At 39.1% G+C, this 136,672-nt stretch overlaps 8 protein-coding genes and 1 long non-coding RNA gene across 10 annotated transcripts in view; 4 read left to right on the top strand and 5 right to left on the bottom strand.

Annotated features, from left to right (window-relative positions):
* The window catches only part of LOC307269148 (high affinity immunoglobulin gamma Fc receptor I-like), a 7,266-nt gene extending 6,161 nt beyond the window's left edge, over positions 1-1,105 (top strand). Inside the window, exons 9-10 of the mRNA XM_080051992.1 lie at positions 141-272; positions 967-1,105. Coding sequence (XP_079908118.1) covers positions 141-272; positions 967-1,082 — 248 coding nt within the window. The 3' untranslated portion in view covers positions 1,083-1,105. The remainder of the gene's footprint in view (positions 1-140; positions 273-966) is intronic.
* Positions 1,106-1,828: 723 nt separating this feature from the next.
* On the bottom strand, positions 1,829-6,263 carry LOC307269149 (Fc receptor-like protein 5). Its single transcript, XM_080051993.1, has 8 exons — positions 6,231-6,263; positions 5,084-5,347; positions 4,448-4,693; positions 4,318-4,371; positions 3,516-3,779; positions 2,923-3,168; positions 2,670-2,846; positions 1,829-2,333 (listed from the first exon to the last, which is right to left on the bottom strand). The coding sequence occupies exons 2-8, from the start codon at positions 5,313-5,315 to the stop codon at positions 2,221-2,223; spliced, it is 1,332 nt and encodes a 443-aa protein (XP_079908119.1). The 5' UTR covers positions 5,316-5,347; positions 6,231-6,263; the 3' UTR covers positions 1,829-2,220.
* Positions 6,264-7,543: 1,280 nt separating this feature from the next.
* Positions 7,544-9,749, top strand: LOC307269040 (low affinity immunoglobulin gamma Fc region receptor III-like; the record flags this gene model as incomplete). The annotated part of the gene is made up of 7 exons (XM_080051863.1): positions 7,544-7,575; positions 8,037-8,072; positions 8,195-8,455; positions 8,704-8,943; positions 9,050-9,094; positions 9,196-9,318; positions 9,637-9,749. The coding sequence occupies exons 1-7, from the start codon at positions 7,545-7,547 to the stop codon at positions 9,747-9,749; spliced, it is 849 nt and encodes a 282-aa protein (XP_079907989.1). The 5' UTR covers position 7,544.
* Positions 9,750-18,017: 8,268 nt separating this feature from the next.
* LOC307269152 (Fc receptor-like B) lies at positions 18,018-20,889 on the bottom strand. The gene is made up of 6 exons (XM_080051998.1): positions 20,799-20,889; positions 20,336-20,371; positions 19,172-19,435; positions 18,568-18,813; positions 18,320-18,496; positions 18,018-18,139 (listed from the first exon to the last, which is right to left on the bottom strand). The coding sequence occupies exons 1-6, from the start codon at positions 20,827-20,829 to the stop codon at positions 18,027-18,029; spliced, it is 867 nt and encodes a 288-aa protein (XP_079908124.1). The 5' UTR covers positions 20,830-20,889; the 3' UTR covers positions 18,018-18,026.
* An 18,066-nt stretch (positions 20,890-38,955) lies between these two features.
* Positions 38,956-44,483, bottom strand: LOC307269151 (high affinity immunoglobulin epsilon receptor subunit alpha-like). 2 transcript variants are annotated; one of them, XM_080051996.1, is made up of 8 exons: positions 44,292-44,483; positions 43,735-43,770; positions 42,392-42,649; positions 41,812-42,057; positions 41,516-41,650; positions 41,149-41,238; positions 40,444-40,542; positions 38,956-39,199 (listed from the first exon to the last, which is right to left on the bottom strand). In XM_080051996.1, exons 1-8 carry the CDS (start codon positions 44,320-44,322, stop codon positions 39,156-39,158), a joined length of 939 nt encoding a protein of 312 aa, XP_079908122.1. In that variant the 5' UTR covers positions 44,323-44,483; the 3' UTR covers positions 38,956-39,155. The 2 variants fall into 2 exon arrangements, with proteins under 2 accessions (XP_079908122.1, XP_079908123.1); XM_080051997.1 differs by having other exon boundaries at positions 40,444-40,539.
* Positions 44,484-63,358: 18,875 nt separating this feature from the next.
* LOC307269158 lies at positions 63,359-64,493 on the bottom strand. The gene is made up of 3 exons (XR_013845487.1): positions 64,428-64,493; positions 64,031-64,120; positions 63,359-63,490 (listed from the first exon to the last, which is right to left on the bottom strand). It is a non-coding gene; the product is annotated as an uncharacterized lncRNA (long non-coding RNA).
* Positions 64,494-64,784: 291 nt separating this feature from the next.
* On the bottom strand, positions 64,785-67,263 carry LOC307269038 (uncharacterized protein; the record flags this gene model as incomplete). Its single annotated transcript, XM_080051861.1, has 5 exons — positions 64,785-64,789; positions 65,037-65,198; positions 65,427-65,672; positions 66,022-66,282; positions 67,122-67,263. The coding sequence occupies 5 exons, from the start codon at positions 67,261-67,263 to the stop codon at positions 64,785-64,787; spliced, it is 816 nt and encodes a 271-aa protein (XP_079907987.1).
* Positions 67,264-68,023: 760 nt separating this feature from the next.
* On the top strand, positions 68,024-73,406 carry LOC307269156 (myelin protein zero-like protein 3). The gene is made up of 4 exons (XM_080052002.1): positions 68,024-68,248; positions 68,735-68,928; positions 70,151-70,501; positions 70,614-73,406. Exons 2-4 carry the CDS (start codon positions 68,853-68,855, stop codon positions 70,820-70,822), a joined length of 636 nt encoding a protein of 211 aa, XP_079908128.1. The 5' UTR covers positions 68,024-68,248; positions 68,735-68,852; the 3' UTR covers positions 70,823-73,406.
* Positions 73,407-87,366: 13,960 nt separating this feature from the next.
* LOC307269155 (myelin protein zero-like protein 3) lies at positions 87,367-90,731 on the top strand. Its single transcript, XM_080052001.1, has 3 exons — positions 87,367-87,452; positions 88,470-88,820; positions 88,929-90,731. The coding sequence occupies exons 1-3, from the start codon at positions 87,368-87,370 to the stop codon at positions 89,138-89,140; spliced, it is 648 nt and encodes a 215-aa protein (XP_079908127.1). The 5' UTR covers position 87,367; the 3' UTR covers positions 89,141-90,731.
* Positions 90,732-136,672: the final 45,941 nt, after the last annotated feature.

Here is a 136,672-nt window from a genome sequence, read left to right as displayed (position 1 = left end):
TAATGGTTAAAAAAAAAAATTAAAAATAAAAAAAATAAGGCCATATAAATAATAGGTAGAATGCAGAATAACATAGAATTGAATTTAGATAAAATAGAATACTGTACATGAAAATGATTATTATTATTTTTTTCTTCCAGATCCTAATGGCACAGTTTCAGCCCACGGTCAGACCGTCTCTGTGTGGACGTTGATGCGTCACCTGCTGGTGTTCTGTCCGTACTTCATCTCCACCGGCATCCTGCTGTCTTTCTACCGACACAAGCCCTCAGGTAACACCGTCTGTCTGTCTGTTTGTCTATCTGTCCGTCTGTCTATTTGTCTGTCTGTCTGTCTGTCTGTCCGTCTGTCTATTTGTCTATCTATCTATCTATCTATCTATCTATCTATCTATCTATCTATCTATCTATCTATCTATCTATCTATCTATCTATCTATCTATCTATCTATCTATCTATCTATCTATCTATCTATCTATCTATCTATCTATCTATCTATCTATCTGTCTGTCTGTCTGTCTGTCTGTCTGTCTGTCTGTCTGTCTGTCCGTCCGTCCGTCCGTCCGTCCGTCCGTCCGTCCGTCCGTCCGTCCGTCCGTCCGTCCGTCCGTCCGTCCGTCCGTCCGTCCGTCTGTCTGTCTGTCTGTCCGTCGTCCATCTGGTAACACTCACCGTCTCATGAGAATCTACCCACAGGTTAGCAGTTCTTATTACTAGGGCTGTCAAACGATTACAATTTTTAATCAGATTCATCACATATTAGCTTTGGATTGATCACGATTAATCCAATTAATTGTCTCGTTTATTGCTGTAGGAACGAAAAAGATCAATGACAGAAGGACAAAATATACAATTCAGATTTGTTTTCTTATTAATTGAAAATCCAAATGATGGTGTTAATACTGAAAATAAATTAAAATAAATATAAATTATACATGATTAATAATATTATTGCTTGACTCTGCAGAGAGGAAAGTGGACACTGTTTACATGACGCATTCTGCAGCTACCGAGGATGACGAGGATTTGGACCAACCGTATGATGACGTAATCGCTGATGTCACCACCGAGCATCATTTCTAAACTGAACTGTCTCTTATGTATCGTTTTCAATGTTTTTGTCAATAAAGTTTAACTGTTTTTCACATGTTGTCTTTTTAATTGTTTCATGCTGCTGGTGCTCAGAGGAACTTTCAGTGTGTGTTAATTCTAGCGCCCCCCTTTGGACAAAAGCGGTAGTGTTTTTACCACGCCAGCTGTTGTTCCTGGGTGAGCGTATACCCATGACAAAGGCATTAAGAAAAACTATATAAAAATTTAATTATTTGACCCGATCGTCTCGTTTGCTTTTACATGTAAATCAGGATAATCAGAGGAAAAATTGGAATGTCATATTTAAAAGTTCCTTGTGGCATCTTTTCATTATTGTTTTTGGTTAAATAATTGTATCTTTCGATTTTATGACATTTAAGGCATATGACTGAACAACTATAGTTTTGTGTAGTGGTGTTAAAGAGATGGCATGTCATGTGTAGTAAATGAACATTAGGCGACACCTAGTGGTAAAGCCAGGAACAACAGCAATGCATTTCAACATTTGCAAAGGATTGCTGGTCTACCTACTTCAGGAACCTTTCAAAATAAAAGAAATCCTCTAAAACACATGTTATTGTTAAAAAAACAAACCATGGATTTGTCTTTTGTCTTGTTATCTATGTCAGTGCAAACAGAGCAGCCACATGATCACACGGGAACAAAATACACAGAATCAAAAATATGCCCTTCATTTTGTTTTTATTTGATCTGGTGAAATGTAAAAAACTGAAACCTCAAAGCTTTTTCTAAATCATCTGAACCAAACTAACATGGCCTGAACAATACATAGGGCCTATTCCACCAAGAGGGGGCGCCACACTCAAATGACCAATCATTTATATAGATTTTACATTAAATGGCACAGCAAACAGACAATTATCCCCTGAAAAGAAACACATATCTCAAAAGTAAAACAAATTTCAGCTACAAAACATGTTCATACAACATTTCAATTGTAGCCAGACGAGACCAGCCTGATCTTGTGTAAGATGGGAGTTTCTAGATGGTATTTCTGAGTCCTTAAAGTCTATTCTAACCATGTGGACAAATGGTTTTATACACTGATGAAGACTCAAACACTTTAGCTTCATTATAGAACTACAACACATGAAACACACAGATCAGATCAGAAGTGATGCTCCGTGGTGACATCATTGTCGACATCATCATAGTCATCGTCCAATCCCTGCTCAGCCTGGGTGGGCGGGGTCGTTCCCACGGAGACGGGAAGGTCATTTCCTACAGTCAGAGAAAAATGTAGATAATTCATAAACTGTGAAATTATGAAGAGGCCAGAGACAGACAGACAGACAGACAGACAGACAGACAGACAGACAGACAGACAGACAGACAGACAGACAGACAGACAGACAGATAGATAGATAGACAGACAGACAGACAGACAGACAGACAGACAGACAGACAGACAGACAGACAGACAGACAGACAGACAGACAGACAGACAGATAGATAGATAGATAGATAGATAGATAGATAGATAGATAGATAGATAGATAGATAGATAGATAGATAGATAGATAGATAGATAGATGAGCATGTGTGTAAGGTTGTTACCTGTGTGCCTCTTTCTATATAAAGACACCATGAGGACGGTGGAGATGCAGTATGGACAGAAGACCACCAGGTGGCAGATCAGTCTGAACACCAGCTGAGTGGAGTCTGAGATGGGGGGCGGGTCTACTGGGGGAAGGGTTGGAGCTGTAGGGGACGTGGCTGTGGCTGTAGGTTTATCTGTGGAGAGAACCCACTCTGGTCAGATGAACATCTGGATGAAATGAGTCCTGAAGACAAAGTAAAACCTCCTCACCTGTGACAGAGATCCAGCTTTCTGGAGACGATCCACTACCGCTGATGTGACACTTGTAGAGGCCTTCATCAGACCTGGAAACATGGCGGAGGGTCATGTGACCTGCAGGCTCAGTCCTGATGAGGGAGCCATCTTTATAGAAAGCAGCTGGGAGGCTGGAGGGAGGGGTCTTTGTTTTACAGAGCAGAGTGACATCCCCTCCCTCCATCACAGGGAGGACAGGACTCTGCAGGATCACTGGTCCATCTGAAGGTGTGTCAATTTATCTTATAGAGATATCTTCAACATATATTCTGTTTACATTGTTTGTTCATAAATAGTTTTAGGTATGTAAACAAAATGCATGTAAATAAAGGGGCCCACCATAGCTAGTATATACCCGTTTGCAGAGCATAGGCTGTGAAATAGCACTTGATTTTTTTTTCTTTTTTTTTTATGGTTGGTGAGATGTTCACTGATTTTGAAATCAAGCTTTCTCCAGAATCGCTAAATCCACTTTTGAGGGGATCAAAATTGCCTCTTCATACAAAACTCCAGCATTTCATCCATTTCCTCTCAGCTTCATCAACACTAACTCCACAGTCTGATCTTACCAGTGACAGTGATGTTGATGGGGTGACTGGTCACTCCCTCTCTGGACTCACACCAGTAAACTCCACTGTACCATATGGTCATGTAGCTGATGCTACAGGAAGAACCAGCTGATCTTCCCCAGTCAGATCTACACTCAGTCCTGGTCCCTGTGCTCGTGTTCCTCCTCAGCGTCCATCCAGCAGAGCTGTCTTCGTCCTCACAGCTCAGAGAGAGAGAGTCACCTCTGAACATCTGAGAGCTGCTGGGACTCACAGTCAGAGAGGCTGGAGGAATAAGGAAGATGATTTTAAATTAGAACAAGTAATTTATCTGTGTTATACGTTCTGGGGAAAGGCACAACAATGTTTTTAACCTTAATGTTCCTCATTTTCAGTCAGACGAGCTGCAGGAAATGAGATCCATTTTCAGACAAATGACCAGATGGGTTTCATAGTAAAACCTCTGCATCAACGTTTAACACACCTTCTGTGTGCCTGCACAAAATTATGATTCCACAGATAATTTCCTTTTCAAACAAAAACTACACCGTAGTCAACCACAAACCAACTGCAGTTTGTAAAACATGCAGGAATAAAATTACATTTGGAGACACAACAACTTCCAACTTTGTTAAACATTTGAAGTTTCAAAGCTGGACTTTTCTCTCAGCAGTTTGTATGAAGTTCTAACTTCAGGGTTTTGGACTGTCAGAGCAGAGGTTTACCTTCGGTTGCTAAGCAGCATTGTGGTCGGCCCCAAAGGGAAGTGAGACTCACATTAGTTTGAGGTTTTTATGTTTAGCACGACAAAAAACAAACTCACAGAAAGGCAGCAGGACTGATGAGTCTGGGGGAGTGTCAGTAGTTGTAGATTTATCTGTAGAGACAACCCCCTCTGGTCAGAAGAACATCTGGATGAAATGAGTCCTGAAGACAAAGTAAAACGTCCTCACCTGTGACAGAGATCCAGCTTTCTGGAGACGATCCATTACTGCCGATGTTACACTTGTAGAGGCCTTCATCAGACCTGGAAACATGGTGGAGGGTCATGTGACCTGCAGGCTCAGTCCTGATGAGGGAGCCATCTTTATAGAAAGCAGCTGGGAGGCTGGAGGGAGGGGTCTTTGTTTTACAGAGCAGAGTGACATCCCCTCCCTCCATCACAGGGAGGACAGGACTCTGCAGGATCACTGGGCCATCTGAACACAGAGGCCGGTGTGTACATTTATATTATAGAGATATCTTCAACATATATTCTGTTTACATTGTTTGTTCATAAATAGTTTTAGGTGTGTAGACAAAGAGCCCCCCCCCCGCCCCCCCCCCCCCCCCCCCATAGCTAGAAGATACCCTTTTGCAGAGCCTAGGCTGTGAAATAACACTGGATTTAAAACATGTTTTAGTACGGAAAGGTAGCGGATCACGAGATATTCACTGATTTTGACAAAGAGGGGTTTTGACATCAAGCCTTCTCTTGAAATCCAAAATCCACTTTTGAGGGGATCGAAATAATCTCTTCATACAAAACTCCAGCATTTCATCCATTTCCCCTCAGCTTCATCAACACTAACTCCACAGTCTGATCTTACCAGTGACAGTGATGTTGACGGGGTTACTGGTCGCTCCCTCTCTGGACTCACACCAGTAAACTCCACTGTCCAATGGGACGATGTAGTCAGTGTGACATGAAGAAGAATCAGGTGATTTCCACCAGTCAGATCCGCACTCAGTCATGGTCTCTCTGCTCGTGTTCCTCCTCAGTGTCCATCCAGCAGAGCCGATCTCCTCACAGCTCAGAGAGACAGATTCTCCTTTAAACATCTGAGATCTGCTGGGACTCACAGTCAGAGAGGCTGGAGGAATAAGGAAGAGGATTTTAAATTAGAACAACTAATGTATCTGTGTCATACGTTCTGGGGAAAGGCACAACAATGTTTTTAACCTTAATGTTCCTCATTTTCAGTCAGACGAGCTGCAGGAAATGAGATCCATTTTCAGATAAATGACCAGATGGGTGTCATTGTAAAACCTCCACATAAATTAAAAAAATACAAATGTTTTTACAGTTGTTACGCATCTTGAGAACATTTTTGGATAGTTTTTTTTAAACGTCCGTATGAGGAAGGGGTTTGAATTCAACATATTCTGACATGTTGCTCAGTGGTTTGTATTAAGTTCTAATTTCAGGGTTTCAGAGCAGCGGTTTACCAGCTTTTTGTTGCTAAGCAGCACAGCATTGTGGTCGGCCCTGAGGGGAAGTGAGACATTGGTTTGAGGTTTAATGTTTAGCATGAATAAATAAAAGGCACATATTGTATTATTTAAGGTGTAGCTAAGTTAAGTTAAGTTACTTAATTAGTCAATGGTTACATTGAAATTCATCTTTTCTCATCTCCCCTCTCAAGTTACCACACTTCGGAGGGGGTCAGAGCGCAGGGTCAGCCATAATACAGCACTCCTGGAGCAGTTTGGGTTTAACTGTTTTGCTCAAGGACACAATGGTAGAGATGGTGGGCACCGTAGATGTAATACCAGCCACCACTAGTTTTACAACTAACACACTCCTGTCCGGTGCCGGGGATCCAACCAGAGACCTCATGGGTTCTGGCCTGCCACTTTTCCTCTAGGCCATCGTAACACCCTAGTAGCTATGACCTACTGATCAAAAAACTGCAATCTGGTAGTATTCCAGGTCCCTAAATAACGTTGCATCTGTCGTACAAGATATTTACTCACCCTGGTTTGTGGAGCAGCACAGCAGTGAAGTCAGAACTAAAGAGAAATTACAAAACAAGACATCTGTGTTTTCTACTGAACTGAAGTACTAGTGCACACAACCACATGCTGTTATATTACATAATTATGAAAAAAGGCGAATTATTTTAAGTGCACATTTGATGTTTTTCAAAATGATTGCCAAGGTTTGAAGGTAAAACAACAACAACTACTTGACTCCATTGCTTAAATAAGACATTGTTTCTTAGCAATTTTTGCCTGTTTAAATAAAGGTTGATGATGATGATGATGACTTCAATTTAAACATGTTCCAAGCCAAGATGTTTTTGTCAGTCAAGTTAAGTGCATGAGATATTGTGAGACATCAAATACTATGATGTGTTATTGTGTTTACTATGCTGCCACGATACCAGAGATCACTTAATTCATTATTTCTTATCTAATACGTAACACCAGAAATGTTTTAGACCTAATCTTTGTGGAAATGTGGACACACACACACACACACACACACACACACAATAAAATCGTTTTACTCACGTAGCAGCCACTGTAACAGATATTCCTCCATTTTAGATCGTTGTCATCTGAGACCTGCAAATTAACATTATAAGGTCTCACCAACTAAAGCCCACCTCCTCCCTCTCTGTTGATCAGTGTCAATGTTGTGGTTTTCCTCTCATGCAGGCAGGAAATTGACTGTTCTGCTTATTGTGTTACCACAAAAACTAAAGGACTATTAAACATCACACCTTAAAATGAACAAAATAAGTGACCAGCTTTGAACAACATACATCAGAATCTGAGCAGAAGTGGGGTACACCTGGACTGGTCACTGGTCTATCACAACCTTAGGCCTGATACACACACATACCTTTTGCAAATTAGATGTATTACTACTTTCCTGGCCTCTCAACATCGACAACCTCTGGACGGGATTGTCCTATTTTGCAGACCTAGTCCCCTCTCCCCCCCCCACACACCACCATCAATCTCTATGTATCAGGCCCAAAGCTGTTATAGACCAAATGCTTGTACAGGTTTACCACGCTTCGGTTTAGATTTAGATTTACGTATGGTGTGCACAAACTGGTGCCTTATTTAGTCCATTTTGAGGTGTGATGTTTAACAGGCCATTAGATTTGTTTAACGGTGTAATGTGGTAACACAATGAGCAGAAAGCCTATTTCCTGCTACCTGCATGAGAGAAGACCACAACATTGGCACTAGTACACAGAGAGGAAGGAGGTGGGTTTTAGTTGGTGTTAGACCTTTTAATGTTAATGTGCTGGTCTTACACGACAGAGATCTAAAATGGAGGAATCTTTGTTGCAGTGGCTTCTAGGTGAGTAAAACTACATTAATGTGTGTCCGTATGTTTGTGTCCACATTTCTTCAATGATTCGGATTAAAACATGTCTAGTGTGTTAAAGAGTGAATGTACAATAGGGTCAAGAGGTCAGATATTTATTAGCTAAGAGATAATAAATGAATTGATCTCTGGTGAAGTAATAACAGAGCACAAACTAACACTTTATTATAAGTGTTCATTCGACATTGTTTAAAATATAGCCTATACATTGATTTCTCACAATATCTGATGCCTTTTACCGTTGGTGCCTGCATGTCAGATACATTTCCTCATGTTTCTGCGCTTGTAACATTACCAGTCATTTTGAAAGACAGTGAAAATATGTTTCTATATAATTATTTGATATCAATGTGTGGTGCATTTCTACCAGGATTTTTTCAGTTTGCTTGTTGCTTGTTAAAGCTCAAACCAACCTGAGTGTCATTTCTCTTTAGTTCCGACATTACTGCTGTACTGCTCGGCAAATGAGGGTAAGTAAAGACACATGAGGCCAGATCTGGTTTATGTTGTAATATGAGGAATATGGACAAAATAAGTCTTGTCAAATATGCTTATTGTCTCTTACCACATATTTCTGTCCACATCCCTATAGCTTGTCTGACTGTGAGTCCAAGCAGCTCTCAGATGTTCAGAGGTGACTCTGTCTCTCTGAGCTGTGAGGACGACTGCTCTGCTGGATGGAAGCTGAGGAGGAACACAAGCAGAGAGAGCAGGACTGAGTGTGGATCTGACTGGGGAAGATCAACTGGTTCTTCATGTCACAATGACTACATGGTCCCACAGGACAGTGGAGTTTACTGGTGTGAGTCCAGAGAGGGAGCGACCAGTAACCCCATCAACATCACTGTCACTGGTAAGATCAGACTGTGGAGTTAGTGTTGGAGTAAATAAAAGCTGTACAAATGGATAAAATGCTGGAGTTTTCCTATAAAGAGGCAATTCCCTACACCTCAAAAGTGGATTCAGTGATTCTGGAGAACGCCTGTTGTCAAAATACATTTTTGTCAAAATCAGTGAATATCTCCACACGATCCTCTAGAATATATTGAATGTTGAAGATATGCCTATAAGATAAATTGACACACCGGCCTCTGTGTTCAGATGGACCAGTGATCCTGCAGAGTCCTGTCCTCCCTGTGATGGAGGGAGGGGATGTCACTCTGCTCTGTAAAACAGAGACCCCTCCCTCCAGCCTCCCAGCTGCTTTCTATAAAGATGGCTACCTCATCAGGACTGCAGGTCACATGACCCTCCGCCATGTTTCCAGGTCTGATGAAGGCCTCTACAAGTGTCACATCAGCGGTGGTGGATCGTCTCCAGAAAGCTGGATCTCTGTCACAGGTGAGGAGGTTTTATATTCTATATTGAGTTAAAAGTTTTACACAGCACTAGAAATGTTCTTTTCCTCTCAAGCTAAAGTTTTATTCATTAATATTATTTATTTCAGGGAAACCAACAACAACCGATCCCCCCTCCTCTTCCTCACCCACAGGTAAGGAGGTTTTACTTTGTCTTCAGGACTCATTTCATCCAGATCTGACTAGAGGAGGTTCTCCACAGGTAAACCTTTAACTACTCCCCCCATAATTACAGACACGCCCCCAGACTCAACCCAGCTCCAGCTTGTGTTCAGACTGCTCTGCCATCTGGTGGTCTTCTGTCCATACTGCATCTCCACCGTCCTCATGGTGTCTTTATATAGACAGAGACACACAGGTAACAACCTTACACACACACTCATCTATCTATCTATCTATCTATCTATCTATCTATCTATCTATCTATCTATCTATCTATCTATCTATCTATCTATCTATCTATCTATCTATCTATCTATCTATCTATCTATCTATCTATCTATCTATCTATCTATCTATCTATCTATCTATCTATCTATCTATCTATCTATCTATCTATCTATCTATCTGTCTGTCTGTCTGTCTATCTGTCTATCTGTCTGTCTGTCTGTCCGTCTGTCTGTCCTCTTCATAAATCCACAGTTAATGAATTATCCACATTTTTCTCTGACTGTAGGAAATGACCTTCCCGTCTCCATAGCGATCATCCCGCCCACCCAGGCTGAGCAGGGATTGGACGATGACTATGATGATGTCATGACCGCTGTCACCACGGAGCATCACTTCTGATCTGTGTGTTTGATGTGTTGTAGTTCTATGATGAAGCTAACATGTTTGAGTCATCTGTGTATGTTTGCATGTTTATAATAGACTTTTACGAACTCAGAAATAGCATCTAGAAACTCACATCTTACCAATTTCAGGCTGGTCTCATCAGGCTACAATTGAAAGGTTGTATGAACATGTTTTGTAGCTGTTGGAAGACATTTGTGTTACTTTTAAGATATGTGTTTCTTTTCAGGGGTTAAGTGTCTGTTTGCTGAACTATTCATTTAGTGTACAATCTGTATGAATGAGTTATTTGAGTGTGGCGCCCCCTTTTGGTAGACTATATTGGTAGAAGATATTGGATTCCCATAGTATGTGTGTGGGTTTATTTTGTTTACAATATGCTTAAACTGTATTAGTGTGTACTTGCAATATATATTTCTGTGTGTGTTTTCATTTATCCACTTTTTCTCTACGTTGATGGAAACAGAAGAAATAAAAAAGACTCAGTGACGTTTAGTTAATCTTTCAGAAAGTAATGCAATTCAACTTAGTTAGATAGATTGATTTGAAGGTGCCACCACCTTTGTTAACCAGGTTTGGTCTGGTATCAGAGGCTAGAAAAAATCACAGCACAACTTGAGGAGGGGATTCGATAATATAGACTTTTATTGACACAATGAATTCATTAAAACTATGGCTAGAAACCTCAGAATAAAAAGGCCAAGCAAGTTAAACACAGCAACCCACAGAACACAGCAAGTGAATTAGATTAATGTGAACACACCATTTAAACACTGCAATCAAAGCAAAGCACAATCATAGAACAGAGTGACTGTACATGTATCAATAACCACCTCACACTGTAGGTGGGTCAAAACCACTCCAAACTCAAGGGGGTGGCAGAGAGCTGCCCTAGCCACGGTGTCAGTTTATGATAATGTGGCACAACAAACCTGCGTAGCCCTGGTTAAAATTAATTAAGATATCAAGCTATGTAATAGTTAAATAGTTAGAAATGAATTAAATATGAATACTATACAATAACAGTACATACATATGGTTAAAATATGAAAATGAGTGTATAAAAGATTAAGAAATACAACATTAATATAATTTACTGTTTAAAGCTGTAAGATTGGAGTTCATTTAAATGGATATTTGACTGATCGGCTATGTAGGCCTACAGTACATGAGCCAGCACGAGTATGCCTATGCATTACAACCTAACACTGTTTTCACTACAATATGTCAATCTCTGCTCTTCTCTAGCTTGATTGGATAGTTGTTAATCTGACAGCCAATCCAAGTTCATTCTCACGTAGAGGGTGTGGGCCTTAGCGTCACTGTATTCGGTCTCGCGCGATCGAGAAAGGCATTAGCGCATAATCACCGTCAAGTGAACATTGTTGAAGACCGATATCGTTCATATTAGGTGTCGGACGTACAGTTGTCCTACGGTTTGGACTGTTGTAACGCACCAGAGGTAAATGCGAGTTTTTGTGTGTGATTTTTGATATTTTGACTTAATGTTTTACCGCTGTTGTTGCTAGTAGCCATAAGCATTAGCATACTATTAGCTATTAGAGAGATTAGCTAGAGAGAGATGTTCCTTCTGTTGGCCGTCCATTACCTCCCGCTTCCCCTCAACTACCTGAGTGAGTACTGATTTAATTGCTCGTGCTTATTATTAGCATTCATGCTATTGTTCTAAATGCGGTGCGGCTGTGGGGACAATCTGCACGTGTTATTTTCCCCACATGTCAACTTTTCACACGGGGTCGGGTGCAATTTACGGTGACTCGTGAGATCTTGACTCGTGTTGCCTGGCAACAGAAGCTCCGTATTGTCTAATACTAGACTATAGTATAGGCCTAGCCTGAGTTTGATATGTATCTAGAATTGATTTATTGATTGCTCCATTAATAGTTTTGATGCCTATAGTTTAAATGTATTTTCCGAAATGACATCACCTAAAAAAACAAAAGACACTAATTGGTCCAGCATTCATGGTGCATCTGGATTCTGTTCAAACCAATTTCGGTGTGATTTTTCAGGCAATTATTTGTAGGCCTAGGCTGCTTGTTGTGTTGTTATTTAAACCATTCAACTATCAAAATGTTTAGTTCTTTCAGGGCAGTGTTGAATTTTTTTCAAATCCTCTTAATCTTCCTCGTATTGTATTTGAAATTACACTACTTCGGCATACTTCAAGCAAACATAATCCATTTAAACTTTAAATACAAGGACAAGATCAATGGACCGTGCGAGGTTGAAATCCAGCGCGGTTTATTTAGAACACGGCTGCTTTATCATAAGCTACGGTACAACTGTTGATTCTGCTGCATTTACAGAGCCGTCAGATTCAGCTTGACAAAAACTTCCACTCTGCACTGTAAGTTATGCTTTTTTTCTTGTTTATTTAAATTACTTCCAATTACTTGCTTTCTAATGTTTATTTACCTCCAATGATTCAGCATAATTACTTAAACAATGACAAGCAACTTGTGGTTAATGTTTATTGTTGTAGGGCAGCTAAGTAATCTTGTAAAACTCACTAGCTATTAAGTCACAATAGCTATTGTTAGCTAGTAATCCTATATTATAAAACATACCATTTAAAAAACCATGGTGAGTAAATACTAGTGATTTTTATATTTAAATGTTAACTAAAACTACCAACGCTGACTAATTGATCCTTCAGTTAATTTAGTTAATTATTGGTATGAATGCGGTTCGAATGTTTGTGGATGTTTTTTTTATGCACCTTTAAGGAGAAGCACATTTTTATGTTGTTGTACATTGTATAATGACATTGAAGTATTCTATTCTAGTCTAAACGGATACTAGTAGGAGGATTGTGGACCTGAGGTGCCTTGGCCGACGTCGCGGTGTGTGCCAGTTGCTTTGGACGGACTTTCCCTGCTGTTTGTTGAGGCTGTGAATCCTGCTGGTCATCGCTGTGGTGCTTCTTCAGACTGAGGTAGGAGCTGTTTACATTGAATGGAGGTTCTGTTGTTTTGTTTCTGCATGTGCTCCAACCTTAAAGAGCAACTTGCAGGTTAAAGATTTATCTGAAACCTTTTCTGATAATGACCATTTGAAAAAAAAAGAAAAGAGGATGAGCAAAAACATACATTGAAAAGTAGTTTTGAGTGAAGCTCCTAAAAATTGTCTTTTTTTACTGTCATACTTCAAATGCGTCATAAATGGAGCTGCTATCCTCAACTCTGCCTCAGTGCAATGCACAGCAGTATGTGATAGTATTTTTGCTAAAACTCCAGCCTGCCAGAGTATTGAGTCCACGCAAAATGTGCGGCGCTAGCTTTGAGCATGGTGCGGTTCATGCAGTTCAAGAGACGGGACTATTCTTCTTCCTCTGTCATGAAACATGCCGCCTCTTTCACAAAATAGTCACTTTAGACATTATTTTTCCGTGGATGTGATGGATTTTGAAGCCAGGACCTTGTGACGCTGAAAGCTTTTGCGGTTGCTTCAGTACACAGCTGCTTCATCATCAGATTCTGCTCGACCTAAAGCCTCAACTGTGCACTGTAAGTCTTGCTTTTTAACATTTATATACTTCCAATTACTAGGCCTATTGATTTAAATAATTAGAAGCAATGTGTGGTTAATATTTATTCTGGTACGGCAGCTTAGTTATCTTATAAAATCCACTAGCTAATAAGACACATTGGCTATGAGTAGCTAGAATTAGAATCCAATTTAAAAAAAGTACGTTTTTGATAAAGCTTAATTAGTAACTTTTAGTGATGTTGTTATTGAACTGTAAACCAACTATTTGAATGCAGACTTATTGTTTCTTCAGTTAAGCAGTCAAATTGAATACTAGTAGGAGGATTATATTCATAGGGGGAGACCATGGACCCTAGGAGCCTTGGCCGACGACGCAGAGTGTGCCAGTTGCTTTGGACGGACTTTTCCTGCTGTTGGTTGAGGCTGCTTTAGACTGAGGTAGGAGCTGTTTCCCCCAGTGAATAAAGACACATCCCAATATTACAACACAAATACATTACCCCTCATTATAAAAACCCAATGCATTGTTACCCAAAGAAAATCACATTCAATGTAACGCAAAGAATATTCCAGACACAATGCCAGAAATGTTTGCGACACAATGATGACCACTCTAACCCAGCAACTGTGGCTCTGTAGGCCTATGTATCTCATTCTTCTCACATAGGAAATTAATTTAACATTTTCTACTGATTGCTTGTGAAAAAACCACAACGTTTGCTAGACCATGAAGAGCGTTAATCGCGCGATAAAATAATTGATGCCGTTAAAATGGGTTTGCGTTAACGCCGTTAATAACGCGACAGCACTAATAAAGACACATCCCAATATTACAACACAGATACATTACCCCTCTTTATAGAAAACCCAACAAGTTGTTACCCAGACAAAACTATATTAAATTTTTCACAAAGAATAATTCGGTTAAAATGCCAACGAAAACAAACAAAACCAGAAATGTTTGCGACACAATGATGACCACCCTACTAGGGCCCGGCCGATACCAGGCCATTGCTTAAATAAGACATTGTTTCTTAGCAATTTTTGCCTGTTTAAATAAAGGTTGATGATGATGATGATGATATATCGGCCGGCCGATTTAATCGGCCGATTATAGCACATCTCCGATTTTTTGCCATTTTTTTTATTTTCTTTATTTTTTATTCCAGCAATCATGTTTAGTGAGATGCATTGCTGCCCCGGAGGTAGCCTTATAGCATATTAACAGCAGCAGCACGTGTGTTGTAATACATTGGATTAATTCACACTTGACAGTTCCCCCTGACACCAATAGCAGAGTCATTGGTCATCTCTCGACTGTTAATAGTAGTTGATATTACTATAGTTATTACATAGAATTTATATAGTGCTTTATTGGAGGTCATTCAAAGACACTTACATATAGAAAATCATACTTACCGAAAAAGAAAACAAAATACAGACAAATTAAAGATAAGGTTTGGAGTGGAGTCCGGTGTAATTATGCTTTCTTAAAGAGGTGAGTTTTGAGTTGACTTTTGAATGAGTTTATTTAGTCTGAGATGCTGATGTTTGGAGGAAGGGAGATCCAGAGGGTTGGGTGCAGTTACATAAAATGCTTAATGTCTGAGTTTAAAAATGCGTCATGTCACTTTAGACATATTTGTAACACTTTATTTTTTTTTAGATAATGCATATTTCAATAAATAAAACGTTCCTGTACACCTATTGACAGTAATAAGTATTTATAAATATATTTAAGGGTTCAAAAAAGTAAATGTTTTCAATATATATTTATCGGATTTAAAAAAAAAAATAATCGTCCGATTTAATCGTTATCGTAATTTCTCAGAAAATAATCGGCATCGGCACCCAAAAATCCATATCGGTCGGGCCCTACACCCTACCCCAGCAACTGTCACTCTGTAGGCCAACGTATCTCATTAAGTTCACCAAAATAAGTAATTTAACATTTTCTGCAAATTTCTTTTTGCTCTGGACCAAAACAGATACTAGTAGGAGGAGACCGTGGACCTAAGGAGCCTTAGCCGACGTCGAGGTGTGTGCCAGTTGCTGTGGACTGACTTTTCCTGCTGTTTGTTGAGGCTGTGAATCCTGCTGCTCCTTGCTGTGGTGCTGCTTCAGACTGAGGTAGGAGCTGTTTACATTTCTCATATGTTGTCTTGTTTCTTTATACGTTCCTACTTTTAAAGCGCTTCTTGTGTCGATATAGGATATATATATATCCATGTCTGCACATACAGCTCCGGAAAAAATTAAGAGACCAGTCTGGATTTTTCTTAAATCTTCATCTCTACATAACTTATTGAAGGCGCTCTTAAAGCGGCTACGAGTAACATTTAAATATCTTTTAAACAGCCTCATGTTTCCTCTGATAATCATAAATTACCTTTAACAGCAAACGGGACCATCAGTGCAAAGAAAGACGTTTTTATATAGTTTTTATTACTGCTTTTGGTCTGGTCGCACACCCAGTCCGATTTTCGGTTCGCTCGTGCAGGCTCTATGGTCACATATCCGTATTGGTTGCAGATTTCAGTGTGGCGCTGCAGCGTGATTTGAGAAGCCTATCCCTCTAGGTGAGGGAAGGGGAGCGGGAGCCTTGTTTGAGACAGTTATTTGTCGTCACAATGACTGGTAACGAGGCTGAACCATCAAAGAAAAAAAGAGAATGCAATGAAGAAAAGCGAAAAGAGAGAGTGACTACGGGCGGGACGAGGACGTTGCCAAGCAACGTGTATACAATTTCACGAGAGCGAAACTAGACTGTGTTTACTCCTAAATGAATGAGCGGTTGGTACTAACACAACGTTTGCTTTGCTTCACCATCATCAGATAACCATTATCTGAAATAGTCATTATTTACATCAACAACACAAACACATTACCTCATCGTGATCCATACAAACTGCCGTCTCTCTTTCATTCGCTTTCTGTGAGGACACAGCTCCGTGAGAGAGGGTAGTTAGGTGACGCTGCTGCATCAACTCATTGCAATCAGGTGTGTACTGACTGGCATTAGTTGATGCAGTGTCAAAACCACTCTCACGGAGCCGAAAAGAGTCCTCACACTTTCAACACACGTACATGCACTATATTGCGCCCTTCTCAGTTCACACTCGCGCGCCTGGCACGAGCATTTGCGACAGCGGGCGTCGTAAAAATACTACCGCTTTTGTCCAAAGGGGACGCCAACGTGCCATCTTACTCGTAGTGCCTTTAATTACAAAAGATTTATTGGAATTTGGTAGAAATGTTGTCAGTTGTTGTAGTTTATAAAACCAAAATGTTCATTCTAATCAAACGTATGCCTATAAATAGTAAAACGAGAGACACTGAATATTTGGATTGGTCTCTTCATTTTTTCAAGAGCTGTAAATACTGTGGATGGGGAGATGCAGTATAGACAAAAGACCACCAGGTGACAGAGCTGTGTTGAGAATAAACAGTCAGCACAGGAGAGGGAAGGGCTTGAGCAGAGAGGGAGCCTATAACAAGAGAAAAGTGATCCTAAATGCTCCAAAATGACAAATCTGTTCAAAATCAAGATATTAGATCTGATAGAACTGTTTTAATCCTAATGCTGCACAGTATAAAGTAAAGAAAGTCTAAAATTTTAAAGATGCACAAAAACACGAGCCATGATTTGATTATTAAACAGTATCCAAAATAATAAGGATGTTTCCATGGAAGTATGTGTGCAGCTGTTCTTCCACTTGCCAGGGAAATAATAAAAAGTTGTTGCAGTCTGAGATGTAACTCTATATCTGTTCTCAAGTCAGATGATTTAAATAAATAATCCCACTGAAGGCTTATTGTCACACAGTTAAACTGTAAAATTTATTTTTCACACATGATGGGGACTGTGGATTTGCAAATTAGAATGAGCTCTATTAATGAATGCGAGAAAAACTTTTTTCAATGCTGCAATTTTTTTTAACCTGCCCTTTTAAAAGTAACTGTGTTTCTTAGTGTTAGAAGCAAAAAAGAGTAGGATGATAATCCTGTCGCTCTAGTAAAGCTGTTTTTAGCCTCTTAACGATGCTTGTGCTGTGTGGGGGACCAGTTACAGTTCAGCTGCACATCAGTCGGATGACCAGTCTGAAGGTGTGAGGATGTGATGGTTTACCTCAGTGAAGAGTAGATGAATTCTGGCTCTGGTGGCAACTCTGCGCACAAACAAACGGATCAAACAATTTGAGAACCTGTTGCATAACAAAGGACTTGTTTACTCCCAGGTCTCAGTAATATTCTGGACTCTTTAAATGGCTGGTTGATGGATACCAAACACATCACATCAGCAAATCTCCTCTAACCCTAACCTGTTCGGCAATGGATTGCATGTCATTTGAAATGTATATGACAAAATTACCCACAATAGCTCTAGGTGCTCTTAAATGAATGCACCATATTTATAGCATCTCAATCAAGAAGAAAATGTGCCTTAGTTCATGGATATTTTTTTAAAGGAATGCTCAACAATAAGAGTCTCACAGATGAAGAAAACAAACTAGAATCACTTAAGGAACTTTTCAAAGTAAAAATGTTAATGTTTAACACAAACCTTGGATCCATCTTTTGTCTTGTTATCTATGTCTGTACTTGACCACGTGATCACGTGGGAACAACATACACAGAGACAAAAATATTATTTAGTTTTTATTTGATCTGGTGAAATGTAAAACCTCAAAGCATTTTCTAAATCATCTGGTTTTGGATGCTTCACTAGAGAAAGACAACACATGAAACGCACAGATCAGATCAGAAGTGATGTTCTGTGGTGACAGCAGTGATGACATCATCATAGTCATCGTCCAATCCCTGCTCAGCCTGGGTGGGTGGGGCGGTTCCCATGGAGACAGGAATATAATTTCCTACAGTCAGAAAAAAATGTGGGTAATTCATTAACCCTGAAGAGTTCTGTTAGAGACAATTGTCAGTCGTCTACACCAGAGTGAGATAGACAGACAGACAGACAGAAAGGGGGATGTATGGATTGATAGATAGATAGATAGATAGATAGATAGATAGACATATGTGTGTAAGGTTGTTACCTGTGTGCCTCTTTCTATATAAAGACACCATGAGGACGGTGGAGATGCAGTATGGACAGAAGACCACCAGGTGGCAGAGCAGTCTTAACACCAGCTGAGTGGAGTCTGAGACGGGGGGCGGGTCTACTGGGGAAAGGGTTGGAGCTGTAGGGGGCATGGCTGTGGTTGTAGGTTTATCTGTGGAGAGAACCTGGTCAGGTGAACATCTGGATGAAATGAGTCCTGAAGACAAAGTAAAACCTCCTCACCTCTGACAGAGATCCAGCTTTCTGGAGACGATCCACTACCGTTGATGTGGCACTTGTAGAGGCCTTCATCAGACCTGGAAACATGGCGGAGGGTCATGTGACCTGCAGGCTCAGTCCTGATGAGGGAGCCATCTTTATAGAAAGCAGCTGGGAGGCTGGAGGGAGGGGTCTTTGTTTTACAGAGCAGAGTGACATCACCTCCCTCCATCACAGGGAGGACAGGACTCTGCAGGATCACTGGGCCACCTTAACACAGAGGCCGGTGTGTCAATTTATTTAAGCATATCTTCAACATATATTCTGTTTACATTGTTTGTTCATAAATAGTTTTAGGTATGTAAACAAAATGCATGTAAATAAAGGGGCCCACCATAGCTAGTATATACCCGTTTGCAGAGCATAGGCTGTGAAATAGCACTTGAGTTTTTTATTTTTTTATTTTTTTTATGGTTGGTGAGATATTCACTGATTTTGAAATCAAGCCTTCTCCACAGTCGCTAAATCCACTTTTGAGGGAATCAAAATTGCCTCTTCATACAAAACTCCAGCATTTCATCCATTTCCCCTCAGCTTCATCAACACTAACTCCACAGTCTGATCTTACCAGTGACAGTGATGTTGACGGGGTTACTGGTCGCTCCCTCTCTGGACTCACACCAGTAAACTCCACTGTCCAATGGGACGATGGGGTCAATGTAACATGAAGAACCAGCTGATCTTCCCCAGTCAGATCCACACTCAGTCCTGGTCTCTATGCTCATGTTCCTCCTCAGCATCCATCCACTAGAGCTGTCTTCGTCCTCACAGCTCAGAGAGACAGATTCTCCTTTAAACATCTGAGAGCTGCTGGGACTCACAGTGAAAAGAGCTGCAGGAAATTATATATATTTCAGCAAATTGACCAGTTGGGTTTCATAGTAAAAGATCCACATCAATGTTTTACAAACCTCCTAGGTATGTGAACTTAATCATGATTCCAAAGATAATTTCCTTCTGCTAACATCAATTCACCGTGGTTACTGCATTTTGTACATTTCAGGTTTCAAAGCTCGAATTACACTAGGTGAAAAGGCTTTAGGACCAAATCCAGGACTCAGGACTTGCAAAACAAAAACTTGGTCCTACCTTTCATGGATATGGTCAACTAAACTGTGGATGCTAAAAACACTGCATAAGCTCGTTCACATAGCTCAGAGAAACAAACTTTTCTTCAAAAAGCTGCTGGGACAGTTAAATTGTTTTTACAGTTACGCGTCTTGAGAAAATGTTTGGATCATTTCTTAAAACGTTTGTATGAGGATGGGGTTTGAATTCAACATCCACTCTGTGGTCTGTGTTAGTTCTAACTAAGCAGCACAGCATTGTGGTTAGCCCCAATAGGAAGTGAGACATTGATTTGAGGTATAATGTTTAGCACAAATGAATAAAAGGAACCTATTGTATTGCTTTCAAACGTCAACTAAAAACCTATTTATTTGTACAGGCTTTTGCCTAATTTGTTCTTGGGGCTGCTATGTTTATCACTGTATTGTTTTGGCCTTTTGAATGTATGTACAATTTTAATCTGTTGTTGCTTCCCATTGTGAAGCGCTTTGTGACCCTGGTCTGCGAAGGGCGCTCTATAAATAAAGTTTACTTACTTACTTACTTACTATCATTTAAGGTATGACCTACTGAACAAAAATCTGACATCTAGTAAGATTTCGGAAACGTAATCCACTGTGTGAAGTAAATAACTATGCAGCCGTCATAGAGGATATTTATTTACCTTGGTTTGTGGAGCAGCACAGCAGTGAAGTCAGAACTAAAGAGAAATTACAAGACAAGACATCTGTGTTTTCTACTGAACTGAAGTACTAGTGCACAGAAAAAAGACTGATTATTTTAAGTGCACATTTCTAAATGATTGCCGATGTTTCAAGGTAAAACAAATGGCAACTACTTCGACTGAAACATATTTCTAGCAAAGGTGTTTTTGTCAGTCAAGGTAAAGGCATGAGATATTGTGAAAAATCAAATACAATTAATTGGAATGTTTTATTTTGTTTTCTATGCTGCACCATTACCAAACAGATCAATGAATGTATTCTCTTAACTAAATCTTGTATACTTCTTGACGCTGTTGCATGTTATTCACTTTATCTCAACCAAAACACCAAAAGTGCTTTTGACCTAATCTTTGACGAAATGTGGAGACGAACACACAAACACATTAATAGTGTTTTACTCACCTTGCAGCCATTGTAACACACGTTTCTCCATTTTAGATCTTTGTGATCAGAGACCTGCACATCTCACCAACTAAAACCTACCTCCTTCCTGTTTGTGTGTCAGTGTCAATGTTGTGGTTTTTCTCATGCAGTTTGCAGGAAATAGGCTTTCTGCTTATTGCGTTACCACATTATATAGTGACACACAAATAACATCACACCTTAAAATGAACTAAATAAGGGACAAGTTTATACCTTTGGGCAATTAAGATTTAATACTACTTTGCCTCTCAACATAAGCAACCTCCAGTTAGGATGGTTCCACGTCTCCAAATGGGATCGTATTATGTTGTTGATCTAGTTGTCCTCCTGAGCCTCAGGCACATACAGACTAATACATCTATACTTTTGAGCAATTTAGATTGATAAATACTGTCCCAAACACTCAACACCCTCCCACATCGCTGACCTCGAGATGGGATCCGCTAATGTCATATCAACACTACTTATTTGAAGTCTCTTTTAAAAACTCACTATTTTAGACTTGCTTATTATTTTTATAGGTGACTACTAGCTTAACAGCTACATAGGTATTATCAGCTGTTTTATTGTTATGGTTAAGTATCTTGCCTTAAGGAGGCATGTTTGGTGTAAAGTGCATTGTGTAGCAGCTGCACATGCGCAGTTTTATCCCAGACAGAAACACATGTTGGTTAAAAGATGCAGAACCAGCTGAGCCCAGCAGATGGCAATGTTTATTGTGGAGTGGTTCATATGATCTCACAGCAGGAAGGTGAATATTCCATGTTGACTTATTTGTACTTGAACTATTCATATGAAATTTAAAATCTGGTTGATAATAATTTTTGGGTGTTTTCATGGGAGTGAATTGGACACCATTTTTTACCTTGGCTTTTTTTTTTTTTTTTTTTTTAACCTTTATTTATACAGGTATATCCCATTGAGTCCGAAGACTCTTTTGCAAGGGAGACCTGTTCCCATTTACACGTTACCATTCACACACCGATAGCAGGCTAACTATCGACATTCACACGAGGCAAGGTGGGTGAAGTGTCTTGCCCAAGGACACAACAACCATGACACAGGTGGCAGGGCGGGGATCGAACCTCCAACCCTTTGATCATCGGCCGACCCGCTCTACCAACTGAGCCACAGTAGCTTTGAAAGGTTCCATAATAAATCCACGACTACTATTGATGAGATTAATATAATTGAATATTTACTCATTTAAGATTTACCAGACCTTTATTTGCCATTTTCCTAATTCTGCCCAGGGGTGGAGTCGAACCAGCTACCTAGCAGCTCTACATCCTCCAGGTTTAAATATTCTATATTTTTGCATATGTTGCAAACATTTCAGTTCTTGATGTTTGTTCTTATTTAGAAAACATTTTTTACTTTCGGAATGAAATCACGAGTCTTACTAGTAATCTCAAGTGTTTGGTGTAAGGTGGTCTTCCCATTTACTGGGAAATGTATAGTTTATCATCTTAGTCGTGGCATTTGCACTTACTACTTTGGAAGTCCAATTAATAATTAAATTAATAACTATATCCAAATCCCCATATTTAGAGCTAGTATGTCAAGGAAAGTTCTACCGGGAAGATGACGGCAAGATGCATTCTCATGCAACATTAAAACATCCAACATAGTTGAACACAACTCTTTATTTACACAAATTAATCAAAAACACATTAAGAAATCTACAACATAATCTAGCCATCAAACCAAAAGATATGTTACTGTGGTGTAGGGGTGAGTTTGTTTCTCTGGGTTCTAATGTCCCCATATCGTTGTCTGTGCTCCTGGGATCTCTGTGTCTCTCATGAGGTCAGTTTGGTATCAAAATAGTTAGGTAACAACCCAATTACAAAGCAACAACAATAAAACAGTCCAGGGGCCGTATTCACAAAACATTTTATCTTAGCGCTAAGAGTACTCCTAAGGAGCACTAAAAGTTCTTAGTAAGGAGTCATTTCTTAAAACCTATTCACAAAGCTGATAAGACCAACTTTTACTAAGGAATGGGAGGGACTACTAAGCTAAGATAAGGGGGCGGGGTTGACCCTGTTGCTATGGATGACGTCATGTTCATACCTTCTATGCCCACAGTGATTGGCTGAAAGGGAATGAGAGCTAAGAGTGAATTTATGATAGAAACACTGTGGGAGATATCCATATCGTGTCGCTGTATTAAAGTTAAGAGTTTTTAATACAATTAATGACAAGTGACACTGATTTAACATGAAACCAAGATACTGCAGGGTTTCCCACACATTCGTTCACTATTAACCTATAGGCTACAATAGCGCCACATAGGTCTATTCATTTTACATTTTACAATGATTTGAATCGGGACAAATATCCTCATTGAACAGCTGCACGCCATGCACTCTCACTGTATTTCTCTCAACGGCGACTATGCAGCAATAGTCAGACAGCGACAAACCAGGAAATTCACAATTTGGAAACAACAGCCGGCGAAATCGTAAAGTGCATGCGGAAGGAAAAAGGCGAGACGCGCACCTATACAGACAGCGGACCTGTGGAACGGAGGAGATGCTGCGAAGCGCCACATAGGCTATAGGCCTACTCTAGTACGAAATGAAACCCAAACGTGACACCAACAGTAACTTTCAGCGCATCGTAAACCCAAAGCAACTGCAGGAAAAGGAACTTAATAAATATATATATGAATTATATGAATATAATACATATAAATGTGTCTATAGCCTACTTTCTAAATATAACTTCACTAAGATCATTAAACCCTCACAGTTATTAAAGGTACCTTTTGTTAAGCTCACTATCATTAAATCTCTCCAAAATGCCATCAAATGGTTGTCTGTGAATTACTCTTAGTGACTTAGGAGTCCTCTCGAGGACTCTTAGCTTTTCATAGATTTAGGAGCTAGTTTTAGCGCTAAAATGCTTTGTGAATTAAACTTATCTTAAAAAGTTAGGAGTCCTAAAATTAGGAGTGAAACGCCCCTTATTTTTGAGAGTTACTCCTAAATCAGCACGTTAGGACCTACTCTTAGCCTTAAAATGTTTTGTGAATACGGCCCCAGATCAGTAAAAGTACATTTCAGGTAAAATAATCTTAAACTAAGCTATGTGCTGTGTTAAAGCTAATTAGTTTCTCTGCCCAGTGGGCAATGCTTTCCCAGTTTTCCTTTTGAATATCCGGTAGCAAAAAGAGGGAGAGTTGCTGGGGAAGGTTCTGTTGAAGGTTGTGCAGAGCTTCTCAGGTTGAGTCCTGTGGTTGCTGCACTTAGCATGGCGGTTCTTCTTCCTTTGAGGGTTAACGGTGTTGTTAACTGGTCGGACGTTTTTTGGTTCCTTTTTGGTCGGCTTGCAGGCCTTGTGTCTTTAGTTGTTGGTTCAGTCTTAATGTGTATTCGCAGCCTTTTAAATATATTTTTCCAGACCTTTCTTGTCGTTTGTTATTATTTAGAAAACTAGACTTTTTTTCAGTTTGTCAACTCTTGGATCAAATCATTTTAATTGTGATGTAGTCTTGATTATTTGTATGTTCTTTGAATCTAAATATATATGATAAAATATGTTTGAAATCTTAAGGCTGTTGTGCCTTTGGAAACACTTTGCAGTTAAACAGTGATGGTGGTTCATATAGTCACAGTTCACACAGACACATCTTAAACCCTTCATAACAGACACTGCACATCACGTCATCTTGAAGTTAAGGAGTATTTTATTTGAAGTTACAAATAATTATTACATACATGGCTTATACTTAATTTGTTATATATGAACATTGAACAAACGATGGCTAGGACATTACAGTGTAATCATTGAAAAGTTATAGCAAATATGAAAATAGAAAAGACACAATAAGTACAGGTCCATTCTGACATATGAAAAATACATTATAAAAGTCTTTGTGTTGTCCCAGTATTTCTCTCCTTTCTCCTTTTGGAGCCGCGACGTGAAAGTTATTTTCTCCAAACCGCCGATAGAGTTCAGAATGGTGGGAGGAACAAAGCTTGTGTTCACAGCTTGTGATGAAATAGATATTAAATAAAGCTCTATTCACACAGGAGTTATTTACATGATGATGGTGAAAGTGATCACAGTGGTGATAGTTTCAGACGATTGCATCTGAATTATTCTTCATAGATCTTACACATTTCCAAACAACGAAACCTGTAACGATCAGCCCAACAACAGCTACTGCTGCTGCCACTCCAATATGTTTATGGGTGTGTTCTCCTTCCTTGTCTCCTCCGTCCTTGTCTCCTGCCTCCTTGACGTTCAGGTGGAAGCTGCTGATTAGTTCAGGACGGTTTCTCTCTCCGAGTCCTGTGTTGGTTTCCACTGTTACTCCACACTTGTATGTCCCAGTGTCGTTGGTCGAGACATTTTCCAGAATGACAGAAACGTCTCCGTCTTTCATCTCTGGATCCCTCAGCTTCACTCGACCTTGGTAAGATGGATGCTGGTAGTTTTCCTTCGACAGATTGTCTCTGTAGAAGTAGACGTATTTGTCTGACTTCAGTTCGGGTTTCCTGCACTGTACTAGTATGATCTTAGCGCCACTAGGAGCCCGACACTGAAGAACCACGTCCTGACCGGGCCTCCCTGTTACCTCCTCAGGATCTGAACAGGTCGCAGTGCTGATCAGCACGAGGAGCAAACCCAGGATTTTCACCGTTGACATGTTTGTTTTTAATATACACTTTTTTTGGTGTCAAACTCGAGTCCTGTGTTTTACTGTCACCGGAGATTTGCACGAAGACCGGCAGTCAATGTCGAGGAGAGAAGGATTTTACATGTAGTGGTTCATATTCATTCTTCAGACCACACATTAATATTCTTAATTTTAACAGTCAACTGAGGGTTTTTAAATATCTGAGACTTTTTCAGATTGTCACAGTTTCAGACTGAAGTCTGTCGGAGATTTTCACGCAAACTGGCAGTGTAGTGCTAGGAGAGTAGGGACATCAACGGGTATTTTCATGCTTTTCCCCGAGCTGGATTTGAACCCAATTCTCCGTCTCCAGTCATCGGACACTTTTTTGGTTTCAAACTCAAGTCCTGTGTTTTACTGTCACCGGAGATTTGCACGAGGACCGGCAGTCAATGTCGAGGAGAGAAGGATTTTACATGCAGTAGTGGTTCATATTCACTCTTCAGACCACACATTAATATTTTCAATTTTAACAGTCAACTGATGGTTTTTAAATATCAGGACTTTGTCGGAGATTTTCACGACGACTGGCAGTGGAGTGCAAGCAGTGTAGGGACAGCAACGGACATTTTCATGCTTTTCCCCGGGCTGGATTCAAACCCGGGCTGCGGGGAAAAGGACTGTCTCAGAAACAGGCACTCTACTGGGTGAGCTACCGAGTGGCTCCACATTCCTGAGGCTTTAACAGGACTAAATATTCAACACAGCTCCACAGTCACACCGTGTCTACGTTCACTTTTGATTGGTTCAAAAGAAGCAGGAAGGGGAGGCTAGAGGGAGGAGTGGAGAGTGCCTTTGTAAACACTTTGCAATTAAACAGTGATGGTGGTTCATGTAGTCACATTTCACACAGACGCATCTTAAACCCTTCATAACAGACACTGCACATCACGTCATCTTGAAGTTAAGGAGTATTTTATTTGAAGTCACAAATAATTATTACATACATATCTTATTTCTAATTTTTGTTATACATGAACATTATACAAACGATGGCTAGGACATTACAGTGTAATCATTGAAAAGTTATAGCAAATATGAAAATAGAAAAGACACAATAAGTACAGGTCCATTCTGACATATGAAAAATACATTATAAAAGTCTTTGTGTTGTCCCAGTATTTCTCTCCTTTCTCCTTTTGGAGCCGCGACGTGAAAGTTATTTTCTCCAAACCGCCGATAGAGTTCAGAATGGTGAGAGGAACAAAGCTTGTGTTCACAGCTTGTGATGAAATAGATATTAAATAAAGCTCTATTCACACAGGAGTTATTTACATGATGATGGTGAAAGTGATCACAGTGGTGATAGTTTCAGACGATTGCATCTGAATTATTCTTCATAGATCTTACACATTTCCAAACAACGAAACCTGTAACGATCAGCCCAACAACAGCTACTGCTGCTGCCACTCCAATATGTTTATGGGTGTGTTCTCCTTCCTTGTCTCCTCCGTCCTTGTCTCCTGCCTCCTTGACGTTCAGGTGGAAGCTGCTGATTAGTTCAGGACGGTTTCTCTCTCCGAGTCCTGTGTTGGTTTCCACTGTTACTCCACACTTGTATGTCCCAGTGTCGTTGGTCGAGACATTTTCCAGAATGACAGAAACGTCTCCGTCTTTCATCTCTGGATCCCTCAGCTTCACTCGACCTTGGTAAGATGGATGCTGGTAGTTTTCCTTCGACAGATTGTCTCTGTAGAAGTAGACGTATTTGTCTGACTTCAGTTCGGGTTTCCTGCACTGTACTAGTATGATCTTAGCGCCACTAGGAGCCCGACACTGAAGAACCACGTCCTGACCGGGCCTCCCTGTTACCTCCTCAGGATCTGAACAGGTCGCAGCGCTGATCAGCACGAGGAGCAAACCCAGGATTTTCACCGTTGACATGTTTGTTTTTAATATACACTTTTTTTGGTGTCAAACTCGAGTCCTGTGTTTTACTATCACCGGAGATTTCCACGAGGACCGGCAGTCGATGTCGAGGAGAGATGGATTTTACATGTAGTGGTTCATATTCACTCGTCAGACCACACATTAATATTTTAAATTATAACAGTCAACGGATGGTTTTTAAATATCGGAGACTTTTTCAGATTGTCACAGTTTCAGACTGAAGTCTGTCGGAGATTTTCACGCAAACTGGCAGTGTAGTGCGAGGAGAGTAGGGACATCAACAGGTATTTTCATGCTTTTCCCCGAGCTGGATTTTAACCCAATTTTCCGTCTCCAGTTATCATACACTTTTTTGGTTTCAAACTCGAGTCCTGTGTTTTACTGTCACCGGAGATTTGCACGAGGACCGGCAGTCGATGTCGAGGAGAGAAGGATTTTACATGGAGTAGTGGTTCATATTCACTCTTCAGACCACACATTAATATTTTCAATTTTAACAGTCAACTGATGGTTTTTAAATATCAGGACTTTGTCGGAGATTTTCACGACGACTGGCAGTGGAGTGCGAGCAGTGTAGGGACAGCAACGGACATTTTCATGCTTTTCCCCGGGCTGGATTCGAACCCGGGCCGCGGGGAAAAGGACTGTCTCAGAAACAGGCACTCTACTGGGTGAGCTACCGAGTGGCTCCACATTCCTGAGGCTTTAACAGGACTAAATATTCAACACAGCTCCACAGTCACACCGTGTCTACGTTCACTTTTGATTGGTTCAAAAGAAGCAGGAAGGGGAGGCTAGAGGGAGGAGTGGAGAGTGCCTTTGTAAACACTTTGCAATTAAACAGTGATGGTGGTTCATGTAGTCACATTTCACACAGACGCATCTTAAACCCTTCATAACAGACACTGCACATCACGTCATCTTGAAGTTAAGGAGTATTTTATTTGAAGTCACAAATAATTATTACATACATATCTTATTTCTAATTTTTGTTATACATGAACATTATACAAACGATGGCTAGGACATTACAGTGTAATCATTGAAAAGTTATAGCAAATATGAAAATAGAAAAGACACAATAAGTACAGGTCCATTCTGACATATGAAAAATACATTATAAAAGTCTTTGTGTTGTCCCAGTATTTCTCTCCTTTCTCCTTTTGGAGCCGCGACGTGAAAGTTATTTTCTCCAAACCGCCGATAGAGTTCAGAATGGTGGGAGGAACAAAGCTTGTGTTCACAGCTGAAATAGATATTAAATAAAGCTCTATTCACACAGGAGTTATTTACATGATGATGGTGAAAGTGATCACAGTGGTGATAGTTTCAGACGATTGCATCTGAATTATTCTTCATAGATCTTACACATTTCCAAACAACGAAACCTGTAACGATCAGCCCAACAACAGCTACTGCTGCTGCCACTCCAATATGTTTATGGGTGTGTTCTCCTTCCTTGTCTCCTCCGTCCTTGTCTCCTGCCTCCTTGACGTTCAGGTGGAAGCTGCTGATTAGTTCAGGACGGTTTCTCTCTCCGAGTCCTGTGTTGGTTTCCACTGTTACTCCACACTTGTATGTCCCAGTGTCGTTGGTCGAGACATTTTCCAGAATGACAGAAACGTCTCCGTCTTTCATCTCTGGATCCCTCAGCTTCACTCGACCTTGGTAAGATGGATGCTGGTAGTTTTCCTTCGACAGATTGTCTCTGTAGAAGTAGACGTATTTGTCTGACTTCAGTTCGGGTTTCCTGCACTGTACTAGTATGATCTTAGCGCCACTAGGAGCCCGACACTGAAGAACCACGTCCTGACCGGGCCTCCCTGTTACCTCCTCAGGATCTGAACAGGTCGCAGCGCTGATCAGCACGAGGAGCAAACCCAGGATTTTCACCGTTGACATGTTTGTTTTTAATATACACTTTTTTTGGTGTCAAACTCGAGTCCTGTGTTTTACTGTCACCGGAGATTTGCACGAAGACCGGCAGTCAATGTCGAGGAGAGAAGGATTTTACATGTAGTGGTTCATATTCATTCTTCAGACCACACATTAATATTCTTAATTTTAACAGTCAACTGAGGGTTTTTAAATATCTGAGACTTTTTCAGATTGTCACAGTTTCAGACTGAAGTCTGTCGGAGATTTTCACGCAAACTGGCAGTGTAGTGCTAGGAGAGTAGGGACATCAACGGGTATTTTCATGCTTTTCCCCGAGCTGGATTTGAACCCAATTCTCCGTCTCCAGTCATCGGACACTTTTTTGGTTTCAAACTCAAGTCCTGTGTTTTACTGTCACCGGAGATTTGCACGAGGACCGGCAGTCAATGTCGAGGAGAGAAGGATTTTACATGCAGTAGTGGTTCATATTCACTCTTCAGACCACACATTAATATTTTCAATTTTAACAGTCAACTGATGATTTTTAAATATCAGGACTTTGTCGGAGATTTTCACGACGACTGGCAGTGGAGTGCGAGCAGTGTAGGGACAGCAACGGACATTTTCATGCTTTTCCCCGGGCTGGATTCGAACCCGGGCCGCGGGAAAAAGGACTGTCTCAGAAACAGGCACTCTACTGGGTGAGCTACCGAGTGGCTCCACATTCCTGAGGCTTTAACAGGACTAAATATTCAACACAGCTCCACAGTCACACCGTGTCTACGTTCACTTTTGATTGGTTCAAAAGAAGCAGGAAGGGGAGGCTAGAGGGAGGAGTGGAGAGTGCCTTTGTAAACACTTTGCAATTAAACAGTGATGGTGGTTCATGTAGTCACATTTCACACAGACGCATCTTAAACCCTTCATAACAGACACTGCACATCACGTCATCTTGAAGTTAAGGAGTATTTTATTTGAAGTCACAAATAATTATTACATACATATCTTATTTCTAATTTTTGTTATACATGAACATTATACAAACGATGGCTAGGACATTACAGTGTAATCATTGAAAAGTTATAGCAAATATGAAAATAGAAAAGACACAATAAGTACAGGTCCATTCTGACATATGAAAAATACATTATAAAAGTCTTTGTGTTGTCCCAGTATTTCTCTCCTTTCTCCTTTTGGAGCCGCGACGTGAAAGTTATTTTCTCCAAACCGCCGATAGAGTTCAGAATGGTGGGAGGAACAAAGCTTGTGTTCACAGCTTGTGATGAAATAGATATTAAATAAAGCTCTATTCACACAGGAGTTATTTACATGATGATGGTGAAAGTGATCACAGTGGTGATAGTTTCAGACGATTGCATCTGAATTATTCTTCATAGATCTTACACATTTCCAAACAACGAAACCTGTAACGATCAGCCCAACAACAGCTACTGCTGCTGCCACTCCAATATGTTTATGGGTGTGTTCTCCTTCCTTGTCTCCTCCGTCCTTGTCTCGTGCCTCCTTGACGTTCAGGTGGAAGTTGCTGATTAGTTCAGAACGGTTTCTCTCACCGAGTCCTGTGTTGGTTTCCTCTGTAACTACACACTTGTATGTTCCAGTGTCGTTGGTCGAGACATTTTCCAGAATGACAGAAACGTCTCCGTCTTTCATCTGTGGATCCCTCAGCTTCACTCGACCTTGGAAAGATGGATGCTGGTAGTTTTCATACGAGCGATTTTCCCTGGAGAAGTAGACACATTTGTCTGACATCAGTTCGGTTTTGCTGCACTCTACTTGTATGACATTAGCGCCACTAGGAGCCCGACACTGAAGAACCACGTCCTGTCCGGGCCTCCCTGTTACCTCCTCAGGATCTGAACAGGTCGCTGTGCTGATCAGCACGAGGAGAAAACCCAGGATTTTCACCGTTGACATATTTGAGTTCAGAAGTGAAATGCAACCGAATTCTCCGTCTCCAGTTATCAGACACTTTTTCGGTTTCAAACTCAAGTCCTGTGTTTTACTGTCACCGGAGATTTCCACGAGGACCGGCAGTCGATGTCGTTCATATTCACTATTCAGACCTCACATTAATACTTTCAATTTTTACAGTCAACTGACGGTTTTTAAATATCAGGACTTTGTCGTAGATTTTCACGACGACTGGCAGTGGAGTGCGAGCAGAGTAGGGACAGCAAGGGACATTTTCATGCTTTTCCCCGGGCTGGATTCGAACCCGGGCCACGGGGAAAAGGACTGTCTCAGAAACATGCACTCTACTGGGTGAGCTACCAAGTGGCTCCACATTTGCGAGGCTTTAACAGGAGTAAATATTCAACACAGCTCCACAGTCACACCGTGTCTACGTTCACTTTTGATTGGTTCAAAAGAAGCAGGAAGGGGAGGACAGAGGGCGGGAGGGAGCCGTTGAGAGTTTCAGAATACCTGCACAGGAAGTGTAGTCCGCTGCACTGATCAGCACGAGAAACAAACCCAGGATTTTCACCTTGGACATGTTTGAGCCCTGAAGTGGAGAGGAACTGAATTTTGTCTCCAGTTATCAGAAACTTTTTGGTTTCAAAGTGTTTCAGACTGGAGTCAGTTCAGAGAAATAATCGGACGACAACAGACAAATCTCCATTTGCTCTTATTTTTCTGTCATCGGAGAATTACATGACCTACAGTGTAGTGTCAGGAGAGTAGGGACAACAGGCATTTTCATGTTTTTGCCCCTGGCTGGATTTGAACACGGGCCACTGTTTTAAATATATTTTTCCAGACCTTTCAATTATTGGTGTTTCTTCATATTTCGAAACTGGACATTTTAAATTTTTTTTTTAACTATTGGCTCAAATCATTTCACGTGTGATGAAGTCTTGATTATTTGTATGTTCTTTGAATCTAAATATATAGGATAAAATATGTTTGAAATCTTAAGGCTGTTGTGCCTTTGGAAACACTTTGCAATTAAACAGTGATGTTGGTTCATGTAGTCACAGTTCACACAGACACTTCTTAAACCCTTCATAACAGGCACTGCACATCACATCATCTTGAAGTTAAGGAGTATTTTATTTGAAGTTACAAATAATTATTACATACATGTCTTATACTTAATTTGTTATATATGAACATTGAACAAACAATGGCTAGGACATCACAGTGTAATCATTGAAAAGTTATAGCAAATATGAAAATAGAAAAGACACAATAAGTACAGGTCCATTCTGACATATGAAAAATAAATTATAAAAGTCTTTGTGTTGTCCCAGTATTTCTCTCCTTTCTCCTTTTGAAGCCGCAGCGTGAAAGTTATTTTCTCCAAACCGCCGATAGAGTTCAGAATGGTGGGAGGAACAAAGCTTGTGTTCCCAGCTTGTGATGAAATAGACAATAAATAAAGCTTCATTTACACAGGAGTTATTTACATGATGATGGTGAAAGTGATCACAATGGTGATAGTTTCAGACGATTGCATCCGAATTCTTCTTCATAGATCTTTTACGTTTACAGACAAGGAAACCTATAACAATCAGCCCAACAACAACAACAACTATTGCTGCTGCCACTCCAATATGTTTATGGGTGTGTTCTCCTTCCTTGTCTCCTGCCTCCTTGTCTCCTCCCTCCTTGTCTCCTGCATCCATGTCTCCTCCCTCCTTGTCTCCTGCCTCCTTGTCTCCTGCCTCCTTGTCTCCTGCCTCTTTGTGTCCTGCCTCCTTGTCGCCTGCCTCCTTGACGTTCAGGTGGAAGTTGCTGATTAGTTCAGAACGGTTTCTCTCTCCGAGTCCTGTGTTGGTTTCCACTGTAACTACACACTTGTATGTTCCAGTGTCGTTGGTCGAGACATTTTCCAGAATGACAGAAACGTCTCCGTCTTTCATCTGTGGATCCCTCAGCTTCACTCGACCTTGGTAAGATGGATGCTGGTAGTTTTCATACGAGCGATTTTCCCTGGAGAAGTAGACACATTTGTCTGACATCAGTTCGGTTTTGCTGCACTCTACTTGTATGACATTAGCGCCACTAGGAGCCCGACACTGAAGAACCACGTCCTGTCCGGGCCTCCCTGTTACCTCCTCAGGATCTGAACAGGTCGATGCGCTGATCAGCACGAGGAGCAAACCCAGGATTTTCACCGTTGACATATTTGAGTTCAGAAGTGAAATGCAACCGAATTCTCCGTCTCCAGTTATCAGACACTTTTTCGGTTTCAAACTCAAGTCCTGTGTTTTACTGTCACCGGAGATTTCCACGAGGACCGGCAGTCGATGTCGTTCATATTCACTATTCAGACCTCACATTAATACTTTCAATTTTTACAGTCAACTGACGGTTTTTAAATATCAGGACTTTGTCGTAGATTTTCACGACGACTGGCAGTGGAGTGCGAGCAGAGTAGGGACAGCAAGGGACATTTTCATGCTTTTCCCTGGGCTGGATTCAAACCCGGGCCGCGGTGAAAAGGACTGTCTCAGAAACATGTACTCTACTGCATGAGCTACCAAGTGGCTCCACATTCCTGAGGCTTTAACAGGACTAAATATTCAACACAGCTCCACAGTCACACCGTGTCTATGTTCACTTTTGATTGGTTCAAAAGAAGCAGGAAGGGGAGGAGAGATGGCGGGAGGGAGCTGTTGAGAGTTTCAGAATACCTGCACAGGAAGTGTAGCCCGCTGCACTGATCAGCACGAGGAGCAAACCCAGGATTTTCACTGTTGACATGTTTGAGCCCTGAAGTGGAGAGGAACTGAAGTTTGTCTCCAGTTATCAGAAACGTTTTGGTTTCAAAGTTTTTCAGACTGGAGTCCGTTCAGAGAAATAATCGGACGACAACAGACAAATCTCCATTTGCTCTTATTTTTCTGTCATCGGAGAATTACATGACCTACAGTGTAGTGTCAGGAGAGTAGGGACAACAGGCATTTTCATGTTTTTGCCCCTGGCTGGATTTGAACATTGGCCACTGTTTTAAATATATTTTTCCAGACCTTTCAATTCTTGGTGTTTCTTCATATTTCAAAACTGGACATTCTGTTTTTTTAACTATTGGCTCAAATCATTTCAATTGTGATGTAGTCTTGATTATTTGTATGTTCTTTGAATCTAAATATATAGGATAAAATATGTTTGAAATCTTAAGGCTGTTGTGCCTTTAGAAACACTTTGCAGTTTTTTTAACTTGTATTTATCCTCGAGAGACCAATTGAGGGGTGACCCTCATTTACAATGATGTCGAGTCAGTTAAACAGTGATGGTGGTTCATGTAGTCACAGTTCACACAGACACATCTTAAACTCTTCATAACAGACACTGCACATCACGTCATCTTGAAGTTAAGGAGTATTTTATTTGAAGTTACAAATAATTATTACATACATGGCTTATACATATTTGTTATATATGAACATTGAACAAACGATGGCTAGGACATTACAGTGTAATCATTGAAAAGTTATAGCAAATATGAAAATAGAAAAGACACAATAAGTACAGGTCCATTCTGACATATGAAAAATACATTATAAAAGTCTTTGTGTTGTCCCAGTATTTCTCTCCTTTCTCCTTTTGAAGCCGCAGCGTGAAAGTTATTTTCTCCAAACCGCCGATAGAGTTCAGAATCGTGGGAGGAACAAAGCTTGTGTTCACAGCTTGTGATGAAATAGATATTAAATAAAGCTCTATTTACATAGGAGTTATTTACATGATGATGGTGAAAGTGATCACACTGCCCACCTGAATCCTAGGTATGATGACAGCTGTTAATGGTTGTAATAACAATGCATTTGCTGCTTGCGTCACTGATAGTGTATCAGTTTTCTCATTTTTTAAGACTGTGGATGACTGTACTGCACAAGGTATGGACAGCGTGACAGGTTGTTGATGACTGCTGTGCCTCTACGTCAAGATGCTTTACTGACATGTGCGACAGATAAGTTATTTTTGAAAGTTAAAGACGGTTGCTTTTATCTCCCTTTGTGGTTAAGGTGTGATCAATCATTGAAATATGAAGAGGCATCCTTTTCATTGTTTTTTTTTTTTATTAATTTATTTTATATTAATTTATCTTACTTATTTGTTTATATACCTGAGTCTCCCTTCCTCATTTTATTAATTGTGTATCCTGTTGCTTGTATTTTGATTAGGTTTTGATTGTAAATATGACTTCCTTTTGTGACGGACGCTAAATGGACATAATTCACTGAAATGTATTTATATAGATGAATAGAATGAAATGTTTTGCTTCCTTTTAAGAGGGTGTATGGTAACAGGAGAGACGGGGCACCATGTGTAGTTAAAAGGTGGCTTTATGACGTGTGCTGGAAAATGTTTGTGAGATGTGAATAAACGGCCACAGAGGTGTGCAGCCAAATGAAGTGATCGGCTTGACTCCTTCCTTCAACTCTTGCAATTTTTTCTTATTTCTTGTTCATAAGAAATAGGCCTACAATTCTAATTCCACTCACAATGAGTGATGTCTTATTTGTATGAATTATTAAGTGATATGACAACTGTTTTGTACGTTTTGAGGTATATAATTCACACAAACTCACTTCATTTTCCCTCAATTTTTAATTTTTTTCCTCTTTTTCTCTCTTTTTCCTCTTCCCCCTTCTTCCCCCTCTTTCTCCTCCCCCCCCCCCTTGGAAAAACTATTGTTCCCCAGCTTGAAACATGCACTCTACTGGTTGAGCTACCAAGTGGCTCCACATTCCTTTGGCTTTAACATGTTTATATATTCAACACAGCTCCACAGTCACACGGTGTATAACTTTACTTTGGATTGGTTCAAAAGAAGCAGTTGACATGTTGGAGCCCTGAAGTGGAGAGGAACTAATTTTTGTCTCCATTTATCAGACACTTTTTTGGTTTCAAAGTATTTCAGACTGGAGTCCATTCAGAGAGAAAATCGTACGACAACGGACACATCTCATTGTGCATCCCAATACTGTTCAAATCAATCGCAGTCTTTTTTTTCAGGTAATTATCCATAGGCCTACTTCTTGTGTTTATTTAAACCATTCAACTATCAAAATGTTCAGCTCTTTCAGGGCATTATTGGAATGGTTTCGAATCCTCTTAATCTTCCACCACTTGAAATTACACTACTCCGGCATACTTTAAGATACAAATTTACAAGTACTTTCTGCTGTTCAAAGAAATGTTTGAAAGCTGACGCGGTTTATTCATAACACGGCTGCTCAATCTACAACTTTTGACTCCGCCGCATTCACATCAGATTCAGCACGGCAAAAACGTCAACAGTTCACCGTAAATTATTCTTTTTTCTCGTTTATTTACTTCCAATTAGTCAGCATAATGATGAATTAAATAAAGACAAGCACCTGCGGTTAATATTTATTGTGGTATGGCAGCTTAGCTCACAATAGCTAATGATTGCTAGTATTATAATCTTATATTTGGGCGACTGTGGCTCAGTTGGTAGAGCGGGTCGGCTGATGATCAAAGGGTTGGAGGTTCGATCCCCGCCCTGCCACCTGTGTCATGGTTGTTGTGTACTTGGGCAAGACACGTCACCCACCTTGCCTCGTGTGAATGTCGATAGTTAGCCTGCTATCGGTGTATGAATGTGTGTGTGAGTGGGAAAGGAAAACAGGTCTCCCTTGCAAAAGAGTCTTCGGTCTCAATAGGATTTACCTGTATAAATAAAGGTTAAAAAAAAAATAATAATAATATATTATAAAACATACCATGTAAGTTAATAGTAGTAATCATTTTAATATTTAATGCATGATGACCAAATGACCCTTCAGTTAATTTATGGTAAGAATACAATGTTTGTGGATGTCTGTTTTTTTATGCACCTTTTAAGAAGCTTAAGAGAAGCTCATTTTAATCTTGTCATACATTGTATAATAACAATAAAGTATTCTATTCTATCATTCTATTCTATTATAGTCAAAACAGATACTAGTAGGAGGATTGTGGACCTGAGGAGCCTTGGCCGATGTTGCGGTGTGTGCCAGTTGCTTTGCCTGCTAAAATAACAATCTAAAACAGAGTTCACTGATGTTGTACAAATATGACACTAAAATTACTCGGTTCTTTTTCTCTTATGTTTTATTTGTATAGAAAGATTTTGCTTTTCTGGGCATTTGCATATACAGCAAAAACAAATCGAGAATTGTCATTAATTATTGAAGATATTGAGAGTCATAGTTACCCTGACAACTCCTTTTTCAAGCAGTTGGGTACATGCATTTCTGCATTGTATATTAGTATGTTAAATAATAGCCTAATTAATCATATTCATGATAATTATTGTGCATATGGTTTAAATGGACAATAGAAAAAAATGGTAATAAAAAAAAGGAAATATTTGGCCTGATGCTTTGGAGTTGTTTCTCCGTGGCTGGTGTTGCAGGATAATCAGGTTAGCAGACTGAGGCTAAGGAGAGAGAAATCATAGAAAAGGAAAAATGGCGCCTTGTTTTAATTATTGCATATTGATGATTGTGTGTTAGTTTGATACCTGTGTGCTTGTGTCGATATAGTGACACTATAAGGACAGTGGAGATGCAGTACAGACAGAAGACCACCAGGTGGCAGAGCTGTGTGGAGAATAAACAGTCGGCACAGGAGAGAGAAGGGCTTGAGCAGAGACGGAGCCAATAATAAGAGAAAAGCCCTGCAGGAAAGTGATCCTAAATGCTGTAAAATTACAAATATGTTCACAAGCAAGACATTAGATCTGATAGAACAGTTTCTATCCTGAGGGTAAATGCTGCACAGTATAAAGTAGAGAGAGTTTCTTAAGATTTAAAAGATGCCCAAAAACACGAGCCATGATTTGATTATTAAACAGTATCCAAAATAATAAGGATGTTTCCATGGAAGTATGTGTGCAGCTGTTGCTGCCAGGGAAATGATAAAAGTTGTTGCAGTCGGAGATGTACCACTATTTAAGAGCACACTGTATATCTGCTTTAAAGTCAAATCATTGAAATAAATCATCCCACTGAAGGCTAATTGTCACACAGTTAAACTTTTAAATGCATTTTTCACATACTGTGGATTTACAAATTAGGATGAGATTGTGGTGGATTTGAATAGCCTCTATTTTCCCCAGAACTGCTTAGCCTGCAACCTCTAAAATCTACCACAAGATGTATTAATGAAAGCGAGAAAAACTTTTTTCAATGCTGGGATTTTTTTTCTGAACCTGCCCTGTTAAATGAAGCTGTGTTTCTGAATGTGTTAGAAGAAAAAAGAGAACAATATGATTTTAAGTGTTATGATGTTAAAAAGGCTTTTAAACTAAAATTGTATAAATTTTACAAACTAGACAATCTTAATAGTTAACTGACGAAAGAAAAAAAAGATCATTCAAACCCTGATGCTCTAGTAAAGCTGTTTTTAGCCTGTGAACGATGCTTGTGCTGTGTGTTGGCTGCGGTTGCGGTTACATTTGTTTGTTCTTTGCTTTCTGCAGAGAAGATGTGAATCGGTACACCACAGCAAACACTAGAGCAAATTTTCCATTGACAGCTTTGTGAAACCCACAGAACCACACGTTAAAAAAAACAGATTTTATTGATCATGCAGATAAACCAGTTCAGTGCTGTGGCCAAAAGAGTAAAAAATATAAATAACAGTAAATGTATTAATAAGATTATCCACAAAACAACTGGAAGACATTATATTGCATGACTTTTTTATTGTATAACACTTTGAGATGCATTTCTTCTATAAAAGGTGCTATACTCAAGTTTACTATTATCTATATTATTATTACAACAAAGTTAGTAAGTAAAACACATGCATGAATATGCTAGGGGCTCCAGGGACCAGATACAGTCCAGCTGCAAATCAGTCGGTGGACCAGCCTGAAGGTGTGAGGATGTGAGGGTTTACCTCAGTGAAGAGTAGACAACTTCTGGCTCTGGTAGCAACTCTGCGCACAAACAAACAGATCAAACAATATGAGAATCTGTTGCAGAACAAGGGACTTGTTAACTGGACTGAACTCCCTTCCCCGGGTCTCAGTAACTAGTGACTACTTGCAATCCGGTTTACTTCCATTGCTACAGAAAAGCTAAAAGTTTACGTCTTACCTTTGTTCAATTTCAGTTCACTCACTGGGGTAGTCCTGTACGACATTTAATCCATTTGTCAGTATTATAAAGAGCATTACTATTAATAATGCTGTATACATGATTCAATAAGATTTATTCTATATATTCTGTGAATGTTAAATCACCAAATATAACTGGAGGGTATTTATCTGAAAATGGAAACTTGATGCCCACAAAGCTGCTCACTTCTATTAAAAACTTTGGACACATTTCACAACTGGGCAAACAACCGGACACAAACACAAGCTGATCACACTGGTGTGAAACCTCAAAAGCGTCAGAACACTTCAGTGGAAACAGCAGGAGGAAGCTGCTGCTGTGGTTCAATACTCAGAAAACAAGTTCCTCTTTTTACACATTCCTTTTATTTGTTTGCTTTGTTAACATGGCTGGTGATATTTTATATTTTTCCTTTTGTCAGCTAATCTGTTTGACTAAAACCAAAAGTAAGTGCAGCGGCAGTAGCTAAAAATAGTATTTATTATTAGATTTTATTTTAAAATGATGCATATGTCACTAATTCTAAAATCAAAAAGAAAACCTGTTGAAATTTGACCTATTATGAGTGAATGTTTGGTTAAACATGGCAGTGGAACTTTAATGGAGCCTCACACCAGTATACACATTTCTTATTAGAGTATAAAGTAGTAAAATGATTTATCATTTTGTCCTATTTTGTTTTGCTTAAATTTAGAGCTATGTGGTCAACAGTAGACATCACAGTACAGCAACTGTTATTGCAACAAAATGTTGTAATGCCAACCCATTTTAATAAATATGACTACAAAATCATCTGATCAATCAAATCTTCTAACGCATTTTTCCCCCTAAACCAGTTGGTGATTAAAGAAAATGTTTTAGGAGGAGTTTTACATTTTGTCCAAGCAAGATTAGCTACCGTGGGTCATCTGCTAGCTTATTTAGCCTATTCAAACCGGCTTTGTATTGTTGCATGTGCAAATTTTCCATGATCAGCTTCCCTCCCATGCCGCTTGTTGTAACATGGAGGGAAGTCGTGTCTGGCACAGTTTGGGTCAATGATGGAGACAAATAGCAGCTGTACCTCTTGTCCTGTTCGATCTTGTGTCTTTGAAGAATATTTGTCCATAACTGACGTCCTCTCTTCCTCTCACTGTGGAGTAGAGAACAGCTGGATCGTCTTCTGGGAAATAAAAGACATTCACGTTACTTTACTGAAAATACTACAACTGATTAAGGTACTTTTTGTCTAGCTTTTGTTACTACTGCTGTAGTATTATATGAGTACTTGATACCTGTATGTCAGGGTGTCAAAGAAACTACACAATTATTAACTAAGTAAAACTCCATATTACTGTTAACATCAATTAGACACAGCTTTAAAGCGTTTGAGTAAACACAACAGTAAAACAGTTATTTCCTTTTTAATATATATTTTATGTAAGCAGAATTCAAAGTTTTTTTTCATGATGTTGCAGGGAAACATGTACAAGGCAGTGTTAAGCTGAAGTGTTTTAATCAGAAACAGGAAACTGGACGACCACAGGGCTGTTAGATTCACCACAGGGTTTAAAAAACAGTCTTACTCGCAAAGCACAACACATATTGTCCGGTACTGTTATTGAGTAACAGACACTGACTTAAGAATTTATTTATTTGCAGGTATCTAACAGTTCCTCATTTTAAATGAGAAATGTTAGGTATATTTGTGGTCTATGGTTATCAAAAAGATATATGAACAATAACACACAGGCACAACCTGAGAAACAATGAATAAAATCATCATTACCTCTGCTACTTCTGATTGGCTGCTGTGGGTTACGTGCTGTTTTCACATCAATGTATGTAACATCATCACCTCCATCTTCTTCTTCAGCAGCTGAAATTTAGCAAATTGACCAAGGAAATTTGAATTATTTTAAACTTTTAAGGCAAGACTAGAATACAGTCAATTGAAATGGACCAGTGTAAACCACGGGAACCCTAATAGATATTTGACTCACGGACAGTTTGTAAAATGGACTCTTTCATTAATTGTAAAAATGTGTACACACATGAAATGTACAATTGTTTTAAATCTGAACTGCAGCTCATGGTCGTATATCAAAATGTAAAGCTGAAATTTAGTTTTCTTGTTGACTGATTCTGAGTCTCACCTTTAGATTTTCTTTGCAGGCATTGCTTCAATATTAGAACCAGCAGAACCAATAGAACCAGCGCACAGAGAAGTGGAACAGCATACCGCAACATGAAATAAGCAACAGGAGGTCGATGTGTAGTGGTGGGTTTCTCTGAAATTAACATAAAATGATACTTAAAAGTGCATGAAAAAAATAAATTAATAAACTATTCATTAACTTTAGGTTGAGGTGAAAAGATAACATTTCTAGTGTTGGTTCAAATGTTGAAGTCAATTTAGAAAACAGCATGAGATCACCTCTGTCATCCTCACCTGTGACAGAGATCCAGCTTTCTGGAGACAATCCACTACCGTTGATGTTACACTTGTAGAGGCCTTCATCAGACCTGGTAACATGGTGGAGGGTCATGTGACCTGCAGGCTCAGTCCTGATGAGGGAGCCATCTTTATAGAAAGCAGCTGAGAGGCTGGAGGGAGGGGTCTTTGTTTTACAGAGTAGAGTGACATCACCTCCCTCCATCACAGGGAGGACAGGACTCTGCAGGATCACTGGTCCATCTGAACACAGAGACCGTTGTGTCAATTTATTTAAGCATATCTTCAAAATATATTCTGTTTACATTGTTTGTTCATAAATAGTTTTAGGTATGTAAACAAAATGTATGTAAATAAAGTTGCCCCACTTTAGCTAGTATATACCCGTTTGCAGAGCCTAGGCTGTGAAATATGGTTATGGTTCGTGAGATATTCACTGATTTTTAAATCAAGCCTTCTACACAGTCGCAAAATCCGATTTTTCTAGGGAATCAAAATTGCCTCTTCATACAAAACTCCAGCATTTCATCCATTTCCCCTCAGCTTCATCAACACAAACTCCACAGTCTGATCTTACCAGTGACAGTGATGTTGACGGGGTTACTGGTCGCTCCCTCTCTGGACTCACACCAGTAAACTCCACTGTCCAATGGGATGATGGCGCTGATGTTACAGGAAGAACCAGTTGATTCTCCCCAGTATTGACACTCAGTCCTGTTCCCTGTGCTTGTGTTCCTCCTCGGCATCCATCCAGCAGAGCTGTCATCCTCACAACTCAGAGAGACAGATTCTCCTTTAAACATCTGAGAGCTGCTGGGACTCACAGTCAGAGAGGCTGGAGGAAATTGGACAGAAAGAGACATTAAGAGATAATTAGCATTTTTGACAATACTTTATTTAGTCCACATTCCTCATATTACAACTACTAACCAGACAGGAAAATCTGGTTGCATGTCGCACTTGTTAAATGTATAGTACATCCAGAGCAATTGTTTCTAATTTACAGCGTAACTTTTTTGTACGGTTTGACTAATTTTCCAGGACAGGACCTCCTGATGCACTAGAAAACAAGATGTGAAGTTATAGTTGGAGAACATTCTTGGAACTTAAAAATAATTAATACTTGAGATATTTTTAAATAACAGATACATTTTAAGGTATGAACTACTGAATAAAAATGTGCAGTGTAGTAGGATGTTAGGTACTTAATCGACTGGGATTGTCTTCCACAATGTCCTTTGTTGTGAGATCAAGACTCCTGGTTCAAAGCACCACAACACCTCAATCAAACTCAACAACTTCCACATTCCAGACTGTCCCTTTGTATTATAATTGGTATCTGTGAGTAAAAGGAAATGTTTACAGTTTTTCCAAATAACACATGTTGTTCTTGTTACTATCAGTACATGGTCACTGTATATACATACATTACAACAAATCACTGGGTAACACTTTACAATAAGGTACACAAAAAAAGAGTAGTTACCCTTTTAAAAGGTAAGTTTACCTTTCAAAAAAGGTAAGTTTAACTTTTAAAAGGGTAAACTTACCTTTTTAAAAGGTAAACTTACCTTTTTAAAAGGGTAAACTTACCTTTTTAAAAGGTAAACTTACCTTTTTAAAAGGGTAACTACTCTTTTTTTGTGTACCTCATTGTAAAGTGTTACCAATCACTGTAAATAGGGAAGAATAACACTGAGTTGCAGGCCATATTATAAAGCTTTACCAATTTATTTTTTTCTGCCAGTGACTCAAGCAGTGCAGCCCCTTTTATTTACCTGTAGTTTTAACTTTAGCTGTCCAGTCTGCACACACACACTGCAGCATCAAAACTTAATGAGTTTAAAGAGTTTTGTATTTGTTAACTGAATAACTGTAAGGAAAATCACTTTTCAGCTGTCACAGAAGACATTTACTTACCGTTGTTTGCTGTGCAGCAGAGCAGTGAGGCCAGAACTAAAGAGAAATTACACTTGGGTAGGTTTGAGCTTTAACATGCAACAACACATCAGTTTTTTTCTACCTAACTGACACACTGTGATAGTAGTACCACATGCATTGAACTTTGAAAATAAATAAATATCAGTATCAGCAAAATATTTATTTCTGTCTTTCAAAATTATTGCCAATGTTTCAAGTGCAGAAATTTGAGAAATGTATCGAACATGCAGGCAACAAAGTTAGAACAAACTGCAGCTACTAAGACTGAAACATGTTTCAAGTCAAGGTAAAGGCAGGAGATATTGTGAAAAATCAAATACTATGTATTTTAAACAATGGAATACTAACACTTGTAGTGATGTTATTGTGTTTTCTATGTTGCCACATTACCAAAAGTTAAATTAATTAATAATCTTTGCTTGCATATCTGCGCTGTTTCATGATATTCACTGTATAACTCCCTGCTGCTCAAATGGTTTAGCCCTAATTGTTGACGAAATATGGAAGGAAACGCACACACATGTAGTTTTACTCACCAAGCAGCCACTGTAACAAACGTTTCTCCATTTTAGATCTTTGTCATCTGAGACCATCTGAGACCAGCACATTAACATTAAAAGGTCTCACACTAAGTCAAACCCGCCTCCTTCCTCTCTGCGTATCAGTTTCAATGTTGTGGTTTTCTCTCATGCAGTTAGCAGGAAATAGGCTTTTCTGCTTCTTTTATTATTACCCCCTCTCCCCCCCAACATTTAGTAAAACAAAACGTATGGCCTATAAAACATCACACCTATGGGGCGCCTTTAGCTCAGTTGGTAAGGCGTCCCCCTCCCGGGCCGGGCCCAGCAGCAGACCCGGGTTCGATTCCCACCCGCGGTCGTTCTCTGCATGTCACTCCCCTCTCTGCCCCATTTCACCTCTGTCTCTCTGCACTGTCAATAAAGCATAAAAATGCCAAAAAAATATCTTTAGAAAACATCACACCTAATGAACTAAATAAGGGAACACTTTGTGCACAACATACATCAGTCATGTCGCTGGTTTATATCACAGCCTCAGGCCAGATACATACAGACTTATGGATCTATACCTTTGGGCAATTTAGATTCATACTTTCCCTGCTTCTCCACATCGCTGACCTCTGATTCTGACAAGTTAACGTCTTCCAGACAAGATACTCCTCCCTTGCTATTGACAAATGATGCACACCACTGGAACACACTTGTTACTGAATTTGGTGTGTCATCTAGTTATATTGATCCAGAAAACTGTAGCAGCCTGACGATACATATACTGGATTCATTTCTTTGTTCCCTGTACGTTCCTACTTTCTCATCATTATATATTGTGTTCCTTCCTGCCTGCACCTGCAAGGAACTTTTTTTCTTAAAATGAATAACTGAAATCCTGCTGCCTTGAAATACATGTTATAGGTGGCGACTAGTTTAACACCTGCAGAGTTTCCGGGGGCGCCCTTAGCTCAGTTGGTAGGGCGTCCCCCCCATGGGCCTCGGCCAGCAGCGGACCCAGGTTCGATTCCAGCCCGCGGCCGTTCTCTGCATGTCACTCCCCTCTCTGCCCCATTTCAACTCTGTCTCTACACTATCAATAAGAAAAAATAAAAAAAATAAAAAAATATATATATCTTTAAAAAAAAAACACCTGCAGAGTTATTATCAGCAGTATTAAAGTTGAGGTTAAGCACTTTCTTGCCTTTAGGAGGCAGGTTTGCTGTCAAGTGTATTATGTAGCAGCTGCACATGCTCAGTGTCGACCCAGACAGAAACACGTTGGTGAACAGAAGCAGAATCATCTGAGCCCAGCAGAGGGCCACCTTTACTGTAGAGTGGTTCATATGATCTCACAGCAGGGAGGTACATAGGCAAGGCAAGTTTATTTATAAAGCACATTTCGGACACAAGGCCATTCAAGGTGCATACATACACCACAATGATTTATATATTTATATACACATCAACAGTATGTCAAAACAGTAAGTCAATTCTCCTTCATGAAGGCTATAATGTTGATTCAGCTGTACGATAATTGTGGATGCAGTTTGTGCTGCTGATGAACAGTACACACACAGGTGTTTTTAAAATGTTGCCAAGTCCTTCTATGGAGGGTATACTTAATACCAGCATTGGTCATTCAGAACGTATTGATTATTTCCACTAGACATTTGTAATTATTGTTAAAGTTACAACATGTCAAAGTATCCAAGGTCTGACAAAGTCCATTAAGTTAGCTACTTTTTGACTTAATGTTTTTCATTAGGTTTCCACTTCACAGAACCAAAGCCATGATTAACTTTGTTGTCTTTCTGGTTTGACTCCATGTCCTTATTTGAACCGCCCTGTAAGATCCGCCCCATGCTCAAAAAGCACTGACAAGAAACTCCTTCCACACAGTTGGAAGCACAGACACAGGACTCAATGGCAGACAAAATGACTTACACACATTGTATCCTGTTTGTCCTTCATTATTTACACATATAATGAAGGACAAACAGTGTATATATGTATATGTATGTGTGTGTGTGTATATATACATAGTTTAGTTTCTCACAGGTTTATTATATGTATATGAAATTAAAACTAGATTAGATAATCAATCATCAATTTGAAACCAGTTTTCTAAACCACTGTTTTTAATAGCCATAATAGCCACTGTTACTATCCATACAGACTTGTTGATACAGACTTTTACAGCCAGCTGAGAATTAGGTCAGTTCTCCTTCATGGAGGTTATAATGTTGACCAGCATTAGTCATTCAGAACATATTGATTATTTCGACTAAGCATTTATAATTATTGTTAAAGTTACAACATGTCAAAGTATCCAAGGTCTGACAAAGTCCGTTAAGTTAGCTACTTTTATCTACAATCATATCGTCAGCAGGGAAGGAGCAAGATGGCGCCAGTGTGTTTGTCGGCCTGCCGTCAGCTCTTACCTGTTCGGCTCCCACCTGTTAGATCCCTTTTATATCTGTGTGTGTTTTATCTGCTATTCCTGTGGCATTGTTCCGACGCCATACGGACATATGATCGCCATATGCTCCTGCATATCCGAGAGTCACTGGAGATCCAAAACAGCGGATGCCTTGGCTCCTCCGACAGATGTCACCCGGCGTTTATCTACCCTGGCGCGGAATACGTTCGCCGGTTACCTTGCTGTGTCTCCCGCCGCAAGAAGCGACGCAGGGGTAGAGGCAAACGCGGCGGCATTCGAGTGAGGATTAGGAGTGAGGCTGGTGTTATCCCCGCGCGCCCATGGCACTGTCGGCCTTCCTATTCAGTGCGCACAGACCTCCACCTGGCACGACGATCGTGGGACCTGAGATACTCCTGCCACCTCCTCATCTCTCCCTTCCGGACTCCGACAACCGTCAGCCCGGCTCTTCCAAGACTGCGGGTCCGAGGCGGCGGTGTGAATTTCCACAACATTCGCCCATTAGAATACGCCCGATGTCCAAAAACCCCGGAACACCTCACCGCAAAACTGGCACTGCTTAACGCGAGGTCTGTTTCATCTAAAACGTTAATTCTGAAGGACTTCTTCATTCAACGACACCTGGATATACTATTTTTAACCGAGACATGGATAAGCACTGGAGCCGGTGAGTCATCAATTTTTGGTGAAATTTGTCCAACTAACTGCTCATTCATTAGCACGCCTAGGAGCACTGGAAGGGGTGGCGGCATTGCAATGATTTTTAAGAACAATTTTAAATTACTGACGCTACCTGTTGGGACTTATTCCACTTTCGAAATCCAGTGCGTAAAAGTGGAATCCATTACAACCCCCTTAGTGTGCGCCTTGGTTTACAGGCCTCCTAAACCAAACAAAGACTTCATTAAAGAGTTCACAGACTTTTTATCTGATTTTATCACATCGTATGATCGTTTGTTGATTTTAGGCGATTTCAATATCCATGTTTGTTGTCCGGATAAACCCCTGGTTAAAGAATTTTGTCATGTCATTGATTCGTTTGGTCTGTTGCAACACATTAATCAGCCTACCCATGTACTTGGTCACACCCTTGATTTAATTCTATCGTATGGGTTTTCTGTTGACAATGTGCTTATTGAGGATGCGTCCATCTCTGACCATAAACCCATTGTGTTTAATGTTAACATACCAAACCCTCTGTCTGTAGCTAAGTCCCCAGGTCGCTTGTCTCGTTACATTAACTCTTTCACTGCTAGTCATCTCTCTGAATGTTTCCTGAGTAATGATGTGGCTAGCTCCATTTCTACTGCAAATGAGCTTCCTTGCAGCATTGATGACTTAGTGTCTCTATTTAACTCATCTTGCTCTAACATTTTAGATTCTATTGCTCCCCTTAAACTCAGACATCCAAAACCTAAGTCTCAACCCTGGCTTGATGACACAACCCGCTCTCTCAGGCAGGCTTGTCGTAGAGCTGAGCGGAAATGGAACAAGGATAGACTTACCATCTCTCTTGACATTTTCAGAAATTCATTAGCAGCCTTCCAGACAGCGGCTAAGAAAGCCAGAGCCAAACATTTCTCAGATATTATTAACAAACACTCTAACAGACCGAAAATCCTTTTTAGTACCATCAACTCAATTATTAACCCCAAAGTCTCCCCAGAGGTCGAGTCATCCACAGGCATTTGTGAAACTTTTTTAAAGTTTTTTTATTGATAAAATAAAAAACATAAAACTGTCTTTTACCCCCTCTGCTTCCAGCACTTCACCGTGTCCCCCAGCTGTTACAGCTATATTTGAAAAATTTTCACCAGTGACCCTTGATGATCTGAGAGATATTATCAAGCACATGAAACCCTCTTCATCCCCCAATGATGCTATCCCCTCTCAGATCATCAAAGACGCCATTGAAACCATCGGTCCGAGCATTCTGATCATTATAAACACTTGCCTTGTCTCTGCTACTGTTCCCTCATGTTTCAAGCACGCGGTTGTCCAGCCGTTGCTTAAAAAACATAACCTGGATGTTAATTGCCCAAATAACTTCCGTCCAATATCGAAACTACCATTCATTTCAAAAATTCTGGAAAAAGCAGTCCTCTCTCAAGTATTGCCATTTCTCAACTCTGCCAATGTCTTGGAGCCCTTTCAGTCTGGCTTTAAGGCACGCCATAGCACTGAAACGGCTTTGCTAAAAGTGTCTAATGACTTACTCCTCACGCTAGACACAGGTGAGAACGCCATCTTAGTCTTATTAGACCTTAGTGCTGCCTTCGATACAGTCGACCACCCCACTCTTCTAGCCCGCCTCCATCAGTGGGTTGGTATAAGGGGCTCAGCTCTGCAGTGGTTCTCCTCCTACCTCTCCCACAGATCATTTTCAGTGTCCATAGGTCAGCACTCCTCCTCCTCTGCTCCTCTGTCTTGTGGGGTCCCCCAGGGGTCCATCCTGGGTCCAATCCTGTTTTGTTTATATATGCTCCCACTGGGGAATATAATCCGAAAATATAACCTGTCATTCCACTTCTATGCCGACGACTCACAATTATATCTCCCTCTGAGATCCGGGGACTGCCTTCAGACGCTCCAAGAGTGTCTCAAGGAGATAAATGACTGGATGGGGGATAATTTCCTCCAGCTTAACAACAGCAAAACAGAAGTCATTATCTTTAGCCCCTCCAAATTAAAAAAACCCATCGTCACTGACCTAGGTAGTCTAACCCCATTCATCAAACCATCTGCTAGAAATCTGGGCGTCATTTTTGATTCCGAGTTATGCTTTAAAAAACAAATTTCATCCGTAGTGAAGAACAGCTTCTACCAGCTCAGAACCATCTTTAAAATAAAGCACTCCCTATCATATCACAACCTTGAAATAATTATCCATGCTTTCATTACATCACGGCTGGATTACTGTAACTCCCTCTACCTTGGTCTCCCTCAGTCCCTCATATCACGCCTCCAAATAGTCCAGAATGCAGCAGCAAGACTGTTGACTGGATCAAAAAAGTGGGAACACATCACACCCGTTCTTGCTTCCCTTCACTGGCTGCCTGTACAACATAGGATCATTTTCAAGACAGTTCTCATGGTTTTCAAAGCCCTCAATGGTCAGGCCCCATCTTATATAGCGGATCTTGTACACCCCCACTCAGCCCCTAGGGCCCTAAGATCCTCCAATAAGGGTCTTCTCCACATCCCCCGATCCAGACTAAAACAAAAAGGTGACCGGGCCTTTGCGGTAGCTGCCCCACGCTTGTGGAACCAACTGCCACCTGACATACGTGATGCCCCCTCCATTACTGCCTTTAAATCAAGGCTCAAAACCCATCTGTACACCCTGGCTTTCCCTCCCCATTAGCTATCTGACTTCTACACTACTATATATGTTTGTGTGTGGAAGTCCGGGTTATATGTATTTTGTATTTTTAACTTTATTTTTTCTATTGTTGTTGTTGTTATTTTACCTTCATGTTGGCCCATGTTGGCCTACTGAATGCACTATGTACAGCACTTTGGTCAGTGAAAACTGTTATAAATGTGCTTTTATAAATACATTTTACTTACTTTTACTTACTTACTTACTTTTAGACTTAATGTTTTTCATTAGGTTTCCACTTCACAGTACCTAAGCCACGATTTACTTTCAGTTGTCTCTCTGTCTTTCTGACTCCATGTCCTCATTTGAACCGCCCTGTTAGATCCGCCCCCATGCTCACACAGCACTGACAAGAAACTCATTTCGCCCAGCTCCCACAAGTGCAGCACAGGCACAGGACTCAGGCGGACAAAATGATCGCTTACACATGTTTTATCCTGTTGGTCCTTCCGTCTCAGGCAGTTTCTGGTAAATATTATATAAATTTTTACGATTCATGTTGGAAAGAAACATTTTCAACCAAAGTTTGAGTAGGAAATGTTACAGTTAATGTTCATGTACTTTATACAGAGACAAAAGGTTTAGTTTGATAATGTTTTTAAGCGTCTTTGAGCATTTGGAAAAGCTCTTTGTAAATCCGATGTATTATTATTATTATTAAAAGTTGATTCCAGGGTTTTTGACAGTGATACTGGATTTCGGAAGGTGTAGGAATAATGAACTATTGTTTAAATTTAGGCTTTCCATTGTGTGTGTATTAGTTAAATGTGTGCACCATTTGAGGAGCTTGAGAGGAGGCTCGTTGGTTAAATAAGGTGGGGGAGAGACGGAGGGAGGGACAATCAGAGGGAGGGGCAAGATTGTATCAAATGTCAAATGTAGAGTTGTGTAACATTTCTATATGTATTATATGCACTTGATTTACAGCGATTCATGTGCCGTTAGGTTAAGTTACTTTATTAGTAGTAGTAGTAGTAGAAAAATGTATTTTTGGTCCATGACCTCAAAGACATAGTACAGACATGGTCAATAATTTTCATTTAAAAGTAACAATGGGCGAAAAGGGTGTAGGAAGAAGCCGAGGCTTATTATGCCTACCCTCTTTACATATTGTAATATTATAAATATATTATGTATCACAAAAAACAAAGCAATAGCCTGAATTTATAAAATATAAAACAGAAAAACAGCACTCAGTTAAAGAAAGCAATTCCATCAAATAAAAGAAAAGTTCCATTGATTATTGAGTATAGTTTGATTAAAGTTATACATTATATACTTTCTTATTCTATAGTACATAGTGCACAGTATTACCAAGTAAATGTATGCATATTAGTCAATGGTTTTATGACATTTGTCCGCATATCCCCTCTCAAGTTACCACACTTCGGAGGGGATCAGAGCACAGGGTCAGCCGTAGTCCAACGCCTCTGGAGCAGTTTCAGGTTTAAGTGTCTTGCTCATGGACACAATGGTAGAGATGGTGGGCACCGTAGATGTAATACCAGCCACTACTAGTTTTACAACTAACACCCTCCTTTCCGGTGCCAAGGATCGAACCAGTGACCTCATGGTTACTGGTCGGGCCTTTCCTCTAAGGCTTAAGCCATCCTACCACACTTGAGTGACAAGTCTTTTACATTTTGTGAATACCATGTAGGAATAACTCAGTTTTGACCAAGTACTGAATGTTCCTATGAAATTTCAGGTGTGTAAAGATCCTTCGTGTTTAAGCTGGTATGGTACTTACTGTAATTCCTTTTTTAAATGTATTTACTAAGTTATTCTTTTTTAGAATCAACTTCTATAACAGAGACACTTGGAAACAATGTCACTCTGCGATGTGAGGCTGGTGATGCCCCCATCATTGCCGTGGAGTGGACCAGAAAAGACTTGGGGCCTTCAGAGTACGTACTCTTTTACAGAAACAGAATCTCGATTTCAGCCTACCAGCATTCATCCTTTAAGGGACGGGTTCAGTTGGTGGACGGTGACCTGAAACATGGAGACGTGTCTTTAATTCTGAGGAATGTGACATTCAAAGACAATGGAACGTACGAGTGCCGAGTTGTAGGAGGTCGTTCAGGACGCAGTAAGAGAAGCATCAGTAATAGGCCAATCAGAAGCATCAAACTGCAGGTCATTGAACCAGGTGAGCTGCTGTCTGTTGATTCCTGAGAGTCAAACGTGAGGAGAAGCTGTTTCCTTACTGTGTGTTTTGATCTTCAGGTTCCAATAGTGGAGACCCCAAATCGGAACCACACACCGATGGAGGCCCCATGGACAAAGACCAAAACAATGAACCCCCCAAGAAGCCACAGCACATTGATGGAGTGGCAGTAGCAGTAGCAGCAGGAGTTTTTGCACTGGCCTGTTCAGCTGCTGTTGGGTTTTTTCTTGTTCACAGAAAAAGACATTTGGACGAAAAGTCAGAACAGTCTGCTGCTAATAAAGGAGCAGACGGTTCTCTGCTCATCTGACATGTCACAGATCCTCTTTACACCTGACAACATTCATCGGATTCCGTTAAATCTGGCGTTTGAGGGTCTGCTTCAACAGTGCTTATCTTTACTTTTCCCCTTCTTGTATTGCTACCTTATCGCGGTGAAGGGGTTTGCGTACCTGTTTCCCATGACAAATATGTCTCTGGGACGGGTCAGACTAAATGCAATTCAATATAAAACACTCAGATATTTTATTCAAGTAAAAAAACTGCACCCAGATACATGTAAAAAATATGATGATGTAAATTATGTTAAGTTTAATTATATTTATCATTCATTTTCCTTATTATTCATTTCTTATTTTTCCTAGATATATGCCCATAATGAAAATAAACAGCACTTTCAAATTAAAATAAATGTTTATATTCTATTTGAAACTGCTTTTCATTTTCATTATGGGCATATCTTTTGGAAAATTGAGAAATTAATATTATTAATAATAATACAGTTAGTTATAATGATATTAATAACCTTCAGCTCCAGACCTTTTCTTTGAAAAACAGTTTATTTTTTTTACTTTTAATTTAGGAAAGTACTTTGTGCTTAAGCTCAAAAAGTGCATTTCAATCAAACATTATTAATGTACCAGTCTTTTTTTTGTACTTTTAATGTCAGTTATTATCCATACACTGCAGCTGCTGTGGAGTCTTTATTATTATTTTATTCTGCTGTTATAGTAAAGTTATATCTCATTAATGTGGCTTGTTAATGGTGCCTAAGTGGTCTTTAATTGAACACTTCTATCATTTAACATGATTTATGTCATCAAACCTTTTACATGTATCTGGGTGCAGTTTTTTTACTTATCATATCTGATTGCTCTCTTATATTGAACTGTATTTTTACCGTGAAATATATATATATATTTTTTAAAAGCATAAAAGATAGATTTTTTTTTAATAATAGCACTTGTGCGGCAAAAGAGCTGAACACTTTTCCAAGTGAATAGTTTCTGTTCGGGCCGAGCAAAAAATTTAAAAGGTTCATGAATAATAATATTTTAACAATCTACAGCAGACCCTATTGAATTATAACAACAAATAAACAGACCATATCATCATATATGTATCATTGAATTATACAACAAACTGCAAACTTTATCAATATATTTATGTAGTATTAAATCAATATTAATACAAAAGAACAAATGAACAGTGGTTTAATTAAACTACTCAACACTGACCAAAGCAAAAACATTGTTATATTTTCAAAATTATAAGAAGAAAAAATTATTTAATTTATTCTAAAATATTATTTTTGCAGTTCAGGAGTCAGTTTGGGAACAGTGAACCTTGGTCGGTCCAAAGCACTGATCGATCACAGACCTCATGGTCTAAACAGAAGCTTTAAAACTTGGATTTAACAGAAAAAAACTTTATCAGGAAATTATGATCTACTGTTAAAATGTCAGGTGTAAAGAGGTCTCAAACTTTTATTATATATTCAATCTGCAGCTTGAGTCTTGCACATGTATTTTGATGTGGTTGCATTAATCTCCTTATTTTTTATATTTCAAGTTAATGGTGAAAAAAGTGGGTAAAATAAGAACCTTATACTGTTCATATCCAAAGTCTCAGGGAGCCATGGGTTAGATCTGTTTTTACTGTAGACATAAACGTGAAAGTAATTATCTGAACATGTAATATCCAGAGGGTTATGGTTATGAGATAATATTAATCTACAAAAAGCCAGATGTTTGATCCATAATGTGCACTATTTGCTTTGCATTTCTATATTTTTACAATTTCCTTTGTTCCATTTACTTGCACTTTTTATTATGAGGTGAATTTGGGTCTCGATAAACTCCTTGGTAGCTTAGATGAATCGTGACAATCAATGTATTATCAATGAAATCTATGTTTTTGGTATCTATGGTTTCAGTTTCCTCAGGGTCTTGTATTCAGCATCACCTGGTGACATATGTAAACAACATGATGCAGTTTAGAGCCTAAGTCACAATTTTATTCATTATCAACTTGTATTATTAGACTCATGGTCCATTTTATAAGAAATACAATACAAAAAATAGACATAACACACACACATTGTGTTATTGTAGAATTAAACTGACTTATCTAATTTTCCGATAACATATAATTAAAAAATGCTTTTAATGAAATACAGGCATTAACATGAGACTGTGAGGTAATTGATGCAAAACAGTTACATTTGAATCAATGGACGTAATAATGAGAAAATGACCTGCGTTCAACTTTAATAACAAACATACGTGTAAGCTATAAAAATGTCAGTGCAGGAAAATTAACTAAGTTTGATGTTTATGTTGATAGTTTTAACTGTTGTGTGCATATAATATGAAAATAAATTTAAATAAATGTGCTTTTTTTTTCCAGGTTTGCTGTGCATCATTATCAGAAAGCCCTCCTCCCCCTGACCCATCCCTCTGTTCACAGCTGTAGTAACTTTGTTCTACACTTAACATTTAGGTAAGAAATATCTGAAAAACAACAGATTTATTTTATTAGCACTACAAACACGTCTTGTTAATTTAAGTTTCAACACTATTTTTCCATTGTATCCAAAAACCTTAAGAAAGGACTGGAAAAGCAACATAATTTTCATCTTAGTCATGTGTCACAATGTCAGCTGCTTTGTGTGTTCTTTCATTAGACTGAATGGGACGCTATGTTTAAACACTGCACCCAATTCTATTAATACACAAGATGAAAAACAATGCAAACAGACCACAGCTTGATATGATGAACTTCAGATTTTCATCAGTACTCGTATAAAAATATTTAAAAGATAAACTGCATGTGGTCTACGGATGCAGCACATTACATTTGCATTAGAAGAACACATACTCAGTTTGCAAATCAAATATTGTTACAGCAGCTGCACCCATGTTGGATCGTCACCAAACAGGATGAGATTAGGTCATGAGTTGCTTTTATAAAATGCTGATGAAATATTGTATAACCAACTGAAATACAAAAACTGACACTGAACAAACAACAAACATCAGAGTCCTGAAGTCACTGACTGACTCAGTCTCTCACAACTCTAAAAATCTTAATATTTTGAAACTTATGTATGTGACTCATAAACCTAAAAGCCTGTTATAGCGGCCCCTGTGGTTGATTTGGATTCTTCAGAGTCATGTCAGGTCAGTTTCGTTTATGTGGAAGTAATAGGAGACGTTGTTTATCAGAGATCTGTGCGTGTTGAAACCTGTTCTCACTCCCTCCAATTCCACCCGGAGCAAAACCCACAAAGGACATGTGATGAGAATGATTGTATGTCTCCTCACAAACACCACACCTGTCGTTAAGGTTATTGCCCCCAGCGATAAACACACAGAAACAAAGAGCTTAAATACAGTCCAACGGGCAAAAATTGTTATTTATTTAAGGCCAGCAGGGAACTGACTTAGCTTCCATACTTCACATTGTAAAACAAGCTTTTCTGAAAGGTTTAACTTTAACAGGTTTTATTTAGGTTTCTAAGGCCTGACGGCTTTAAGATACGAGTTTATGTGTTTACAGTTCATGTAAATAATAAACTTCTGGGCTTTATATCAGGGACTTTGTAACATCCTATAAAGATGAAGTAGTAAAGCTTGTATAAAATAAAGTCTAAGTCTAAAGCTTGTAACTCAGTAACCCATGAAGCTGAGAAATGAAAATGAGATGTGTAGGAGTCAGAGTGAAAGAAGTTAAGTGTCTGGGCATGTCCCTGTTATTACAAACCACTAAATGACGGGTATTAAGAGGGTGGAGAATGTTGCTCAAAGCGTTTTTTTTTTATTTTGCGCCATCTCCCACGTCTCACTCTGAGTCTGACTAACATGTGGTTTAGGTTGTTCCCCTTTAATGTTGGTGAGAAATAAGTTGAGAACCCATTCTTTTGTCCCTTTAGTAGAACTCTGAAATGTTCATTATTTCTTAAAAATTTTGGGTAACCTAAACCATTTCTTTTAACCTTTTACAAGTTCGCTTCTTTGAGCTTTTCAGCAGCAATGGAAGTAATTGAAGCCTTGAAAGTTGATGCAAACAATTGGTCCAGGTGTCCCAGCCTGAGTTGATGACTTCCAAACCCTCTTTCTGATTGTCTACTCTATTGTCTGTATAAAATAGGTAATGAATGTTGCACAAAGCTGATTTTAACTATCACCATCCCCCACATGTCAGTCTGACCCTGACTGTGGTTTCAGTCCTTCCTCTTTAACACTGGCGGTTGGAAACACTCTTGACACTATATATGACAACAAGCTGTAGCTCTTTTATTCACTCATATTTGAAGATGCTGTTTTTGTAATTAAAAGCAGTTTTAAATCGTTGGGTTCCTGTCCAAATGATATAAACTCCAGGTTGCATAATCTGTAAATACAGCCCAGGAAAAATGATCCGTCTCTCTGGTTTTACTAATTAAAGATGTGTTTAAGTAGAATAAACATTTGTGCTTAAGTCTATACACTACTGACAAGATTTCTCAAAAATTCCACATTAAAGTATTGCAGTTTAGAGCATCTGTATTAATATATGTAGGAATGGTGATTCAGGAAACATTTGGAGTGGTTTCTAAATAGTTCCAGAGCTGTATGTTTCATAGATGCTCTGAATGTCTGCGTTGTCATATTGAACAAAATAGCGTAACTCACATGAGTGTTATTTCCCCTGCAGCTTTACTTTAGAATAAAACCCCTTCAAAATAAAATGCTCCATTGAGAGTAAGAGGAAGTCCCCCAGACAGCAGCTGTTATCAGTTCGGCGGCTATGCAAACAATGTTATCTGAGTCTAAGATAAAAAACCGTCATGTGGCTGGAGCTCAGTTTCCTGATAAGAGTCACAGGGTCAGAGCAGGTTTCTCCTCCAAAACACTAACTCCTGAAAATTCTGATTCAAGTGTCATCTCATCACTTTATTAATTTGTCATTTAAACAGCTGTATTTACTGTCAGCCGAGTCTTGTTTACAGTGATAATACTGTAATGTGTTTTGTCTCTGTTGTTTGTGCCTTTCATGGCTGGCATCACGTGTCCATGTGTGGAAAAACATTTATGCCAAGGGGTAAATGTAATAATCACCTGGAAAAACCCACAAAGGACTTTTTTTGAAGGTATTTCCAGAGTATTTGAAGTCTATTCTAACTATGTGGATAAAAGGTTTTTCGGTCTGCTGCACAAAGAGATTCCAAGGTTGTGACTCTGAGCTGGAAGTGACATATCCTCATACATTTAAGCAGCTCATACTTGTGTGTTATTTATGTTGAAAACAAAAACTGCAGTTTGTTGTAAAGAAACGTTCAGTTATCAGGCTGCAACATTGAAAACAGAATCTAAGACACAATAGATAAATACAATATTTACAAAATACAATGTAAAATGAGGTGAAATAGAAAAAAGTGCTGTTGTCTGGCCTAAACATACTGATAAACCATGAAGTCTGGTTCCTTATGAGACTGCTGTGCAGAAAACATATTTACTTTATTGCACAAATCAACAGGATCTCTGTCTCGAGGCAAAACTCGCCTCACCCTGCACAGGCCTGTTTAACCAACTGTTTAATCTGGCAGATAATCAAGGACACTGATGTAAGTTTGAAAAATAACATCCTGCTTCCTCTTCCTGTAAGTCTCAGCAGTGAAGAGAAGTAAGTAGTCTCGTTCGACTTGGAGCCGTCTTGCTCAGACCTGCGCAACTATGACGCGCGTCTTGCTGAGCGCACAACAAAAATGCTGCAAAAATGGTGTGCGCTCAGCAAGCCGAGCGTCATAATTGCGCAGGTTTTAGCAAGACGGCGACATCTCAAACGAGGCTATTGATTGTGATCATGCATGCAGCCTGTTGCAAAAGCTCCTCCTCGTTTAACTTATCGATCCTTCTCTCAGTTTTGTTTTTATTTAAATACTTGTGCAAGGTATATAAAGCTATATAACACTGCAACTTCTTTCTGAGCACGATCCCCAGAGCGATTTGATATTCAAACAGCTCCGCCCGACTCCTTTGTTTACTTAATAAGGGCAGATTGTGTTTGCTGGCTCAGGGTGTGTGCCGCTGGCTGGGTGTCAAGTTACACTGAAGGGAGGAGCGAAATGGATTTCTTGGAAATGGCTCTTCAGTTCAGTGAAAACAAAACTCAGAACGAGTAGGTTTTTAGGGAGTTTTTACCCTTTTTTTAGTGACTAAATATTTCACACCCTGAAAAGAAATGCCAAAAGCTGTTAACTGTCCTTCTCACACAGAGCAGTGTGAAGGTTTGTTCTCTATCATTAGTCATTTTCAACATTTTATAATCCCAGTTCCCTCTGAACTGCTGTGTTCTTGTTAACAGTTCACAGTTTTTACTTACATAATTCCTATTTTGTTTGTTTCTATATTTTATAGTTATTCACTTCTCTGTTTGTTTTAAGCTTCAGTTTTATCTCCCTCTGTGAAACTACTACTACTTGTCTTTACATACTTTAACAATCAAGCAGATTCCTACTGTGACCTCTAGTTAATATATTTCATAGTCAGTGACTCTGGAGCAGTCAAACTAAACAGCTCTTTGTTTATTAACCAGACATTTTGGCGTGTCTGTTTGACATTAAAGCTCACATATTATGCACTTTGCTGTCAATTTTATATGGTCTAAGTAGTCCCTAATACTTATTTTTTTAGATGTTTGCTGAAAAATTGATAAATTTAATCAAATCAAATCAAATCAAAACACCCGTTCAGATCATTTATTGTAGCAAGCCTCTATACCCTGATTGTCCTCTGGTCTCAGGATGACCTATATTTGTGCGATCTGGCTGGCCCCTCCCACCTCTCTGCCGGGCTTTCTTTATATGTCCATGGGGCTCTCCCACCGTCTCTGCCGTGCTCTCGCGATACTAGAGAGACACTGCGTGACTGCGAACACAGTGTTTACCCGGAGCTAAGCCATAGCTGGTTGCTTGTCCCAAAGCTAATAGCTATACACCAGTCAGGCAAAACTACCAATAAAAACTATTATTTTAGTTTCACCGTTTAAAAAAAAGCACAGGTAGCTTCCTATCCGTTGTGTTATTAAAAACGAGGCATTAATAGACTGCTGTGGTTAAGATAAATTAGTGGAGTATGAGCAAAAGCATTCTGTGTTGGTGTATGTAACATTCAGGCTGTACTAAGGGCATCTTGTCGCTTAGCGGGGAAAACAACATGGCTGTCGCTCGGAAAATTTTCCATCGGATCTCGGGGCCGTGGACCAATAAGAAATGGGGGGGGGGGTGGGGTTATCATAGACTAGTGCACGGTGGACGTTTCTGGGGGGGAAGCATGGTCATATAAAGAAAATATGGGGATGTGGCTGTGCCGACTATTACGTAATAGTCGGCGAGAATTCTGACTGGAGTATATTGGGGGAGGGGTGGGGGTTTCAGAAAGGGAGAGAGTGAGAAAAGGAGAGATTGTTATTTTTTTTGATATTTTGGCAGTCTGTAGGCACACCGTGGACCCATGGATATGTTAGAACACATTTAAAAAGTGCATTTAGCATAATATGTGACCTTTAATAGACACTTTTGAAACAAATTTCTGCATGCACTCCCGTTTTTCTGCAAAAGTTCCATGTTTTTTACTTTGAATACACTTATATAACTGTAGCTCTTTATTTGAAGATGCTGTTTATGTAATTAAAAAAACGTTTTAAAGCATTCATTTCAGAGTGAGCTGAACTCCAGGTCGCATAATAATCTGTAAATACAGCTCAGGAAAAATTATCAGTGTCTCTGGTTTTACTATTTAAAGATGTCTTTCAGTAGAATGAACAACATGTGTGCTTAATTATAAAGACTACTTACAAGATTTCTTAAAAATTCCACATTAAAGTATTGCAGTTTAGAGCATCTTTATTAATATAGGGATGGTGATTCAGGAAACATTTGGAGTGGTTTTCTAAAGTTTTCCAGAGCTGTATGTTTCAAAAGCCCCTTTTACACAGCCAGTGAAAGCCGGGAATATGCCGGAATTTCGGCCCTCCGCCCTGCTGTATAAATGCGACCGTTGCGGAATGGGGGAAGAAAGGTGCGAGAGATTGTTCCGGGAACAAGAAGGACTTTTTGTTGAAGGTATTTCCAGTGTATTTGAAGTCTATTCTAACCATGTGGATAAAAGGTTTTTCGGTCTGCTGCACAAAAAAGATTTTGAACCCATTCCCAGGTTGTGACTCTGAGCTGTGTGACATATCTTCATGTATTTAAGCAGCTCATACTTGTGTGATATTTATGTTGAAAACAAAAACTGCAGAAGCTGTTTGTAAAGAGACGTTTAGTTCTCAGGCTGCAACATTGAAAACAGAATCCAAGACACAATAGATAAATACAATATTTACAAAATACAATGTAAAATAAGGTGAAATAGAAAGAAGTGCTGTTGTGTGGCCTAAACATACTGATAACCCATGAAGTCTGCTCCCTAATTTGGCTGTTTTGCGAAACAATTATTTACTTTATTGCACAGATCAACATGATCTCTGTCTCGAGGCACAACACGCCTCACCCTGTACAGGCCTGTTTAACCAACTGTTTAATCTGGCAGATAATCAAGGACACTGGTTTGAAAAATAACAGCCTTCTTCCTCTTCCTGTGAGCCTACGCAGTAAAGAGAAGTTAATGATTGTGACCATGCATTCAGCCTGTTGCAGAAGCTCCTCCTCGTTTTACTTATCTGTCCTTCTCTAGGTTGTGCAAGTTATATAAAGCTACCAATATACCTGCTTTAATCCAAACACTGCACCTTCTTCTTTCTGACCACAATCCCTGGGGCAATTTGATATTCAAACAGCTCAGCCCGACTCCTTTGTGAATTTAATAAGGGCAGATTATGTTTGCTGGCTCAGGGCGTCTCGCTGGCTGGGTGTCAAATTACACTGAAGGGAGGAGCGAAAAGGTTTCCTATGAAATGGAGCATTTCACTGAAAACAAAACTGAGAAGGGAGTTGCAAAATGGATTTCTAAGAAAATTATACCGTGTTGGGATTTAGGGGATTTTTACTTTGTGACATATAACAAAACCCTGAAAAGAAAAACCAAAAAGCGGGAACTCTGAACTCTCACACAAAGCGAATGAATGTTTGTTTTCTGGTATTAGTCATGTTCAACATTTTATAATCCCTTTGAACTGCGTTACAGTTTTTACCTACATTATTCATATTTTGTTGTTACTATATTTTATAGTTATTCACTTCTCTGAACATTATAGTTAAATCTCTATTTTGGTTGTTCTGTTTTCAGCTTCAGTTTGTCTGTGTGTATCTCCCTGTGTGAGACTAACTTTTGGTTTTGTTTACATACTTTAACAATCAAGCAGATTCCTACTGTGACCTCTCGTTAAAATATTTCATACTCAGTGACCGTGGAGCAGTAAAACTCAACAGCTCTTTGTTTATTAACCAGACATGTAGGCGTGTCTGTTTGACATTAACACTTTGGAACGAAGTTCAGCAGCAAATTCAACATTTCTTTTTCCTGATGCACATGAATGTGTCATGACTTGTTTTTCATGTTGGCTTCCTGCCTCATACGTGCAGACAAACAGACGATGAAGCACTTATATGAATATATTAATGGACGCTTTAGAAACACATTTCTGCATGCACTTCTGTTTTTCTGCAAACGCTCTGTGTTTTTTACTTTAGTTGAAGGACTAAAAGTCAAACTTTAGAGGGAATGTTATGAGAACCAGCTCAACAGAGGCGGTACTAGATGTTATATAATAATCTGACCAACAGAGTAAAGCTTCCCCTGATGCCCCCTGCTGTCCAATCAGGATGTATGTTTGCTCTCATGCAAAGGGCTTTGCATGAGAGCAAACATACATCCTGATTGGCTGGATGTACGTCATCAGTCAGTGATTGGCTGCCTTCAGTACAGACAGAACAAACAGGAAGCTGCTGCAGCATTTTTTTTACTTTATTGTTATTACTCTTGACAATATAATGAATTATATGCAGACAATAACAGTATACAAACCAGTAGTGCAAATATACAACAAGTAAATAAAAAACGATGGACTAAATAAGAAAATTATTAAATATCATAAAATATGCCAGGTATCACAATGAATAATTACAAAGGTTTAAGTGAAAATATTAAAATGCTCCCAAATGTCTCCCCAACTAGAATAATTTACATTGACATTATCAGTCTAAAATTTTGAATACCTTAATTTTCCAGTTTTTATTGAGCAAAATGACTAATGTGAGACGGAAAACCACATGATCACAAAAAATATGATGCTTATTATTTATTTTTTATTTTTTGTGGTGTAATGAATGCTCTCATCCAAAGGGCTTCACAGAGAAGATCAACATTCGGAAGCTGCTACAGAAGTATAATTTACATATTAAACTATCAGCCTAAAGTTTTAGAAATCCTAAATTTTTACAGTTTGTATTGCAATTTACTCAAATGAAGGTCTCTTTCTGTGCTGAAATTAAAGTAATATATCTAATTCATGTGTCCAATCTAACAATATTATCAAGCTACTACTTCCTGCAGGTCAATATTGTCCAAATAATGCTTCATAGGGTGTAGTAACAGTCTGTTCCAACACTAACAGCTAAAAGTTGTGAACTCATTCTTTGTTCCCTTGACATTCCCTTTTGGAGAACTGACAAGTAGATTATTTTTTAAATTTTTGGTAACCCAAAGTTCTTTAACCTCTGGCATGTTTACCTCTTCCCTTTTTTTATTTCAGCTCATCTCACGGTTTATTATTTTAAAGTTTTTTTTTTCAAACAGATGGAATAGGAACAGTAAGTCCCGTCAGAAAAATGACATGTAAAGTTAGTTGTGCTTTAGACACCGTGGACACCAGTAAAGCAGCAGCTGGGCGTCAGTGGGTGGACTGCTGTGGAGATGTGACGTTCGATCTCACTGAAGAGTAGACGACCTCGGGCTCTGGTTGAAACTCTGGTTGAAACAATATACAACATGAGTTTGAGATCACACATTAAGTAGTTTTTTAGCCCTTTTTACTCATGAACTCCAGAGAATATAGATTGATGTGAGACCTTGAGAATGTGAAGATCTAGTTACGCATAAGTGTAGCATACATCAGGAGATTGTCAGTGTGTGACGTTTTCAGATATGCTAGAAATATTCCAGGGAATTTTGGTATATGCGTGCTGCCTAGACATAAGCTCAGATCGCTAATGTTAGGGAAGCTTGCAGATCTCTTCACCCCTCTAGTGTGCAGACCTTTTCGTCATCACAGTTGTTTACTTAGGACTAGGGTCGTAAAACCCGGACATTTGTATTCACACGTAGAGCTCACTGGGTAAACTCTAGATAAGTCACAGTGCATGTGTAAAATGGGCTTATGTTTCTCTATGTTCATTGTGTGTGTGTGTGTGTGTGGTTTTATAGTTAGCATACAAACCAAACCCCATTATGTTACAAAATGACACATAAACAACATATTAATTTAATAAACACATAAATCAGCTGCACCTCTGGTCCTGTTTGGTCTGATGGTTATTTGTCCATAACTGACGTCCTCTGATCGTTTCTCTGCTGAATGAACTACAGCTGGTGCACTCCCTGGAGAAAAAAATATATTAGTTTTAGAAACAGTCCATTGAATGTATCTACAATACAGAAAAATATTAAAAGTAAATCTACATATATTATTAATTAGAAGATAAAGTATGGGGAAAGTTATCCATGATGACTTTCATCATACGGATGCATGTCGGACAATTACATTTTAAACACTTTTTAATTTAATTTCTTTTTCACACTATCAGCCAGTGTCTAAACAATATAACCAACTTCAAAGTGAGAAATATCCGTATCTGCCTGTGTCTCTCTGCTAGGAAAACAAGTAGAGTGATGATTTTCTTTTCACCTCTTGTCCTGTTTGGTTCATGCCTGACAACTTGTGTTCCTCTCACTGCTGCATAGACTGGAGCTGGTTCACTCTCTGTAAATAACAAAGTCAAATAGTCAAATATTACTGTAACTGAAAGTATTGATTCTGGTGCAGGTACATCTACTGCAACCAATATATATATATATATATATTTTATATCAATACAGATAAATGAAACAAAGATGTGTACTGTCAACTAGGAAAAATAGTTAATGTTAATAATGCAATTTCATTTTATGTATTTAATAATTACACTGCATCACTAATTTGTTGATAAATAATAAATATATGTCACATTCAGGAGTTGTTCATAGCAAGTTATGGTGTCAACAATCAATCTGTGAAACAATAAGAGACCAAACAGAATGCTCCTCAGGAAACAGGAAACTGTGCTGCAAAGAAACACCTTGACCACAAGGAACAAAACCAACTGACACACTGTCACATGTCACTCAAATGAAAAAAATGCTTTTGGTCCGACCAAACCAACAAATCACAGATTAACATTTCATTTGACTGAATTGCTGTTCTGGTTGTAGAATATAATTGTCTGTCTGATTATTGTCATAAGCATCAGTGTCTCACCGTCATGCTTCCTCCGGACACATCGTCTCACCAGTAAAACCAGTACGATCAGTAGCACCAAACCAAAGCACGATGGGACCGACAACCACCACCAGAGAGCAGGAGGAGAGGGGGAGGTGAGGCCAGCAGGGGAGGAGGAAGGAGGGGTGGTGGTGGGCTTAACTGAAGAAAGACTTGAGTTAGTATAAAATAAGCACTTGTTGTGTTCCACTCTACCTCTTTGGTTTTCCACCGTAAAGCCTCTTTTGTACTGAGTGGTGCAGTTCTTGCAATTATTTGCTGTAAAAAATTCCAGTCTTTTGACGTATGTCGCAAACGTCGCTATGAGAACCAGGTCCACAGAGGTTGTTATGGAAAACATTTTACTAATATTTCTAGTGGTTTTCTCACCTGTGACAGAGATCCAGCTTCCTGGAGACGATCCACTACCGTTGATGTGACACTTGTAGAGGCCTTCATCAGACCTGGAAACATGGCGGAGGGTCATGTGACCTGCAGGCTCAGTCCTGATGAGGGAGCCATCTTTATAGAAAGCAGCTGGGAGGCTGGAGGGAGGGGTCTTTGTTTTACAGAGCAGAGTGACATCACCTCCCTCCATCACAGGGAGGACAGGACTCTGCAGGATCACTGGTCCATCTGAACACAGAGGCCGGTGTGTCAATTTATATCTTCGACATTCTATATATTCTGTTTACATTGTTTGCTCATGTATAGTTTTAGGTATGTAAACAAAGGGGTCCCACCATAGCTAGAAGATACCCAAATGAAGAGCCTAGTTCTGTGACATAACAATGGACTTTTTTTGAGTACGGACAGGAAGCGGATCATGAGGAGATATTCACTAACTTTGACAGACGGATTTTGACAACAAGCGTTCTCCAGAATCCCTAAATCCACTTTTGAGGGAATCGGAATTACTTCAACTCCAGCATTTCATCCATTTCCCCTCAGCTTCATCAACACTAACTCCACAGTCTGATCTTACCAGTGACAGTGATGTTGACGGAGTTACTGGTTGCTCCCTCTCTGGATGCACACCAGTAAACTCCACTGTCCAATGGGACGATGTAGTCAGCGTGACATGAAGAACTAGCTGATTTTCCCCAGTCAGATCCACACTCAGTCCTGCTCTCTCTGCTCGTGTTCCTCCTCAGCGTCCATCCAGCAGATCTGTCCTCCTCACAGCTCAGAGAGAGAGATTCTCCTTTAAACATCTGAGAGCTGCTGGGACTCACAGTCAGAGAGGCTGGAGGAATCGGAAGATGTAGTAAGAGGGAGAGTAAAAAACAGAAATCGTGTTAAGGGGGGCGTTTTGCGTTGAAGAAATACAGTCCAGGGTTACACTTAATGTTCTATAAGTTTCAAAGTTCAAGTTGCATGTCAAATTGCAAGTTTCTCTGGAGTCAGGAATCTAAAACAAATCTATTGATAAATTGACCAATTTGACTTTATTTAAATAAAAATAAGGGACATTTAAATATTTATAAAACGGTGTCATTTTTCCTCTGATAAATCCTAAATCATAAATGACCTTTAATAGCAAACAAGACTCGCAGTGAAAAGAATGCTGTTTTTAAATAGTTATGATTAAAGCCTTTACTCAGGTCTGAATCCTATAAATGTATATATTTCAGTATATTCAGTATATGTACTGTATAGTTTAGTATATATAATATATTCATGTAACACGTTCACTGACCTCGGTTTGTTGTACAGTAGAGCAGAGAGGTCAGTACTGAGGAGAGAGGAGACTATGATTGGTGAATTGATTATTATAAATCAGTAAAATGTCAAAAAGCTTCTGATGATGGCAGGAAACTCAGACGCTTTAAGCTAAAAAAAAAATCAAGAACCATTTGAAGTAAAATGACTGATTTAGTTTTCTATAAAGTGAGAAAAATGTCTCAATCTTAAATTATTTCTGCTTTTGCGTTATTTGTTGTATTGTTACTCTAAGTTATGCCGTTTTTTCTCCTTGTGGTGACCAATAATAAACTATCTTGTATCTCTTTTTCACTGTTCTCCAAATACAGCCATCACTTTGTAAATAACATAATTCCAGTTGAAAGGACACATGGTACTCACGGAGCAGCCACAGAGGAGATATTCGTCCCATTGCAGCACAAAGTGAATGAGCAGTGAAACCTTTCTCCTTCCTCTCTCTGAGCATGAGGCTGGGGGTTTTGTGGTTTTTGCTCTCTGCAGTAAACAGGATGAAATGCCCCATGAACTACGAGTGGGTTTATTTAAGTAACACATACTGATTGAAAACACACTACAGGACGTTCAATAACCTGAGATTCAAAAATGAATTATTACAAATTAAGATACATTTTTACTCGTAAGAAAAAGATCCACCAGAAGAAAAACATAACTAAACGCTATTGTCTTTATTCTAATTTTTGATTCAAAGACTTTGTGACATTCACTGCACGATAATCTTTTTAGAGAAAACATAATTTAAAAAAAAGTCCCTCCCACACTCCTTTGGCCGCCATTCTTTTTTTTAGTTAAGACTGTTTGGTTCGTCATTGTCAATTTTATGATCTCCCTTGTTTTATCCACAGTCTCTACACATTTGTGAAACCAACAAGTTTTCTTATGTAAAACAGCATATTCATTAAAAAATAAAATGTTCCCTTTTAGTTCTGTCATGTGTGCATTGAAATTTTCGATGCTATTCTTTTTGGGCAAGGTGACTTTATACTTCTCCTTTAGCAATAACTGCATGGAACAATTTGTATGAAGTGTAGGTTGCGAGCCTCCATCGATGCAGACTCGGTGATACAGGGCTTTATAACACACTCCCACTGAAGGCTCATTGGTTTGGAACGACACAAGTGGGTAGGGTTATGGTGCAGGGGCCGGATTGGAATTGGGCCAAAGTTGTTAAAAAAAAAGGAGCACAGAAGGGGAATGTCGGTGTCTCGCCACATGTCTTCATTCATACCGAGCAGAAGTAGTTTCATGCCTTTACATGTCTGGAGTTACTTTTTTACAAACTTTTTTCATTAGGATTTATTTCTATTTTGTACGGACTTTCTTAACGAGTGGAAAATGCAGACGGGGTCATTCAGGGGGATCCGGATTCATGCGCTGGGGCAAAACCCCATTTACTCCCCCAGCAACAAGGAAAACTCCAACAGCTTTCCAAATTTTGATTTATTTAGGCTATTTTTACCCTTTTTTGTTTTTGACCTCTGGATGAGGGGGTGAGTTTATGTATTGATACTGTATATTTATTGCGCTATTGTCTGTTATATGTCTTAGATTATCTTGGTATTTCTTCTATTCCCCTTTGTGTTTATTTCCTTGTTGGAGGAGAGCGGATTTAAGATTTTATTGATGATAATTGACTCCTGGAGGAATAAGATAAAGAAAACTTTTAGGCCTGGAAATGTTAAGGCCTACTTTCTGAGATGTTTAAATATTTTATGATTTTAAGTTATTTTCTTTCAGATGTTTAACATGTTGAGGACAGTGAGCTTTAAAGACTCCATTGCTGCTTCTGTTTTGTATGCTTGTGTCTGATGCCCCCTTGTGGCTATATCTATCTATATATAAAGGCCCGACAAACAGGACATCTGCAGGATAATACACACACTTTATAGGACACATTTAAAAAAAGAAAAACTTTTAAAAACTAGAGATACAAGTTTTTGCAGAGCTGTTGTGTTCAATTGAATTATACCTTGCAGGTGTAACTTCTACAGTGGACACATGACTGAATATATTCAGAAATTAAATATCCGACGGACTTGAACGCAGCAGGAAGGTCCAACCCTTCTTCCCCGACTTCACGATCAAAACAACAACATGGCTCTCTGCGCAGTAATGTTTCTGCAGACTCTGCTCATTGTCCTTGGCCTCACTCTGGTCGGTGCATTGGAAGGTGAGTCGTGTGCGTGTGTGTATGTGTGTGTGTGAGTGAGAGAGAGAGAGAGAGAGAGAGTGTGAATGTTTGGGAAAAGCATACGTCATCGCATTCTGCATGAGTCATACAAGCAACAGCTGGCATAACAATGTTCCTGTTATAGAAAAGAGGTTCAGTTCAAACTCTGAGTCAGTTACAGCTGTAAGTTTGTTAACCCTAGAATATCGGTCATGGCTCTTGAAATAAAAATTAGTCCTGGTTGCTAAGGAAATGCAATAGTTGCCAAACACATTTAGATCAGCTATGTTTGATCTGTTTATGTTTTGAACACAATCACATGACTGAACCACAGTTATTAATAGACCACATGTGAGAAACTGTTTTTGTTTATGAGAATGAGGTTCCTTTTCATTTAATTTCATTTACGGCTCTTGACCAGTATCATGGTATGGAGCACAGTCTGCTCACAGTCGAAGTTTATCAAGTTTATCCAAACCAAAAGTCAGCTAAAATCAAGATTAAAAAGAGAAAAACAATAGACAAAAAAGGGAAGCTGCAGGTTCTGCAATTACAATTTGCTTTGGGTATAAGTATTTTATTGGGTCCTAGTATACCCTAGGAGGAGGAGGGTAAGTTTTACTGATTAGTTTTGGCTATACAAGTTCTATTCATGTTTGGTTTGGATGTTTTGATCATTCAGGTTATTTTCCAGTTATATGCTCAATCTCATATTTATCAGTGTTATGGCCTCTTTAGCTCATCGGATGGATCAATAATTGTAGAACTGATCAATTTAATTTTTTTGTGTATAAGATCCCATCATAATGAAATGTTCAGTGATTCTCTTTTTTTCCAGTTAAGTAACCCATTTTCCTGGTGATAGAGGTCCTACAAGGAATTTTAAAATATTTCTGAAACAGTCACATTACTCTGTCGATCATAAATTACAACAGCAAACTAGACACTCAAAGAATGTTGTTTTTAGATAAGTTTTTCATAATGCCTTTGTCATGGGTTAACTCCAACCAGGAACAACAGCTGGGGTGGTAAAAACATTACCGCTTTTTTCCAAAAGGGGTGCAGGAATTAACACAACCTGAAAGTTCCTCTGAGACACTTTATAGCTACGAATAAAGGTTTTGGGATTTGTGTTCAACATGTGTCGAAAATTTCAATATCACAGAGCACACAATAGATCTCTTTATGTTCTTTTTTTGATTTCAAACTATCTCTGTTTCAGGTTCAGATCCCCAGGAGGTAACAGCGAGGCCCGGAGAGGATGTGACTCTTCAGTGTCGGGCTCACAGTGGTTATCCGATCACACAGTTAGAGTGGAGCAGAACTGACCTGAAGGCAGAAGACGGCTATGTGTTCTTTTATCGGAACAAGCGCCCACAAGAAAACTACCAGCATCCATCTTTCCAAGGTCGAGTGAAGCTGAGGGATCCAGAGATGAAGGGAGGAGATGTTTCTGTCACTTTGACAAACGTCTCCCTCAAGGATTCTGGAAGATACGAGTGTCAAATCTTAATCAGCAGCCCAGAACGCATTGACATCAGGCAGCTCACCGACCTGACCGTGAATAGCTCAGGTGAGTTAATGGAGATGATACTCGTGAGTTTGTGTATTATATATTAAATATTGTATATGTAGTATGTAGAGTTGAGACTTGCTGATATTCACACCTGCTTTCTACTCTGCAGATGGAAACATTCTGGAAGGAACAAATGGGGCTGGAGGAAACCCTAATGGAGAAAAACCTGGTGTATACCCTGGACTTGTAATTGGTCTGTCAGTTTTTGGTGCGCTTCTTCTGGTTGTTATTGTTGTTAGTTTGGTTGTATATTGTAAAGGTGTTACACGGCAAAAATCATGCAGACATCCTGTTGAAGCAGCTCATAAGCCTCACTGAAAGCTCTCAGATCTGTTTACTCCTGAAAGTTTGTGTATTCTGCAGCTGTTACGCATGATTTATTTTATACAAATAATTGCGCTTAAATTACAGCTAATGTATTAAATTAACTGAACACGCAGACACAATGTGAACAGAACAGGGGGCTGGACAGGATAAGGATGCCCCCTGGCTGTCAGGCACTTCCAGCTGGTAGGAGGAAGACCCAGGACTAGTGAAGGCCTGGGGATGCCTCATGATCCCCCAGGATGAGCAGGTTAATGTGGCCCGACATAGGGAAGTTTGGGGTGTCCTGCTGGAGTTGTTGGCCCTCTGTCCACGCATGCAGTTGTGTACATTCAAACAAAGATCCTCTGTGAGATAAAAAGCAGCTGATCAATCATGACAGGCCCAGCAAACAGGGGTGAAGACAGATATATCCCTCATGAGACTTTATTGGTGACATACGAGATAGCCAATAGTTTGTGTTTTTGCAGGTTTTTAGGCATAAACGGCAGTTGCTACATTTTGCATTACAGGATCACAGCACTTTGTTCCTCTTCAATTGAGAGCAGTAGAGAGCTGTAACTGTACACCAGTAAACACTTAATGATCTGCAGGCTTACATGTCTGTGGAAGACTTCATGTAACAAGATTATATTAATAGATGTCAAAAAGAAGTAAACAAAGAAGTATTTTTTTCTGCTCCTGAGCTTAAGGTATTAATTGTAAGTTGTATTGTCATCACTTCCTTTAACTATAAGCATAGGTCATTATCAATAATGAATTAGCTTTTATTATTGTTTTGCCGTCAGTCGACACAATATTCAAAACCTGAAAAGCTTCCACTCTTGATAGATAAATAAAAACAACCGATCATAAAAGCAGTGTGACACACAAAACGATCCATTCATGTTTTAATGATCTTTTTATCTCTGTGAACTGAAGGTGAGCAGAACACACAATCATATCAGGAGAGAAAGGATTAAATCATATCTTTTACAAACTTCAGTATGTAAAGAAACGGCTGTAATTGTGTACATTTTATTCTTCACATCTTTACGCAGATCTAATGTAACATTCTCTTATCTGATATTGAACATGTATATGTTTTAAATGTAGGATGCCCATTAACTTCAGGTAAAGGGACTGGTAATGAAAACTACACTTTTGTGCATTAAGTATGTTAATGTTCACTGTCCCTGTTTTTCATTCAACGTTGATAATCTTTTGAGGAAATTGGAATTAAAATTGAGTTTTTTTTTCCCCAGTTAGAAATCCTGATTTTCCATTAGCTTTGAATTGGCATGAAACCAGGATTACGCGCCCCACACACATCCTGCGTCTACCTCTGGAGCGCGTCGCATTACCTTACTGCTGCCTCTCTCGGACTTTTCTCGGACACACATGCAACGTCTCAGCAGCTGCTGCTGCTGCGCTGCTTCTAAAAGCCCTATCTTTCTACATAGAGTTTTCATAGATAATTCCCATTAAAAATGAAGTTCTTTCATGTCATCTATGATGCATATGATTTATATTGAGTCTGGACAGTAATCCGTGCGCCCCATTGCCATTTTTTTTCTTTTTTTTGCCATATTTTCGCTTGTTGGAAGTTTTATTTTGAAGGGGACACACCAGGAAATGGTGAAACTACAGCGAAAGCTGCCAGTATGAAGTCAATATGACTCTCAGCAGAGTATTTCAAAAATCACTTTACTGATTCGGGGAAGAAGAAGGCCGTAGACACAGATTGAGCAACGGAAAACTGTTGCGCTCATCATGATCTTTTTTATTTCTTCACTATATTGGATCTCTATATGTGTCATTTATCCAAAAATGAAATGCCAGAACTAATTGAAAATTAGGTTTTAAATCCCTCGGATTTTGATTGCACAATTAAATCGTGAAATAAAGGGATTATTTGCGTATACGACTGAGGGATGTTTTATTTTGAAATAAACACACCGGGTAAACGTGTAACTAGAGTGAATGCTGCTGGTATGACTGTCAGCAGAGTATTTCTCTATCAGTTAAAGCACAGAGACGCGAGAGAGACGCGCTGCTCTCAGAAAAAAATAGGCGAGCCTCCTGAGGTGAAGGGGAGCCTCGCTGCAGACGTGCCTCCGACGCGCCTCAGCAGTGCGTCTGAGGTTGGATGTGTGCTCGCTCTACGTTGATTTCACAGTCTGTGACCAAAAGTCAGACGCAGACGCGGGGTAGACGCGCAGTAGAGGTAGGATGTGTGTGGGGCGCGTGAGATATTCTCCCTAAACCGTTCAGCCTTATACATACTGTACATGCCTGTGTCTGCTGCCCATCTACTGTATTCATCCTCTGACATGCCACATAAACAGACAATCAGTCTGATTCTAAAGGACTTGTATTAAATCAGGAGGGAACATCTCTTGCACTTTGCTCTTTAATTTCTGACACGTTACTTTATTTTTTTATGTCATGTACTATTTGTTTCTCTGTATTGAATGTCCTGTCTGTCTGTAACGTTGTGTTTATGTTTTCTTAACCTGTAAACAATTTTCTTTGTACATATGTAAAACGCATACAGCTCAAGATTTTCTAAAATAAAATGAAGCCACTCAGATTATTATTATTTTTTAAATCTTTGTTCTTTGTGACTGGTTCAACGATAATGTGGAGGAGCAGGGTTCATGTTGTGTAATCTTTAAACAAAAAAAGTTGTTTACCAGAAGTGGCTCAACTTGTTGCGTCACGTCTTAAAATATCTGATCAACTGTTCAGATAACCAAAGCACACTCACACTCGATGCTTCAGGAAAATCTTCTGAAGGTTACAATTACAATTACTCAGATTTTCAAAAAATAACACTATTCATGTTCTGGCGGCTAAAGGGTTAAAAGGGAACTATGTGCAGTATTTAAGTGTTAGCCCGGGTCATTCTCTGCATGTGAACCCTTCTCTACCCTATATCACCTTTCTCTAGCTGTCAATTAAAGCATGAACAGTGCAAAAAAATTATCCAATAAGAAAATATGTAAATTTGTTTTCAACCTCCTAACCATCCCAACACCCCAGTTTCTCCATAGTAATCTGATGGGGTCAGATTAAATCTTAAAAATTAGGTTACTCTCTATGGGTGTTTTAGGGTTAGTCTATACCCAACATTTTTTTTATTACATGACAAACAGAAAGAGTACATTATTGTTTGCTGATGCCTCAATAACTCTGATAAAAAAAATGCATGTGAAATACAGATGCATGTTTTACCTGTTATACAGAAACAAAGCCGAAATGTGTTTCATTTATTCAGTCCAATCTTTAATAAAATGCAGAAATAGCTCAAAACTCTACGCAGGATAAGAATCTGGAAATAACATGATATGAAATAATGTTAAATTCAAACATTCAAAAAAATCACTCCAAAATAAAGATGGAGATGACTATAAAAATATCTAAATGAACCAGTTTCTAATGAGAATGAACAGAAGGTTTTTTTGAATACAACAAAACCTCAAATTGATCCAAAATAATAAATGGTTTTGAACAATAAAAAGGTAATTGATGCAAGAGATATGTTAACATTAGAAAGATACACATCTTTTACAGTATTTTAAAAGACTAAAGTAAAAAATAAGTAGAGAAAGATGATTATATAAGAATACAGTGTTGGCTTCAGGGCCATTCTAAATGTGATAAAAGAACACCAAACAATAAAAAAAAAATCAGTTAAAGAAAAAAAAGAAAATGCTAGAATAACTACTTTAAAGTCTTTTTTGTAATCATTTTATTTCAGCTGATTCAAAATAATCAACTATGAAGACAAGAATAATAAGTGTCACTTTATTCATATCAAACCATGCTGATTTATGTGACCTTACAAAGAGCGATATTTGTAAAGTATTGCAAGAAATTGACGCTACAGTTTAATTCAAGTTTTCAAAATGGCAAACAAAGTTGCTGTTAAGTCGAGTTCTCACCTCTCTGTAAAAAGAAGATTTAACCCTTGAAAGCCTGACAAGTTTACATCATGAAATTTTATATTTTTTCATGTATTATTACATTCAATGCATCGGATATTTATGGGAAAGAATACTGTTTTTCATTGCATTTCAATTGATTTTTTTTTCCCCAAATGGGACCGGGAACTTAAAAAAAAAAATGTCACCTTTTAGAAAGGAGCAGTGTGTAGAATTAATTTGTCATAACACACTTTGTAGAAATGGAATATAATATTCACACATGTTTAAATTATTGTATAACTGCTTGGAAATAAAAGTTGCTTTTTTCTTTTATTTCCTTAAAATGAGAAGGTCACCCCTTCATGGAGGCCGCCATTTTGCACTGCCACGATTCTGAACAAAATTCCCAAATGTTGTAAATTCTTAAATGAAGTGTGATCTTGTGTTTCTTCATTGAGTTCTTAAATAAAATGAAATGCACAGAGGAGTTCACACATCATGGTCTGTTGTGTCCAGGTTTAAACACACTTGTGCTTCTTCAGGTAGGAGTTTGTGGTGAAGCTTTTCATACATTTAACGCAACAGTACGGTTTGTGTCCTCTGTGGATTCGCTCATGCTGTGAGAGTTCAAACGATGTGTAGAACCGTTTGTCACAGTGTAGACATAGGTGCTGTTTGACTCCACTGTGGATAAGCTCATGAGACCGGAATGTTCTGTGGCAACTGAAGACTTTGGCACAATACTGACATGGGTAGATTTTTTCCTTTGTGTGGATGTTTCTGTGATTATTGTAAGTACTTTGCTGGGTGAATCTCTGACCACAGTCCTCACAGCTGTACGGCTTCTCTCCAGTGTGAATACGTTGGTGGCTTTTGAGGTGATGTGAACGAGTGAACGTTTTTCCACACTGGTCACAGCTGTACGGCCTTTCTTCAGTGTGAATACGTTGGTGGACTTTGAGGGATTCTGGCAGAGTGAAGGTTTTCCCACACTGGTCACAGCTGAACGGTCTCAGTCCGGTGTGATGATGTTGGTGTGACCGCAGGCGAGAAGAACAAGAGAAAGTTTTACCACATAGGTCACAACTGTATGCTCCGGTGTGGATTCTTTGGTGTTTATTATAGGTAGATGATCTTGAAAAAGTTTTCCCACATTTCTCACATGAGAAGAGTTTCTCTCCAGAGTGAATACGTTGGTGGACTTTTAGGTCTCCTGATCGAGCAAAACTTTTCCCACATTGGTCACAGTTGTACGGCTTCTCTCCAGTGTGTGATCTCTGATGAATCATTAAGACTGACCTCGAGCTGAAGTCTTTCTTACACTGTTGACAGCAGTGAGGTTTAGGTTTCTTTGTTCCTTTTTGTTTCTGTAGCGACAGACAGGCAGAAATACAAAGACAGAGTATGAGTGAGGCAGAGATGTGCAGACAGGGTTGGCAGTAAGGATGGGAATTGTTTGGATTTTATGGATACCGACAACAATACAGATAATGTACATGTCATCTCACTTTGTCATTCGGCCGTTTATATTTGCTCTGTTTATTAATTTATACATAGAAATATAATATATACATATAAATATAATATTTACTCATGCTTAAGAAAAGAAATGGCTCAAACTAACATTGCAGACTATTGCTAAAGTTTGAGTGATGTTTCAATCACTAAATACGTTCAGATATTTCTCTCTTCTCCACACTGATAGAAACATGTAGGGCCCTATGATTTCCGCGATAACAAGAACGCGGACGGAATCGGGCAATAAAAACGGAATCTACTGTTAACACGGAATTCGCCATTATTTTGGTGAAATTCAGTTTCCAAGGCAAAGGAATAGGCTACAACACGGTTGAAATTAAAGCAGAACTAGTGAGGAATTTTGGTTTGGCGACATCTAAAGACCAAACTACTGCCGTGAAAAGTAGAGCCTGGCTGCAGTACCGGTAATGTAACACACGGTGCCAAACCCCTTTAACAAATCTGTCTATTCAATGTTTACTTACTAATTTATCCATAAACGTAACTCTGGCATGTACATAACTAAATGTATTGTTAATAATATGGTCTGTTTATACATACGGCATATGATTAAAGCATCTAAAAGCACGTAATCATGGTAAAAGTTTACTGTTTTGAAGTCATTAAAGGGATAGTTTGGAATTTTGGACATAGGGCCTGATTCCCAAGTTAGCCTAAGTGTTCTTTATCATTGGAGACAGTTTAACACATTTCATTCAGTCCTTCTAGTTGCAGAGTTTGCTCGTGCTAGGCTAGCGCACAGGATTGGGGTCTAATTAGCCTGCTACTAAAACAGTCTTACCCACTCCACAGTGCACCTGAGGCTTATCAATTATAACGCTAGACTATCGATGTAAATGTCTGTGTTGATAGAATAATGTTAGAAATAAAACCAACCTCGCATCGCATGAATCATCGCATTTTGAGGGACTACTTTCTCAGCAGCAGCGGAATTTTACTTTGCTCCAGCTAGTTGTGTAACCGAATCACTACAGCAGAAAGTAAACAGAGCAGCGTGGGACAGAAGCGGAAACGAAGGACTAGGCAACACGGTGGCAGGGTTCGACATAACCAATGGCCCGGGGCCAGTAAAATCATATACAGGGAAAGTTGATTGGCCAGTCACTGGCCCGCCCGGGCCAGTAACGGCCAATCACAGTTCAGTATATTTTTGTAGACTACATCATGGTTCATTGAAATGCGCGTTGAGAGTCGTAATGAAAGCAGTGTTTATCAATATAATAAACCTAATATATAATATATTTTTTAATGAAAGGCCAGTGGACAAACGATGCGTGGGCGTTTTGACAGGCAGAGCAACAAGCGGGCGCACTCTCGCTCCGTTGGCAGAGCTGCCTACCGTCCGCCTGCGAGTTGACAAATCAATCGACTTACTTTGCCCCCTTTTTTCCTTCCCAAAGCAGAGGTTGAGGTGCAGAAAATAAAAGTGAAAACTGCGCTTTTCCTTTAGCTGCCGCCGTAATGTTACAGTATTTGCATTAAAGCCCCAATGGTAATACAAATGAGAGGCTTTATTTAAACGCTGTGAATGCATCTCCGGTGATTGTGTCGGTTGTAGACAGAAACTAACGAGGGACTCGGCTCACTGGACAGTTCATATAGTCGTGCAGTTTGTCTGCCGACATGGCTTATGTGAAGCTGACACTTCATGCTGAAGTGACGCTCCTGCAGCGCGCTCACTACCAGACGTGAACTCGCATACACGGTGAAATCTCCTATTAAAAAAACATAACCCCCTGATTTTCGGATTTCTATTCTATTTTTAAAGTCAACTTGAGCGCAAGTGGAAAACCGGTCATTCGGTCAACACATTCACATCCCTAATGCATATAGAGAAAGTAATAAAAACAGCCTACCACACCACAAAGACTGATCAGACCTTCATCTCTTATTTTAATTTTTTTTATGTTTGAACATGACTTCTGCAGGTGAACTATTCATTAAATTCAAGAATAAAAACAATCAAACTATTGGACTTTAAAATACTGGCCGACCCCTTCAACATACTTTCAGTTGTAGGTTTCAAATTCAATATGTTTTCCTGGTTTTATATTATGTGTATGAGCAATATCAATATTTCATATAATGAACTAAAAGAAAAATAACCAAATTTAAAGGGAATATCTATAGTACTGTTACAGTAGGCTATATATATTCCCTTTAGATTTGGTTATTTTTCTTTATTTTTCTAATACATGTATTATAATTGACACTAAATTATGAAGAACAAAAAGTGTGTGCAGGGCCAGTGGAAATATACAAGGGGCCAGTAAAAGCCAGTGGATCCGAGTTTGGCAGATTTAAGATAGTTTGTTTAAATTGGTTAAAGGATATGAAGTTATTTAGTTTAATGTGTTGCTGTAAGTTGTTCCAGGAGTCAGGGGCACTGAAGCTAAGAGGGCTGTCTCACATGTAAAAGCCATTGGCCTATAAAGCCTGTCCAATATTCACTCTCGTCCAGCTTCTTGAAAAGTTAATAAGGACTTTATTATTTATGCAAAAAAAAATGTAATGGCTTTATTTTCTGTTATACCCAACACATCTGTTTTCGTTTTACAGTCATGTAGCCTAGATGTTTTTATTTGAAGCACTAAAAACAGTGCAATGTTGTGATGTATTTTAAATGTAGTCTTATATCTGATTAAATTGTTAGAATATTATTTGTTCGCATTAATTAGACACTCGTTCCGATGATGAAATGAGTGTTAATTGTCAAAAAACGGAATTTGGAGAAAAAAATAAACGGATTTCATAGGGCCCTAAACATGACTCCATGATGTGATGAAATAAATCCATGTCACAACCAAGTCAAGATAGTAAGTAAAAACACTGATTCTCTGGTTCAGGTTGCCATTATATACAGTGACCTATCTCATCTGTGGAAGTATTATTAATATAAAACAGCAGTGATAAAATATAATGAAATATGACACTTTGTTTATTCCCATATGCTTACGTGTCTGTGCCTCAGGAGCAGACATAGCACTAGATTACTATTTTCACTAAACCCATGCACATAGCTGATGTCTGCTGAGCTCTCTAACAGGCCAGCATCTTACAGCTGCAGTACAGACTTTGTTTTTACATTTGTTTTAAAGAGAATATGATAAAATAAAATATTGAAATATGAATTAAAAGTTTTTAAAGTTTTTTTTGGGTAAATCCATTATAATAATCAAGTAAGGAAGAAATAAACTAGATTAATAAAAAAACGATAGACTAATCGATAAGAAAATAATAGTTAGTTGCAGCACGATATCAGCATGCAGATACATATTGATACGATCATTAATGCTTTATGATGTTGAGTTTGTAAGGTTTCATGAGGGTGCTGGTGTACCTCCTTCAGCTGCATTCCATTGCAAATATTTTAGTAAGCTACACTTTTGAACGTGTCATTGTCATGACTGCAGAGCACAGAAAGTAAACTCTTAATTCCAATATTTTGGTACCAATAAGTCATTAGCCCCTTTTACACAGAGATTGCGGCATATTGACGGAACGAAAGAGCGGCAATTTGCCGGCTCTGCTTGGTTAGGTGTTATTTACACAGAACCAAGCAAAGCCGGCATGTTGGTGCATCAGTAGCCCCTTTTACACAGCGTTCCGGAATGAAAGAGGTGCTTGTAAGCAGCGTCAGGTGTGACGTAAACATTTAGCGTTGCGCCGGTCAGCTGCTTTACAACAACAACACTGGCCGGTGAATTGAGAGCAGAAGTGCTGGGGCTTGCAGTAAGAGGGCCGTATTTTACTGTCCCCGTGATATGCCGGTTGATCTCGCTACGCGCTGAGTCCAACATCTCTGGGACAGTTAAACAAACAAACTGGCAAAATCCCTCCGCTCACTGCGTCACCTCTGTGTCTGTGTGTGTTTGTGTGACAGGTTGGCTGTGAGCGAGTCTCTTTGAGGGCAGCCCTCTGCCATTCAGACATACATACACATACACACAGTGTGTGAAGTCACGTTACTGTAGACAGAAATATAGTGTGGATGGATATACGCTCAGATTTAGGATGAATAATAGCGGCGGCGATCCGATCCTTTTACACAGCCAGTGAAAGCCGGGAATATGCCGGAATTTCGGCCCTCCGTCCTGCTGAATAAATGCAACCGTTGCGGAACGGGGGCCGAGCGGCGCAACGGATTGTTCCGGGAATTTTACTACCTCGGGGGTTAGTAAGATTGCCGACACAATCAGTTCCGTCTCTCTGTATAAATGCGGCCAGCTTGTTGTTGCGGAACAGGGGGGTGATTGACGTTCCATAACCTACATTCTAAACATGCGACCATGTTAGCAGTTGAAGGACGTGTGTTTAACATTAATCACGGCGGCCTGATGTCCCGTAAAAATCACCAAATAAAAGGAACGGAGTATAATCTAGCTGGTCATAAGGTCAGCTGCTCAATCCAAACCACCACGCTTCATTTTGCAGAGTGTATGAGTCTATTTCTACCCCCTGAGGTAGTAAAATTCCCGGAACAATCCCTCGCACCTTTCTTCCCTCGTTCCGCAACGGTCACATTTATACAGCAGGGCGGAGGGCCGAAATTCCAGCATATTCCCGGCTTTCACTGTCTGTGTAAAAGGGGCTTATGAAAAACCTGCTTGTCTCACCCCCTCCCCCCCCCCACCACACACACAAACACACACACGCAGGACTCGCCTAATGAAAGCGTATTCCACACCTCTCAGACAGGTTACACCCAACCTATTGTCTTATGCCAGACTCCCCCTGCTAGTAGACCAAGATGCATAGCATGCATTAAGTACTTCTCATCCCCTGCTGTTCAGCTCAGCCAGCCTGTAGACTTCCTGTCTCAACTTCTGTAACCAGATGTATGTAATTTAATCTCTCTGTTAAACAAAAAAGGCTGAAATATTTCACTTAAGGTGAATGAATCTAAAATATATGAAAGTTACACTTTCTGAATTGAATTTCTGAAAAATTGAACTATTCCATGATATTCAATTTTTTTTAGCATTTTGTTTAGTTTATATTTAGTGCAACATTAAAAAGGGCAAGCATACAGCTCATAATGATTCAGAATACATTTACTTACTTAAAACTCAAATTCCTATGATTACTAAGATGATATTCTAAACCACACATGAAGAGCTGAGGCTGAGTAGTAGTACATTTTTCATCAGGGTCCCATGATGCAGAATCTGGACTGTGACTTTGACTCCATCCCTATGTATACATAGATGAGGTAATTCTTTCTCTTTGTATTTCAATGCTGAAGCCCAGTGCTCCCACACAAAGGCTCTACTTGGGCGGCCCAACAAAGAGAAATGGTGTAAGTTGCAGTATTTTTGGAATGGTTCAAATACAAAATAAATCAAATCATATTAACTGATCAGCTCTGTTTGTGTAGACATTGTCAGGGATATGAATTTTATATGGGTTTTTTTTGGCTTATTTTTATAGGCCCAGTTGCTTGTCTCTCTAACGAGATCTGGCAACCCTCCTAACCGCCCCCCCTTCGGCTTACTGCGGGGGAAACTAAATACAAGATGGCGCTGATTTATGTTTGTCGAATATTAATACTTCACACTGACTTCGCCGCGGTGCATCTGGTCAAATATCTTGTAAAGTGCCCCACTGTAACCGATCAGTCACGTAGTCTGCAAACCACAGCGATGCACGCAAGACGCCATTACGAGGCAGAACGTTGTGTAGCTTTAACTGCTCGTCAACTCGTTCACTTCCTCTGCTCAAAGGTCGCTCCAAAAACACACGCTTTGATTCAGTTTGAGCAGAACTAACTCTAATCTAATCAGTTGTATTTATATAGCCCGATATCGCAGGCAGACAGACAGTAATATGCGGCAGGGGGCTTACGCTCCGTACAGACAGTAATACGACACCCTTTGTTCTTAGGCCCACGAGGCTGAGGAACAACTCCCCCATAAAGAAACGCTTTTAACGGGCTAAAAACAGAAGAAACGTCATAATAACACCATAGTAACATAAACTGTATAGTCACCGTTTGTGGAGAACTCATGCTTCTTCCTCGGTGGCAGCAGATAGTAACCAGAGACGGTATTAGTGTGTCGAGCTCACAGACGTTTGGTCAGACAGGACACGCCTCTTCATGACGTCAGATTCAGTTGAAAAATACCCGGATGTCCAGTGTGTAGCAAACATGCCCTGCGTTCCAAATCACATACTTTTTCTTTTTCCTACAATACATACTAAAGTACAGAATAGTTTTAAAAAATTAAAAATCAGATAAGATTTATTTTTTTCAATATCTCGAGAAATGTCAAGAATAAAGATGAATTCTCCAAAATGCTACTGGAGTTAGTGGGGCATTTATGTATTGTCAGCATACTACAAATGACGTGCATGTATTGGGACATCCTAAATAATTTTCTGACATACTAAATAGTAGGGAAGTATGGGGATTGGAAGGCAGGGATGATAAGAGAAGTCCATATAAGGAGATTTTTGAATAGGCCTATAAGTAAATAAAAATAAAAAGTGTCATCTACAGAATGTTCAGGTTCAGACTAGATATGTACTTAGGGACCATTGATAAAAGACTGCCCATGTAGCAGTCACTAAAAAAACAAAAAAATAACTATGTAGTTGTTTCTACAATTTCTACCATATTGTAAAGTGTTACCCCGATTTTTTTCAATATCTTCATGCTGACTTGGTTATTGGTTATGATTTCACTTTCTTTTTTTATCTATAAAACAGGTAAAGCAAGTGTAAGACAGTTTATTTTCATTTGTGGTTTTCATTGTGTGTAAATATTACTTTATTAAAACTGTCCACTTGTTTCATTTATTTTATTGTTTATTATTACTTTTTTATTTTTTATTATTTACTTGTTCAATCTATAAAATGCGATTTTAACGTTTACTTCTGTCTTATATTCTAGTATTTCCTGCTTCTGTAAAACACTATAAATTGCCTTGTGTCTGATTTGTGCTAAACAAATGAACTGGCTTTGAGTCAGAATTTTAATATGAAAATATTGGGCTCATCTAGCATTTCATTTTGTTTGTTAATTTGTATGAAAATTAATTATTGTCATGCTTTATTAGAGAGTGTGGAAAGACATAATAATAATAATAATAATAATAATAATAATAATAATAATAATAATAATAATAATAATAATAATAATAATAATAATAATATCTTTATTTATATAGCACCTTTGAAAACATTGGTTTACAAAGTGCTTTAACAAAATACATACGAGCAAGTACAATCAAATTAATACATATTAATCAAAAAACACACATACAAAAAGATAAATACACATACTCATATATACACACACAACACAACAAACCAAACAAGATTAATAGGTGCTAGGATAAAAAGACATTGAGGAAGACAATAAAAAGAATAAATATATACGGCATCACGTAAAAGCAAGTCTATAAAAATGTGTTTTAAGAAGTGATTTACAAGAGGTTACTGATTCAGCCAGCCTTATCTCCGCGGGCAGGTTGTTCCAAAGCCGAGGTGCCCTGGTGGAGAAGGCCCGATCACCTCTAGTCTTGAGCCTCGACCTTGGAACAGTAGGAAGGGCCTCGCCCGCGGAGCTAAGGCTGGCTTAGGGTTATTTTTCCTGAATGCCTTTGACCCCGTGTCTCAAACATATTAAAAAAATGAATATGAGACAAAGACACATCTCTTCACATTTGATCAGTTTTATTTATTCACTACTCTGGGTGAAATTAATTGTACAGGAGAGAGTAGAGTAGAGAGTTAACACAAAAAATGTTTTCACCGCAAACGTTGTTATTTATAACACGATTATCTGCGTAAGGGTGTGCATATTGCCACGGCAACCTTTGACCATGCGTAGAGCTCCCTCAAGGTTTTCCCGACTCTGTGAATCAGCAACTCCCAATGGAGTTTTTGTGAGTATGAAATGTTTTAGGATGGATTCTACACACCGTTTTACAAGCGAGGGCCCTGAACAATGGATTCAGTCTCTTTCTCTCTTTCACAGGATTTAACAGTGACAGGAAGCAGCCAGCAGATGGCAGCACATCACCAGAGCAGAAAGATACAGAAGGCATTGGGTGGAAGGATGGACTAGACTACAGTAGAGTAAGGTCTCTGGTTCCTCGCAGTAACCATGAGGTCTTTGGTTCCTCCTCCCAGTAACCATGAGGTCTCTGGTTCCTCCTCCCAGTAACCATGAGGTCTCTGGTTCCTCCTCCCAGTAACCATGAGGTCTCTGGTCTGGTCCCCAGAACCGGACAAGAGGGTGCTAGTAGTAAAACTAGTGGTGGCTGGTATCTACATTTCAAAGGGTGCAGTACTATGGCTGACCCTAAAAACCTAATGTATTCTGTCACCTACATGTAGGTGTATATTGTACAAACATGTACATTTTATATTGTGACAAACTGAAAATGGATATATTTTTGTTCTGATGTTTTAATAACTCTGATAATAAAATGCATGTGAAATACAGATGTGTCTGTGTGTTTCATCTGTTCTACAGAAACAAAGCTGAAAGTTATTTTACTGATTAAGTCCAATATTAAATCAAATGTAAAAAAAAGCTCAAAACTTTAAGTAGTATAAGAATCTGGAAATATCATGATATAATGCTAAATTTAAATATTCAAAAACTCATTCTGCCTATTACAGGATCATTTCACACTTTTTAAAACATTTTTCATGTCTTTCTATAAATATTTCAACTAGAAAAATCATTCAAATTTCTCAAAATTCAACATTATTGACAAGACTTTAGCCTAGTCCGAGACTAAAATGCCTGTTTGAGCTGGATTCATTTAAAACTACTTGAACGGACTCATTTTAAAATAGTCCTTGATTAAAGATATTCTGGATTCAAAAAAGCCAATTGCATGACGGACGACTAGAGCTACTCTAGGTCTAACTTTGAGCTTAAATTAATGATTTTAAAGAGGCAGGTTTAACTTCAGCTTAGTGGTGTTTGTGAGAGAGCATGGACTATTTGGAATTTCTAAATGAAGACCAACTCCCACTGCAGAGGCCAGCGAGAAGAGTACTTGTGGAAAGGTCTAATCCATTACATTTATTTGATGAACTTACATTTCGAGAGAGCTTTACAAATCTATTGATAAACTGACCAATTTGACTTTATTTAAAGAGAATATGAGGGACATTTAAATATTTATAAAACTGTGTCCTTTTTCCTCTGATCATTAATGAGCAAACAAGACTCGCAGTGAAAAGAATGCTGTTTTTATATAGTTATTATTAAAGCCTTTACTCAGGTCTGAATCCTATAAATGTATATATTTCAGTTTATTCAGTATATGTACATACTGTATATTTTAGTATATATAGTATATTCATGTAACACGTTCACTAACCTCGGTTTGTTGTGCAGCAGAGCAGAGAGGTCAGTACTGAGGAGAGAGGAGACTGGTTACTTCATCGATTATTATAAATCAGTAAAATGTCAAAAAGCTTCTGATGATGGAAACTTAATTGTTGAGGTGCAACCAAAAGTCAGCAGGTCACAAGCCTACAACAGACCACAACAAAGATCTTGATGCAGGATGTGTTTTCATGGCAGGAAACTCAGACGCTTAAAGTTCCAACAAATCAAGAACCATTTGAAGTAAAATGACTGATTTAGTTTTCTATTAAGTGAGAAAAATGTCTCAATCTTAAATTATTTCTGCTTTTGCGTTATTTGTTGTATTGTTACTCTAAGTTAAGCCGGTTTTTCCTCCTTGTGGTGACCAATAATCTATCTTGTATCTATTTTTCACTGTTCTCCAAATACAGCCATCATACTCTAAAATATTATTCCAGTTGAAAGGACACATGGTACTCACGGAGCAGGCACAGAGGAGATATTCGTGCCATTGCAGCACAAAGTGAATGAGCAGTGAAACCTTTCTCCTTCCTCTCTATGAGTGTGAGGCTGGGGGTTTTGTGGTTTTTGCTCTCTGCAGTAAACAGGAAAAAATGCCCCATGAACCACGAGTGGGTTTATTTAAGTAACACATACTGATTGAAAACACACTACAGGACGTTCAATAACCTGAGATTCAAAAAGATAATTTGTGAATTCTGATGACTGATTAGTAATTAATAAAAACAAATAGACAAGAGATCTGATAATTGTTTACTATATAATAATAACTTAACTTTATATAGCGCTTTTATAGGACTAATAGTGAAACGGGATGGGGACTGATACGTTTTTAGGGTCGTCTTGGAAATGTTCAGAGGCAGCAACAATGCTTTGTTTTTGTAAATAAAGTTGTGAGGAAAAAAAGGAGGATGTCGGTGTTTCGTCACATGTCCTCATTCATAGCGAGCAGTATGGAGACAGACGGATGCAGTTTGGTGCCTTTTAAAAGCCTTGAGGAGTTTTATTCACTTTTTAAATGAGTGGAAATGAGTGATCCGGATTATTTCGCTGCAGGGACGGGGAAACACTCAGCTTCGCCCCGGCGGCAAGGAAGATTTCTCCAAGCCATGTATTTATTTATAACTGAGAAACCGTTTTTACCTAAGGGACGAAGGTGAGTGTCTTTATATATACAAGCTACTGGCCACTTTACCTTGCTAGTACCGGAGTGGACCTCCTTTGGCCTTCCCAACAGCCTTATTTTTTTTCTTTGTGTCTGAGATTCTTGTGTGTGTTCCGTTTTGTCTGTTGCATTGTTGGAGGACACAGATATTCAAGCGACAATAACTGCTCCTGCTTGTTTTTGGATTTGATAAGAAAAAACTTTAGATGTTCACATTTTGTGATATCATTGAAATTAACTTCGGATTTAAGTCATTTCTTAGGTGTTTAACATACGTCATAGCAGCTGTTATTTTTGTGATGTCTTATGCCCCCTGGTGGTTCAATACACACATACACACACACACAAACACACACACGACATCTGTAGGATAATAAACAACGATTTAATCAAATTACTTTTACAAATTCCTGACAAAGTAGTTATAAACTGTTTAAAGATATAAGTGTATGTAGAGCTCTGGTGTTGAATTGTATTATAGTTATATTATAGTCAGCAACGGATTATCCAACAACACTTGAACGCAGCAGTAAGTCCAGCCCTTCTTCTCGGTCTCGGATCACAACAACAACATGACTGTCATGGCTAAATACGCAGTTTTTTGTCTGCAGACTTTGATCTGTGTTCTGGCCTTCACTCTAGTCTGTGCATTAGAAGGTGAGGCGTGTGTGTTAGTGTGTGTGTGTGTGTGTGTGTGTGCATAGTTTTGCATTGGCAGTGCATTCAGCATGAGTCATACTGTGATCAAAACAAAACCGTAGGAGGGGAACAGCTGGCATGGTGTCAAGTTACTCAGCAGCGGATTACTGTTTTTATTTAACAGATATTTCAATAACTTATTGTAGTATTAGAAAAATATTGTGTTTTGTCATTAAGCATCATATGCATTACACAGTGAACAACACAACTTTTCTGCAAAGGAAAAAAATATACAAATTTCAACTGTTTATGCTTTACATACAGCCAATCACATTTAGATCAGCTGTGTTTGTTCTTGATCACACACAGATCAGTTTCCTCTTTTCACATTTCACGTTGCTTTACCACAGTAAATGCATCTGAAAAGCTGTTTGTTTTTCTCATGTGAACAAGCTTCCTTTTATCTGCTCAGAGTCTAAGTGGATCTTTTATGTATAGGTAAACACACATATATTAAAAAGAGAAAAACAAGAACAAACAACTGATAACACGGGGAAGCTGTGGGTAACAACAGTTTTGGGTCTAGGTTTGTTTTAAGGGGGTGGGGTAAGTTTTAATGAATAGGTTTGGCTATACACGTTTTTTTAGTCAGTGTTGTTATTCAGCTCTTTTTAGATTTTTCAACAGATTTTGCAGTTATATGCTCCTATTTGTCCCCATAAACGTGTGATAGCATTAGATGACCTGCAACAGAATTGATCCAATAATTGTTGTATCCAATAATATGTACGCAGCTGATTGTTATTCCGTTAAAATCTGCAGTTAGCGGACCCAAGTATTGTGAAATGTTGAACTGTTCTCTTTTGTTCATGGTTTAGTAACATTGTTTTCATGCTGATAGTTAAGACCTACAACTAAAGGTTTTTCTGATTTGTTGAATTTTTTTTTTGAGAGTTTCCACATCACAGAATATGCATGCGACAGACCGGACGGATCTTGAAATTAATTTGTGATTTCTAACTATCTCTGTTTCAGGTTCAGATCCTCAGGAGGTAACAGCGAGGCCCGGAGAGGATGTGACTCTTCCTTGTCGGGCTCCCAGTGGTTATTCGATCACACAGTTAGAGTGGAGCAGAACTGACCTGAAGGCAGAAGACGGCTATGTGTTCTTTTATCGAAACAAGCGCCCACAAGAAAACTACCAGCATCCATCTTTCCAAGGTCGAGTGAAGCTGAGGGATCCAGAGATGAAGGGAGGAGATGTTTCTGTCACTTTGACAAACATCTCCCTCAAGGATTCTGGAACATACGAGTGTCAAATCTTGATCAGCAGCCCAGAACGCATTGACATCAGGCAGCTCACCGACCTGACCGTGAATAGCTCAGGTGAGTTAATGGAGATGATACTCGTGAGTTTGTGTATTATATATTAAATATTATGTAGTATGTAGAGTTGAGACTTGCTGATATTCACACCTGCTTTCTACTCTGCAGATGGAAAAATTCTGGAAGGAACAAATGGGGCTGGAGGAAAACCCAATGGAGAAAAACCTGGTGTATACCCTGGACTCGTAATTGGTCTGTCAGTTTTTGGTGCGCTTCTTCTGGTTGTTATTGTTGTCAGTTTGGTTGTATATTGTAAAGGTGTTACATGGCAAAAATCATGCAGACATCCTGTTGGTGAAGCAGCTCATAAGCCTCACTGAAAGCTCTCAGATCTGTTTACTCCTGAAAGTTTGTGTATTCTGCTGCTGTTACGCATGATTTATTTTATACAAATAATTGCGCTTTAATAACAGCTAATGTATTAAATTAACTGAACACGCAGACATAATGTGAACAGAACAGGCGGCTGGACAGGATTAGGATGCCCCCTGGCTGTCAGGCACTTACAGCTGGTAGGAGGAAGACCCAGGACTAGTGAAGGCCTGGGGACGCCTCATGATCCCCCAGGATGAGCAGGTTAATGTGACCCGACATAGGGAAGTTTGGGGTGTCCTGCCGGAGTTGTTGGCCCTCCGTCCACGCATGCAGTTGTGTACATTCAAACAAAGATCCTCTGTGAGCTTAGAAGCAGCTGTTAAATCATGACAGGCCCAACAAACAGGGATGAAGACAGATATATCCCTCAGGAGACTTTATTGGTGACATATGAGATAGCCAACAGTTTATGTTTTAGCAGGTTTTTAGGCATAAACGGCAGTTGCTACATTTTGCATTACAGGATCACAGCACTTTGTTCCTCTTCAATTGAGAGCAGTAGAGAGCTGTAACTGTACACCAGTAGAACTTAATGATCTGCAGGCTTACATGTCTGTGGAAGACTTCATGTAACAAGATTATATTAATAGATGCCAAAAAGAAGTAAACAAAGAAGTATTTTTTTCTGCTCCTGAGCTTAATGCATTCATTGTAAGTTGTACTGTCACCACTTCCTTTAGCTATACACATAGGTCATTATCAATAATTAATAAGCTTTTACTATGGTTTTGTCGTCAGTCAGACACAATATTCAAAATGTTCTAAAACCTGAAAAGCTTCCACTCTTGTTAGATAAATAAAAACAACCGATCATAACAGCAGTAAAGACAAACAAAAACATCCATTCATGTTTTAATGAACGGGTCTTTTTGTCTCTGTGAACTGAAGGTGAGCAGAACACACAATCATATCAGGAGAGAAATGATTAAATCATATCTTTTACAAGCTTCAGTATGTAAAGAAACAGCTGTAATTGTGTACATTGTATTCTTCACATCTTTACGCTGATCTAATGTAACATTCTATTATCTGATATTGAACATGTATATGTTTTAAATGTAGGATGCCCATTAACTTCAGGTAAAGGGACTGGTAATGAAAACTACACTTTTGTGCATTAAGTATGTTAATGTTCACTGTCCCTGTTTTTCATTCAATGTTGATAATCTTTTGAGGAAATTGGAATTAAAATTGAGTTTTTTTTTCCCCAGGAAGAAATCCTGATTTTCCTCATTTGCTTTGAATTGGCATGAAATCAGGATTAGATATTCTCTCTAAACCGTTCAGCCTTATACATACTGTACATGCCTGTGTCTGCTGCCCATCTACTGTATTCATCCTCTGACATGCCACATAAACAGACAATCAGTCTGATTCTTAAGGACTTGTATTAAATCAGGAGGGAACATCTCTTGCACTTTGCTTTTTAATTTCCGACAATGCTGCACATGTTACTTTATTTTTTATGTCATGTACTATTTGTATCTCTGTATTGAATGTCCTGTCTGTCTATAACGCTGTGTTGATGTTTTCTTAACCTGTAAAGCAATTTTCTTTGTACATATGTAAAACGCATACAGCTCAAGATTTTCTAAAAATAAAATGAAGCCACTCAGATTATTATTATTTTTTTAATCTTTGTTCTTTGTGACTCTGGTTCAATGATAATGTGGAGGAGCAGGGTTCATGTTGTGTGATCTTTATAAAAAAGTTGTTTACCAGAAGTGGCTCAACTTGTTGCGTCACGTCTTAAAATATCTGATAAACTGTTCAGATAACCAAAACACACTCGATGCTTCAGGAAAATCTTGTGAAGGTTACAATCCCTCAGATTTAAAAAAAAAATAACACTGTTCATTATGTTATGGCGGCTAAAGGGTTAAAAGAAAACTATGTGCAGTTAATAAGGGTTAGCCCAGGTCATTATCTGCACGCAAACCCTTCTCTACCCTATATCATCGTTCTCTGTCAATTAAAGCATGAACAGTGCAAAAATACAAAATTATCCAATAAGGAAATATGTAAATTTGTTTTCAAACTCCTAACCATCCCAACACCCCAGTTTCTCCATAGTAATCTGATGGGGTCAGATTAACTCTTAAAAATAAGGTTACTCTCCATATTCCTCTCGGATGTTTTAGGGTTAGTCTATACCCAACATGTTTTTATTACATGACAAACAGAAAAAAGTACATTATTGTTTTGCCTTAATAACTCTGATAAAAAAAAATGCATGTGAAATACAGATGTGTGTTTTATCTGTTCCACAGAAACAAAGCCGAAATGTATTTTGTTTATTCAATCTTTAATGAAATGCAAAAACAGCTCAAATAAGAATCTGGAAATAACATGAAATGACATAATGTTAAATTCAAACATTCAAAAAAAAATCACTCCAAAATAAAGATGGAGATGACTATAGAAATATCTAAATGAACCAGTTTCTAGTGAGAATGAACAGAAGGTTTTTTGAATACAACAAAACTTCAAATTGATCCAAAATAATAAATGGTTTTGAACAATAAAAAAGTGATTGATGCAAGAAGAGATATACATTGGAAAGATACACAACTTTTACGGTATTTTAAAAGGCAACATTAAAAAGTAGAAAAATAAGTAGAAAAAGATGATTATACAAGAATACAGTGTTGGCTTCAGGGTCGTTCTAAAAGTGATAAAAGAACAATTTTTCAAAAACCAAACATGAATAAAAACATCAGTTACTTTGGGTCGATAGAAAAAGCTAGAATAACTACTTTAAAGTCTTTTTTGTAATCATTTTATTTCAGCTGATTCAAAATAAACAACTATGAAGACAAGAATAATAAGTGTCACTTAATTCATATCAAACCATGCTGATTGATGTGACCTATTTGTAAAGTATTGAAAGAAATGGATGCTACAGTTTCATTCAGTTTCAAAAAGTTGCTGTAAAGTCGAGTTTTCACCTCTCTGTGAAAACAAGATTTAACCCTTGAAAGCCTGACACCTGAAACCAAAGGCAGAAAATGATTCATATTTATATACTGTATATAAAAGTTTACATCATGAATATTTTAGATTTTTTCATGTTTTACTACATTCAATGCATCGGATATTTATGGGAAATAATACCTTTTCTCATTGCATTTGGAACATTTCAATTGATTTTTCTGTTCCAAATGGGAACAGGAACTTTTTCAAACCTCTTTTTTTCACCATTTAGAAAGGAGCAGTGTATAATTAATTTTTCATAACACACTTGTTAGAAATGGAATATAATATTCACTCGTCTAAATTATTGTATAACTTGGAAATAAAATGAGAAGGTCACCCCTTCATGGAGGTAGGCATTCTGCACTGCCACGATTCTGAACAAAATAAAGTAAAAATTTCAGAAATGTCGGAAATTCATAAATGAAGTGTGACCAAGGAGCGAGTGTGAGAGAAGCATTTTTTTTAACCTGTCTTCCCTGATGTTCTCTTTATCCTTCCTACTTTAAGGGGCGCAGCGCACGCTGCCGACTCTTCAGTGTATCCCCCCGTCTCCCATGTTTGTTTATTGTCACTCAATGTCTCTTGGTGGGGTATAACTGTAAACTAAATTTCGTTGTTTTGGTACAATGACAAAATAAAGTATCTTGAATCTTGAAAAAAAAAAAAAAAAAAAAATCTTGTGTTAGTTCATTGAATTCTTAAATAAAATGAAATGCATGGAGGATTTCACACATCATGGGCTGATGTGTCCAGGTTTAAACACACTTGTGTTTCTTCAGGGTGGCGTTTGAGGTGAAGCTTTTCATACATTTGATGCAACAGTACGGTTTGTGTCCTGTGTGGATTCGCTCATGCACTGAGAGGTTAGACGATGTGTAGAACCGTTTGTCACAGTGTTGACATTGGTACTGTTTGAGTCCAGTGTGGATAAGCTCATGAGACCGGAATGTTCTGCTGCAACTGAAGACTTTCGCACAATACTGACATGGGTAGATTTTTTCTTTTGTGTGGATGTTTCTGTGATTATTGTAATTACCTTGCAGGGTGAATCTCTGACCACAGTCCTCACAGCTGTACGGCTTTTCTCCGGTGTGAATACGTTGGTGGACTTTGAGGTGTCCTGCTTGAGTGAACGTTTTTCCACACTGGTCACAGCTGTACGGCCTTTCTTCGGTGTGAATACGTTGGTGGACTTTGAGGGATCCTGGCTGAGTGAAAGTTTTTCCACACTGGTCACAGCTGTACGGCCTTTCTTCGGTGTGAATACGTTGGTGTGACCGCAGGTGAGAACAACAAGAGAAAGTTTTACCACATAGGTCACAACTGTACGGTTTCTCTCTGGTGTGGATTCTGTGGTGTTTATTATAGGTAGATGATGTTGAAAAAGTTTTCCCACATTTCTCACAAGAGAAGAGTTTCTCTCCAGAGTGAATACGTTTGTGGACTTTTAGGTCTGCTGATCGAGCAAAGCTTTTCCCACATTGGTCACAGCTGTACGGCTTCTCTCCAGTGTGGGATCTCTGATGAATCATTAGCCCCTTTTACACAGAGATTGCGGCATATTGACGGAACAACATCACTCCAATATGCCGGCTTTGCTTGCTTCTGTGTTATTTACACAGAACCAAGCAACGCCGGCCTGCTGGCGCATCAGTAGTCCCTTTTACACAGCGCTCCGGAATGAAAGAGGTGCTTGTAAACAGCGTCAGGTGTGACGTAAACATTTAGCGCCGCGCCGGTCAGCTGCTTTACAACAACAACAATGGCCGGTGAATTGAGAGCAGAAGTGCTGGAGCCGAGCTTGCAGTAAGAGGGCCGTATTTTACTGTCCCCACGATGTGCCAGTTGATCTCGCTACGCGCTGAGTCCAACATCACTGGGACAGTTAACCAAACTGACTAAATCAATCCGACCGCTTCACCTCTGTGTGTGTGTGTGTGTGTGTGTGTGTGACAGGTTGGTTGTGAGCGAGTCTCTTTGTGAGGGCAGCGATCTGCCAATCAGACATACACACAGTGTGTGAAGTCACGTTACTGTAGACAGAAATAAAGTGTGGATATACGCTCAGACTTAGGATATAATAGCGGCGGCGGAATGTGTTAGCAAAACAGTAGCTCTGTGGCTAACAGCTGAGCCGGAGCCTTCAGTCAGCTGAAGCAGACAGTCTAGCGGGGCGAGCAGACTATTCCCCCGTTACTAGGTCGACCTTCAAGCTGAACAAGAGCCCTCCGCTGCGCGTCGGGCTCCTGCTTCAGCTTGTCGGTCTTTATTTCTAGCAAGTGACCCGTTCGCTATACTTTATCCCTTACTTAGCCTAGCCTAGCTTTCCATTGTACAACTTCTCCTGGGCAGAAATAGACTCATACACTCTGCAAAATGAAGCGCGGGGGTTTGGATTGAGCAACGGACCTTATGATCAACTAGATTATACACCGTTCCTTTTATTTGGTGATTTTTACGGGACATCAGGCCGCCGTGGTTAATGTTAAACACACGTCCTTCAACTGCTAACATGGTCGCATGTTTAGAACGTAGACTATGGAACGTCAAACGCCCCCCTGTTCCGCAACAACAAGCTGGAGCATTTAAACAGAGAGGCGGAACTGATCGTGTCGGGAATCTTACTACCCCCCGAGGTAGTAAAATTCCCGGAACGATCACTCGCACCTTTCTTCCCTCGTTCCGCAACTGTCGCATTTACACAGCTGGGGGGAGGGCCGAAAGGCCGGCATATTCCCGGCTTTCACTGGCTGTGTAAAAGGGGCTATTAAGACTGACCTCGAGCTGAAGTCTTTCTTACACTGTTGACAGCGGTGAGGTTTAGGTTTCTCTGTTCCTTTTTGTTTCTGTAGCAACAGACAGACAGAAATACAAAGACAGAGTATGAGTGAGGCAGAGATGTGCAGACAGGGTTGGCAGTAAGGATGGGAATTGTTCGGAAATTACGGATATCAACAACAATACAGATAATGTACATGTCATCTCACTTTGTCATTTGGCCGTTTATATTTGCTCTGTTTATTAATTTATACATATAAATATAATAATTACTCTTGAGAAATGGCTCAAACTAACTATTGCCAAAGATTGTGAGTGATGTTTCAATCAGTAAATACGTTTAGATATTTCTCTTCTCCACACTGATAGAAACATGACTCCATGATGTGATAAAATAAACCCATGTCACAACCAAGTCAAGTTAGTAAGTAAAAACACTGATTCTCTGGTTCAGGTTGCCATTATATACAGTGACCTATCTCATCTGTGGAAGTATTATTCATATAAAACAGCAGTGATAAAATATAATGAAATATGACACTTAGCTTTATTCCCATATGCTTACGTGTCTGTGCCTCAGGAGCAGACATAGCACTAGATTACTATTTTCACTAAAGGAGCCTAAACCCATGCACATTGCTGATGTCTGCTGAGCTCTCTAACAGGCCAGCATCTTACAGCTGCAGTACAGACTTTGTTTTTACATATTTGTTTTAAAGAGAATATGATAAAAATAAAATATTGAAATATAAATTAAAAGTTTTTTTTTTTGGGTAAATCCATTATAGTATTAATCAAGTAAGGAAGAAATAAGATAGATTAATAAAAAAACTATAGACTAATCGATGAGAAAATAATAGTTGCAGCACGATATCAGCATACAGATACATATTGATACGATCATTAATGCTTTATGATGTTGAGTTTGTAAGGTTTCATGAGGGTGCTGGTGTACCTCCTTCAGCTGCATTTCATTGCAAATATCTTAGTGAGCTACACTTTTGAACGTGTCATTGTCATGACTGCAGAGCACAGAAAGTAAACTCTTAATTCCAATATTTTGGTACCAATAAGTCATTAGCCCCTTTTACACAGAGATTGCGGCATATTGACGGAACGAAAGAGCGGCAATTTGCCGGCTCTGCTTGGTTAGGTGTTATTTACACAGAACCAAGCAAAGCCGGCATGTTGGTGCATCAGTAGCCCCTTTTACACAGCGTTCCAGAATTAACGAGGTGCTTGTAAGCAGCGTCAGGTGTGACGTAAACATTTAGCGTCGCGCCGGTCAGCTGCTTTACAACAACAACACTGGCTGGTGAATTGAGAGCAGAAGTGCTGGGGCTTGCACTAAGAGGGTCGTATTTTACTGTCCCTGTGATGTGCCGGTTGATCTCGCTATGCGCTGAGTCCAACATCTCTGGGACAGTTAAACAAACTGACAAAATCCCTCCGCTGCTCACTGCTTCACCTCTGTGTCTGTGTGTGTGCCTGTGTGACAGGTTGGCTGTGAGCGAGTCTCTTTGAGGTCAGCCCTCTGCCATTCAGACATACATACACTGTGTGAAGTCACGTTACTGTAGACAGAAATATAGTGTGGATGGATATACGCTCAGACTTAGGATAATAATAGCGGCGGCGATCCGGTCGCAGCTTAGCATAGCTTTCCCACTTCATTATACAACTTCCCCGAGGCAGAAATAGACTCATAAACTCTGCAAAATGAAGCGTGGTGGTTTGGATTGAGCAGCGGACCTTATGATCAGATAGATTATACGCCGTTCCATTTATTTTGTGATTTTTACTGGACATCAGGTCACCGTGGTTAATGTTAAACACACGTCCTTCAACTGCTAACATGGTCGCATGTTTAGAACGTAGGCTATGGAACGTCAAACGCCCCCCTGTTCCACAACAACAAGCTGGCCACATTCGTTGAGATTGTGTCGGCAATCTTACTACCCCCCCGAGGTAGAAAAATTCCCGGAACAATCTGTTGCGCCTCTCGGCCCCTGTTCCGCAACGGTCGCATTTATACAGCAGGGCGGAGGGCCGAAATTCCGGCATATTCCCGGCTTTCACTGGCTGTGTAAAAGGGGCAATTGTTTATTAGCTTCCACAAAGTGGTCGCGAGTCTTCCTGGTGTCCATACAGAAAGCGACAACAATTAAAACAAACAAATATATAAAGTAACACTATCAATAATAAATAAAGTCCAAAATCAGCTGTGATGACAATAATCACATATTGTATGTCTCTTGCTTAATACTATGCTAAAGTATGAAAAACCTGCTTGTCTCACCTCCCCCCCCCCCACACACACACACACAGGACTCGCCTAATGAAAGCGTATTCCACACCTCTCAGACAGGTTACACCCAACCTATTGTCTTATGCCAGACTCCCCCTGCTAGTAGACCAAGATGCATAGCATGCATTAAGTACTTCTCATCCCCTGCTGTTCAGCTCAGCCAGCCTGTAGACTTCCTGTCTCAACTTCTGTAACCAAATGTATGTAATTTAATCTCTCTGTTAAACAGAAAAGGCTGAAATATTTCACTTAAGGTATAATGAATCTAAAATATATGAAAGTTACACTTTCTGAATTGAATTACTGAAAAATTTAACTATTCCATGATATTCAATTTCTTTTAGCATTTTGTTTAGTTTATATTTAGTGCAACATTGAAAAGGGCAAGCATACAGCTCATAATGATTCAGAATACATTTACTTACTTAAAACTCAAACTCCTATGATTAGTAAGATGATATTCTAAACCACACATGAAGAGCTGAGCCTGAGTAGTAGTACATTTTTCATCAGGGTCCCATGATGCAGAATCTGGACTGTGACTTTGACTCCATCCCTATGATACATAGATGAGGTCATTCTTTCTCTTTGTATTTCAATGCTGAAGCCCAGTGCTCCCACACAAAGGCTCTACTTGGGCGGCCCAACAAAGAGAAATGGTGTAAGTTGCAGTATTTTTGGAATGGTTCAAATACAAAATAAATCAAATCATATTAACTGATCAGCTCTGTTTGTGTAGACATTGTCAGGGATATGAATTTTATATGGGTTTTTTTTGGCTTATTTTTATAGGCCCAGTTGCTTGTCTCTCTAACGAGATCTGGCAACCCTCCTAACCGCCCCCCCTTCGGCTTACTGCGGGGGAAACTAAATACAAGATGGCGCTGATTTATGTTTGTCGAATATTAATACTTCACACTGACTTCGCCGCGGTGCATCTGGTCAAATATTTTGTAATGTGCCCCACTGTAACCGATCAGTCACGTAGTCTGCAAACCACAGCGATGCACGCAAGACGCCATTACGAGGCAGAACGTTGTGTAGCTTTAACTGCTCGTCAACTCGTTCACTTCCACTGCTCAAAGGTCGCTCCAAAAACACACGCTTTGATTCAGTTTGAGCAGAACTAACTCTAATCTAATCAGTTGTATTTATATAGCCCGATATCGCAGGCAGACAGACAGTAATATGCGGCAGGGGGCTTACGCTCCGTACAGACAGTAATACGACACCCTTTGTTCTTAGGCCCACGAGGCATAAAGAAACGCTTTTAACGGGCTAAAAACAGAAGAAACGTCATAATAACACCATAGTAACATAAACTGTATAGTCACCGTTTGTGGAGAACTCATGCTTCCTCCTCGGTGGCAGCAGATAGTAACCAGAGACGGTGTTAGTGTGTCGAGCTCACAGACGTTTGGTCAGACAGGACACGCCTCTTCATGACGTCAGATTCAGTTGAAAAATACCCGGATGTCCAGTGTGTAGCAAACATGCCCTGCGTTCCAAATCACATACTTTTTCTTTTTCCTACACTACATACTAAAGTACAGAATAGTTTTAAAAAATTAAAAATCAGATAAGATTTATTTTTTTCAATATCTCGAGAAATGTCAAGAAAAAAGATGAATTCTCCAAAATGCTACTGGAGTTAGTGGGGCATTTATGTATTGTCAGCATACTACAAATGACGTGCATGTATTGGGACATCCTAAATAATTTTCTGACATACTAAATAGTAGGGAAGTATGGGGATTGGAAGGCAGGGATGATAAGAGAAGTCCATATAAGGAGATTTTTGAATAGGCCTATAAGTAAATAAAAATAAAAAGTGTCATCTACAGAATGTTCAGGTTCAGACTAGATATGTACTTAGGGACCATTGATAAAAGACTGCCCATGTAGCAGTCACTAAAAAAACAAAAAAATAACTATGTAGTTGTTTCTACAATTTCTACCATATTGTAAAGTGTTACCCCGATTGTTTTCAATATCTTCTTGCTGACTTGGTTATTGGTTATGATTTCACTTTTTTTTAAATCTCTAAAATGCAATTTTAACATTTACTTCTGTCTTATATTCTAAAGTATTTCCTGCTTCTGTAAAACACTATGATTTGCCTTGTGTTTGATTTGAACTTGAGTCAAAATTTTAATATGAAAATATTGGGCTCATCTAGCATTTAATTTTTGGGTGTTAATTTGTATGAAATTCATTATTTGTCATGCTTTATTTGAGAGTGGAAAGACAGAGATTGAATGGGGTAGATAGCTGGAAACATGCAGAGAACGACCGGAATCTAACCTCTGATCTGACAAGGGTTGAGCCTCAATATGGTACACGCTCCAACCACTACACCAAGTGTATCCTAACTCTAAACCGTGGGTATCTAAGTCCCTTAGACCTCTTCTTCACTTAAAGAACAACGCTTTTAAAGAGGGTAATATAGTCGAACTGAGACGTCTGCAAAAAGCAATTAAAAGAGAGGTTTGGGCCAACAGTTTGTGTTTTAGCAGGTTTTTAGGCATAAACCGCATTTGCTAAATTTTGCATTACAGGATTACAGCACTTTGTTCCTCTTCAATTGAGAGCAGTAGAGAGCTGTAAACTCTTAATGATCTGCAGGCTTACATGTCTGTGGAAGACTTCATGTAACAAGATTATATTAATAGATGATGCCAAAAAGAAGTAAACAAAGAAGTATTTTTTTCTGCTCCTGAGCTTAAGGTATTAATTGTAAGTTGTATTGTCACCACTTCCTTTAACTATAAGCATAGGACATGATCAATAATGAATTAGCTTTTATTATTGTTTTGCCGTCAGTCGACACAATATTCAAAATGTTCTAAAACCTGAAAAGCTTCCACTCTTGATAGATAAATAAAAACAACCGATCATAACAGCAGTGTGACACACAAAAAGATCCATTCATGTTTTAATGAACCGATCTTTTTATCTCTGTGAACTGAAGGTGAGCAGAACACACAATCATATCAGGAGAGAAAGGATTAAATCATATCTTTTACAAGCTTCAGTATGTAAAGAAACGGGTGTAATTATGTACAACTGATTCTTCACATCTTTACGCTGATCTAATGTAACATTCTCTTATCTGATATTGAACATGTATATGTTTTAAATGTAGGATGCCCATTAACTTCAGGTAAAGGGACTGGTAATGAAAACTAGACTTTTGTGCATTAAGTATGTTAATGTTCACTGTCCCTGTTTTTCATTCAATGTTGATAATCTTTTGAGGAAATTGGAATTAAAATTGAGTTTTTTTCCCCCAGGAAGAAATCCTGATTTTCCATTTGCTTTGAATTGGCATGAAACCAGGATTAGATATTCTCCCTAAACCGTTCAGCCTTATACATACTGTACGTGCCTGTGTCTGCTTCCCATCTACTGTATTCATCCTCTGACATGCCACATAAACAGACAATCAGTCTGATTCTAAAGGACTTGTATTAAATCAGGAGGGAACATCTCTTGCACTTTGCTCTTTAATTTATGACACGTTACTGTTTGTATCTCTGTATTGAATGTCCTGTCTGTCTGTAACGTTGTGTTTATGTTTTCTTAACCTGTAAAGCGATTTTCTTTGTACATGTGTAAAATGCGTACAGCTCAAGATTTTCTAAAATAAAATGAAGCCACTCAGATTATTATTATTTTTTAAATCTTTGTTCTTTGTGACTCTGGTGCAACGATAATGTGGAGGAGCAGGGTTCATGTTGTGTAATCTTTAAACAAAAAAAGTTGTTTACCAGAAGTGGCTCAACTTGTTGCGTCACGTCTTAAAATATCTGATAAACTGTTCAGATAACCAAAACACACTCGCACTCAATGCTTCAGGAAAATCTTCTGAAGGTTACAATTACAATTACTCAGATTTTCAAAAAATAACACTATTCATGTTCTGGCGGCTAAAGGGTTAAAAGGGAACTATGTGCAGTATTTAAGTGTTAGCCCGGGTCATTCTCTGCATGTGAACCCTTCTCTACCCTATATCACCTTTCTCTAGCTGTCAATTAAAGCATGAACAGTGCAAAAAAATTATCCAATAAGAAAATATGTAAATTTGTTTTCAACCTCCTAACCATCCCAACACCCCAGTTTCTCCATAGTAATCTAATGGGGTCAGATTAAATCTTAAAAATTAGGTTACTCTCTATGGGTGTTTTAGGGTTAGTCTATACCCAACATTTTTTTTATTACATGACAAACAGAAAGAGTACATTATTGTTTGCTGATGCCTCAATAACTCTGATAAAAAAATGCATGTGAAATACAGATGCGTGTTTTACCTGTTATACAGAAACAAAGCCGAAATGTGTTTCATTTATTCAGTCCAATCTTTAATAAAATGCAGAAATAGCTCAAAACTCTACGCAGGATAAGAATCTGGAAATAACATGATATGAAATAATGTTAAATTCAAACATTCAAAAAAATCACTCCAAAATAAAGATGGAGATGACTATAAAAATATCTAAATGAACCAGTTTCTAGTGTGAATGAACAGAAGGTTTTTTGAATACAACAAAACCTCAAATTGATCCAAAATAATAAATGGTTTTGAACAATAAAAAGGTAATTGATGCAAGAGATATGTTAACATTAGAAAGATACACATCTTTTACAGTATTTTAAAAGGAGAAAGTAAAAAATAAGTAGAGAAAGATGATTATATAAGAATACAGTGTTGGCTTCAGGGCCAATCTAAATGTGATAAAAGAACACCAAACTATAAAAAAAAAATCAGTTAAAGAAAAAAAAGAAAATGCTAGAATAACTACTTTAAAGTCTTTTTTGTAATCATTTTATTTCAGCTGATTCAAAATAAACAACTATGAAGACAAGAATAATAAGTGTCACTTAATTCATATCAAACCATGCTGATTTATGTGACCTTACAAAGAGCGATATTTGTAAAGTATTGCAAGAAATTGACGCTACAGTTTCATTCAAGTTTTCAAAATGGCAAACAAAGTTGCTGTTAAGTCGAGTTCTCACCTCTCTGTGAAAAGAAGATTTAACCCTTGAAAGCCTGACAAGTTTACATCATGAACATTTTAGATTTTTTCATGTATTATTACATTCAATGCATCGGATATTTATGGGAAAGAATACTGTTTTTCATTGCATTTCAATTGATTTTTTTTTTCCCCAAATGGGACCGGGAACTTTTTCAAACCTCTTTTTTTCACCTTTTAGAAAGGAGCAGTGTGTATAATTAATTTGTCATGACACACTTTGCAGAAATGGAATATAATATTCACACATGTTTAAATTATTGTATAACTGCTTGGAAATAAAAGTTGCTTTTCTTTTATTTCCTTAAAATGAGAAGGTCACCCGTTCATGGAGGCCGCCATTTTGCACTCCCACGATTCTGAACAAAATTCCCAAATGTTGGAAATTCATAAATTAAGTGTGATCTTGTGTTTCTTCATTGAGTTTAAACACACTTGTGCTTCTTCAGGTAGGAGTTTGTGGTGAAGCTTTTCATACATTTGACGCAACAGTACGGTTTGTGTCCTGTGTGGATTCGCTCATGCTGTGAGAGTTCATACGATGAGTAGAACCGTTTGTCACAGTGTAGACATAGGTGCTGTTTGACTCCACTGTGGATAAGCTCATGAGACCGGAATGTTCTGCAGCAACTGAAGACTTTTGCACAATACTGACATGGGTAGATTTTTTCCTTTGTGTGGATGTTTCTGTGATTATTGTAAGTACTTCGCTGGGTGAATCTCTGACCACAGTCCTCACAGCTGTACGGCTTCTCTCCAGTGTGAATACGTTGGTGGCTTTTGAGGTGATGTGAACGAGTGAACGTTTTTCCACACTGGTCACAGCTGTACGGCCTTTCTTCAGTGTGAATACGTTGGTGGACTTTGAGGGATTCTGACAGAGTGAAGGTTTTCCCACACTGGTCACAGCTGAACGGTCTCAGTCCGGTGTGATAATGTTGGTGTGACCGCAGGCGAGAAGAACAAGAGAAAGTTTTACCACATTTCTCACATGAGAAGAGTTTCTCTCCAGAGTGAATACGTTGGTGGACTTTTAGGTCTCCTGATCGAGCAAAACTTTTCCCACATTGTCCACAGCTGAACGGCTTCTCTCCGGTGTGGGATCTCTGATGGATCATTAAGACTGACCTCGAGCTGAAGTCTTTCTTACACTGTTGACAGCGGTGAGGTTTAGGTTTCTTTGTTCCTTTTTGTTTCTGTAGCGACAGACAGACAGAAATACAAAGACAGAGTATGAGTGAGGCAGAGATGTGCAGTCAGGGTTGGCAGTAAGGATGGGAATTGTTAGGAATTTACGGATACCAACAACAATACAGATAATGTACATGTCATCTCACTTTGTCATTCGGCCGTTTATATTTGCTCTGTTTATTCATTTATACATATAAAAATAATATTTACTCATGCTTAAGAAATTAAATGGCTCAAACTAACATTGTAGACTATTGCTACAGTTTGTGAGTGATGTTTCAATCAGTAAATACGTTCAGATATTTCTCTCTTCTCCACACTGATAGAAACATGACTCCATGATGTGATAAAATAAATCCATGTCACAACCAAGTCAAGTTAGTAAGTAAAAACACTGATTCTCTGGTTCAGGTTGCCATTATATACAGTGACCTATCTAATCTGTGGAAGTATTATTAATATAAAACAGCAGTGATAAAATATGACACTTAGCTTTATTCCCATATGCTTACGTGTCTGTGCCTCAGGAACAGACATAGCACTAGATTACTATTTTCACTAAAGGAGCCTAAACCCATGCACATTGCTGATGTCTGCTGAGCTCTCTAACAGGCCAGCATCTTACAGCTGCAGTACAGACTTTGTTTATACATATTTGTTTTAAAGAGAATATGATGAAATAAAATATTGAAATATAAATTAAAAGTTTTTTGGGTAAATCCATTATAATATTAATCAAGTAAGGAAGAAATAAGCTAGATTAATAAAAAAAACGATAGACTAATCGATAAGAAAATAATAGTTGCAGCACGATATCAGCATACAGATTGATACGATTATTAATTTCATTTTTTAATTTCATTTAACTTTTATTTATCCTCGAGAGACCAATTGAGGGGTGACCCTCATTTACAATGACGTCGAGATCAAACAAATTCAAAGGAAAAACAACAATACATGAACAATATTCAATGCAAATACATCAAATACACAACAACAGGTGAAGAGAAAAACAATTGAAACATTTACACAGTGGTGAAGAGTGGCAGCAATTAAAATTAAATGGGTGAAAGTACAATATAGCCTAATTAAAACAGTTACAGGTAGAGTTTGGCAAATTTAAGATAGTTTGCTTAAATTGGTTAAAGGATATGAAGTTATTTAGTTTAATTTGTTGCTGTAAGTTGTTCCAGGAGTCAGGGGCACTGAAGCTAAAAGCTGTCTTTCCCAGCTCAGACCGGGCTTGTGGGACATAAAGCATAAGCATGTCAGTGGAGCGGGTCTGATAAAGCTTTTTTTATTAATGCTTTATGATGTTGAGTTTGTAAGGTTTCATGAGGGTGCTGGTGTACCTCCTTCAGCTGCATTTCATTGCAAATATTTTAGTAAGCTACACTTTTGAACTTGTCATTGTCATGACTGCAGAGCACAGAAAGTGAACTCTTAATTCCAACATTTTGGTACCAATAAGTCATTAGCCCCTTTTACACAGAGATTGCGGCTTATTGACGGAACGAAAGAGCGGCAATTTGCCGGCTCTGCTTGGTTAGGTGTTATTTACACAGAACCAAGCAAAGCCGGCACGTTGGCGCATCAGTAGCCCCTTTTACACAGCGTTCCAGAATGAAAGAGGTGCTTGTAAGCAGCGTCAGGTGTGACGTAAACATTTAGCGTCACGCCGGTCAGCTGCTTTACAACAACAACACTGGCCGGTGAATTGAGAGCAGAAGTGCTGGAGCTTGCAGTAAGAAGGCCGTATTTTACTGTCCCTGTGATGTGCCGGTTGATCTCGCTACGCGCTGAGTCCAACATCTCTGGGACAGTTAAACAAACTGACAAAATCACTCCACTCACTGCGTCACCTCTGTGTCTGTGTGTGTGTCTGTGTGACAGGTTGGCTGTGAGCGAGTCTCTTTGAGGGCAGCCCTCTGCCATTCAGACATACATACACACAGTGTGTGAAGTCACGTTACTGTAGACAGAAATATAGTGTGGATATATGCTCAGATTTAGGATTAATAATAGCGGCGGCAATCCGGTCGCAGCCTAGCATAGCTTTCCCACTTCATTGTACAACTTCCCCCGGGCAGAAATAGACTCATAAACTCTGCAAAATGTAGCGTGGTGGTTTGGATTGAGCAGCCGACTTTATGACCAGCTAGATTATAGCCTACACCGTTCCTTTTATTTGGTGATTTTTACTGGACATCAAGTCGCCGTGGTTAATGTTAAACACACGTCCTTCAACTGCTAACATGGTCGCATGTTTAGAACGTAGGCAATGGAACGTCAAACGCCCCCCTGTTCCGCAACAACAACAAGTTCAGATTGTGTCGGCAATCTTACTACCCCCCGAGGTAGTAAAATTCCCGGAACAATCTGTTGCGCCTCTCGGCTCCTGTTCCGCAACAGTCGCATTTATACAGCAGGGCGGAGGGCCGAAATTCCGGCATATTCCCGGCTTTCACTGGCTGTGTAAAAGGGGCTATTGTTTATTAGCTTCCACAAAGTGGTCGTGAGTCTTCCTGGGGTCCATACAGAAAGCGACAACAATTAAAACAAACAAATATATAAAGTAACACTATATCAATAATAAATAAAGTTAAAAATCAGCTGTGATGGGAATAATCACATATTGTATGTCTCTTGCTTAACACTATGCTAAAGTATGAAAAACCTGCTTGTCTCACCCCCCCCCCCCCCACCACACACACACACACACACACGCAGGACTCGCCTAATGAAAGCGTATTCCACACCTCTCAGACAGGTTACACCCAACCTATTGTCTTATGCCAGACTCCCCCTGCTAGTAGACCAAGATGCATAGCATGCATTAAGTACTTCTCATCCCCTGCTGTTCAGCTCAGCCAGCCTGTAGACTTCCTGTCTCAACTTCTGTAACCAGATGTATGTAATTTAATCTCTCTGTTAAACAGAAAAGGCTGAAATATTTCACTTAAGGTGTAATGAATCTAAAATATATGAAAGTTACACTTTCTGAATTGAATTACTGGACAATTTAACTATTCCATGATATTCAATTTCTTTTAGCATTTTGTTTAGTTTATATTTAGTGCAACATTAAAAAGGGCAAGCATACAGCTCATAATGATTCAGAATACATTTACTTACTTAAAACTCAAATTCCTATGATTACTAAGATGATATTCTAAACCACACATGAAGAGCTGAGCCTGAGTAGTAGTACATTTTTCATCAGGGTCCCATGATGCAGAATCTGGACTCTGACTTTGACTCCATCCCTATGTATACATAGATGAGGTCATTCTTTCTCTTTGTATTTCAATGCTGAAGCCCAGTGCTCCCACACAAAGGCTCTACTTGGGCGGCCCAACAAAGAGAAATGGTGTAAGTTGCAGTATATTTGGAATGGTTCAAATACAAAATAAATCAAATCATATTAACTGATCAGCTCTGTTTGTGTAGACATTGTCAGGGATATGAATTTTATATGGGTTTTTTTTGGCTTATTTTTATAGGCCCAGTTGCTTGTCTCTCTAACGAGATCTGGCAACCCTCCTAACCGCCCCCCCCTTCGGCTTACTGCGGGGGAAACTAAATACAAGATGGCGCTGATTTATGTTTGTCGAATATTAATACTTCACACTGACTTCGCCGCGGTGCATCTGGTCAAATATTTTGTAATGTGCCCCACTGTAACCGATCAGTCACGTAGTCTGCAAACCACAGCGATGCACGCAAGACGCCATTACGAGGCAGAACGTTGTGTAGCTTTAACTGCTCGTCAACTCGTTCACTTCCACTGCTCAAAGGTCGCTCCAAAAACACACGCTTTGATTCAGTTTGAGCAGAACTAACTCTAATCTAATCAGTTGTATTTATATAGCCCGATATCGCAGGCAGACAGACAGTAATATGCGGCAGGGGGCTTACGCTCCGTACAGACAGTAATACTACACCCTTTGTTCTTAGGCCCACGAGGCTGAGGAACAGCTCCCCCATAAAGAAACGCTTTTAACGGGCTAAAAACAGAAGAAACGTCATAATAACACCATAGTAACATAAACTGTATAGTCACCGTTTGTGGAGAACTCATGCTTCTTCCTCGGTGGCAGCAGATAGTAACCAGAGACGGTGTTTGTGTGTCGAGCTCACAGACGTTTGGTCAGACAGGACACGCCTCTTCATGACGTCAGATTCAGTTGAAAAATACCCGGATGTCCAGTGTGTAGCAAACATGCCCTGCGTTCCAAATCACATACTTTTTCTTTTTCCTACACTACATACTAAAGTACAGAATAGTTTTAAAAAATTAAAAATCAGATAAGATTTATTTTTTTCAATATCTCGAGAAATGTCAAGAATAAAGATGAATTCTCCAAAATGCTACTGGAGTTAGTGGGGCATTTATGTATTGTCAGCATACTACAAATGACGTGCATGTATTGGGACATCCTAAATAATTTTCTGACATACTAAATAGTAGGGAAGTATGGGGATTGGAAGGCAGGGATGATAAGAGAAGTCCATATAAGGAGATTTTTGAATAGGCCTATAAGTAAATAAAAATAAAAAGTGTCATCTACAGAATGTTCAGGTTCAGACTAGATATGTACTTAGGGACCATTGATAAAAGACTGCCCATGTAGCAGTCACTAAAAAAACTAAAAAATAACTATGTAGTTGTTTCTACAATTTTGTGTACCTTGTTGTAAAGTGTTACCCCGATTTTTTTCAATATCTTCTTGCTGACTTGGTTATTGGTTATGATTTCACTTTTTTTTAAATCTCTAAAATGCAATTTTAACATTTACTTCTGTCTTATATTCTAAAGTATTTCCTGCTTCTGTAAAACACTATGATTTGCCTTGTGTTTGATTTGAACTTGAGTCAAAATTTTAATATGAAAATATTGGGCTCATCTAGCATTTAATTTTTGGGTGTTAATTTGTATGAAATTCATTATTTGTCATGCTTTATTTGAGAGTGGAAAGACAGAGATTGAATGGGGTAGATAGCTGGAAACATGCAGAGAACGACCGGAATCTAACCTCTGATCTGACAAGGGTTGAGCCTCAATATGGTACACGCTCCAACCACTACACCAAGTGTATCCTAACTCTAAACCGTGGGTATCTAAGTCCCTTAGACCTCTTCTTCACTTAAAGAACAACGCTTTTAAAGAGGGTAATATAGTCGAACTGAGACGTCTGCAAAAAGCAATTAAAAGAGAGGTTTGGGCCAACAGTTTGTGTTTTAGCAGGTTTTTAGGCATAAACCGCATTTGCTAAATTTTGCATTACAGGATTACAGCACTTTGTTCCTCTTCAATTGAGAGCAGTAGAGAGCTGTAACTGTACACCAGTAAACACTTAATGATCTGCAGGCTTACATGTCTGTGGAAGACTTCATGTAACAAGATTATATTAATAGATGATGCCAAAAAGAAGTAAACAAAGAAGTATTTTTTTCTGCTCCTGAGCTTAAGGTATTAATTGTAAGTGGTATTGTCACCACTTCCTTTAACTATAAGCATAGGTCATTATCAATAATGAATTAGCTTTTATTATTGTTTTGCCGTCAGTCGGACACAATATTCAAAATGTTCTAAAACCTGAAAAGCTTCCACTCTTGATAGATAAATAAAAACAACCGATCATAACAGCAGTGTGACACTAAAAGATCCATTCATGTTTTAAAGCGGCAACGAGTAACATTTAAATATCTTTTAAACAGCCTAATTTTTCCTCTGATAATCATAAATTACCTTTAACAGCAAACGAGACCATCAGTGCAAAGAAAGACGTTTTTATATAGTTTTTATTACTGCATTTGATCTGGTCGTACACCCAGTCCGATTTTCGGTTCACGCGTGCATGCTCTATGGTCACATATCCGTATTGGTCGCAGATTTCAGTGTGGCGCAGGAACGTGAATTGAAAAGCCTATCACTCCAGGTGAGGGAAGGGGAGCGGGAGACCAGATCCCAATTCACCAGATGTGGGACAAAGACTACGTTTGTGCGGGACAATGCGGGACAAAGTGCCGTTTTTTTAGCAAAATAAACTCGTGTCACTACCGGTAATGCCAGAGACACGGCTTTCTAAATTAAAAAAACACTATCTTTAGATCAGCGTGCAGCAGTTAAGTTAGCTACTGTTAAACAAATAGAGCATTAAGGCTGCGGCTTCACATTAAAAGCATTTCACTGGCTTCACATTAGCATTTCACTTGACAAACGTGAGTTGGCTTTTATTTTGAAGTAACAGGAAAGTGAACGTTGAAGCACTGCAGGCAGCACCTTCAGAGCCACTGAGCCCAGCAGCCCGATACACACACACAGACAAACACACACACACAGACAAACGGAGACTGCTGTCTCCTGACAGCTATCGGATAAATGCCAGATTATAAAACACGCATTTAAAAAGGGGGGCTCACTTTCAATAACAATGCGGGACAACGTCTCAATTTGCGGGACGTGTGAAAAGTAATGGAAATGCGATCTGGTCATCCTAGAAGGGGAGCGGGAGCCTTGTTTGAGACAGTTATTTGTCGTCATAATGACTGATAACGGGGCTGAACCATCAAAGAAAAAAAAATAAAATGCAATGAAGAAAAGCTCAAAGGGAGAGTGATAGGCGGGCGGGAGGGCGTTGCCAAGCAACGTATACACAATTTCACGCAGCGAACCTAGACTGCAGTGTTTACTCCTAAATGAATGAGCGGTAGCCTACTAAAACAAAGTTTACTTTGCCTCACCAGCATCATCAGATGACCATTATTCATCTGAAATAGTCATTATTTACAACAACATAAACACATTACCTCATCGTGATCCATAACTAACTGCCGTCTCTCGTTCATTCGCTTTGTGTGGGGACTGGGGACACATACTCGTTCAGCTCCGTGAGAGGTGACAATGGATCAACTCATTGCAATCAGGTCAGGTGTAGTTGATGCTGTGTCACTAACCACTCTCACCGAGCCGAAAAGAGTCCGGTGCCCTCACACTTTCAACACACGGACACGCACTATATTGCTTCCTGATTATTTGAATCTTGAGGCCCTGCACGAGCTAGAAAACAGCTTCACGACAGCTGGCGTCGTAAAAATACTACCGCTTTTGTTCAAAGGTGTCGCCAACGTGCCGACTTACTCGTTGTACCTTTAATGAACCGATCTTTTTGTCTCTGTGAACTGAAAGTGAGCAGAACACACAATCATATCAGAAGAGAAAGACTTAAATCATATCTTTTACAAGCTTCAGTATGTAAATAAACGGGTGTAAGTGTGTACATATTATTCTTCACATCTTTACGCTGATCTAATGTAACATTCTCTTATCTGATATTGAACATGTATATGTTTTAAATGTAGGATGCCCATTAACTTCAGGTAAAGGGACTGGTAATGAAAACTACACTTTTGTGCATTAAGTATGTTAATGTTCACTGTCCCTGTTTTTCATTCAATGTCGATAATCTTTTGAGGAAATTAGAGTAGAATTAAAATTTAGTTTGTCTTTCCCCAGGAAGAAATCCTGATTTTCCTCATTTGCTTTGAATTGGCATGAAATCAGGATTAGATATTCTCCCTAAACCGTTCAGCCTTATTATTACGGTACGTGCCTGTGTCTGCTGCCCATCTACTGTATTCATCCTCTGACATGCCACATACACACACAATCAGTCTGATTCTAAAGGACTTGTATTAAATAAGGATGGAACATCTCTTGCACTTTGCTCTTTAATTTCTGACACGTTACTTTATTTTTTATGTCATGTACTATTTGTATCTCTGTATTGAATGTCCTGTCTGTCTGTAACGTTGTGTTTATGTTTTCTGTTTTCTTAACCTGTAAACAATTTTGTTTGTATGTAAAGCGCGTACAGCTCAAGATTTTCTAAAATAAAATGAAGCCACTCAGATTATTATTATTTTTTAAATCTTTGTTCTTTGTGACTCTGGTTCAACGATAATGTGGAGGAGCAGGGTTCATGTTGTGTGATCTTTATAAAAAAGTTGTTTGCCAGAAGTGGCTCAACTTGTTGTGTCACGTCTTAAAATATCTGATCAACTGTTCAGATAACCAAAACACACTCGATGCTTCAGGAAAATCTTGTGAAGGTTACAATCCCTCAGATTTAAAAAAAAATAACACTGTTCATTATGTTATGGCGGCTAAAGGGTTAAAAGAAAACTATGTGCAGTTAATAAGGGTTAGCCCAGGTCATTATCTGCACGCAAACCCTTCTCTACCCAATATCATCGTTCTCTGTCAATTAAAGCATGAACAGTGCAAAAATACAAAATTATCCAATAAGGAAATATGTAAATTTGTTTTCAAACTCCTAACCATCCCAACACCCCAGTTTTCTCCATAGTAATATGATGGGGTCAGATTAACTCTTAAAAATAAGGTTACTCTCCGTATTCCTCTCGGATGTTTTAGGGTTAGTCTATACCCAACATGTTTTTATTACATGACAAACAGAAAAAGTACATTATTGTTTTGCCTTAATAACTCTGATAAAAAAAATGCATGTGAAATACAGATGCGTGTTTTATCTGTTCCACAGAAACAAAGCCGAAATGTATTTTGTTTATTCAATCTTTAATAAAATGCAAAAACAGCTTCAATAAGAATCTGGAAATAACATGAAATGAAATAATGTTAAATTCAAACATTCAAAAAAAATCACTCCAAAATAAAGATGGAGATGACTATAAAAATATCTAAATGAACCAGTTTCTAGTGAGAATGAACAGAAGGTTTTTTGAATACAACAAAACTTCAAATTGATTCAAAATAATAAATGGTTTTGAACAATAAAAAAGTGATTGATGCAAGATACACAACTTTTACGGTATAAAAAAGATGATTATATAAGAATACAGTGTTGGCTTCAGGGTCGTTCTAAAAGTGATAAAAGAACAATTTTTCAAAAACCAAACATGAATAAAAACATCAGTTACTTTGGGTCCAGAGAAAATGCTAGAATAACTACTTTAAAGTCTTTTTTGTAATCATTTTATTTCAGCTGATTCAAAATAAACAACTATGAAGACAAGAATAATAAGTGTCACTTAATTCATATCAAACCATGCTGATTGATGTGACCTTACAAAGAGCGATATTTGTAAAGTATTGAAAGAAATGTATGCTACAGTTTCAAAAAGTTGCTGTAAAGTCGAGTTCTCACCTCTCTGTGAAAACAAGATTTAACCCTTGAAAGCCTGACACCTGAAACCAAAGGCAGAAAATGATTCATATTTATATATATAAAAAAAGTTTACATCATGAATATTTTAGATTTTTTAATTTTTTACTACATTCAATGCATCGGATATTTATGGGAAATAATACTGTTTTTCATTGCATTTGGAACATTTCAATTGATTTTTTTTTCCCAAATGGGAACAGGAACTTTTTCAAACCTCTTTTTTTCACCATTTAGAAAGGAGCAGTGTATAATTAATTGTTCATAACACACTTGTTAGAAATGGAATATAATATTCACACATGTCTAAATTATTGTAGAACTTGGAAATAAAAGTTTTTTTTCTTCTTTTATTTCCTTAAAATGAGAAGGTCACCCCTTCATGGAGGCCGCCATTTTGCACTGCCACGATTCTGAACAAAATTCCCAAATGTTGGAAATTCATAAATGAAGTGTGATCTTGTGTTAGTTCATTGAATTCTTAAATCAAATGAAATGCACGGAGGAGTTCACACTTCATGGTCTGATGTGTCCAGGTTTAAACACACTTGTGCTTCTTCAGATAGGAGTTTGTTGTGAAGCTTTTCATACATTTGACGCAACAGTACGGTTTGTGTCCTGTGTGGATTCGCTCATGCTGTGAGAGTTCATACGATGTGTAGAACCGTTTGTCACAGTGTAGACATAGGTGCTGTTTGACTCCACTGTGGATAAGCTCATGAGACCGGAATGTTCTGTGGCAATTGAAGACTTTGGCACAATGCTGACAAGGGTAGATTTTTTCTTTTGTGTGGATGTTTCTGTGATTATTGTAAGTACCTTGCTGGGTGAATCTCTGACCACAGTCCTCACAGCTGTACGGCTTTTCTTCGGTGTGAATACGTTGGTGGACTTTGAGGTGATGTGAATGAGTGAACGTTTTTCCACACTGGTCACAGCTGAACGGTCTGAGACCGGTGTGACAATGTTGGTGTGACCGCAGGTGAGATGAACAAGAGAAAGTTTTACCACATAGTTCACAACTGTATGGTTTATCTCCAGTGTGGATTCTTTGGTGTTTATTATAGGTAGATGATCTTGAAAAAGTTTTCCCACATTTTTCACATGAGAAGAGTTTCTCTCCAGAGTGAATACGTTTGTGGACTTTTAGGTCTCCTGATCGAGCAAAGCTTTTCCCACATTGGTCACAGCTGTACGGCTTCTCTCCGGTGTGGGATCTCTGATGAATCATTAAGACTGACCTCGAGCTGAAGTCTTTCTTACACTGTTGACAGCAGTGAGGTTTAGGTTTCTTTGTTCCTTTTTGTTTCTGTAGTGACAGATAGACAGAAAGAAATACAAAGACAGAGTATGAGTGAGGCAGAGATGTGCAGTCAGGGTTGGCAGTAAGGATGGGAATTGTTAGGAACTTACGGATACCAACAACAATACAGATAATGTACATGTCATCTCACTTTGTCATTCGGCCGTTTATATTTGCTCTGTTTATTCATTTATACATATAAAAATAATATTTACTCATGCTTAAGAAAAGAAATGGCTCAAACTAACATTGCAGACTATTGCTACAGTTTGTGAGTGATGTTTCAATCAGTAAATAAGTTCAGATATTTCTCTCTTCTCCACACTGATAGAAACATGACTCGATGATGTGATCAAATAAATCCATGTCACAACCAAGTCAAGTTAGTAAGTAAAAACACTGATTCTCTGGTTCAGGTTGCCATTATATACAGTGACCTATCTAATCTGTGGAAGTATTATTAATATAAAACAGCAGTGATAAAATATGACACTTAGGGCCTGTTCTCACGGTGAAAACGTGACAGTTTTCCCGTTTTTGGTTTAAAAAAAAACCCCGTTCAGACACAATTTATCTGACATCTTCACCCGTGCTCATGTTTTCAGAGGAAACGGGACGAAATCGATGTAGTAAGCATGCCAGGCCAGCAGTGGGCGGTACAAGGTAGTAGTAAATAGCATTTCCGGTACAATTTGATGCATAAAACCTTACTGAAACCGAAAATTAATGCCACTAACGTTCATAAAGCGGTTGATGTAAGCTTGGGGTTACAAGTATTGTAAATGACAAGCTTTCTGTCCTCTTATTTCACCGCATTAAACTCGTGAAAACAGAAGACATGCTGATAGTGAAGGGGCTTTGTGAGCGGCTACTTTTCCTGTTAGGCATACTTCAAAATAAAAGTCAACTCACGTTTGTCCGGTGAAATGCTGTTAATGTTTAGCCAGTGAAATGCTTTTACTGTGAAGCCGTAGCCTTAATGCTCCTTTTGTTGAACAGTAACTTAACCGCTGCGCTTTGAACTATGGATAGTGTTTTTTAATGTAGAGAGAGCCGTGTACACAAGTTTATTTTGCTAGAAAAAGCGGCAGAGGCAGAGCACAAATCTTTCCCCAGACAAAGTGGCGGGTGCATGGTATCAATAACTTACTAATAGACTACAGACTAAATTGGCGAGTGTTATAGGCCTATTTAAGCCCTGCACGATGTTGTCTTCTAACTTTATAACTCGCGTGTGGGTATTGACAGCAAATGTTATAGACTATGCATACGTGAAGTGGAGCCGTGACGTCAGCGTTACCAGGGGAAATGTTTTCGGTGTTCCCATGAAACCAAAACCGTTGTGTTTTCCTAAAAATCCTCCCTGGGAGTAGATCTCAAAAATGTGCGGTTTCATGCCTGCGTTTGCGTGTTTTCATGGACATGATATAGTGCAACCGCAGGAATTTTTCCGCGTTTGCACCGTTTCGTGTTGCCGTGAGAACAGGGCCTTAGCTTTATTCCCATATGCTTACATGTCTGTGCCTCAGGAGCAGACATAGCACTAGATTACTATTTTCACTAAAGGAGCCTAAACCCATGCACATTGCTGATGTCTGCTGAGCTCTCTAACAGGCCAGCATCTTACAGCTGCAGTACAGACTTTGTTTTTACATATTTGTTTTAAAGAGAATATGATAAAATAAAATATTGTAATATAAATTAAAAGTTTTTTTTTTTTGGGTAAATCCATTATAATATTAATCAAGTAAGGAAGAAATAAGAGATTAATAAAAAAAACGATAGACTAATCGATGAGAAAATACTAGTTAGTTGCAGCACGATATCAGCATGCAGATACATATTGATACGATCATTAATGCTTTATGATGTTGAGTTTGTAAGGTTTCATGAGGGTGCTGGTGTACCTCCTTCAGCTGCATTTCATTGCAAATATTTTAGTAAGCTACACTTTTGAACGTGTCATTGTCATGACTGCAGAGCACAGAAAGTAAACTCTTAATTCCAATATTTTGGTACCAATAAGTCATTAGCCCCTTTTACACAGAGATTGCGGCATATTGACGGAACGAAAGAGCGGCAATTTGCCGGCTCTGCTTAGTTAGGTGTTATTTACACAGAACCAAGCAAAGCCGGCATGTTGGTGCATCAGTAGCCCCTTTTACACATCGTTCCAGAATTAACGAGGTGCTTGTAAGCAAAATCAGGTGTGACGTAAACATTTAGCGTCACGCCGGTCAGCTGCTTTACAACAACAACACTGGCTGGTGAATTGAGAGCAGAAGTGCTGGGGCTTGCACTAGGAGGGCCGTATTTTACTGTCCCCACGATGTGCCGGTTGATCTCGCTACGCGCTGAGTCCAACATCTCTGGGACAGTTAAACAAACTGACAAAATCCCTCCGCTCACTGCGTCACCTCTGTGTCTGTGTGTGTGTGTGTGTGTCTGTGTGACAGGTTGGCTGTGAGCGAGTCTCTTTGAGGTCAGCCCTCTGCCATTCAGACATACATACACACAGTGTGTGAAGTCACGTTACTGTAGACAGAAATATAGTGTGGATGGATATACGCTCAGATTTAGGATTAATAATAGCGGCGGCGATCCGGTCACAGCCTAGCATAGCTTTCCCACTTCATTTTACAACTTCCCCCGGGCAGAAATAGACTCAAACTCTGCAAAATGTAGCGTGGTGGTTTGGATTGAGCAGTGGACTTTATGACCAGCTAGATTATAGCCTACGTCGTTCCTTTTATTTGGTGATTTTTACTGGACATCAGGTCGCCGTGGTTAATGTTAAACACACGTCCTTCAACTGCTAACATGGTCGCATGTTTAGAACGTAGGCTATGGAACGTCAAACGCCCCCCTGTTCCGCAACAACAAGCTGGCCACATTTGTTCAGATTGTGTCGGCAATCTTACTACCCCCCGAGGTAGTAAAATTCCCGGAACAATCTGTTGCGCCTCTCGGCCCCTGTTCCGCAACGGTCACATTTATACGGCAGGGCGGAGGGCCGAAATTCCGCCATATTCCCGGCTTTCACTGGCTGTGTAAAAGGGGCTATTGTTTATTAGCTTCCACAAAGTGGTCGCGAGTCTTCCTGGGGTCCATACAGAAAGCGACAACAATTAAAACAAACAAATATATAAAGTAACACTGTATCAATAATAAATAAAGTTCAAAATCAGCTGTGATGAGAATAATCACATATTGTATGTCTCTTGCTTAATACTATGCTAAAGTATGAAAAACCTGCTTGACTCACCCCCCCCCCCCACCCACACACACACACGACTCGCCTAATGAAAGCGTATTCCACACCTCTCAGACAGGTTACACCCAACCTATTGTCTTATGCCAGACTCCCCCTGCTAGTAGACCAAGATGCATAGCATGCATTAAGTACTTCTCAGCCCCTGCTGTTCAGCTCAGCCAGCCTGTAGACTTCCTGTCTCAACTTCTGTAACCAAATGTATGTAATTTAATCTCTCGGTTAAACAGAAAAGGCTGAAGTATTTCACTTAAGGTGTAATGAATCTAAAATATATGAAAGTTACACTTTCTGAATTGAATTACTGAAAAATTTAACTATTCCATGATAATCATTTTTTTTTTAGCATTTTGTTTAGTTTATATTTAGTGCAACATTGAAAAGGGCAAGCATACAGCTCATAATGATTCAGAATACATTTACTTACTTAAAACTCAAATTCCTATGATTACTAAGATGATATTCTAAACCATCCATGAAGAGCTGAGGCTGAGTAGTAGTACATTTTTCATCAGGGTCCCATGATGCAGAATCTGGACTGTGACTTTGACTCCATCCCTATGTATACATAGATGAGGTCATTCTTTCTCTTTGTATTTCAATGCTGAAGCCCAGTGCTCCCACACAAAGGCTCTACTTGGGCGGCCCAACAAAGAGAAATGTTGTAAGTTACAGTATTTTTGGAATGGTTCAAATACAAAATAAATCAAATCATATTAACTGATCAGCTCTGTTTGTGTAGACATTATCAGGGATGAATTTTATATGGGCTTTTTTTGTCTTATTTTTATAGGCCCAGTTGCTTGTCTCTCTGACAAGATCTGGCAACCCTCCTAACCGCCCCCCTTCGGCTTACTGCGGGGGAAACTAAATACAAGATGGCGCTGATTTATGTTTGTCGAATATTAATACTTCACATTGACTTCGCCACGGTGCATCTGGTCAAATATCTTGTAAAGTGCCCCCCTGTAACCGATCAGTCACGTAGTCTGCAAACCACAGCGACGCACGCAAGACGCCATTACGAGGCAGAACGTTGAGTAGCTTTAACTGCTCGTCAACTCGTTCACTTCCACTGCTCAAAGGTCGCTCCAAAAACACACGCTTTGATTCAGTTTGAGCAGAACTAACTCTAATCTAATCAGTTGTATTTGTATAGCCCGATATCGCAGACAGACAGTAATATGCGGCAGTGGGCTTACGCTCCGTACAGACAGTAATACGACACCCTTTGTCCTCAGACCCACGAGGCTGAGGAACAACTCCCCCATAAAGAAACGCTTTTAACGGGCTAAAAACAGAAGAAACGTCATATTAACGCCATAGAAACATTAAATGTATATTCACCGTTTGTGGAGAACTCATGATTCTTCCTCGGTGGCAGCAGATAGTAACCAGAGACGGTGTTTGTGTGTCGAGCTCACAGACGTGTGATCAGAAAGGACGCGCCTCGTCATGACGTCAGATTCAGTTGAAAAATACCCGGATGTCCAGTGTGTAGCAAACATGTCCTGCGTCCAAATCACTTCTCTTTCTTTCTTCTTCTTCTTCTTGTATATTGTTTTTTGGCGGTTGGCAAACAACTTTTAGATGCATTACCGCCATCTACTGGTAAGGAGTGTGGTGTAATTGACAACCTCGCTTCAAAAAATAAATAAATAAAATAAATAAAAAATAATACTACTTCAAATTCGAAGCTATATTTTCAAAAACAAATTGGTAACCCTAAGAAAATGAAATAGAACTTGATGACATTTTTTGGACTTCTTTTGTAAAATATCTATTAAATCAAAACGTACTTTTTCTTTTCTGAATTTTCCCCTCATCTGCCTTCTGTCTTCCTCATACCTCACACACTGCATTACTACATGTTCTACTGTTTCTTCTTGCCCACACTCACATCTGCCTGTCTCGTGTTTTCCAATTAAAAACAGTGTACTGTTCTGACCAGTGTGCCCAAACCTCAGTCGTGATAGGACCGACTCCTCTCTTCTGTTCTTCCCTCCACAACTCATTTCTCCCACTTGCCTTTGGATTCTGTAAAACCATCTTCCTTTCCGCTCTTCCTCCCACTGCTTTTGCCATTTCCTCATCAGTGCTTGCTTAATAATGCCTTTAATTTCAGTTTTACCTATATTTATACTTATATCAATTGTGCTTTTTCTGGTAGCATCTTTTGCCAGTTTATCTGCCATTTCATTTCCTCTTATCCCAATGTGCGCTGGAACCCATAAAACAACCACTATAAGCCCCATCATTTGTATTCTGTATAACGTTTGTTGAACCTCAATCAGAATATCTGGTCTGCTTTCGGAGCTACTCTTTCTTTTTCCTACACTACCTACTAAAGTACAGACGAGTTTTAGGGCCACAGGGGAGAAAAAAAAATCAGAAAATACTTTTTATCTATCTTTTCTATAAGAAATGTCAAGAACAAAGATGAATACTCCAAAATGCTGCTGGAGTTAGTGGGACATTTATGTATTTTCAGCATACTACAAATGGATTGGTGTGCATGTATTGGGACATCCTAAATCATTTTCTGGCATACTAAATAGTAGGGAAGTATGGGGATTGGAAGGCAGGGATGATAAGAGAAGTCCATATAAGGAGATTTTTGAATAGGCCTATAAGTAAATAAGAATAAAAAGGAAAAAAAGTGTCATCTACAGAATGTTCAGGTTCAGACTAGATATGTACTTAGGGACCATCGATAAAAGACTGCCCATGTAGCAGTTACTAAAAAAACAAAAAAATAACCATATTGTAAAGTGTTACCCCGATTTTTTTCAATATCTTCGTGCTGACTTGGTTATTGGTTATGATTTCATTTTTTTTTATCTATAAAATGCGATTATAACATTTACTTCTGTCTTATATTCTGAAGTATTTCCTGCTTCTGTAAAACACTATGATTTGCCTTGTGTTTGATTTGAACTTGAGTCAAAATTTCAATATGAAAATATTGGGCTCATCTAGCATTTAATTTTTGGTTGTTAATTTGTATGAAATTCATTATTTGTCATGCTTTATTTGAGAGTGTGGAAAGACAGAGATTGAATGGGGTAGATAGCGGGAAACATGCAGAGAACGACCCGGGCCGGAATCTAACCTCTGATCTGACAAGGGCTGAGCCTCAATATGGTACACGCTCCAACCTCTAAACCACGGATCACCCAAATTCATTCATTTTTGACAAATATTTAATTCAAAACTTCAGATTTTTTCCTGAATGCCTTTGACCCCATGTCTCAAACATATTCCAAAAATGAATATGAGACAAAGACACACCTCTTCACATTTGATCAGTTTTATTTATTCACTACTCTGGGGGAAATTAATTGTACAGGAGAGAGAGTAGAGTAGTCACATGGACACAAAAAAAACTTTTCACTGCAAACGTTGTTATTTATAACAAGATTATCTGCGTAAGGGTGTGCATATTGCCACAGCAACCTTTGACCATGCGTAGAGCTCCCTCAAGGTTTTCCCGACTCTGTGAATCAGCAACACCCAATGGAGTTTTTGTGAGTATGAAATGTTTTAGGATGGATTCTACACACAGTTTTACAAACGAGGGCCCTGAACAATGGATTCAGTCTCCTTCTCTCTTTCACAGGATTTAACAGTGACAAGAAGCAGCCAGCAGATGGCAGCACATCACCAGAGCAGAAAGATACAGAAGGCATTGGGTGGAAGGATAGACTAGACTACAGTAGAGTAAGGTCTTTGGTTCCTCCCAGTAACCATGAGGTCTCTGGTTCCTCCTTCCAGTAACCATGAGGTCTCTGGTTCCTCCTCCCAGTAACCATGAGGTCTCTGGTTCCTCGTAGTAACCATGAGGTCTCTGGTTCCTCCTCCCAGTAACCATGAGGTCTCTGGTCTGGTCCCCAGAACCGGACAAGAGGGTGCTAGTAGTAAAACTAGTGGTGGCTGGTACAGGTATCTACATTTCAAAGGGTGCAGTACTATGGCTGACCCTAAAAACCTAATGCATTCTGTCACCTACATGTAGGTGTATATTGTACAAACATGTACATTGTATATTGTGACAAACTGAAACAGGATATAATTTTTTTCTGATGTTTTAATAACTCTGATTATAAAATGCATGTGAAATGCAGATGTGTCTGTGTGTTTTATCTGTTCTACAGAAACAAAGCTGAAAGTTATTTTACTGATTAAGTCCAATATTAAATAAAATGCTAAAAAAAATTAGTATAAGAATCTGGAAATAACATGATATAATGCTAAACTTAAATTTTCAAAAACTCTTTCTGCCTATTACATGATCATTTCACACTTAAAAAAAAAAATTATGTCTTTTTTCCCAGAAAAATCATTCAAATTCCTCAAAATTCAAAATTATTGACAAGACTTTAGCCTAGTCCGAAACTAAAATGCCTGTTTGAGCTGGATTCATTTATAACTACTTGAACGGACTCATTTTAAAATAGTCCTTGATAAAAGCTATTCTGGATTCAAAAAAGCCAATTGCATGATGGACGACTAGAGCTACTCTAGGTCTAAATTTGATCTTAAATTAATGATTTTAAAGTGGCAGGTTTAACTTCAGCTTAGTGGTGTTTGTGAGAGAGCATGGACTATTTGGAATTTCTAAATGAAGACCAACTCCCACTGCAGAGGCCAGCCAGAAGAGTACTTGTGGAAAGATGTAATCCATTAAATTTATTTGATGAACTTACATTCCGAGAGAGCTATATAGAAAGCATAAAGAAAATGCACTGGAAATAACAACTTTGCTTGAGCCTAGTTAGATGCAGATGCATTTAAATGTAAGATGTATTTCAGCATAATAAAATTAGTGTCTAAAACAATTCTGTATTCAAATGTGGTTGGTGTGCTTTAAAATACTGACACGCATGAATAACAAAATGATAACACATGAACACCTTATATTTTTTACTTACTATATCTTCACTGCATGCAGAGCGGTAAACATTTCAAAAACTACATAGGGTAACTATTGTAACATTTGACAGACCCTCAACAAAATGTAAAATTATTATTCTGATGGGATCAGATACACTCTTGGAAATGGGTTTACTCAGATGAATGAGGGTCTAAAACAGAATCTTTTTATCCTTATTGATAGCTGGAATTTCACATGAAAACAGGACTCTGCAATTATTACATGATATGTGATATATCCACAGGTCATATGCTGAGATTTAAAATATATATATATATATATATATATATATATATATATATATATATATATACTCTCATGTTTTTTTCTATGACAAACAGAAAAAGTATATTATTGTTTGTTGATGTCTTAATAACTCTGATGCATGTGAAACACAGATGTGTCTGTGTCTTTTTTATCTGTTCTACAGAAACAAAGCTGAAATATATTTTATTCATTTAATTAAATTCAAAAACAGCTCAAACTCTTCAGCAGAGAGGATATGGAAAGAACATGAAATAATGTTGAATTCAAACATTTTACAAAATCACTTTTAGCTTAAATCGAAGGAAAAATACGTAACCTGTTTATTAACAAGTGACTATAGTAAATGGACTGCACTTATTTATCTTTGTTTTGCAAACTAACCATATGGAGACATTTGGGCTACAGTATCTCTTTGCCCAGGGACACTTAGATATGTGGACGGATGTTTGGGATCCAACCAACAATCCTGCAACCAATGGAGAACTGCTCTACCTGCTTAGACACAGCCACACCTCATATAGAAACAGTATCTAAAGATTTTTAATTAAAAAGATCAAAAGATGATTTATTGAATATAACAAAACTTTTACTTGAATTGATTTAGAAATAACAAATAAGTAATTAAATGTGTTCAACATTAAAAAAGGGATAATAAAAAGAAAATCAACTAGCATATTGTCAAATTTCCAAGACGAATATCAAAAACATGAATATAATACAAAAAGGTGATTAAATGCAACAAAGTGAAACAAATAAAAACATTAAAGTTGGTTATCCTGGGGCGCTCATGGTACAGTGGTTAGAGGGGTCTGGAGAGTTGATTTCACATCTCAGTCTTTTACTATCGCTTCTAACTGTGTAACAGTGTGAACACATTCAGCAGTGTGCTCAGATGCTCAGAGTCAGATCATGATGTGTAAACCCCTCTCTGCATTTAATTTACAAACTCACTAAAGACACACAGGGGTCCAGGTTTAAACACTTGTGCTGCTTCAGGGTGGAGTTTGTGGTGTAGCTTTTCATACATTTGACGCAACAGTACGGTTTGTGTCCTGTGTGGATTCGCTCATGCTTTGTGAGGTCAGACGATGTGTAGAACCGTTTGTCACAGTGTTGACATAGGTGCTGTTTGACTCCAGTGTGGATACGCTCATGTTTCCTCAGTCCGGAGGAGAAACTGAAGACTTTCGCACAATACTGACATGGGTAGATTTTTTCCTTTGTGTGGATGTTTCTGTGATCATTGTAAGAACCTAGCTGGTTGAATCTCTGGCCACAGTCCTCACAGCTGTACGGCTTCTCACCAGTGTGAATACGTTTGTGGACCTTGAGTTGTCCTAATAGAGAGAAGGTTTTCTCACACTGGTCACATACGTACGGCTTCTTTCCTGTGTGAATAAGGCTGTGTGACTGCAGGTGAGATGAACGAAAGAAAGCTTTCCCACACTGGTCACAGCTGTATGACTTCTCTCCGGTGTGAATACGTTGGTGGCTTTTGAGTTGTCCTGATTGAGTGAAAGTTTTGCCGCACTGGTCACAGCTGTATGGCTTTTCTCCAGTGTGAATACGTTGGTGGACTTTGAGGGCTCCTGAGTGAATGAATGTTTTACCACAGTCCTCACAGCTGAACAGTTTCTCTCCGGTGTGAATACGTTGGTGGCTTTTGAGTTGTCCTGATGTAGTGAAGGTTTTGCCACACTGGTCACAGCTGTACAGCTTCTCTCCGGTGTGGATTCTCTCATGTCTCGTTAGGTCCGACCTCCATATGAACTCTTTCTTACACTGTTGACAGCGGTGAGGTTTGGGTTTCTTTGTTCCTTTTTGTTTCTGTAGCGACAGACAGACAGAAATACAAAGACAGAGTATGAGTGAGGCAGAGGTGTGCAGTCAGGGTCGGCAGTAAGGATGGGAATCGTTAAGATTTTACAACAAATGAAGAAAAGATAAGGTGTTTAATACTCAATTACATTGGAGACACCGGTCACACACATTAGGGTGGGGCCAGTAATCACACAGAAGGGACACTTGTCAGGACGACACCATGTTTACCAAAAGAAAAGAGAACCTGGAAACATGAAAAGACGAGCTTGACGAGTCGTAACAATTGTCAATAGATATATCTCAATAACAGAGCAGTATCATAATTTATATTTCTCTCCATAAGAACTGATTGCATGATATTGTCAAGTTAAATTGTAAATCCCACTCCCTGCTTTCCCACTATGCAGATGCTCTGTAGCTTTCTCTAACCTCAAACCCTTTGTTTATTCAACAGGCATTTCTCAATGTTTTTACAACTTCCTCAACACTTCCTGTTAAGTGCGGCAAAACATAAAAGGGCTGTCGTTACAGGAAATAAGGCATAAGCTGATCAGCTGACATAACCATTCAGTTTGACTGCAAAAGAATAACAGACTTTTTAGCTTCCATATCTAAAAGCTCTCACACACAGAGCTATTGGCAGCTCACCATCTCTGAGCATCTGGCTATCACAATGGACATCGACAATCCTTCCCCCATCGGAAACAAAATCACTTATCATAATCTCAAGTCTCTCTGTCCCAACTCCCTCTCCACATGTATATCCAACACTGTAGCTGACTTCTGACCTCTTCAACACACTCTCTCCACCTCCTTCAACCAACTGGCCCCAATACAAATGAGTCACATTCACTTCCTCTGCTCCATGTACACACTGCAGCTCATCAAATCCCGGCATTCTGTTCTCCACCATGAACATTATCCTGAAACCAAAGAACAATGTCTTGCACTCCTTCATCCCGAAATAATGCATACATTTCTCATCATTCTTCCACTCCAAAATTGAAAACATACACAGCAAGCTAACAACCAACTCATTGGGCGGCAGTGGCGAAGTGGGTAGGGAGTTCGCCTCTGGTGTGCAGGGTCGGAAGTTCGATCCCCTGTCTCCCCGCCACATGTCGAAGTGTCCCTGGGCAAGACACTGAACCCCGAATTGCTCCCGATAGTTAGCTTAGTTAGCAGCTACCCTGCGTGGTAGCTGCTGCTATCGGTGTATGAATGTGTGTGTGATTGGATGAATGTGTACAAAACAATGTAAAGCGCTTTGAGTCTGTGAAAAACGGAGATAAAGCGCTATATAAGACCATTTAACCACCTCCTTTTCCATCTACCCCAACCTGGAACAATTGTTCCTCCTTTTACCCATAAAAGCATCTGACCTTTTTTTAAATTCTCTCTAGCATTAAACTCTCAAGATCTATATACATATGCACAAGAATTACAGCTTTAGTCGCAAGAAATGATTGAGTCTCAGGCCACCAATGCAATATAACATTTAGAAAATGTATAAGAGAAACACAGAAGTGAAGAGAGCAACCTGAAACCTTAATAGACACACAAGTAGTGCAAAGACACGCAGACATACAGATACACATTTGGAGTATATATTATAATGTGCCATAAAAATATAAAGTACAATGCAAAATATAATAAAATGTCAACGAAATAGAATACTATGTAAATACAAATAAAATTGCTGTAATGAAACAGATTAGTATACATGGAATAGCATAATGCATAATGCTACAGTGGCCTGAGAGTCAGCAGCAATGCCCCCCTCCCCCACCACCACCACAAATACGCCTACAGAAGAGCCCTGGAGATCCTCTTTCAAAAGCCCAGGAGAATTAAATGTTCCCAGGCTGGATGTAGCCTCTGTGGATGAGCAAAGACTTTAAATAAATTGTGCAAATCATTTCGTGTGTTGTGGAATTTTGTGTTTAAATATTAATTTTTATACAAAAATGTCAAAGTCTGTAAATGAAGACACGGAAGGCAAAGCTACAACACTAATAATCCTATCTATGTCTCTAAATATTGATATACAGGACTCCTTGAATGGGATTTAATTGCATATTCTCCCCTCAAAGTGCACCAGATTCATGCATCCTCTGTCTGTCTGTCTGTCTGTCTGTCTGTCTGTCTGTCTGTCTGTCTGTCTGTCTGTCTGTTTTTCTCTGCAGGTTTTCCTGTAGATATTAGGGTTGATGATGATGAGCTTCTATTTTTAAAAGTTATCAGAATAATTTTAATTTTATACTCTTAAAGTTTTCTTTGCACACTTTTTGTAAGTTAACTTTCACTCCACTTCCTTGAGCTCCAGACTAAGTTCATATATAAACACTATGAACACAGGGAGGACAGTTTCAGTAAATCATTGGCTGACTGTCTCAACTTTTATCACAAGCCCAAGGTCAGGGTAGAAATATGTATGGGGGATGTGCCTGCACATGACAACAGGCTTAGCAACAGCCCTGCACCCTCCCTTCCCCTCTCTTATGAGCAGGGTAGTGTTAACCATGAAATGTATCTTATGCCATTGGAAGACCAACTAGAAGGGAGGTCAAGCCTAACATTTACAGCCAGCCTCCAACACATAGTCAACCAATCAGACATAAAGTATATGTTTCCATATAACATTGTGTCCCACCATTTTATCTTCAGTCCTACTGGGGTAGCTCCAGTATGGCTCAATGTTTATGTTTCTGCTCAATTCAGATAATAAACCTTTAAGCTTTGTAATAAATGTTCTACTTGTTTTCTGCCTGCCTGCCTGCCTGCCTGCCTGTGTGTCTGTCTGTCTGTCTGCCTCTGCAGGTTTTCCTGTGGTGCTCCAGTAGCTGGAATTGCTCCTGAATAAGGTCCATGCTGATAAGACAGAAAGCAAGGCACACTGAGACTGATGTTCTAAATAAGTTTTACATGTATTCTGAAATGGACTGCACACAGGACTGTTATATCCCAAATTCGACTGTGAAGGGCAGAAAACCCCAGGGATGTAGTGTGCATTACAATGTTTCTCAAGGTTTTCTCAAGTTTTGCCAGGTTTAGACTCATCTATTAATTAAAATGTGTTTATTGCACATTACTGGATGCAGATAGATACATGTAATCAGTTTTATTTATATAGCCCGATATCGCAGACAGACAGTAATATGCGTCAGTGGGCTTACGCTCCATACAGACAGTAATACGACATCCTTTGTCCTTAGACCCACGAGGCTGAGGAACAACTCCCCCATCAAGAAACGCTTTTAACGGGCTAAAAACTGAAGAAACGTCATAATAACACCATAGTAACATAAACTGTATAGTCACCGTTTGTGGAAAACTCATGCTTCTTCCTCGGTGGCAGCAGATAGTAACCAGAGACGGTGTTTGTGTGTCGAGCTCACAGACGTTTGGTCAGACAAGATGCGCCTCTTCATGAAGTCAAGCTGTAGGGTGGAAGAAGGGGGAGGGGACTCTAGAATCCTGAAATGAAACATTATTTATTGTGTTGCCTGTCTTTATGTAACCTAACGTTAATTCATTCTAAGATAGCAGTGTTTTCAAACTCCTATAATTTTGATCTCCATCAAACAGTGCAATATAAAGAAAAAGTTTAACAGAAACAAAAGTATGAGAGCGGAGACATAAATAATAATAAATACATAAATAATAATAACAACAATAATAAATACATAAATAATAATAATAATAATAATAATAATAATAATAATAATAATAATAATAATAATAATAATAATAATAATAATAATAATAATAATAATAATAATAACAACAAAATAAATAATATAGGAAAAAGTACAAGGGAAACCCAAGTATGAAAGCTGAGACCTAGATAACAACATTAAATAAATGTAAAATGTAAACAGACTTGTTTATCCAGATGTCGACTGTTATATTTTTGTATATCATAAAGTGGAATGTCATGAAGTGGCATAGTGATGAGCTAAATATCCTCATCAGCCATCATTCACGTTTAATGCTTTGCCAAACAATTCAGGCGTCCCAACTTTAATTGATGACTTCCAAACTCTCTTTCTGTATGAAAGCAGTGTTGGAACAGATTGTTTTACTCTATTGTCTGTTTAAAATAGGTGATGAATGTTGCCCATCCCCCATATGTCAGTCTGTCTCTGAATGTAGTTTCAGTCCTTCCTCTTTAACACTGGCGGTTGGAAACACTCTTGACACTATGAAAACAAGCTGCAGCTCTTTTATTCACTAATATAACTGTGGCTCTTTATTTGAAGATGCTGTTTATGTAATTAAAAGCAGTTTTTAAAGATTCAGGTTCCTGTCAGAGTGAGCTGAACTCCAGGTCGCATAATCTGTAACTACAGCCCAGGAAAAACGATCAGTCTCTGGTTTTGACTATTTTCAGGTATGTGTTTGAGCCAAATTCACTTTAGAGTCAGGGCTGTACGCTTATTCTTTAAAGTGGTAGCACTGGTGCTAGCAAGCAAAAAAAATTAATAGCACAAAAATAAATTTGGTAGCACAAAAAGTATCGAAAACTTGCATGACCCTAACCCTTGCATTTAGCTCTAATTACCTTTGAGCATGTCATCTTGGTTTTATTTGAGATTCTCAATGAATATGATATCCTAGTGTGCAGTAATAATTGTAGAAAAATTAATAGGGGTGCACTGATTGCAATTTAGAGATGGTGATTCAGAAAAAATAATTGGAAAACATATTGAGAGCTGTATGTTTCATAGATGCTCTGAATGTCTGCTTTGTCTCTGTGGACAAAATGGCGGAACTCAGATGAGTGTTATTTCCCCTGCAGCTTTGCTTTAAAATAAAAGGCTCCATTGTGAAAAGGAAGATCCACAGACACTAGCTGTTTTCGGTTCAGCAGCTTTGCAAACGACTTCATGAGACAAAGATAAAAACCGTCATGTGGCTGGAGCTCAGTCTCCTGATAAGAGCCTCAGGGTCAGAGCAACCATTTCTAATCAGGCCGCGGTATTCATGTAAACGACAGTTACTGCAGCTTTTCTGTTAATATAAGTTCTCAGGTTCAAACAATGAAACCAGAATCTAAAGACACAACAGATAAAAAATAATTTATAATTTATAAAAAATAATAAACAGAAGATATAACTTGAAATAAGGTGTTAACTAAATCCAGTAGCTCATTTATTAAAACACGAGTTTCAATAAAGAATCGGAATCAGGCAGTTTCAAAGTCAGTAGAGTTTTACTTGCCAGCAAAGCAAGGAATCAATTTACTGCCTCACAAGTGGTACAAGATTGACTTTGACTTTGATTGAGTATGAACAGAATAACAAAAGCTTTTATCCTCAAGATGTGTGTGCTGTTATTTTAGAGTACATGTAACTGTAAAGAACACAGTTTCTGTAAACAATTGACCGTCTGCCTTTCTTCTCTTTTCCAACTCTTCTCACCTCACAAGACACAAGTGTAGCTGCCTAACGTTTACAATCTTTCCATTCCTCAAGGCTAGAGATAACAATTGTGGGAGCTTTGCTCACATGACAACCAGCACAGCAACGGCCTTCAGGGCCTTCACTCCCTACTAGGGTAGTGTAGATTTCCTACAGGGAGGTTGGTTTTAGAAACTACATGTGGCTTAGCTGCTAAGTGGACTGTGATTTGTAAGAACCATGCACATGCTTTCTTCTCACTCAATTTAGATAATAAATATTAAGGATTTCAAATAGATATTCAACTTTTCCTCAACTCTGGATAAACGGATATGTTCTCTAACACATTCTGGTTTCATTGTTTGAACCTGAGAACTGATATTTACAGAAAAGCTGCAGTAACTGTTGTTTACATGAATACCGCGGCCTGATTAGAAATGGTTGCTCTGACCCTGAGGCTCTTATCAGGAGACTGAGCTCCAGCCACATGACGGTTTTTATCTTTGTCTCAAGCCCTGCGTTCCAAATCACAAACTTTTTCTTTTTAATACACTACATACTAAAGTACAGATGAGTTTTAGGGCCACTGGAGAGAAACAAATCAGATAAGGAAGATTTGTTTTCATTATGTCGAGAAATGTCAAGAATAAAGACGAATACTCCAAAATGCTATTGGATTTAGTGGGACATTTCTGTATTTTCAGCATTCTACAATTGGCGTGAATGTATTGGGACATTCTAAATCTTTTTCTGGCATACTAAATAGTAAGGAAGTATGGGGATTGGAATGCAGGGATAAATCGTTTGCTGCTGAACTCTGGCCGTGACCGTAAGTGGAACAAACAATAACAGCTAGTGTCTGTGGAACGTCTTCCTTTTCACAATGGAGCCTTTTATTTTAAAGCAAAGCTGCAGGGGAAATAACACTCATGTGAGTCCCGCCATTTTGTCCACAGAGACAAAGCAGACATTCAGAGCATCTATGAAACATACCGATCTGAATATTTTTCCCAATTATTTATTTTTTAAACACCATCTTTACCTATATTGACAAAGATGCTCTTTATTACATTATTTATATTTGGAATTTGGGATAAATCTAGTCAGCACTCATCAGTAAAGTTTATTTGGCTCAAGCACATACCTAAACAGGCAAAAGAGTCCCCTCCCCCTTCTTCCACCCTACTTCTTGACTTCATGAAGAGGCGCATCCTGTCTGACCAAACGTCTGTGAGCTCGACACACAAACACCGTCTCTGGTTACTATCTGCTGCCACCGAGGAATAAGCATGAGTTCTCCACAAACGGTGACTATACAGTTTATGTTACTATGGTGTTAATATGACGTTTCTTCTGTTTTTAGTCCGTTAAAAGCGTTTCTTTATGGGGGAGTTGTTCCTCAGCCTCGTGGGTCTGAGGACAAAGGGTGTCGTATTACTGTCTGTCCGGAGCGTAAGCCCACTGCCGCATATTACTGTCTGTCTGTCTGCGATATCGGGCTATACAAATACAACTGATTAGATTAGAGGTAGTTCTGCTCAAACTGAATCAAAGCGTGTGTTTTTGGAGCGACCTTTGAGCAGTGGAAGTGAACAAGTTGACGAGCAGTTAAAGCTACACAACGTTCTGCCTCGTAATGGCGTCTTGCGTGCATCGCTGTGGTTTGCAGACTACGTGACTGATCGGTTACAGTGGGGCACTTTACAAGATATTTGACCAGATGCACCGCGGCGAAGTCAGTGTGAAGTATTAATATTCGACAAACATAAATCAGCGCCATCTTGTATTTAGTTTCCCCCGCAGTAAGCCGAAGGGGGGGTGGTTAGGAGGGTTGCCAGATCTCGTTAGAGAGAGCAACTGGGCCTATAAAAATAAGCCAAAAAAATCCCATATAAAATTCATATCCCTGATAATGTCTACACAAACAGAGCTGATCAGTTAATATGATTTGATTTATTTTGTATTTGAATCATTCCAAAAATACTGCAACTTACACCATTTCTCTTTGTTGGGCCGCCCAAGTAGAGCCTTTGTGTGGGAGCACTGGGCTTCAGCATTGAAATACAAAGAGAAAGAATTACCTCATCTATGTATACATAGGGATGGAGTCAAAGTCAGAGTCCAGATTCTGCATCATGGGACCCTGATGAAAAATTTACTACTACTCAGCCTCAGCTCTTCATGTGTGGTTTAGAATATCATCTTAGTAATCATAGGAATTTGAGTTTTAAGTAAGTAAATGTATTCTGAATCATTATGAGCTGTATGCTTACCCTTTTCAATGTTGCACTAAATATAAACTAAACAAAATGCTAAAAAAAATTGAATATCATGGAATAGTTACATTTTTCAGTAATTCAATTCAGAAAGTGTAACTTTCATATATTTTAGGTTCATTACACCTTAAGTGAAATATTTCAGCCTTTTTTGTTTAATAGAGAGATTAAATACATTTGGTTACAGAAGTTGAGACAGGAAGTCTACAGGCTGAGCTGAACAGCAGGGGATGAGAAGTACTTAATGCATGCTATGCATCTTGGTCTACTAGCAGGGGGAGTCTGGCATAAGACAATAGGTTGGGTGTAACCTGTCTGAGAGGTGTGGAATACGCTTTCATTAGGCGAGTCCTGTGTGTGTGTGTGTGTGGGGGGGGGGGGGGTGAGTCAAGCAGGTTTTTCATACTATAGCATAGTATTAAGCAAGAGACATACAATATGTGATTATTCTCATCACAGCTGATTTTGAACTTTATTTATTATTGATATAGTGTTACTTTATATATTTGTTTGTTTTAATTGTCGTCGCTTTCTGTATGGACCCCAGGAAGACTCGCGACCACTTTGTGGAAGCTAATAAACAATAGCCCCTTTTACACAGCCAGTGAAAGCCGGGAATATGCCGGCCTTTCGGCCCTCCGCCCTGCTGTTTAAATGCGACAGTTGCGGAACGAGGGAAGAAAGGTGCGAGAGATTGTTCCGGGAATTTTACTACCTCGGGGGGTAGTAAGATTCCCGACACAATCAGTTCCGCCTCTCTGTTTAAATGCTCCAGCTTGTTGTTGCGGAACAGGGGGGCGTTTGACGTTCCATAGCCTACGTTCTAAACATGCAACCATGTTAGCAGTTGAAGGACGTGTGTTTAACATTAATCACGGCGGCCTGATGTCCCGTAAAAATCACCAAATAAAAAGAACGGCGTATAATCTAGCTGATCATAAGGTCCGTTGCTCAATCCAAACCCCCGCGCTTCATTTTGCAGAGTGTATGAGTCTATTTCTGCCCAGGAGAAGTTGTACAATGGGAAAGCTAGGCTAGGCTAAGTAAGGGATAAAGTATAGCGAACGGGTCACTTGACCGACAAGCTGAAGCTTGTTCAGTCGGAACTCACTCAGTAGCAACGGTTACTATGTCAAGCTGCGGCCAGTAGTACGCCAGTAAATAGGAACGACCAAGGATACGACCTAGTAACGGGGGAATAGTCTGCTCGCCCCGCTAGACTGTCTGCTTCAGCTGACTGAAGGCTCCGGCTCAGCTGTTAGCCACAGAGCTACTGTTTTGCTAACACAACTCAAGACGTGAAGAGGTGAAGCGGATTGATTTTGTCAGTTTGGTTAACAGTCCCAGTGATGTTGGACTCAGCGCGTAGCGAGATCAACTGGCACATCGTGGGGACAGTAAAATACGGCCCTCTTACTGCAAGCTCCAGCACTTCTGCTCTCAATTCACCGGCCAGTGTTGTTGTAAAAGCAGCTGACCGGCGCGGCGCTAAATGTTTACGTCACACCTGACGCTGTTTACAAGCACCTCTTTCATTCCGGACGCTGTGTAAAAGGAGCTACTGATGCGCCAGCAGGCCGGCGTTGCTTGGTTCTGTGTAAATAACACAGAAGCAAGCAAAGCCGGCATTTTGGAGTGATGTTGTTCCGTCAATACGCCGCAATCTCTGTGTAAAAGGGGCTATTGTCTTCTTTTCATTTGTTATAAAATCCAAACGATTCCCATCCCTACTGCCGACCCTGACTGCACATCTCTGCCTCACTCATACTCTGTCTTTGTATTTCTGTCTGTCTGTCGCTACAGAAACAAAAAGGAATAAAGAAACCTAAACCTCACGGCTGTCAACAGTGTAAGAAAGAGTTCAGGTGGAGGTCAGACTTAATGCTTCATCAGAGAATCCACACAGGAGAGAAGCCGTACAGCTGTGACAAGTGTGGCAAAACATTCACTCACTCAGGAAACCTCAAACGCCACCAACATATTCACACTGGAGAGAAGCCGTACAGCTGTGAGGACTGTGGTAAAACATTCACTCACGCAGGATCCCTCAAAGGCCACCAACGTATTCACACTGGAGAGAAGCCGTACAGCTGTGACCAATGTGGGAAAACCTTCACTGAATCAGGATCCCTCAAACTCCACCAACGTATTCACACTGGAGAGAAGCCGTACAGCTGTGAGGACTGTGGCCGGACATTCACCACACTAGGTAGTTACAATATTCACAGAAACATCCACACAAAGGAAAAAATCTTCCCTTGTCAGTATTGTGCGAAAGTCTTCAGTTTCTCCTCCGTATTGAGGAGTCATGAGCGTATCCACACTGGAGTCAAACTACACCTATGTCAACACTGTGACAAACGGTTCTACAGATCGTCTCACCTCTCACAGCATGAGCGAATCCACACAGGACACAAACCGTACTGTTGTGTCAAATGTATGAAAAGCTACACCACAAACTCCAGCCTGAAGCAGCACAAGTGTGTTTAAACCTGGACCCCCCCTGTGTGTCTTCAGTGAGTTTGTAAATGAAATGCAGAGAGGGGTTTACACATCATGATCTGACTCTGAGCATCTGAGCACACTGCTGAATGTGTTCACACTGTTACACAGTTAGAAGCGATAGTAAAAGACTGAGATGTGAAATCAACTCTCCAGACCCCTCTAACCACTGTACCACGAGCGCCCCAGGATAACCAACTTTTAATGTTTTTATTTGTTCAATTTTGTTGCATTTAATCACCTTTTTGTATTTTATATATCTTTTTTTATATTCGTCTTTGAACCTTATAAATAGGCTAGTTGAATGTTTAAATTTTTTTTACATATTTTTTTGCAGTTATCCATTTTTAATGTCCATTAAATTATGGATAACTCATTTTTGTTATTTCTAAATCAATTCATTCAAATCAAGTTGTTATATTAAATAATTCATCTTTTCAGTCTCATTAGAAAATGGTTTATTTAGATAATGTTTTATATGAGGGTTGGCTGTGTCTAAGCAGGTAGAGCAGTCGTCCGTTGGTTGGATCCCACGCATCCGTCCACATATTTAAGATAATACACACAGACAAACATCTGTATTTCACATGCATTTTATTATCAGTGTTATAAAAACATCAACAAACAATGATGTGCTTTTTAAGTACGGGTCCACTGTTTACAGGGGACGGGTCCACTGTTTACAGGGGACCCGTAATTATTACTCTCCACCATACTTATTCTTACTTCTTACTTCTTATTCTGCCTCAAATTTCTAGCTGCTTCTCCTCCTACACCGTTACACGCAGACATGCAAAAATTTCGCACAACGTGCGTCCCCACCCCGCGGGGTGTGCTATTATACAGTTTTTCCCATTTCCGCTAGGGGGCGCTGTTATGAAGCCCCGACTGAAAAAAGTTTGAGAGGCCACGCCCCGCACGCCGTAACTCCGATTGACTTGAAATTTCTCACACAGGTGTATGTTAGGGTGCTCTACAAAAAAGCCTCTGGGACCATAAAAAGTCTTCAGGGAATATTTCCCGCAAATTAGCATAAAGTGAAAAACAGCGTGTTATCCACAACTTTCCGAAATTTGACTGTATCGACACCAAATTTCTCGTGACGCCCCGGGGGACTACAATAAACATGCCCGTAAAAGATTAGTAGGACCACTTGAAAAACATGGCCGCCATTGACCAAAAAGTTTACGCAGGGGCGGGGCTTAATAACACGTTGGCCATAACTCCTTAACCATAGGTCCTATCACCATCAAACTTGCTGGGTATGTGCGGAAGTCATGTGGTAGCATGTCCATAGAAGCTTATCGCGATTACCCCATAGGGGGCGCCACAAATGTCACCCGACTCCGATTGACTTGAAATTTCTTACACATGTACAGCTCATGGTGCTCTACAATATAGCCTCTCGGACAATAGGGGTCAGCCATGATTATTTTTTCCGCCGCCATTGACCAAAACGTTTACGAAGGGGCGGGGCTTATTAACAAATTGGCCATTACTCCTTAACCGTAGGTCCTATCATCATCAAACTTTCTGGGTATGTGCAGAAGTCCTGTGGTAGCGTGTCCCTCGATGCTTATCGCGATTAACCCATAGGGGGCGCCACAAAAGTCACCCGACTCCGATTGACTTGAAATTGATTACACATGTACAGCTCATGGTGCTCTACAATATAGCCTCTCAGAATTTTTTGTAATTTCCGCTAGGGGGCGCTACAATTAAACCCAGACTGAAGAAAGTCTGAGAGGCCACGCCCCGCACACCGTAAGTCCCATTGACTTGAAATTTCTCACACGGCTGTATGATAGGGTGCTCTACAAAAAAGCCTCTTGGACCATAAAAGTCAACCTGGACATACTTTCGGCTAATTAGCATAAACTGAAAAACAGGGTTTTATCCACAACTTTTTCCAGTTTTACTCTATCGACACCAAATGTCTCACGATGCCCCGGGGGACTATGACGCACGTCTCCGAAAAATATCAGTAGGATAGCTTGGAAAACATGGCCGCCATTGACTAAAATGTTTACGCAGGGGCGGGGCTTAATTACAAATTGGCCATAACTCATTGAACGTAGGTCCTATCATCGTGAAACTCGCAGGATACGTGCAAAAGACATGTGGTGGCGTGGCCCTCTAAGCTTGTCGAGGTTAACCCACAGGGGGTGCCACGAACGCGAAAAACGTCATTCACCGACGCA

This window comes from Ammodytes marinus (genome assembly GCF_949987685.1).
Source record: "Ammodytes marinus genome assembly, chromosome: 23".
Taxonomy (NCBI): Eukaryota; Metazoa; Chordata; class Actinopteri; order Uranoscopiformes; family Ammodytidae; genus Ammodytes; species Ammodytes marinus.
Note: the sequence above shows the minus strand (reverse complement) of the source record. Positions and strands in the feature narration are given on the sequence as shown.

Excerpts from the sequence above, each read along its gene's own strand:
- LOC307269152 (XM_080051998.1), bottom strand. The coding sequence starts at position 20,829 with ATGGAGAAACGTGTGTTACAATGGCTGCAAG. Across the intron at positions 20,372-20,798 it reads TGTGTTACAATGGCTGCAAG|TTCTGACTTCACTGCTGTGC; the intron begins GTGAGTAAAACA and ends ATTTCTCTTTAG. Across the intron at positions 18,140-18,319 it reads ATATAGAAAGAGGCACACAG|GAAATTATATTCCTGTCTCC; the intron begins GTAACAACCTTA and ends TTCTGACTGTAG.
- LOC307269156 (XM_080052002.1), top strand. The coding sequence starts at position 68,853 with ATGGCTCTCTGCGCAGTAATGTTTCTGCAGACTCTGCTCATTGTCCTT. Across the intron at positions 68,929-70,150 it reads TCTGGTCGGTGCATTGGAAG|GTTCAGATCCCCAGGAGGTA; the intron begins GTGAGTCGTGTG and ends TCTCTGTTTCAG. Across the intron at positions 70,502-70,613 it reads CCTGACCGTGAATAGCTCAG|ATGGAAACATTCTGGAAGGA; the intron begins GTGAGTTAATGG and ends TCTACTCTGCAG.
- LOC307269155 (XM_080052001.1), top strand. The coding sequence starts at position 87,368 with ATGACTGTCATGGCTAAATACGCAGTTTTTTGTCTGCAGACTTTGATC. Across the intron at positions 87,453-88,469 it reads TCTAGTCTGTGCATTAGAAG|GTTCAGATCCTCAGGAGGTA; the intron begins GTGAGGCGTGTG and ends TCTCTGTTTCAG. Across the intron at positions 88,821-88,928 it reads CCTGACCGTGAATAGCTCAG|ATGGAAAAATTCTGGAAGGA; the intron begins GTGAGTTAATGG and ends TCTACTCTGCAG.
- LOC307269151 (XM_080051996.1), bottom strand. The coding sequence starts at position 44,322 with ATGGAGAAACGTTTGTTACAGTGGCTGCTTG. Across the intron at positions 43,771-44,291 it reads TTTGTTACAGTGGCTGCTTG|TTCTGGCCTCACTGCTCTGC; the intron begins GTGAGTAAAACT and ends ATTTCTCTTTAG. Across the intron at positions 42,650-43,734 it reads CTGCTGCACAGCAAACAACG|CCTCTCTGACTGTGAGTCCC; the intron begins GTAAGTAAATGT and ends AATTTCCTCCAG.
- LOC307269149 (XM_080051993.1), bottom strand. The coding sequence starts at position 5,315 with ATGTTTAAAGGAGAATCTGTCTCTCTGAGCTGTGAGGAGATCGGCTCT. Across the intron at positions 4,372-4,447 it reads AAGCTGGATCTCTGTCACAG|ATAAATCTACAACTACTGAC; the intron begins GTGAGGACGTTT and ends TTGTCTCTACAG. Across the intron at positions 2,847-2,922 it reads AAGCTGGATCTCTGTCACAG|ATAAACCTACAGCCACAGCC; the intron begins GTGAGGAGGTTT and ends TTCTCTCCACAG.